Genomic DNA, 144179 nt, shown 5'->3' on the forward strand with positions numbered 1-144179 from the left:
CATTAAAGCAAAAAATACCTGGTCGCCCCAAGGGTCGTCATGGTGCATCGGTTCTTAGATTCACTAAAGATACCCAGGACGGTCCACAACCCGGATCTGGCTGCCGGTTTTTGTAATCCATGCTTCATATATGACAGGTACGGTCATGAAGGAGGATTCAACAATCCGATCAACAAACTGTGTAGCAAAGGTATTCGTCAGAAGTGGGACAAGCACAGACGGGTAGCTTTCATGATGATGTTTTTGGGCCTTCTGATATTTCTGAGGAAAGACGAGAATATTGATCTGAAAATATCTGGGGTAGTCAGCACTTTGCTCACTCAAAACAATAGCGCTCTCGCGCCTATGATAGTATCTGATATCTTTCGAGCTCTCACAGCCTGCAAAGCCGGGGGGAATTTCTTCGAAGGTTGTAACTTGCTGCTACAAATGTGGATGACTGAACATCTTTGCCATCGTTCCGAGCTCTTGAGCCATGGTTCCTCGGAGAAAACTTGCATAGAAGAATTTTACATGAGAACCAAAGAGATCAGTCTGCCTAAAGGAGTTATGGCATGGACCTCATTCCTTCAAGCTCTTACTGCCAGTCAAATACGGTGGACACTGGGATGGTTGCCTGTTGACGAAGTCATATATATGCCAGCAACTAGAACTCATTTCTTACTAATGGGGCTTAAGAGCATTCAACCTTACGCGCCCTGCCGAGTTTTGAGACAGCTCGGAAGATGCCAGACAGTACCGCATGAGGAAGATCTTAGCGCTCAAACAATTGAGATAAGTCCTGACGAACAGTTTCCAGAAGCGAAAATTCGCCAAATCTGGAGTGAGTGTCAATATTTGAAATCAGATACTTGCGTGCGGGATCGAGCCAAAGGTGAGACGGCGCCAGGTTACCTTGCATGATATAGAAGGGAACTTGAGCATGAAAGGCCAGCTAAGAGACCCCACATCCTGAATTCGCTGAATCGTCGCAAAGGCAGTGGGATTGGTTAGCAAAAGAAAGAGGCTATTGCGCCGAAATCAGCAGGTTAAAGCAACAAGTGGAAAGCCTGAAATATGAGCACAACGTGCAAGTTGCTACCGATCTGGGAGAGCGGAACAGGTTGATTCAGGAAAGCGAAATGCTCAGAGCCCAGATCAAACAGATAAGGATGGATGCGGATAAACAGCCAAGGCGTCGATCAGACGAGCAGTTGATAAAAAGGCTAAAAAGTGAAGTCAGGGAATGGCAAGAGGGTTTAGAGGAATCTAAAAACGTCATAGCAGAGCTCAGGGCACAGTAGGATACAAGAGCAGATAAGCATCGCCGATACTTGAATCAATTGAAAGGCGACCACGAGAAAATTGTTGCTAAAATGAAGAGAGAGATGGCTACACTTGAAATCAAAGCAGCTAATCAGGCCAAGGATTTCCAAATTGAGAGCAGATACTGTTACAACATGTTAAGCCAGATGAAACTAGAAGTGCGGCGACTAAAGAATCAGCATATACAGGATTCTCAGATATTCAAGACGTGCAGTGATCAGATAAGATGCCTACTCATAGAGAAGAAACAGACCAGAGATAGGATCAGGGCCATTGCCCACGCCATCATCAGGCGGTGTTTACGGTGTGAGAATATGACTAGCATTACCGTTCTCTCAACAGTGATGGGTTATGTCAAGCAGACCATGCACGAGTTGGAGCAACTTGAAAGGGATCTCACACCTAGGACCGCGGCGAGGCCGAATGATGCCCCGCGGCCACCAATGTTCAAAACCATAATGTACTCATAAGTCAAGCATCTTCTGCCTGTTTTTTCCCATCAGTTTGTTTTAGTCTATTTGAGTCTAGGTTTATTTTCAAAGTTTGCTCTTTCTTTTGCAAAATGTAGTTTGTAATAGACCGTTTCAACAATAAAAAGGTTGCTTCTTTTACGCTCATTTATGTTTTTGAACTACATAATGATCTGATTCACGTGGCATCGTGATACGTAGGCAATCCTCATCGGATCCGGTCGCGGTTTAACCAAAGAGAAAAATTGAAAAAAAAAGGGAAAATAATAAAAGGCCTAAAAGAATGCCGGAATGACACATGCTTTCATCGCAAACATGTAGGAATCCATTTAACTGTATAGGTGCATCATGCCCCAACGTGAGATTGCCTATCTGTTATTTGATTCGAATTAACCGTTCGTTTGTCATTGAGTTCCTTCCAGGTTTTTGGAAAAGGTGGTTGGTTTGGTGAAAGTCTGGCCTCGCACTCATACTTCACGAGGTCGAAAGGGAGTGTTCAATTACCTATTGTTAAGACAGGAGGCAGTGCTCACACTTACTTCACAAGGTCAAAAGGAAGTATAGAAATGTCTTCGGAGATTCCGTTGCCAACAATCCCTGTTTCCGAGGAAAGTTCTATCTCGGCCGTCCTCACGCCCGAATCCGCAACTGCGGAGGAAAATAGAATCTTGTGGCTTCGCATGCTGGAAATGCTTGATGACTAGAATAATGGAAAAGAGCCACCAAGCATCATCCCTGGATTCCCTGAGTTATTCTCCAGGACAAGCGGGACTTCTAATGTCCCCATAAGTTATCCTGCTACCCCATTCGGATACCCAGCCATTTCAGCCTTCTCTGCTGGATCGCCCTCTGAATCTCATCCTCGAGTGTCAACAACGGATGTAAATACAAATATCTTTACTGCACCACCTTGCCCGATCACGGTACAACCTGCTGCATACAAGCCGACTTTTGATTCGTCCTCGTTTACATTCCAAGCCCCATATTTCTCGATGGAACCAACTAGGTTCGCTACCAGCACTAATGCTCTACAGCCTCAGTGCGAGCTTGCACCTGGGCAGGATCAGAACCCCAGAATTACGGAACAAAATGAGATGGCCAAAAGAATGAGAAGCCTTGAACAGAGTTTGAAGAACATGCAAGGTTTGAGCAGACAGAAAAACGTCTCTTACGCCAACCTATGCATGTTCCCTCACGTGCACCTACCAGTGGGTTTCAAGACCCCAAAGTTTGAGAAGTACGACGGGCACGGTGATCCCATTGCTCACCTCAAGAAATATTGCAACAATTAAGGGGAGCCGACGGAAAAGAGGAATTGCTAATGACATATTTCGGGGAAAGTCTGGTAGAAATAGCCTCGGAATGGTACATGGACCAGGACATGTCCCGATGGCATGTCTGGGATGATCTCGCTATAGATTTTGTGAGACAATTCCAGTATAACATCGACATCGCACCAGACCGAAATTTTCTGTCGAACTTGAAAAAGAAACCTTCAGAAAGCTTCAGAGAGTATGCTATTAAGTAGCGCGAGCAGGCGTCGAGGGTGAAGCCTCCCATGGATGAGGTGGAAATGGTCACTACTTTTCTCCAGGCTCAAGAGTCTGACTATTTCCAAAACATGATGTCAGCCATGGGAAAGCCGTTTGCAGAAGCAATTAAGATTGGAGAAATGGTGGAGAATGGTCTGAAAACAGGTAAGATTTTGAGTCAAGCAGCCATAAGGGCGACCTCCCAAGCCGTCCAAAGCAGGTCCGGAGGAATGGCAAGAGGGAAGAAAAAGGAAGAAACAGCTATGGCAGCCTCAGAAGCAAGGGAATATCTTAATCCCAGGCCCCGTTTTCCGGAAAGAACCTCACAACACTACTACCCCCACTCAAATGCAGCATATCCTCCTCAGCCCTACATGGTCATGAACGCCCAACCTTATGTCCATCCGCCGCACCAAGCCAACAGAGGCCAAGCTCCACCTCCCAGAAATCAGCCTCCTTACCGCAACCACTATAACCCACAACCTCCGCAAAATAACTTCCGTCCTCAAGAGCCACCTAGGAGGAGGACTTTCACGCCTATCGGTGAGCCATACTCTACTTTGTTCCCGAAGCTAGTTCAGTTGGGTTTCCTGCAGCCAGTCCCTCAGACAAGGCACAACCCGGCGTCACCTTCTTACAAAGCCGGTGTCAGATGCGCCTATCATTCAGGGGCCGAGGGGCACGATACAAATGATTGTTGGTCATTAAGAAGAGTGGTCGAGAATTTAATAGAGCAAGGGAAAATAGTGCTAAGGGACGAGGAGGTCCCAAATGTGACTAACAATCCATTACCTGCTCACAATAATGGGCCGCTGATCGGAATGATTTGCGAAGACAAAGAATTTGACCCTGCTTTGAAAGCTATAATCGCCATTGTTGACGCGGGGAAAAAGCCTGAAACAGCCCAGGAATCAGAAAAAGGGGAAAAGGCCGGTACTGTAAAATGCGAATCCGAAAAGAAGGTAGAGAAGAAGGCGGTGCCTGTGAAGAATAGAGTTCTTTACATCCCACGAGGACGAGCAGAAAAGACGCAGATCTTTGAAGTCAAAAGGGCAAAGCCTGTGTACGTACCAAAGGGGGCCTGTGTGGTCCGGGGGACGATTCAACCACCTCGGCTGAATGAGCCAGTGGTTATCGGACGCGTGCCACAAAGCCTATGACAAACCCGTCCACAGTACCGTGGAACTACCAGAAGACGTTGGTAACGTACAAAGGTAAAGAATTCACGGAAGAACTTCCGGAAAATACTTTCATTGGAAGGTATTCAAACACCCAAGAGCTGAACAACGCCACACGGAGACGCTTCCCACCAAAGAAGCCTGTAAGCATTGAAGAAGCGGAATTTTTCTTCCGACAAATGAAAATGCCAGACTACAAAGTAGTAGATCAACTGCGCAAGTGCCCTGAGCAAGTGTCCATGTTATCTCTGCTAATGAGGTCAACCGAGCATCAAAAGATCTTACTAAAGACCTTGAATGAAGCATACGTACCAATAGAAACCTCAGTTGAACAATTGGAACGGATGACAGAGAGGTTCTTTGCCATCAACCAAGTCTCTTTCAGCAAGAACGACCTACCCCCAGAGGGAGCGGCACACAACAAAGGCCCTGCATCTAACAGTTAAATGCGAAGGCTACTACGTCAAGCGGGTAATGTTGGATGGGGGTTCAGGTGTTGACATTTGTCCGCTCTCCACGCTACAGAGAATGGAAATTGGGACCGGAAGAATCCGCCCCAATAATGTCTGCGTGAGGGCTTTTGACGGCATCAAAAGAGACACCCTTGGGGAAATAGATTTGATTTTGACCATAGGGCCAGTAGAGTTTGAGGTAACTTTCCTAGTGCTTGACATGGATACGTCCTACAATTTCCTCCTTGGCAGACCTTGGATCCATGCGGCAGGAGCTGTGCCTTCCACTCTTCATCAGATAGTGAAATTTGAGTACGAAGACCGAGAGATTGTGGTCCATGGAGAAGACGAGCATGCTATTTATCGGGACCCATCCATCCCATATCTTGAACCAAGAGAAGGGAGTGAACACACGGTCTATCAAGCTTTCGAGATTGTGTTAACAGAGCAACATGAAGAGGGAAAACCTTGCCCCCAACATTTCTTGTCTAACGCCTCAATTATGGTGGCTAAAGAGATGATCCGACACGGATTCAGGCCAGGAAAAGGGCTCGGACGAACATTGCAGGGAATAACGGAACCCATCACCCTGCCTTCCGCCAAAAAACTTTTTGGGATAGGTTTTCAACCCACTCCAGAAGATGAAGAATGGGCAAAGAAAAGGAAGAATAAGGGGTGGAAATTGCCTCGGCCGCTGCCGGATTTATATGAAACTTTCGTCGGACCAAGATACACTGAAGAAGAAGACGACGAGGTTTTCACGGCTGAGGAAATCGAGGAGATATGTGGGGCAATGAGAGAAATGCTCTACGAGGCTCATATGGTTCAGCCAGGAGAAGGCACCAGCACCGCCGAAATACTATATATGGGGCAAAACGCCAAACTCCGAAACTGGGAGGCCACGCCATTCCCGACTAGGCGGAAGTCCGGGTAGACCTGTCCTGCCACCTTTCCTGCATCACAAGTTATCTCCAGGATATAACTTGGATGTTTTCTTCTTTTATTTGTTGTTCTGAACTTCTGAGTTTGTAAACATTATTGTCTTCCAGATTTCAAGAAGAAAATGAAAAAAAAATCATCATTGTTTTCCCATTTTTTTTCCTTTGTTCTAATTTTGTTATTTTTTACTTTATCTTTTTCTTTCAGTTTTAATAATGTGGCTTTAAATATGACATGCTTGCGGACTTCACACCCAGATCACAATGAGCTATTTAACTGCGAAATAATGAACCCAGAACCAGAATATGATGAAGAAGAGGCTTTTAGGGAAATAAACCGAGAGTTGGAACATTTTGAGAATAAACCTAAGCCAAATCTGAATGACACCGAACCGATTAATTTAGGAACTCCTGAAGAAATCCGGGAGACCAAAATAAGCATTCACACGGACAAGAAAACGCGAGATGCGATAATTCAACTTCTTTTTGAATTTAAAGATGTGTTTGCTTGGTCATACGATGACATGCCGGGACTAGGTGTTGATCTAGTGGTTCATAAATTGCCAATTCACCCTGATTGTCCTCCAGTTCAACAAAAGCAACGAAAGTTCAAAACTGAGGTCAGTGACAATATTAAAGAAGAGATCACCAAACAACTGAAAACGGGAGTGATTCGGGTAGTCCAGTATACAACATGGTTGACAAATGTGGTTCCAGTACCGAAAAAGACGGCAAAACTCGGGTATGTTTAGATTACCGAGATTTGAATAGAGCAAGTCCCAAAGATAATTTCCCACTGCGCAACATCCACATCCTCGCTGATAATTGCGCCAAACACGAGATACAGTCTTTCGTAGATTGTTACGCTGGATATCATCAGGTATTGATGGATGAAGAAGACGTTGAGAAAACTGCCTTCACCACGCCTTGGGGCACCTACTGTTATCGGGTCATGCCATTTGGCCTGAAGAATGCTGGGGCTACTTACATGAGGGCCATGACTACCATTTTTCATGACATGATGCATCAAGAAATAGAGGTGTACGTGGACGAAAGTCCAGGACGTAGGATAATCACATCCAAGACTTGAGAAAGTTCTTTGAGAGACTGAGGAAGTATGACTTGAAGCTGAACCCAGCTAAATGTGCTTTCGGAGTTCCGTCGGGCAAGCTTTTGGGCTTCATAGTGAGCAGGAGAGGTATCGAATTAGATCCAACAAAGATAAAATCTATCAGGGATCTGCCTCCCCCAAGAACGAAGAAAGACGTGATGAGTTTGTTGGGCAGATTAAACAATATCAGTCGATTTATTGCCCAGCTGACAAGCACGTGTAAGCCCATATTTAAGCTGTTGAGGAAAGATGCGGCGATCAAATGGACGGCTGAATGTCAGGAAGCTTTTGACAAAGTCAAGGAATATCTTTCAAACCCCCCAGTTTTGGTCCCGCCAGAGCCAGGGAGACCACTGTTCTTGTATCTGACAGTCTTGGAAAACTCTTTTGGTTGCGTCCTCGGGCAACATGACATAACCGGAAAGAAGGAGCAAGCAATCTACTACTTGAGCAAGAAGTTCACCGGCTACGAGGCCAAGTATACTCTGTTGGAAAGAACGTGTTGCGCTTTAACGTGGGTGGCTCAGAAACTGAGACATTATCTCCAAGCTCACACTACTTTCCTCATAAGCAGGTTGGATCCTTTGAAGTATATATTTCAGAAACCGATGCCTACTGGAAAACTGGCCAAGTGGCAAATCTTGCTTACTGAATTCGACATAGTCTATGTCACTCGCACGGCAATGAAAGCCCAGGCGCTAGCAGATCATTTGGCCGAAAATCCAGTCGATGAGGAATACCAGCCATTGAGTACCTACTTTCCAGATGAAGAAATAAACATTGTAGAAGTGGTCTCGGAGAACGCTCATGTTTGGAAGATGTTCTTTGATGGAGCCGTAAACGCCAAAGGTGTAGGGATTGGGGCAATTTTGATCTCGCCTTCCGGTCAGCATTATCCAGCCACAACTAGACTGCGTTTCTTTTGCACAAACAATACAGCTGAGTATGAAGCCTGCATCATGGGCATACATATGGCGATCGATCGGGATGTCGAAGACTTACTGATTATGGGAGATTCTGACCTGATTATCCGGCAAGCCCAAGGTGAATGGGAAACTCGGGATGTCAAGCTTATCCCTTACCGACAACACGTGGAGGACCTTGGCAAGCGTTTTAAATCAATAGAGTTCAGGTATATCCCGAGGTGTCACAATGAATTAGCGGATGCACTTTCTACTCTGGCTTCAATGCTACCCTACCCAGGCAACGCCCATGTCGATCCCTTGGAAATCCAAATCAGGGAAAGACACGGTTACTGCAATGTAATCGAGGCAGGATCAAATACGCAGCCTTGGTACCATGACATCAAGAGGTTCCTGAAGACGCAAGAATACCCTGAGCACGCTACTGGAGATCAAAAGAGAACCATTAGACGACATGCAAGCGGTTTCTTTCTGAGCGGTGAATTGTTGTACAAGAGGACCCCGGACCTCAACCTACTAAGATGTGTTGACGCCGAGGAGGCAAGAAAGATCATGCACGAAGTACACGCAGGAGTGTGCGGACCCCACATGAACGGGTACGTCTTGGCAAAGAAAATCCTTCGAGCAGGTTATTATTGGATAACCATGGAAAATGACTGTTTTAGCTTTGTTCAGAAGTGTCACCAGTGCCAGGTGCACGGTGATTTGATTCATGCACCTCCTACGGAATTGCATCCCATGTCTGCACCTTGGCCATTTGTTGCATGGGGCATGGACGTCATTGGACCAATCGAGCCAAAGGCTTCAAATGGACACAGATTTATACTGGTTGCCATCGACTACTTCACAAAATGGGTAGAGGCTGTCACTCTCAAGTCGGTCACTAAAAAAGCTGTAGTGGATTTTGTACACTCAAATCTTATCTGTCGTTTCGGTATTCCTGCGACTATCATTACAGATAACGCAACAAACTTGAACAGTCACTTGATGGGAGATGTATGCGAGCAATTCAAAATAACGCATAGGAATTCTACTCCTTATCGGCCAAAGGCCAATGGCACTGTAGAAGCGGCAAACAAAAACATCAAGAAGATTTTGAGGAAAACGATCCAGAGTTCCCGACAGTGGCATGAGCAGTTACCATTTGCATTATTGGGGTATCGCACTACGTTAAGCACGTCAGTAGGAGCAACTCCTTATCTTTTGGTTTATGGGACCGAGGCTGTGATACCAGCGGAAGTAGAAATCCCTTCGCTTCGAACCATTGTTGAAGCAGAAATTGAGGACAGCGAATGGGTTAAGACTCAATTGGAGCAGTTGACTTTGATTGATGAGAAAAGAATGGTCGCGGTTTGTCACGGACAGTTGTACCAACGAAGAATGGCCCGTGCTTACAACAAGAAAGTCAGACCTAGGAATTTCGAAGTAGGTCAACTGGTACTGAGGCGCATTCTGCCACATCACCAGGAAGCAAAAGGGAAATTTGCTCCAAACTGGAAAGGCCCATACATCATCAGGAAGATATTGCCAAGAGGAGCATTGTACCTAGGTGACATTGAAGGAAATGATCCCGAAACAGCAGTGAATGCGGACGCAGTCAAAAGATACTATGTCTGAGTGACGCCCCAGCGATCCTGACACATTTGAAATGCTGAAGGTTTTATTCCCACTATCAACTCTCTCTACAAGCCTTTGAGCCGGTTACAAAAAAAAAAAAAAAACATTGATCGAGGCATGAACTACGTTTGACTTGATTCCGAAAGGATACGTAGGCAGCCTCTCCCTGAGGTTCAGTCACACCAACAATAAAATCCCATTTACCCTGAAATTAAAACCGGGGCACGTCAAGCGGTTTAGAAGTTAGTATCATCTACTTTTCTTTGCCAAGCACAAGCCTTTCAGATCAATTACCAAAGGTAACTGGAAGCCAAAAACGTCACGAATGGAGACCGGTACACTGTAAATTGAGAGAAATAAAATGAGAGAGTCTCGTCGGTGAAAACCTCTGGGCACCGCGAGGCGACGGGAGTAGAGAAACCAAAATGAGAGAGCTTGTGTAGTAAAAACTCGTAAAGAGTGCTATCAAGCGACAACAAGGAGGTAAACGAGAGAGGTCAACTAGCGAAAACCCGCAAAGGGCGCTGTTGGCCGAAAAGATGACTCCACCCCAGGAAGTCTCGGCAAAGTTCCACCGGTTTGAAACACAAACCCATTTTGGTTCGGGAGGAAATGCAAGTTCATTGAAGGTCAGGCGTCCAGTCCAAAGAGCATGTCATGTCCATTTAAAGTCAGCATTGTTTTCCTCAGATAAGTCTTTTCTGTCCTGAAAGGGACACTTCTTTTCTGAAGTTTGCTTTCTCCTTTCTTTGCTTTTCTTCAAATCCCTTTCATTTTTAACCTTGAGTTCCAGATATACCGGAAAGGATAGGCGGCAGGTTTGGTTTCACGAAATTCTGTTTTGAAGGAAAATACCTCATTTCGGTTGCACGTTTGTCCGAACCTGATGAATCATGATGTTCGACTACATTTTAAAAAAAAAAGGGAGAGAAATTTCCCCAGCAAGTCCGCCTTGTACAAATCCCCACAAAACTTCCCTTGTACAAATCCCCACAGAACTTCCCTTTGTACAAATCCCCCACAGAGCCTCCCTTTGTAAAAATTCCCCAGCGAGCTATCCCAACAAATCCCGGCAAGTCCGCTTTGCAACAAATCCCCGGCAAGACCGCCTTGTACAAATCCCCACAGAATATCCCCAATAAAAATCCCCGTTGAAAATCCCCGAGTAAATCGGGACCAAAAAGAGCCTTACGAGGCAAATCATCCCAGAATCTGGAAATACAAGCCAGAGCAGTCTAAAGGGTTTCGCCATTTGAATCCAATCAATGGCAGGATTTCTCAACAGAAATAGGGATGCAACAAAGCAACTGGAACAATCAAGGTCACCGAACCAACCGCCATTTCCGAACTAACAATTGTTCTTTGTTTGAGAAGTTGAAACAGTTATAATCGAAGACAACCGTGCAAGAAGCAGGTGTCACCCAAAGAAGAAGGTACATGGGTACAAGAAACAGTTTAGCAATAAGGAATCACTCGAAAGGTAAGTTTCCACGAGATTCCCTTTTATCTTCTACTAAAACAAGAAAATTCAAAAAAAAGAGGTCAGTTAGTATCCTCGAACTTTGTCCCCAGCCAGTCAGCATTAGGGTTTTAAACCCTAAACTGAACTTTTCCATTCAGTCAGCATTAGGGTTTTAAACCCTAAACTGAACGTTTTCCATTCAGTCAGAATTAGGGTTTTAAACCCTAAACTGAACTTTTCCTTTAGTCAGCATTAGAGTTTTAAACCCTAAACTGAACCTTTCCATTCAGTCAGTATTAGGGTTTTAAACCCTAAACTGAACTTTTCTTTTAGTCAGCATTAGGGTTTTAAACCCTAAACTGAACCTTTCCTTTAGTCAGCATTAGGGTTTTAAACCCTAAACTGAACTCTTTCCCTTCAGTCAGCATTAGGGTTTTAAATCCAAAACAGAACTTTTTCCTTTAATCAGCATTAGGGTTTTAAACCCTAAACTGAACTTTTCCATTCAGTCAGCATTAAGGTTTTAAACCCTAAACTGAACTTTTTCCATTCAGTCAGCATTAGGGTTTTAAACCCTAAACTAAACTTTTCCTTTCAGTCAGCATTAGGGTTTTAAACCCTAAACTGAACTTTTCAACTCAGTCAGCATTAGGGTTTTAAACCCTAAACTGAACCTTTCCATTCAGTCAGCATTAGGGTTTTAAACCCTAAACTGAACTCTTTCCCTTCAGTCAGCATTAGGGTTTTAAACCCTAAACTGAACTTTTCCTTTAGTCAGCAATAGGGTTTTAAACCCTAAACTGAACTTTTCCCCTTCAGTCAGCATTAGGATTTTAAATCCTAAACTGAACTTTTCCTTTAGTCAGCATTAGGGTTTTAAACCCTAAACTGAACTCTTTCCCTTCAGTCAGCATTAGGGTTTTAAACCCTAAACTGAACTTTTCCATTCAGTCAGCATTAGGGTTTTAAACCCTAAACTGAACTTTTTCCTTTAGTCAGCATTAGGGTTTTAAACCCTAAACTGAACTTTTTCTATTCAGTCAGCATTAGGGTTTTAAACCCTAAACTGAACTTTTCCTTTAGTCAGCATTAGGGTTTTAAACCCTAAACTGAACCTTTCCATTCAGTCAGCATTAGGGTTTTAAACCCTAAACTGAACTCTTTCCCTTCAGTCAGCATTAGGGTTTTAAACCCTAAACTGAACTTTTCCTTTAGTCAGCAATAGGGTTTTAAACCCTAAACTGAACTTTTCCCCTTCAGTCAGCATTAGGATTTTAAATCCTAAACTGAACTTTTCCTTTAGTCAGCATTAGGGTTTTAAACCCTAAACTGAACTCTTTCCCTTCAGTCAGCATTAGGGTTTTAAACCCTAAACTGAACTTTTCCATTCAGTTAGCATTAGGGTTTTAAACCCTAAACTGAACTTTTTCCTTTAGTCAGCATTAGGGTTTTAAACCCTAAACTGAACTTTTCCATTCAGTCAGCATTAGGGTTTTAAACCCTAAACTGAACTTTTTCCATTCAGTCAACATTAGGGTTTTAAACCCTAAACTGAACTTTTTCCTTTAGTCAGCATTAGGGTTTTAAACCCTAAACTGAACTTTTCCATTCAGTCAGCATTAGGGTATTAAACCCTAGACTGAACTTTTTCCATTCAGTCAGCATTAGGGTTTAAAACCCTAAATTGAACTTTTTCCATTCTGTCAGCATTAGGGTTTTAAACCCTAAACTGAACTTTTCCTTTAGTCAGCAATAGGGTTTTAAACCCTAAACTGAACCTTTCCATTCAGTCAGCATTAGGGTTTTAAACCCTAAACTGAACTTTTCCTTTAGTCAGCATTAGAGTTTTAAACCCTAAACTGAACCTTTCCATTCAGTCAGCATTAGGGTTTTAAACCCTAAACTGAACTTTTCCTTTAGTCAGCATTAGGGTTTTAAACCCTAAACTGAACTCTTTCCCTTCAGTCCTAAACTGAACTTTTTCCTTCAGTCAGCATTAGGGTTTTAAACCCTAAACTGAACTCTTTCCCTTCAGTCACCATTTGGGTTTTAAACCCTAAACTGAACTTTTCCATTCAGTCAGCATTAGGGTTTTAAACCCTAAACTGAACTTTTCCTTTAGTCAGCATTAGGGTTTTAAACCCTAAACTGAACCTTTCCATTTAGTCAGCATTAGGGTTTTAAAACCCTAAACTGAACTTTTCCTTTAGACAACATTAGGGTTTTAAACCCTAAACTGAACCCTTTCCCTTCAGTCAGCATTAGGGTTTTAAACCCTAAACTGAACTTTTCTATTCAGTCACCATTAGGGTTTTAAACCCTAAATTGAACTTTTCCATTCAGTCAGCATTAGGGTTTTAAACCCTAAACTGAACTTTTTCCATTTAGTCAGCATTAGGGTTTTAAACCCTAAACTGATCTTTTCCTTTAGTTAGCATTAGGGTTTTAAACCCTAAACTGAACCTTTCCATTCAGTCAGCATTAGGGTTTTAAACCCTAAACTGAACTTTTCCTTTAGTCAGCATTAGGGTTTTAAACCCTAAACTGAACCTTTCCATTTAGTCAGCATTAGGGTTTTAAAACCCTAAACTGAACTTTTCCTTTAGACAGCATTAGGGTTTTAAACCCTAAACTGAACCCTTTCCCTTCAGTCAGCATTAGGGTTTTAAACCCTAAACTGAACTTTTCCTTTAGTCAGCATTAGGGTTTTAAACCCTAAACTGAACCTTTCCATTCAGTCAGCATTAGGGTTTTAAACCCTAAACTGAACTCTTTCCCTTCAGTCAGCATTAGGGTTTTAAACCCTAAACTGAACTTTTCCTTTAGTCAGCAATAGGGTTTTAAACCCTAAACTGAACTTTTCCCCTTCAGTCAGCATTAGGATTTTAAATCCTAAACTGAACTTTTCCTTTAGTCAGCATTAGGGTTTTAAACCCTAAACTGAACTCTTTCCCTTCAGTCAGCATTAGGGTTTTAAACCCTAAACTGAACTTTTCCATTCAGTCAGCATTAGGGTTTTTAACCCTAAACTGAACTTTTTCCTTTAGTCAGCATTAGGGTTTTAAACCCTAAACTGAACTTTTCCATTCAGTCAGCATTAGGGTTTTAAACCCTAAACTGAACTTTTTCCATTCAGTCAACATTAGGGTTTTAAACCCTAAACTGAACTTTTTCCTTTAGTCAGCATTAGGGTTTTAAACCCTAAACTGAACTTTTCCATTCAGTCAGCATTAGGGTATTAAACCCTAGACTAAACTTTTTCCATTCAGTCAGCATTAGGGTTTAAAACCCTAAATTGAACTTTTTCCATTCTGTCAGCATTAGGGTTTTAAACCCTAAACTGAACTTTTCCTTTAGTCAGCAATAGGGTTTTAAACCCTAAACTGAACCTTTCCATTCAGTCAGCATTAGGGTTTTAAACCCTAAACTGAACTTTTCCTTTAGTCAGCATTAGAGTTTTAAACCCTAAACTGAACCTTTCCATTCAGTCAGCATTAGGGTTTTAAACCCTAAACTGAACTTTCCTTTAGTCAGCATTAGGGTTTTAAACCCTAAACTGAACTCTTTCCCTTCAGTCCTAAACTGAACTTTTTCCTTCAGTCAGCATTAGGGTTTTAAACCCTAAACTGAACTCTTTCCCTTCAGTCACCATTTGGGTTTTAAACCCTAAACTGAACTTTTCCATTCAGTCAGCATTAGGGTTTTAAACCCTAAACTGAACTTTTCCTTTAGTCAGCATTAGGGTTTTAAACCCTAAACTGAACCTTTCCATTTAGTCAGCATTAGGGTTTTAAAACCCTAAACTGAACTTTTCCTTTAGACAACTTTAGGGTTTTAAACCCTAAACTGAACCCTTTCCCTTCAGTCAGCATTAGGGTTTTAAACCCTAAACTGAACTTTTCTATTCAGTCACCATTAGGGTTTTAAACCCTAAATTGAAGTTTTCCATTCAGTCAGCATTAGGGTTTTAAACCCGAAACTGAACTTTTTCCATTTAGTCAGCATTAGGGTTTTAAACCCTAAACTGAACTTTTCCTTTAGTTAGCATTAGGGTTTTAAACCCTAAACTGAACCTTTCCATTCAGTCAGCATTAGGGTTTTAAACCATAAACTGAACTTTTCCTTTAGTCATCATTAGGGTTTTAAACCCTAAACTGAACCTTTCCATTTAGTCAGCATTAGGGTTTTAAAACCCTAAACTGAACTTTTCCTTTAGACAGCATTAGGGTTTTAAACCCTAAACTGAACCCTTTCCCTTCAGTCAGCATTAGGGTTTTAAACCCTAAACTGAACTTTTCCTTTAGTCAGCATTAGGGTTTTAAACCCTAAACTGAACTCTTTCCCTTCAGTCAGCATTAGGGTTTTAAACCCTAAACTGAACTTTTTCCTTTAGTCAGTATTAGGGTTTTAAACCCTAAACTGAACCTTTCCATTCAGTCAGCATTAGGGTTTTAAACCCTAAACTGAACTTTTCCTTTAGTCAGCATTAGGGTTTTAAACCCTAAACTGAACCTTTCCATTTAGTCAGCATTAGGGTTTTAAAACCCTAAACTGAATTTTTCCTTTAGACAGCATTAGGGTTTTAAACCCTAAACTGAACCCTTTCCCTTCAGTCAGCATTAGGGTTTTAAACCCTAAACTGAACTTTTCTATTCAGTCACCATTAGGGTTTTAAACCCTAAACTGAACTTTTCCATTCAGTCAGCATTAGGGTTTTAAACCCTAAACTGAACTTTTTCCATTTAGTCAGCAATAGGGTTTTAAACCCTAAACTGAACTTTTCCTTTAGTTAGCATTAGGGTTTTAAACCCTAAACTGAACCTTTCCATTCAGTCAGCATTAGGGTTTTAAACCCTAAACTGAACTTTTCTTTAGTCAGCATTAGAGTTTTAAACCCTAAACTGAACCTTTCCTTTAGTCAGCAATAGGGTTTTAAACCCTAAACTGAACTCTTTCCCTTTAGTCAGCATTAGAGTTTTAAACCTTAAATTGAACTTTTTCCTTTAGTCAGCATTAGGGTTTTAAACCTTAAACTGAACTTTTTCCTTTAGTCAGCATTAGGGTTTTAAACCCTAAACTGAAATTTTCCATTCAGTCAGCATTAGGTTTTTAAACCTTAAATTGAACTTTTTCCTTTAGTCAGCATTAGGGTTTTAAACCCTAAACTGAACTCTTTCCATTCAGTCAGCATTAGGGTTTTAAACCCTAAACTGAACTTTTCCTTTAGTCAGCAATAGGGTTTTAAACCCTAAACTGAACTTTTCCCCTTCAGTCAGCATTAGGATTTTAAATCCTAAACTGAACTTTTCCTTTAGTTAGCATTAGGGTTTTAAACCCTAAACTGAACTCTTTCCCTTCAGTCAGCATTAGGGTTTTAAATCCTAAACTGAACTTTTCCATTCAGTCAGCATTAGGGTTTTAAACCCTAAACTGAACTTTTTCCTTTAGTCAGCATTAGGGTTTTAAACCCTAAACTGAACTCTTTCCCTTCAGTCAGCATTAGGGTTTTAAACCCTAAACTGAACTTTTCCATTCAGTTAGCATTAGGGTTTTAAACCCTAAACTGAACTTTTTCCTTTAGTCAGCATTAGGGTTTTAAACCCTAAACTGAACTTTTCCATTCAGTCAGCATTAGGGTTTTAAACCCTAAACTGAACTTTTTCCATTCAGTCAACATTAGGGTTTTAAACCCTAAACTGAACTTTTTCCTTTAGTCAGCATTAGGGTTTTAAACCCTAAACTGAACTTTTCCATTCAGTCAGCATTAGGGTATTAAACCCTAGACTGAACTTTTTCCATTCAGTCAGCATTAGGGTTTAAAACCCTAAATTGAACTTTTTCCATTCTGTCAGCATTAGGGTTTTAAACCCTAAACTGAACTTTTCCTTTAGTCAGCAATAGGGTTTTAAACCCTAAACTGAACCTTTCCATTCAGTCAGCATTAGGGTTTTAAACCCTAAACTGAACTTTTCCTTTAGTCAGCATTAGAGTTTTAAACCCTAAACTGAACCTTTCCATTCAGTCAGCATTAGGGTTTTAAACCCTAAACTGAACTTTTCCTTTAGTCAGCATTAGGGTTTTAAACCCTAAACTGAACTCTTTCCCTTCAGTCCTAAACTGAACTTTTTCCTTCAGTCAGCATTAGGGTTTTAAACCCTAAACTGAACTCTTTCCCTTCAGTCACCATTTGGGTTTTAAACCCTAAACTGAACTTTTCCATTCAGTCAGCATTAGGGTTTTAAACCCTAAACTGAACTTTTCCTTTAGTCAGCATTAGGGTTTTAAACCCTAAACTGAACCTTTCCATTTAGTCAGCATTAGGGTTTTAAAACCCTAAACTGAACTTTTCCTTTAGACAACATTAGGGTTTTAAACCCTAAACTGAACCCTTTCCCTTCAGTCAGCATTAGGGTTTTAAACCCTAAACTGAACTTTTCTATTCAGTCACCATTAGGGTTTTAAACCCTAAATTGAACTTTTCCATTCAGTCAGCATTAGGGTTTTAAACCCTAAACTGAACTTTTTCCATTTAGTCAGCATTAGGGTTTTAAACCCTAAACTGATCTTTTCCTTTAGTTAGCATTAGGGTTTTAAACCCTAAACTGAACCTTTCCATTCAGTCAGCATTAGGGTTTTAAACCCTAAACTGAACTTTTCCTTTAGTCAGCATTAGGGTTTTAAACCCTAAACTGAACCTTTCCATTTAGTCAGCATTAGGGTTTTAAAACCCTAAACTGAACTTTTCCTTTAGACAGCATTAGGGTTTTAAACCCTAAACTGAACCCTTTCCCTTCAGTCAGCATTAGGGTTTTAAACCCTAAACTGAACTTTTCCTTTAGTCAGCATTAGGGTTTTAAACCCTAAACTGAACCTTTCCATTCAGTCAGCATTAGGGTTTTAAACCCTAAACTGAACTCTTTCCCTTCAGTCAGCATTAGGGTTTTAAACCCTAAACTGAACTTTTCCTTTAGTCAGCAATAGGGTTTTAAACCCTAAACTGAACTTTTCCCCTTCAGTCAGCATTAGGATTTTAAATCCTAAACTGAACTTTTCCTTTAGTCAGCATTAGGGTTTTAAACCCTAAACTGAACTCTTTCCCTTCAGTCAGCATTAGGGTTTTAAACCCTAAACTGAACTTTTCCATTCAGTCAGCATTAGGGTTTTTAACCCTAAACTGAACTTTTTCCTTTAGTCAGCATTAGGGTTTTAAACCCTAAACTGAACTTTTCCATTCAGTCAGCATTAGGGTTTTAAACCCTAAACTGAACTTTTTCCATTCAGTCAACATTAGGGTTTTAAACCCTAAACTGAACTTTTTCCTTTAGTCAGCATTAGGGTTTTAAACCCTAAACTGAACTTTTCCATTCAGTCAGCATTAGGGTATTAAACCCTAGACTAAACTTTTTCCATTCAGTCAGCATTAGGGTTTAAAACCCTAAATTGAACTTTTTCCATTCTGTCAGCATTAGGGTTTTAAACCCTAAACTGAACTTTTCCTTTAGTCAGCAATAGGGTTTTAAACCCTAAACTGAACCTTTCCATTCAGTCAGCATTAGGGTTTTAAACCCTAAACTGAACTTTTCCTTTAGTCAGCATTAGAGTTTTAAACCCTAAACTGAACCTTTCCATTCAGTCAGTATTAGGGTTTTAAACCCTAAACTGAACTTTTCTTTTAGTCAGCATTAGGGTTTTAAACCCTAAACTGAACCTTTCCTTTAGTCAGCATTAGGGTTTTAAACCCTAAACTGAACTCTTTCCCTTCAGTCAGCATTAGGGTTTTAAATCCAAAACAGAACTTTTTCCTTTAATCAGCATTAGGGTTTTAAACCCTAAACTGAACTTTTCCATTCAGTCAGCATTAAGGTTTTAAACCCTAAACTGAACTTTTTCCATTCAGTCAGCATTAGGGTTTTAAACCCTAAACTAAACTTTTCCTTTCAGTCAGCATTAGGGTTTTAAACCCTAAACTGAACTTTTCAACTCAGTCAGCATTAGGGTTTTAAACCCTAAACTGAACCTTTCCATTCAGTCAGCATTAGGGTTTTAAACCCTAAACTGAACTCTTTCCCTTCAGTCAGCATTAGGGTTTTAAACCCTAAACTGAACTTTTCCTTTAGTCAGCAATAGGGTTTTAAACCCTAAACTGAACTTTTCCCCTTCAGTCAGCATTAGGATTTTAAATCCTAAACTGAACTTTTCCTTTAGTCAGCATTAGGGTTTTAAACCCTAAACTGAACTCTTTCCCTTCAGTCAGCATTAGGGTTTTAAACCCTAAACTGAACTTTTCCATTCAGTCAGCATTAGGGTTTTAAACCCTAAACTGAACTTTTTCCTTTAGTCAGCATTAGGGTTTTAAACCCTAAACTGAACTTTTTCTATTCAGTCAGCATTAGGGTTTTAAACCCTAAACTGAACTTTTCCTTTAGTCAGCATTAGGGTTTTAAACCCTAAACTGAACCTTTCCATTCAGTCAGCATTAGGGTTTTAAACCCTAAACTGAACTCTTTCCCTTCAGTCAGCATTAGGGTTTTAAACCCTAAACTGAACTTTTCCTTTAGTCAGCAATAGGGTTTTAAACCCTAAACTGAACTTTTCCCCTTCAGTCAGCATTAGGATTTTAAATCCTAAACTGAACTTTTCCTTTAGTCAGCATTAGGGTTTTAAACCCTAAACTGAACTCTTTCCCTTCAGTCAGCATTAGGGTTTTAAACCCTAAACTGAACTTTTCCATTCAGTTAGCATTAGGGTTTTAAACCCTAAACTGAACTTTTTCCTTTAGTCAGCATTAGGGTTTTAAACCCTAAACTGAACTTTTCCATTCAGTCAGCATTAGGGTTTTAAACCCTAAACTGAACTTTTTCCATTCAGTCAACATTAGGGTTTTAAACCCTAAACTGAACTTTTTCCTTTAGTCAGCATTAGGGTTTTAAACCCTAAACTGAACTTTTCCATTCAGTCAGCATTAGGGTATTAAACCCTAGACTGAACTTTTTCCATTCAGTCAGCATTAGGGTTTAAAACCCTAAATTGAACTTTTTCCATTCTGTCAGCATTAGGGTTTTAAACCCTAAACTGAACTTTTCCTTTAGTCAGCAATAGGGTTTTAAACCCTAAACTGAACCTTTCCATTCAGTCAGCATTAGGGTTTTAAACCCTAAACTGAACTTTTCCTTTAGTCAGCATTAGAGTTTTAAACCCTAAACTGAACCTTTCCATTCAGTCAGCATTAGGGTTTTAAACCCTAAACTGAACTTTTCCTTTAGTCAGCATTAGGGTTTTAAACCCTAAACTGAACTCTTTCCCTTCAGTCCTAAACTGAACTTTTTCCTTCAGTCAGCATTAGGGTTTTAAACCCTAAACTGAACTCTTTCCCTTCAGTCACCATTTGGGTTTTAAACCCTAAACTGAACTTTTCCATTCAGTCAGCATTAGGGTTTTAAACCCTAAACTGAACTTTTCCTTTAGTCAGCATTAGGGTTTTAAACCCTAAACTGAACCTTTCCATTTAGTCAGCATTAGGGTTTTAAAACCCTAAACTGAACTTTTCCTTTAGACAACATTAGGGTTTTAAACCCTAAACTGAACCCTTTCCCTTCAGTCAGCATTAGGGTTTTAAACCCTAAACTGAACTTTTCTATTCAGTCACCATTAGGGTTTTAAACCCTAAATTGAACTTTTCCATTCAGTCAGCATTAGGGTTTTAAACCCTAAACTGAACTTTTTCCATTTAGTCAGCATTAGGGTTTTAAACCCTAAACTGATCTTTTCCTTTAGTTAGCATTAGGGTTTTAAACCCTAAACTGAACCTTTCCATTCAGTCAGCATTAGGGTTTTAAACCCTAAACTGAACTTTTCCTTTAGTCAGCATTAGGGTTTTAAACCCTAAACTGAACCTTTCCATTTAGTCAGCATTAGGGTTTTAAAACCCTAAACTGAACTTTTCCTTTAGACAGCATTAGGGTTTTAAACCCTAAACTGAACCCTTTCCCTTCAGTCAGCATTAGGGTTTTAAACCCTAAACTGAACTTTTCCTTTAGTCAGCATTAGGGTTTTAAACCCTAAACTGAACCTTTCCATTCAGTCAGCATTAGGGTTTTAAACCCTAAACTGAACTCTTTCCCTTCAGTCAGCATTAGGGTTTTAAACCCTAAACTGAACTTTTCCTTTAGTCAGCAATAGGGTTTTAAACCCTAAACTGAACTTTTCCCCTTCAGTCAGCATTAGGATTTTAAATCCTAAACTGAACTTTTCCTTTAGTCAGCATTAGGGTTTTAAACCCTAAACTGAACTCTTTCCCTTCAGTCAGCATTAGGGTTTTAAACCCTAAACTGAACTTTTCCATTCAGTCAGCATTAGGGTTTTTAACCCTAAACTGAACTTTTTCCTTTAGTCAGCATTAGGGTTTTAAACCCTAAACTGAACTTTTCCATTCAGTCAGCATTAGGGTTTTAAACCCTAAACTGAACTTTTTCCATTCAGTCAACATTAGGGTTTTAAACCCTAAACTGAACTTTTTCCTTTAGTCAGCATTAGGGTTTTAAACCCTAAACTGAACTTTTCCATTCAGTCAGCATTAGGGTATTAAACCCTAGACTAAACTTTTTCCATTCAGTCAGCATTAGGGGTTAAAACCCTAAATTGAACTTTTTCCATTCTGTCAGCATTAGGGTTTTAAACCCTAAACTGAACTTTTCCTTCAGTCAGCAATAGGGTTTTAAACCCTAAACTGAACCTTTCCATTCAGTCAGCATTAGGGTTTTAAACCCTAAACTGAACTTTTCCTTTAGTCAGCATTAGAGTTTTAAACCCTAAACTGAACCTTTCCATTCAGTCAGCATTAGGGTTTTAAACCCTAAACTGAACTTTCCTTTAGTCAGCATTAGGGTTTTAAACCCTAAACTGAACTCTTTCCCTTCAGTCCTAAACTGAACTTTTTCCTTCAGTCAGCATTAGGGTTTTAAACCCTAAACTGAACTCTTTCCCTTCAGTCACCATTTGGGTTTTAAACCCTAAACTGAACTTTTCCATTCAGTCAGCATTAGGGTTTTAAACCCTAAACTGAACTTTTCCTTTAGTCAGCATTAGGGTTTTAAACCCTAAACTGAACCTTTCCATTTAGTCAGCATTAGGGTTTTAAAACCCTAAACTGAACTTTTCCTTTAGACAACTTTAGGGTTTTAAACCCTAAACTGAACCCTTTCCCTTCAGTCAGCATTAGGGTTTTAAACCCTAAACTGAACTTTTCTATTCAGTCACCATTAGGGTTTTAAACCCTAAATTGAAGTTTTCCATTCAGTCAGCATTAGGGTTTTAAACCCGAAACTGAACTTTTTCCATTTAGTCAGCATTAGGGTTTTAAACCCTAAACTGAACTTTTCCTTTAGTTAGCATTAGGGTTTTAAACCCTAAACTGAACCTTTCCATTCAGTCAGCATTAGGGTTTTAAACCATAAACTGAACTTTTCCTTTAGTCATCATTAGGGTTTTAAACCCTAAACTGAACCTTTCCATTTAGTCAGCATTAGGGTTTTAAAACCCTAAACTGAACTTTTCCTTTAGACAGCATTAGGGTTTTAAACCCTAAACTGAACCCTTTCCCTTCAGTCAGCATTAGGGTTTTAAACCCTAAACTGAACTTTTCCTTTAGTCAGCATTAGGGTTTTAAACCCTAAACTGAACTCTTTCCCTTCAGTCAGCATTAGGGTTTTAAACCCTAAACTGAACTTTTTCCTTTAGTCAGTATTAGGGTTTTAAACCCTAAACTGAACCTTTCCATTCAGTCAGCATTAGGGTTTTAAACCCTAAACTGAACTTTTCCTTTAGTCAGCATTAGGGTTTTAAACCCTAAACTGAACCTTTCCATTTAGTCAGCATTAGGGTTTTAAAACCCTAAACTGAATTTTTCCTTTAGACAGCATTAGGGTTTTAAACCCTAAACTGAACCCTTTCCCTTCAGTCAGCATTAGGGTTTTAAACCCTAAACTGAACTTTTCTATTCAGTCACCATTAGGGTTTTAAACCCTAAACTGAACTTTTCCATTCAGTCAGCATTAGGGTTTTAAACCCTAAACTGAACTTTTTCCATTTAGTCAGCAATAGGGTTTTAAACCCTAAACTGAACTTTTCCTTTAGTTAGCATTAGGGTTTTAAACCCTAAACTGAACCTTTCCATTCAGTCAGCATTAGGGTTTTAAACCCTAAACTGAACTTTTCTTTAGTCAGCATTAGAGTTTTAAACCCTAAACTGAACCTTTCCTTTAGTCAGCAATAGGGTTTTAAACCCTAAACTGAACTCTTTCCCTTTAGTCAGCATTAGAGTTTTAAACCTTAAATTGAACTTTTTCCTTTAGTCAGCATTAGGGTTTTAAACCTTAAACTGAACTTTTTCCTTTAGTCAGCATTAGGGTTTTAAACCCTAAACTGAAATTTTCCATTCAGTCAGCATTAGGTTTTTAAACCTTAAATTGAACTTTTTCCTTTAGTCAGCATTAGGGTTTTAAACCCTAAACTGAACTCTTTCCATTCAGTCAGCATTAGGGTTTTAAACCCTAAACTGAACTTTTCCTTTAGTCAGCAATAGGGTTTTAAACCCTAAACTGAACTTTTCCCCTTCAGTCAGCATTAGGATTTTAAATCCTAAACTGAACTTTTCCTTTAGTTAGCATTAGGGTTTTAAACCCTAAACTGAACTCTTTCCCTTCAGTCAGCATTAGGGTTTTAAATCCTAAACTGAACTTTTCCATTCAGTCAGCATTAGGGTTTTAAACCCTAAACTGAACTTTTTCCTTTAGTCAGCATTAGGGTTTTAAACCCTAAACTGAACTCTTTCCCTTCAGTCAGCATTAGGGTTTTAAACCCTAAACTGAACTTTTCCATTCAGTTAGCATTAGGGTTTTAAACCCTAAACTGAACTTTTTCCTTTAGTCAGCATTAGGGTTTTAAACCCTAAACTGAACTTTTCCATTCAGTCAGCATTAGGGTTTTAAACCCTAAACTGAACTTTTTCCATTCAGTCAACATTAGGGTTTTAAACCCTAAACTGAACTTTTTCCTTTAGTCAGCATTAGGGTTTTAAACCCTAAACTGAACTTTTCCATTCAGTCAGCATTAGGGTATTAAACCCTAGACTGAACTTTTTCCATTCAGTCAGCATTAGGGTTTAAAACCCTAAATTGAACTTTTTCCATTCTGTCAGCATTAGGGTTTTAAACCCTAAACTGAACTTTTCCTTTAGTCAGCAATAGGGTTTTAAACCCTAAACTGAACCTTTCCATTCAGTCAGCATTAGGGTTTTAAACCCTAAACTGAACTTTTCCTTTAGTCAGCATTAGAGTTTTAAACCCTAAACTGAACCTTTCCATTCAGTCAGCATTAGGGTTTTAAACCCTAAACTGAACTTTTCCTTTAGTCAGCATTAGGGTTTTAAACCCTAAACTGAACTCTTTCCCTTCAGTCCTAAACTGAACTTTTTCCTTCAGTCAGCATTAGGGTTTTAAACCCTAAACTGAACTCTTTCCCTTCAGTCACCATTTGGGTTTTAAACCCTAAACTGAACTTTTCCATTCAGTCAGCATTAGGGTTTTAAACCCTAAACTGAACTTTTCCTTTAGTCAGCATTAGGGTTTTAAACCCTAAACTGAACCTTTCCATTTAGTCAGCATTAGGGTTTTAAAACCCTAAACTGAACTTTTCCTTTAGACAACATTAGGGTTTTAAACCCTAAACTGAACCCTTTCCCTTCAGTCAGCATTAGGGTTTTAAACCCTAAACTGAACTTTTCTATTCAGTCACCATTAGGGTTTTAAACCCTAAATTGAACTTTTCCATTCAGTCAGCATTAGGGTTTTAAACCCTAAACTGAACTTTTTCCATTTAGTCAGCATTAGGGTTTTAAACCCTAAACTGATCTTTTCCTTTAGTTAGCATTAGGGTTTTAAACCCTAAACTGAACCTTTCCATTCAGTCAGCATTAGGGTTTTAAACCCTAAACTGAACTTTTCCTTTAGTCAGCATTAGGGTTTTAAACCCTAAACTGAACCTTTCCATTTAGTCAGCATTAGGGTTTTAAAACCCTAAACTGAACTTTTCCTTTAGACAGCATTAGGGTTTTAAACCCTAAACTGAACCCTTTCCCTTCAGTCAGCATTAGGGTTTTAAACCCTAAACTGAACTTTTCCTTTAGTCAGCATTAGGGTTTTAAACCCTAAACTGAACCTTTCCATTCAGTCAGCATTAGGGTTTTAAACCCTAAACTGAACTCTTTCCCTTCAGTCAGCATTAGGGTTTTAAACCCTAAACTGAACTTTTCCTTTAGTCAGCAATAGGGTTTTAAACCCTAAACTGAACTTTTCCCCTTCAGTCAGCATTAGGATTTTAAATCCTAAACTGAACTTTTCCTTTAGTCAGCATTAGGGTTTTAAACCCTAAACTGAACTCTTTCCCTTCAGTCAGCATTAGGGTTTTAAACCCTAAACTGAACTTTTCCATTCAGTCAGCATTAGGGTTTTTAACCCTAAACTGAACTTTTTCCTTTAGTCAGCATTAGGGTTTTAAACCCTAAACTGAACTTTTCCATTCAGTCAGCATTAGGGTTTTAAACCCTAAACTGAACTTTTTCCATTCAGTCAACATTAGGGTTTTAAACCCTAAACTGAACTTTTTCCTTTAGTCAGCATTAGGGTTTTAAACCCTAAACTGAACTTTTCCATTCAGTCAGCATTAGGGTATTAAACCCTAGACTAAACTTTTTCCATTCAGTCAGCATTAGGGTTTAAAACCCTAAATTGAACTTTTTCCATTCTGTCAGCATTAGGGTTTTAAACCCTAAACTGAACTTTTCCTTTAGTCAGCAATAGGGTTTTAAACCCTAAACTGAACCTTTCCATTCAGTCAGCATTAGGGTTTTAAACCCTAAACTGAACTTTTCCTTTAGTCAGCATTAGAGTTTTAAACCCTAAACTGAACCTTTCCATTCAGTCAGCATTAGGGTTTTAAACCCTAAACTGAACTTTCCTTTAGTCAGCATTAGGGTTTTAAACCCTAAACTGAACTCTTTCCCTTCAGTCCTAAACTGAACTTTTTCCTTCAGTCAGCATTAGGGTTTTAAACCCTAAACTGAACTCTTTCCCTTCAGTCACCATTTGGGTTTTAAACCCTAAACTGAACTTTTCCATTCAGTCAGCATTAGGGTTTTAAACCCTAAACTGAACTTTTCCTTTAGTCAGCATTAGGGTTTTAAACCCTAAACTGAACCTTTCCATTTAGTCAGCATTAGGGTTTTAAAACCCTAAACTGAACTTTTCCTTTAGACAACTTTAGGGTTTTAAACCCTAAACTGAACCCTTTCCCTTCAGTCAGCATTAGGGTTTTAAACCCTAAACTGAACTTTTCTATTCAGTCACCATTAGGGTTTTAAACCCTAAATTGAACTTTTCCATTCAGTCAGCATTAGGGTTTTAAACCCTAAACTGAACTTTTTCCATTTAGTCAGCATTAGGGTTTTAAACCCTAAACTGAACTTTTCCTTTAGTTAGCATTAGGGTTTTAAACCCTAAACTGAACCTTTCCATTCAGTCAGCATTAGGGTTTTAAACCATAAACTGAACTTTTCCTTTAGTCATCATTAGGGTTTTAAACCCTAAACTGAACCTTTCCATTTAGTCAGCATTAGGGTTTTAAAACCCTAAACTGAACTTTTCCTTTAGACAGCATTAGGGTTTTAAACCCTAAACTGAACCCTTTCCCTTCAGTCAGCATTAGGGTTTTAAACCCTAAACTGAACTTTTCCTTTAGTCAGCATTAGGGTTTTAAACCCTAAACTGAACTCTTTCCCTTCAGTCAGCATTAGGGTTTTAAACCCTAAACTGAACTTTTTCCTTTAGTCAGTATTAGGGTTTTAAACCCTAAACTGAACCTTTCCATTCAGTCAGCATTAGGGTTTTAAACCCTAAACTGAACTTTTCCTTTAGTCAGCATTAGGGTTTTAAACCCTAAACTGAACTTTTCCTTTAGTCAGCATTAGGGTTTTAAACCCTAAACTGAACCTTTCCATTTAGTCAGCATTAGGGTTTTAAAACCCTAAACTGAATTTTTCCTTTAGACAGCATTAGGGTTTTAAACCCTAAACTGAACCCTTTCCCTTCAGTCAGCATTAGGGTTTTAAACCCTAAACTGAACTTTTCTATTCAGTCACCATTAGGGTTTTAAACCCTAAACTGAACTTTTCCATTCAGTCAGCATTAGGGTTTTAAACCCTAAACTGAACTTTTTCCATTTAGTCAGCAATAGGGTTTTAAACCCTAAACTGAACTTTTCCTTTAGTTAGCATTAGGGTTTTAAACCCTAAACTGAACCTTTCCATTCAGTCAGCATTAGGGTTTTAAACCCTAAACTGAACTTTTCTTTAGTCAGCATTAGAGTTTTAAACCCTAAACTGAACCTTTCCTTTAGTCAGCAATAGGGTTTTAAACCCTAAACTGAACTCTTTCCCTTTAGTCAGCATTAGAGTTTTAAACCTTAAATTGAACTTTTTCCTTTAGTCAGCATTAGGGTTTTAAACCTTAAACTGAACTTTTTCCTTTAGTCAGCATTAGGGTTTTAAACCCTAAACTGAAATTTTCCATTCAGTCAGCATTAGGTTTTTAAACCTTAAATTGAACTTTTTCCTTTAGTCAGCATTAGGGTTTTAAACCCTAAACTGAACTCTTTCCATTCAGTCAGCATTAGGGTTTTAAACCCTAAACTGAACTTTTCCTTTAGTCAGCAATAGGGTTTTAAACCCTAAACTGAACTTTTCCCCTTCAGTCAGCATTAGGATTTTAAATCCTAAACTGAACTTTTCCTTTAGTTAGCATTAGGGTTTTAAACCCTAAACTGAACTCTTTCCCTTCAGTCAGCATTAGGGTTTTAAATCCTAAACTGAACTTTTCCATTCAGTCAGCATTAGGGTTTTAAACCCTAAACTGAACTTTTTCCTTTAGTCAGCATTAGGGTTTTAAACCATAAACTGAACTTTTCCATTCAGTCAGCATTAGGGTTTTAAACCCTAAACTGAACTTTTTCCATTCAGTCAGCATTAGGGTTTTAAACCCTAAACTGAACTTTTTCCTTTAGTCAGCATTAGGGTTTTAAACCCTAAACTGAACTTTTCCATTCAGTCAGCATTAGGGTATTAAACCCTAGACTGAACTTTTTCCATTCAGTCAGCATTAGGGTTTAAAACCCTAAATTGAACTTTTTCCATTCTGTCAGCATTAGGGTTTTAAACCCTAAACTGAACTTTTCCTTTAGTCAGCAATAGGGTTTTAAACCCTAAACTGAACCTTTCCATTCAGTCAGCATTAGGGTTTTAAACCCTAAACTGAACTTTTCCTTTAGTCAGCATTAGGGTTTTAAACCCTAAACTGAACTCTTTCCCTTCAGTCAGCATTAGGGTTTTAAACCCTAAACTGAACTTTTTCCTTTAGTCAGCATTAGGGTTTTAAACCCTAAACTGAACCTTTCCATTCAGTCAGCATTAGGGTTTTAAACCCTAAACTGAACTTTTCCTTTAGCCAGCATTAGGGTTTTAAACCCTAAACTGAACCTTTCAATTTAGTCAGCATTAGGGTTTTAAAACCCTAAACTGAACTTTTCCTTTAGACAGCATTAGGGTTTTAAACCCTAAACTGAACCCTTTCCCTTCAGTCAGCATTAGGGTTTTATACCCTAAACTGAACTTTTCTATTCAGTCACCATTAGGGTTTTAAACCCTAAACTGAACTTTTCCATTCAGTCAGCATTAGGGTTTTAAACCCTAAACTGAACTTTTCTTTAGTCAGCATTAGAGTTTTAAACCCTAAACTGAACCTTTCCTTTAGTCAGCAATAGGGTTTTAAACCCTAAACTGAACTCTTTCCCTTTAGTCAGCATTAGAGTTTTAAACCTTAAATTGAACTTTATCCTTTAGTCAGCATTAGGGTTTTAAACCTTAAACTGAACTTTTTCCTTTAGTCAGCATTAGGGTTTTAAACCCTAAACTGAAATTTTCCATTCAGTCAGCATTAGGTTTTTAAACCCTAAACTGAACTTTTTCCTTTAGTCAGCATTAGGGTTTTAAACCCTAAACTGAACCTTTCCATTCAGTCAGCATTAGGGTTTTAAACCCTAAACTGAACTTTTCCTTTAGCCAGCATTAGGGTTTTAAACCCTAAACTGAACCTTTCCATTTAGTCAGCATTAGGGTTTTAAAACCCTAAACTGAACTTTTCCTTTAGACAGCATTAGGGTTTTAAACCCTAAACTGAACCCTTTCCCTTCAGTCAGCATTAGGGTTTTATACCCTAAACTGAACTTTTCTATTCAGTCACCATTAGGGTTTTAAACCCTAAACTGAACTTTTCCATTCAGTCAGCATTAGGGTTTTAAACCCTAAACTGAACTTTTTCCATTTAGTCAGCATTAGGGTTTTAAACCCTAAACTGAACCTTTCCATTCAGTCAGCATTAGGGTTTTAAACCCTAAACTGAACCTTTCCATTCAGTCAGCATTAGGATTTTAAACCCTAAACTGAACTTTTCTTTAGTCAGCATTAGGGTTTTAAACCTTAAACTGAACCTTTCCTTTAGTCAGCAATAGGGTTTTAAACCCTAAACTGAACTCTTTCCCTTTAGTCAGCATTAGAGTTTTAAACCTTAAATTGAACTTTTTCCTTTAGTCAGCATTAGGGTTTTAAACCTTAAACTGAACTTTTTCCTTTAGTCAGCATTAGGGTTTTAAACCCTAAACTGAAATTTTCCATTCAGTCAGCATTAGGTTTTTAAACCTTAAATTGAACTTTTTCCTTTAGTCAGCATTAGGGTTTTAAACCCTAAACTGAACTCTTTCCCTTCAGTCAGCATTAGGGTTTTAAACCCTAAACTGAACTTTTCCTTTAGTCAGCAATAGGGTTTTAAACCCTAAACTGAACTTTTCCCCTTCAGTCAGCATTAGGATTTTAAATCCTAAACTGAACTTTTCCTTTAGTCAGCATTAGGGTTTTAAACCCTAAACTGAACTCTTTCCCTTCAGTCAGCATTAGGGTTTTAAACCCTAAACTGAACTTTTCCATTCAGTCAGCATTAGGGTTTTAAACCCTAAACTGAACTTTTCTTTAGTCAGCATTAGAGTTTTAAACCCTAAACTGAACCTTTCCTTTAGTCAGCAATAGGGTTTTAAACCCTAAACTGAACTCTTTCCCTTTAGTCAGCATTAGAGTTTTAAACCTTAAATTGAACTTTTTCCTTTAGTCAGCATTAGGGTTTTAAACCCTAAACTGAACTTTTCTATTCAGTCACCATTAGGGTTTTAAACCCTAAACTGAACTTTTCCATTCAGTCAGCATTAGGGTTTTAAACCCTAAACTGAACTTTTTCCATTTAGTCAGCAATAGGGTTTTAAACCCTAAACTGAACTTTTCCTTTAGTTAGCATTAGGGTTTTAAACCCTAAACTGAACCTTTCCATTCAGTCAGCATTAGGGTTTTAAACCCTAAACTGAACTTTTCTTTAGTCAGCATTAGAGTTTTAAACCCTAAACTGAACCTTTCCTTTAGTCAGCAATAGGGTTTTAAACCCTAAACTGAACTCTTTCCCTTTAGTCAGCATTAGAGTTTTAAACCTTAAATTGAACTTTTTCCTTTAGTCAGCATTAGGGTTTTAAACCTTAAACTGAACTTTTTCCTTTAGTCAGCATTAGGGTTTTAAACCCTAAACTGAAATTTTCCATTCAGTCAGCATTAGGTTTTTAAACCTTAAATTGAACTTTTTCCTTTAGTCAGCATTAGGGTTTTAAACCCTAAACTGAACTCTTTCCATTCAGTCAGCATTAGGGTTTTAAACCCTAAACTGAACTTTTCCTTTAGTCAGCAATAGGGTTTTAAACACTAAACTGAACTTTTCCCCTTCAGTCAGCATTAGGATTTTAAATCCTAAACTGAACTTTTCCTTTAGTTAGCATTAGGGTTTTAAACCCTAAACTGAACTCTTTCCCTTCAGTCAGCATTAGGGTTTTAAATCCTAAACTGAACTTTTCCATTCAGTCAGCATTAGGGTTTTAAACCCTAAACTGAACTTTTTCCTTTAGTCAGCATTAGGGTTTTAAACCATAAACTGAACTTTTCCATTCAGTCAGCATTAGGGTTTTAAACCCTAAACTGAACTTTTTCCATTCAGTCAGCATTAGGGTTTTAAACCCTAAACTGAACTTTTTCCTTTAGTCAGCATTAGGGTTTTAAACCCTAAACTGAACTTTTCCATTCAGTCAGCATTAGGGTATTAAACCCTAGACTGAACTTTTTCCATTCAGTCAGCATTAGGGTTTAAAACCCTAAATTGAACTTTTTCCATTCTGTCAGCATTAGGGTTTTAAACCCTAAACTGAACTTTTCCTTTAGTCAGCAATAGGGTTTTAAACCCTAAACTGAACCTTTCCATTCAGTCAGCATTAGGGTTTTAAACCCTAAACTGAACTTTTCCTTTAGTCAGCATTAGGGTTTTAAACCCTAAACTGAACTCTTTCCCTTCAGTCAGCATTAGGGTTTTAAACCCTAAACTGAACTTTTTCCTTTAGTCAGCATTAGGGTTTTAAACCCTAAACTGAACCTTTCCATTCAGTCAGCATTAGGGTTTTAAACCCTAAACTGAACTTTTCCTTTAGCCAGCATTAGGGTTTTAAACCCTAAACTGAACCTTTCCATTTAGTCAGCATTAGGGTTTTAAAACCCTAAACTGAACTTTTCCTTTAGACAGCATTAGGGTTTTAAACCCTAAACTGAACCCTTTCCCTTCAGTCAGCATTAGGGTTTTATACCCTAAACTGAACTTTTCTATTCAGTCACCATTAGGGTTTTAAACCCTAAACTGAACTTTTCCATTCAGTCAGCATTAGGGTTTTAAACCCTAAACTGAACTTTTTCCATTTAGTCAGCATTAGGGTTTTAAACCCTAAACTGAACCTTTCCATTCAGTCAGCATTAGGGTTTTAAACCCTAAACTGAACCTTTCCATTCAGTCAGCATTAGGATTTTAAACCCTAAACTGAACTTTTCTTTAGTCAGCATTAGGGTTTTAAACCTTAAACTGAACCTTTCCTTTAGTCAGCAATAGGGTTTTAAACCCTAAACTGAACTCTTTCCCTTTAGTCAGCATTAGAGTTTTAAACCTTAAATTGAACTTTTTCCTTTAGTCAGCATTAGGGTTTTAAACCTTAAACTGAACTTTTTCCTTTAGTCAGCATTAGGGTTTTAAACCCTAAACTGAAATTTTCCATTCAGTCAGCATTAGGTTTTTAAACCTTAAATTGAACTTTTTCCTTTAGTCAGCATTAGGGTTTTAAACCCTAAACTGAACTCTTTCCCTTCAGTCAGCATTAGGGTTTTAAACCCTAAACTGAACTTTTCCTTTAGTCAGCAATAGGGTTTTAAACCCTAAACTGAACTTTTCCCCTTCAGTCAGCATTAGGATTTTAAATCCTAAACTGAACTTTTCCTTTAGTCAGCATTAGGGTTTTAAACCCTAAACTGAACTCTTTCCCTTCAGTCAGCATTAGGGTTTTAAACCCTAAACTGAACCTTTCCATTCAGTCAGCATTAGGGTTTTAAACCCTAAACTGAACTTTTCTTTAGTCAGCATTAGAGTTTTAAACCCTAAACTGAACCTTTCCTTTAGTCAGCAATAGGGTTTTAAACCCTAAACTGAACTCTTTCCCTTTAGTCAGCATTAGAGTTTTAAACCTTAAATTGAACTTTTTCCTTTAGTCAGCATTAGGGTTTTAAACCTTAAACTGAACTTTTTCCTTTAGTCAGCATTAGGGTTTTAAACCCTAAACTGAAATTTTCCATTCAGTCAGCATTAGGTTTTTAAACCTTAAATTGAACTTTTTCCTTTAGTCAGCATTAGGGTTTTAAACCCTAAACTAAACTTTTCCATTCAGTCAGCATTAGTGTTTTAAACCCTAAAATGAACTTTTTCCATTCAGTCAACATTAGGGTTTTAAACCCTAAACTGAACTTTTTCCATTCAGTCAGCATTAGGGTTTTAAACCCTAAACTGAACTTTTCCATTCAGTCAGCATTAGGGATTTAAACCCTAAACTGAACTTTTTCCATTCAGTCAGCATTAGGGTTTTAAACCCTAAACTGAACTTTTCCTTTAGTCAGCATTAGGGTTTTAAACCCTAAACTGAACCTTTCCATTCAGTCAGCATTAGGGTTTTAAACCCTAAACTGAACTTTTCCTTTAGTCAGTATTAGGGTTTTAAACACTAAACTGAACCTTTCCATTCAGTCAGCATTAGGGTTTTAAACCCTAAACTAAACTTTTCCTTTAGTCAGCATTAGGGTTTTAAACCCTAAACTGAACTCTTTCCCTTCAGTCAGCATTAGGGTTTTAAATCCTAAACTGAACTTTTCCTTTAGTCAGCATTAGCGTTTTAAACCCTTAACTGATTTTTTTCCCTTCAGTCAGCATTAGGGTTTTAAACCCTAAACTGAACTTTTCCTTTAGTCAGCATTAAGGTTTTAAACCCTAAACTGAACTCTTTCCCTTCAGTCAGCATTAGGTTTTTAAACCCTAAACAGAACTTTTCCTTTAGTCAGCATTAGGGTTTTAAACCCTAAACTGAACACTTTTCCTTTAGTCAGCATTAGGGTTTTAAACCCTAAACATTACCTTTCCATTCAGTCAACATTAGGGTTTTAAACCCTAAACTGAACTTTTTCTTTAGTCAGCATTAGGGTTTTAAACCTTAAACTGAACCTTTCCATTCAGTCAGCATTAGGGTTTTAAACCCTAAACTGAACTTTTTCCATTCTGTCAGCATTAGGGTTTTAAACCCTAAACTGAACTTTTTCCTTTAGTCAGCATTAGGGTTTTAAACCCTAAACTGAACTCTTTCCCTTCAGTCCTAAACTGAACTTTTTCCTTCAGTCAGCATTAGGGTTTTAAACCCTAAACTGAACTCTTTCCCTTCAGTCACCATTTGGGTTTTAAACCCTAAACTGAACTTTTCCATTCAGTCAGCATTAGGGTTTTAAACCCTAAACTGAACTTTTCCTTTAGTCAGCATTAGGGTTTTAAACCCTAAACTGAACCTTTCCATTTAGTCAGCATTAGGGTTTTAAAACCCTAAACTGAACTTTTTCCATTCTGTCAGCATTAGGGTTTTAAACCCTAAACTGAACTTTTTCCTTTAGTCAGCATTAGGGTTTTAAACCCTAAACTGAACTTTTCCATTCAGTCAGCATTAGGGTATTAAATCCTAAACTGAACTTTTTCCATTCAGTCAGCATTAGGGTTTTAAACCCTAAATTGAACTTTTTCCATTCTGTCATTATTAGGGTTTTAAACCCTAAACTGAACTTTTCCTTTAGTCAGCATTAGAGTTTTAAACCCTAAACTGAACCTTTCCATTCAGTCAGCATTAGGGTTTTAAACCCTAAACTGAACTTTTCCTTTAGTCAGCATTAGGGTTTTAAACCCTAAACTGAACCTTTCCATTCAGTCAGCATTAGGGTTTTAAACCCTAAACTGAACTCTTTCCCTTCAGTCAGCATTAGGGTTTTAAACCCTAAACTGAACTTTTTCTTTAGTCAGCATTAGGGTTTTAAACCCTAAACTGAACTTTTTCTTTAGTCAGCATTAGGGTTTTAAACCCTAAACTGAACCTTTCCATTTAGTCAGCATTAGGGTTTTAAAACCCTAAACTAAACTTTTCTTTTAGTCAGCATTAGGGTTTTAAACCCTAAACTGAACCTTTCCATTCAGTTAGCATTAGGGTTTTAAACCCTAAACTGAACCTTTCCATTCAGTCAGCATTAGGGTTTTAAAACCTAAACTGAACTTTTCCTTTAGTCAGTATTAGGGTTTTAAACCCTAAATTGAACTCTTTCCCTTTAGTCAGCATTAGGGTTTTAAACCCTAAACTGAACTTTTTCTTTAATCAGCATTAGGGTTTTAAAACCCTAAACTGAACTTTTTCTTTAGTCAGCATTAGGGTTTTAACCCTAAACTGAACTTTTCCTTTAGTCAGCATTGCGGTTTTAAACCCTAAACTGAACTTTTCCTTTAGTCAGCATTGGGGTTTTTAATCCCTAAACTGAACTTTTCCCTTTAGTCAGCATTAGGGTTTTAAACTCTAAACTGAACTTTTTCCCTTTAATCAGCATTAGGGTTTTAAAACCCTAAACTGAACTTCTGTCCATTCTGTCAGCATTAGGGCCCCAACCCTAAACTGAACTTTCCCCAGTTGGTCAGCATTAGAGTTTCAACGCTAAACTGAGCTTCTCCCCAGCTAGTCAGCATTAGGGCTCCAACCCTGAACTGAACCATTTCCATTCCTCCAGCCTTAGGGCTCCAACCTTAAACTGAGCATTCATACCTTGTGGCCATATCATTGATCCAATCCCGGAGTTGGCATTTTGGAAACTGAAATTTTCCAATTCCTTCATCAATTCTATGAACTTCCTAGCAAATAACTCACTAAATTTTCATAGTGAAACTGGGGCAGAAAATTTCGTTCTTTTGTTTTTCCCCGCAGGTCTAACCTCGAGGCGCATGGATCGAGACGACCCACGAGATGAGTCTCGAGATACCGGAGAAAATGAAAGGCGGATCGCTCCAAGACTTGATCAAGGTCCCGATCTCGGCCAATCACGTCTCACTCAGTATCCCAGAGATAAACAAGCACCTACAACTTGCAAGCATCAAGATTCGGATCGAAGTCTCCAAGCAAAATCAGCTAAGACCCAAGATCAAGTTGTAAAAGAATCACAGATAGGAATCTTGTAACTAGCGGTTGACATGCATATAAGTATTTAGTTCAGTTTCAATTTTTTCTTGGTTGTAATAAGGCGGTCAGTAAAGCAACAGTGACAACAGCAACAGCAGTAACAGTAAACATTTGCAATCCCATGGTAGTACCAGCTGCCAAAATTTCCCGAACTACATTGACCTGATTCCTGTTTAGCCCAGGATATGTAGGAAATCTTCGAAGCAAAGATTCGGTCAAATCTTTCAAAAACATGCTTCACACGGAGTAGTTCAATAGGCAAAAATCACTCTTATCCGCTCACTTTATCTTTGCACGAAAACTCTTCGTGTTTCCAAACAAAGAGGGGCAGCTGTGAGCACGTGATTTTTGTTTGCGCGACAATCACTCCAAAAGAAATAATGGCAAATGGTTTGCTGTACAAGTTTTGGATTTTACGTGGCATTTTTGTTAGTTATTTGTGATTTTATTCGTTTTTATTTTTATCAAACAAAATACAAAAATGTGTCGTATATAGTTGGACCATAATCCGATTATTAAAAAAGAAAAATCACAAAATATGCATCTTTTGTCTTATTTGTTGCTTTGGTGTGATTTTACCCACTTTAAATATTTTAATATGTGTAATAATTACATTAAGTTGTTAATTAATGATGTTTAATTTAATTAGGTTTGTGTTTAAGAATTAGAAAATAAAAGAAAAAGGGGGGTACAAATTGGTCTGAAATCGGATTGGGCCCATTTTTATTTTTAAATCCGAGGCCCAAAAGTAGCCAGTCCAAACAGCCCATCTGCAGGCCACCAAAACGACGTAGTTTGACACCGAAACTACGTCGTTTCAATGCCAATCCATCTCGACCATCAAACCAGATTGATCCAACGGTCCAGATCTCTCACCCGTAACCCCATTACCCGACCCTTTACCCGAACCAACCCAACCCCTTACTAAGCCAAACGACACCGTTTTGATGAATCTTTGAATCTAGGCCATTGATCTCGAGTGATCTAACAGCCAAGACACAACCATCCATCCCGTATAAAAGGCCCCATATCATACCCTGCCCCCTATCCAAGACCCCCTGCCTTCGTCCTCATCCCCTTTCCCCACGAAACCCTAGCCGCCCCCTTTCCCTTCACCATTAATCCCAGCGGCATGGACACCGGTGACCCCCACCTTGACACCATAGGACCGCTTCATTACCCTGAGCATAGATTTGTTATCCTTTTAGCTCGAATCCCCTCCCACCTTCTCGAATCTTCATTTGAAGATTCGAGTCGGACCTCGACTTACACCGATCTACCCCAGCTTCACACCAGACAGTCCCCGGACCTCCCTCGTGACCAAACCATGCTTGGTTTGGTCCGAATCTAACCAAGGAAACCCAAAACCCAAATCTGCCCTCTAAGAACCCTAGGAATCCTCATGCCCGGTCTGTGTCCGTTTGAGCCGAGTGATTAGGGTCTAATGGACCTTAATCGAAGTGTTCTCAGTTGAGAACACTTCGATTAAAGTCCGTTCAACCCCAAGAAAGATCTATTCAAATCCAAGCTAAGGTTTTCTGATTTTTCAAAGTTTTAAGGTAATTTTTGTTTTCTTTATCAGTTCGTTTTGTCTGTTGTATTTGAATGTCTATTTAGGTGTCCAAATGTTTTGTTTAATTTATGTTTTGAATGTTTATCAACTATTGTTGTCCACTTTGCCCGGACCTCTGTATATGGCCAAGTCTTCTTTCATTCACTGATAATGTATGTATTGTGTAAACTGCATAATCAACCGAATTTGAAATGAGTCGATTAATTAGTTCCCAGGTTCATTTTTGTATTAACAGTGCAATTTGAACCCCTTGTTGATACTGTTAGATGTCTGATCATGGTTTTCTATTGTACATGTTATAATTAGTATAGTCGATTCGATACGTATCGTCGAATAGTTTCAAGCTGTTGGAATGATAACAATTTGATCTGTTCTTGCTGAACATTGTTTGAATCAAAATTAAGGATCGAGTATAGCTACTTATAGTTGTTAATTTGAATCAGAAATCGAAGGATTTGGTTTGTAGTTGCAATCTGAATTGGTGGCATGTGCACTTGTGCATAACATGTGCATAAAGGCCCTTTTAAAGTTTAAAATAACTTGACAGCATATGCTGTCAGGTTATATTCCTACTGCCCATGTCTGCTTTTAGTTTAATAAGCTGATTAAAAGGGCTGTCAGGAATCTCATGGGAGGTTTTCATATTTTAATGTTGAGTGGAAAAACAGCAAGAAAGGAAGGGGTTTCTGATATGTTTAACAAACTAAAAGGGACTGAAGTTAGGCTATAAAAGGAGAGAACTCAGACTGAAAGAAGGGAGAGGAAAAGAAAAAGAATCAGACTGGATTTTGAGGGATTTTAGAAAGCATAGATACATAGAGAGATAAGAGAAGTAAGGGATACACATTGGACCAAATTTTGAAGAGAAGGGAGATATAGAGAGAAACCACAGAATAGGCATATACAGTATGATTTTTTTAGAGAGCATAGATACAGAAAAGAGGGAACAAGAAATAAAAACATACAGAACAATCAGAAACGATTTCTTCCTATTGTTGTTTGGGCTTCATTTGTTTTCAACCTGTTCAACCAATTCTGATTCTTTGAAGTTCCTATTGAATTTACTGGTTGTGGTTTACATTGGTTTATTTCCTGGATTTGGTCTGTCTGGAGCTCGGTTTCTACTACATTGTTTGCTGCTGTTATTCTTGCTACTTTTCCTCGGCCATAACTGCATCTTACACTGGAATTTGTTCTGCTGTCATTTATCTGTTATTGCTGTTGTTCGTTTACACTGCTGCTCAACTGACTCTCCTGTTTTCTTCATTGTAAGCATCTTCCAGGTACACATTTCGAACCCCCACATTGGTATAACTGATTGTAACAATGGAAAGCATGAATTGAAAGACATGGAGAAGTTATAATCATCTGTTTGTTTTACTTACAGCCCTTTAAATGTTGTTAAGTTATGTAAGCTTTAGTCTGTAGTTCAATAGAGAATGTATCAGTAAGTTTGTACTTAATCGATGCTTGTATTGATCTAAAACTTCGATAAGTGATTCGTTTAGCGGTATACAGGAGGTGAATACACAATTTGTGTAATGTGTAACCATTTAATGTAATCATTAATTCGAACTTTCCTTTAGTTGTATTGAGTATGTTAGGGCGAATTGTTTTTTTAATATTGTCGAAGACAACACTATTTTAAATCTGGGAGTGTCGATTTCGGTAGGCAGTTTCCTTTTAGGATGAGTTTCCGAATATTATTAGTAGCACCATCTAACGAGTAACTTTGGTAATCCTGTTTAAATAAGTTTAAAGCTAACTCGAGGAGTATTTGGGGTTTAAGTGTAGTGTTTCATCAATCTCGCATATAATTCTTCTATCAAATTAAAAGTATGTTCCATGAGGTATAATATTTCTTAACTTAGTAAATAATTAATCAGATAATTAATAAGAATCCGGATTTGGCCAAAGTATATAATTGAATTAGCATGTATCTTTTTCTTCTACTTTTTTAGAGACAAACACATTAGAAATGTAGTCGCTTTAGAACATCCTTTCTAAAATAATGAGACGAGCCTCGTCAGATTAAAAAATGCAAATTGCGGGGCCCTCAATAATTAACCATAATAGATATTTAGAATTTGGGATAGGCGGTCTAGTGAATTTCCCTGCTTTCTCCAAAGACAATAACGCGTTAGACTCTTTAGGCGCGACTTAATTAAATTACATTCCTAAACACGGGTGCACATTGATGTGACCCAAATCCAAATCTCAACGGAGTCAAAATGTGTCGACGACCACGGGTGCATTGATTGTGACGTGGTTCGAGATGCATTTTCACGACGTCGCAATTCTATAAAAATAAATGACAATAAAAGCGGTTTAAACTTAATAAAAGCACATAAGTCATAACATGTATTTAAATCAGATATTTAGCCATTATAACAATTTAAGCGACCGTGCTAGAACCACGGGATTCGAGGGTGCCTAACACCTTCCCTCGGGTCAACAGAATTCCTTACTTAGAATTTCTGGTTCGCAGACTTCATTTGGAAAAGTTGAAAATTTCCTCGATTTGGGATTCAAGATAAACCGGTGACTTGGGACACCAAAAGCCAAACCTTTCCCAAGTGACGACTCTGAATTAAATAAATAATCCCATTTCGAATATTGTCACTTAAATTGGAAAAACTCCCTCGCACATTTAACCCTTCGGGGCGGGCGCGCAAAAAGGAGGTGTGACACCGGCAAGGGAGCAACAATATCGAAACAAACATCCCAGCAAGGGAGAATCAACTATAACCAATCCTAACTCAACTTCTACTCAGCTCAATTAATACCAATACTCATTCATAAATAAAATTCACAAGAATAAACTAAATCTTTGCTCAATATCGAGAGTCATTAATTAAAGCATTCGTAGTAACATTTAAGAACACAACAACTATCAATTTAAGACTCACGGTCATGCTCGACACCAACGTATAGATACTCGTCACCATGCCTATACGTCGTACTCAACAAGAAGCAACTAGCAAGTAGGACACAACTCCTAATCCCTCAAGCTAAGGTTAGACCGGACACTTACCCCAAACTTCCATGGCCAACTCAAGCCTCAAACACCGCTTTTCTTTTCAAATTTGGCTCCAACCCAATCGAATCTCTACATAATCGACTTAATAACATCAATAAATGCTAAACAATTTGAATCCAATGCCTAATTATAGCTTTCTAATCATTCTCCCTAAAAATCTAAAAATCGCCCCAGGCCCGCTTGGTCAAAACACGAGGTTCGGACAAAAACCCGATTACCTATTCACTCACGAGCCCGAATATATAATTTGTTTTCAAATCCGAACTCAAAACGAGATCTAAATCATAGATAATCAAAAAGCCCTAATTCTACCCAAATTCCTAATTTTCTATCCTTAATCACATGTTTTAGGCCTAGAAATCTAGTGGGTGTTGATGAAAATGGAAGAAAACAAGTTAAAGATTACTTACCCAAGAGATTATGGTGAAGAAATGCTTTAAAAATCGCCTAAGAGCTTTGGAGAAGAAGAAGTTTGTGAAATTTTTTGAAAATCCCGTAATGGGTTCTATTTTGAGACTTTAAAATAAATGGGCAAAAGTGTTCTTCGCGATCGCGATATACCCTTCGCGTTCGCGATGGGTTAGTCCTGCTAGGCCTTCGCGCTCGCGGAATGTGGCTCGCGTTCGCGGAGCTTTGGCTCCTCAAGCCTACGCGTTTGCAGACCAGCGGTCGCGTTCGCGATGCACAAGTGGTGACCCCTCCCCAGAACCTTACGCGTTTGCGAGTGAAGGGACGCGTTCGCAAAGGGCCTCCCCCCCTCAGCTTTGCATATGCGTCTCAACCTTCGTGTTCGTGAAGAAGAAATTGGGCACTTGGGATTTTTGCCTTACGCGTTCGCGAGTGGGTCCATGCGAACGCGAAGGGTAAAATCCCTGGGCACTGACAACAGCAAATCTGCAACTTTTCTCAAGCTCAAAACTTCCCGAAACACATCTGAAACACACCCGAGCCCTTGGGGCTCCTAACCAACCACACGTACTAACTCAACAACATCATAAGAACTTATCTATGCGATCAAATCGCCAAAATAACCTCAATAACAACAGATTAAACCTCAAAATCAAAGGATTTTTCTCAAACTTCTTAAAACATCAACTTTAGCTATTTAGGTCCGAATCACGTCAAACGACGTCCGTTTTTTACCAAATTTTTCTGAAATATCTTAAATCATATATAAGTCTTGTATCGGGCACCGGAACCAAAATACGGGCCCGATACCAACATGTTCTAGTCGATTTTCATTTCAAATTTCCTTAAACAATTTCAGTAAACAATTTTCTTTAAAAATTCATTTCTCAAGCTTGGGACCTTGGAATTCGATTCCGGACATACACTCAAGTCCCATATTTTCTTACGGAACCTCCGGGACCGTCAAATCATGTGTTCGCGTCCGTTTACCCAAAATATTTACCGAAGTCAAATTAACTCATTTTATAACCAAATTTTATCATTTTTCATAGAATTTCATATTTAAGCTTTCCGGCTACACGCCCGGACTATGCACGCAAATCAAGGCGACTATAAATGAGGTTTTCAAGGCCTCGGAAATGTAGAATTTAGTTTAAAAACAAGTGATGACCCAAAAGGTCATCACATTCTCCACCTCTAAAATAACCGCTCGTCCTCGAACGAACAAAAGAAAGAAGTACCTGAGTCGGGAAAAAGATGGGGATAACGGCTCCGCATATCGGACTCCCAGGTCGATGCCTCAAGAGGCTGACCTCTCCACTGAACACGAACAGAAAGAAAACTCTTCGACCTCAACTGACGAACCTACCGGTCTAGAATAGCTACCGGCTCTTCCTCATAAGACAAGTCCTTGTCCAACTGGACAGTATTGAAATTTAACACGTGGGATAGATCGCCGTGATACTTCCGTAGCATGGACACACGAAACACTGGATGTATAGCTGATAAGCTCGGCGGCAATGCAAGTCTATAAACCACCTCTCCCACTCGATCAAGGATCTCAAACGGACCAATGAACCTAGGGCTAAGCTTGCCCTTCTTCCCAAATCTCATCACGCCCTTCATAGGTAACACTCAGAGCAATACTCGCTCACCGATCATAAAAGCCACATCTCGAACCTTGCGGTCTGCATAACTTTTTTGCCTGGACTGAGCTGTACGAAGCCTATCCTAAATAATCCTGACCTTATCCAAGGCCTCCTGAACCGGATCCGTACCCAACAACCGAGCCTCTCCCGGCTCAAACTATCCAACCGGAGACCGACACCGCCTACCATATAAAGCCTCATAAGGAGCCATCTAGATACTCGACTAGTAGCTGTTGTTGTAGGCAAACTCTACTAAAGGCAAAAACTGATCCCACGAGCCTCCAAAGTCAATAACACAAGCTTGGAGCATATCCTCAAGAATCTGAATAGTCCGATCGGACTGCCTGTCCGTCTGAGGATGAATGTTGTGCTCAACTCAACCTGTGTACCCAACTCTCGCTAAACTGCTCTCCAAAAATGGGAGGTAAACTGCGTACCTCGGTCCGAAATGATAGACACAGGCACACCATGAAGACGAACAATCTCCGGATATAGATCTCAGCTAACCTCTCGAATGAATAGGAGACTACCAAAGGAATGAAATGCGCTGACTTGGTCAGCCTATCAACAATAACCCATACTGCATCGAACTTCCTCCGAGTCTGCGGGAGTCCAACGACGAAGTCCATAGTGATCCTCTCCCACTTTCACTCGGGAAGCTCAATCCTCTGAAACAATCCGCCAGGCCTCTGATGCTCATACTTAACCTATTGACAATTCAAACACCGAGCCACATATGTAACGATATACTTCTTCATTTTACGCCACCAATAATGCTGTCGCAAATCCTGATACATCTTCGCGGCGCCTAGATGAATAGAGTACCGAGAGTTATGGGCCTCCTATAAGATCAACTCCTGAAGCCCATCCACATTAGGCACACATACTCGACCCTGCAATCTCAAAACTTCATCATCATCTAAGGTAACATGCTTGGGACCTCCGCGCTGCACCGTGTCTCTAAGGACACACAAATGGGGATCATCATACTGCCGATCACGGATACGCTCCAATAAAGAAGAACGAGCGATCGTGCAAGCTAATACTCGACTAGGCTCAGAGATATCCAACCTTACAAGCCGATTGGCCAAAGCCTGAACATCCAAAGCAAATGGTCTCTTACCGACCGGAATATAAGTGAGACTGCCCATACTGGCTGACTTCCTACTCAAAGCATCGGCCACCATATTGGCCTTTCCCGGATGATATAAGATATTGATATCATAATCCTTTAACAACTCCAACCACCTCATCTGCCTCAAATTCAACTCCTTTTGCTTGAGCAAATATTGAAGACTCTTGTGATCCATGAACACCTCACATGCCACGCCATATAGATAATGCCTTCAAATTTTCAATGCGTGAACAATGGCTGCCAAATCTAAATCATGAACTGGATAGTTCTTCTCATAAATCTTTAACGACCGTGAAGTATAGGCAATGACCTTGCTATCATGCATCAACATTGCACCAAGCCCAATACGAGATGCATCACAATAAACTGTATAAGGTCATGATCCTGTGGGAAAAACCAACACCGGTGTCGTAGTCAGAGCTATCTTGAGCTTCTGAAAGCTCGCCTCACACTCGTCCGACCATCTGAACTGGTCACCCTTCTGGGTCAGCCTGGTCATCGAGGTTGCGATAGATGAAAACCTCTCCACGAACCGATAATACTAGCCTACCAATCATAAGAAACTTTGAATCTCTGTAGCTGATGCTAGTCTAGGCCAGTTCTTGACTGCCTTAATTTTCTTCAGATCAACCTGAATACCCTCTGCTGACATAACATGACCCAGGAATGCAACTGAACTCAACCAGAACCCACACTTAGAGAACTTAGCATATAACTGACTATCCTTCAGAGTCTCAAGAACCACTCTGAGATGCTACCCGCGGTCCTCTTGGCTGCGGGAATATATCAAAATATCATCAATGAAGACTATCACGAATGAGTCCAAATAAGGCCTGAACACTCGGTTCATCAAGTCCATAAAAGTTGCTGGAGCATTAGTCAACCCAAATGACATAACAAAGAACTCATAATGCCCGTACCGAGTGCAGAAAGCTGTCTTAGGGACATCGGATCCCCTAATCCTCAACTGATGGTAGCCAGATCTCAAAATCAATCTTCGAAAATATCTTGTCACCCTGAAGATGATCAAAAAAATCATCAATCCTCGACAATGGATACTTATTCTTGATTGTAACCTTGTTCAACTGTCGATAATCAATACACATTCTCATTGAATCATCCTTTTTCTTAACAAACAACACTGCGCACCCCAAGGCGAAACACTAGGTCTAATGAAACCCTTCTCAAGCAAGTCTTGCAATTGTTCCTTCAACTCTTTCAACTCAGGCGGGGCCATACAATACGGCGGGATATAAATGGGCTGAGTGCCCGGAGCCAAATCGATGCAAAAGTCAATATCCCTATCAGGTGGCATACCCGACAGGTTTGAAGGGAATACCTTGGGGAACTCACGAACAACGGACACAGAATTAATAGATGGAACCTCAGAACTGAAATCACGAACATATGCCAAATAGGCCAAACACCCCTTCTTGACCATGCGCCGAGCCTTCAAATAAAAAATAACACTATGGGTAGAATGACCAAAAGTCCCTCTCCACTCTAAATGAGGCAAACTCGGTAAAGCTAAGGTCATAGTCTTGGCATGACAGTCCAAGATAGCATGGTAAGGTGATAATCAGTCTATCCCTAATATAACATCGAAATCGACCATGTCTAAAAGCAACAAATCTACACAAGTCTCAAGACCCCCAATCACCACAATACAAGAACGATGGACTCGATCAACCACAATAGAATCATCCACTGGTGTAGACACATAAACAAGAATACTCAATGAATCACTAGTCATGACCAGATACATTGCAAAATAAGATGACACATACGAATATGTAAACCCTGGATCAAATAACACTGAAGCATCTCTATCACAAACCAGAACCGTACCTGTAATAATTGCATATGAAGCCTCAGCCTTGGGCCTGGCTGGGAGAGCATAATATCGGGGTTGGGCGCTACCACCCTGAACCACATCTCTAGGATGACTTGTTGCTGGATGGCCTCCGCCTCTAGAGGTCTGAGCTCTACCTCTAGCACCTCTACCTCTAACTCTAGCACCTTTACCCCCACCTCTAACTGGCTGGGTGGCCTGTGGAACACTCGATGCCTGAACCATAACACGGGAACTCTGATACTGAGATTTACCTGGCGTGCGAGGGAAATACCTATCAATGTGCCTCATGTCTCCATAAGTAAAACAAGCCCTCGGTTGCGGGGGTTGATGACCCTGGAAACTCTGAAACGGTGGTGCACTGATAGGTGCTGGTGGTGCACTGTAGGACTGTTGATCAGAATACTGCATCTGAGGACCATGACTACCTGAAGCACTGTGGGAGACCTGAAAAGCTAACTGAAAGGGCCTAGGAGGATGACCTCTACCATATGAATCTCTACCTCTAGACGAGGTACCACTGAATCTGCCTGAATGACAGGGCCTCTTACCGACCCATAACCACCTCCATGTGATAGATCATCTCCACTCTCCTGGCCACATTGGCTGCCTTCTAGAAAGATATCTCTCTCCCAGTCTCCCTAGCCATCTGAAGACGAATCGGCTAAATAAGACCGTCAATAAACCTCCTCACCCTCTCTCTCTCGGTAGGAAGTATGACAAGAGCATGGCGAGCTAAGTCAATGAACTTGGTCTCATACTGGGTAACAGTCATGGGACCCTGTTGAAGGCGCTCAAACTGCCTCCGATATGCCTCTCTCTGAGTAATGGGGAGAAACTTCTCCAGAAATAGTTGTGTGAACTGCTACCAAGTCAAAGATAGTGATCTGACTGGTCTAGCCAAACAAAAATCCCTCTACCAGGTATTGGCGGATCCAAACAAGCGAAATGTAGCAAAATCAACCCCATTGGTCTCAACAATACCCATGTTCCTGAGAACCTCATAGCAGCTGTTTAGATAATCCTAGGGATCCTCAGTAGATGCATCGCTGAAAGTAGAAGCGAAGAGCTTGGTGAACCTCTCCAGCCTCCACAAAGCATCAACAGACATAGCTGCTCCATCACCAGTCTGAGCTACCATACCTAGTTGTATTGCTCCAACTGGCTGAACTGCTGGAGTCTAAATCCGGGGAGCTACCTGCTCCGGAGTGTGAGTAGTAGGAGTTTGAGCCCCTCCTCCAGCCTGAGAGATGGCTAGTGCTACAGGAAGCAAGCCTACTTGGGTAACATTCTTCATAAGGCCCACTAATTGGACCAGAGCATCCTGAAGAACTGGGGTAGCAATAAACCCCTCTAGGACCTGAGCTGGGCCCACCGAAACTGCTAGGGCCAGAACCTCCTCTTCAAAATCAACCTGAGGCTCCGCCACTGGTGCTGCTGCTCGGGGTTGAGCTCTACCCCTACCTCGACCTCTAGCACGACCTCACCCTCTGCCCCTCGTGGGAGCTGCTGTTGGGGGCTCGAGGTGCTGAGTACTGGATGAGGAAGCGCGTGTTCTCACCATCTCGAAAGAACATAGTAGAAGTTCAATTAGCATTGAGAAATAGAACCGCACGACAAGAAAGAACAAATGTTAAGTTTTTTCTGAACTCTGTAGCCTCTGGGGGATAAATACAGACGACTCTGTACCGATCCCTCAGACTCTACTGAGCTTGTCCGTTAATTGTGAGACCTATGTAACCTAGAGCTCTGATACCAACTTGTCACAATCCAGATTTCTCACCCTCATGAGTCGTGATTGTCGCACCTCCTTTTTACATACCCGAGAGGGTGCGTATGGAGTTTTCTCCAATTAAAGGACAGTCGAAACGGGATTTGTTTATTTATTATAGAGTCGCCACTTGGGAGATTTAGGGTGTCCCAAGTCACCAATTTTAATCCCGAATCGAGGAAAAGAATGACTCATATTACAGTCTGCGTACCGAACCTTTGCTTCAAAGGTTTCCTAAATATCTTGGGCTCAACAGGAATCAGGTCAATGTAGTTCGGGAAGTTTTTGGTAGCTGGGACTACCGTGGGACTGCGATGTTACTGCTGTTGCATGCTGTTATCACTGCTTACCGATCTCCTTGTTACACCGTGCTTAAAAGAAAACAAGAAGCTAGGCTAGACTAAAATTTGTTCTTGTTGCCTTGCTTCCTTGTCGGCTTGTGTTTCCTCCGGTGCTTTTCTTCCTTTTGACACATGCACTTGAGTTTGTGCTGGGACCTCTTGTTACAACCTTCTGCTTCCCGGTGCTGGGGATTTTATTGTTTACTGCTGGGGATTCCTGTTGTAACCTTCCGCCTTCTGGTGGGGTTACTGATTCCAAAATCTGTAATACAAGACTAAAAAGTTGCTTCAATGCAAAATTATGAAATGTATGCCCGCATTATACTGGTGGGCGACCTAGAGCTGAAAGTATTCCCGCATTTTACTGGTGGGCGACCTAGAACATGAATGTATTCCCGCATTTTACTAGTGGGCGACCTAGAACATAAAGTATTCCTGCATTTTACTGGTGGGCGACCTAGAACTGAAATGTATTCCCGCATTTTACTGGTGGGCGACCTAGAACAGAAAGTATTCCCGCATTTTACTGGTGGGCGACCTAGAACTGAAATGTATTCCCGCATTATACTGGTGGGCGACCTAGAACTTAAAAGTATTCCCGCATTCTACTGGTGGGCGACCTAGAACTGAAATGTATTCCCGCATTTTACTGGTGGGCGACCTAGAACAGAAAGTATTCCCGCATTTTACTGGTGGGCGACCTAGAACTGAAATGTATTCCCGCATTTTACTGGTGGGCGACCTAGAACTGAAATGTATTCCCGCATTTTACTGGTGGGCGACCTAGAACTGAAATGTATTCCCGCATTTTACTAGTGGGCGACCTAGAACATGAAATGTATTCCCGCATTTTACTGGTGGGCGACCTAGAACAGAAAGTATTCCCGCATTCTACTGGTGGGCGACCTAGAACATAAAGTATTCCCGCATTTTACTGGTGGGCGACCTAGAACAGAAAGTATTCCCGCATTTTACTGGTGGGCGACCTAGAACAGAAAGTAAAAGGACAGAAATGTATGCCTCTGTTATATGGGCGGGCTCCCAACTTCAATGCTAACTTAGGAGGAAATGCGTCTCCTATGGGTAAAAGTAAACTTAGGAGGAAATGCGTCTCCTATGGGTAAAGTAAATTTAGGAGGAAATGCGTCTCCTATGGGTAAACTAAACTTAGGAGGAAATGCGTCTCCTATGGGTAAACTAAACTTAGGAGGAAATGCGTCTCCTATGGGTAAACTAAACTTAGGAGGAAATGCGTCTCCTATGGGTAAAACTAAACTTAGGAGGAAATGCGTCTCCTGTGGGTAAAACTAAACTTAGGAGGAAATGCGTCTCCTGTGGGTAAAACTAAACTTAGGAGGAAATGCGTCTCCTATGGGTAAACTAAACTTAGGAGGAAATGCGTCTCCTATGGGTAAAACTAAACTTAGGAGGAAATGCGTCTCCTATGGGTAAAACTAAACTTAGGAGGAAATGCGTCTCCTGTGGGTAAAAGTAAATTTAGGAGGAAATGCTTCTCCTACGGGTAAACTAAACTTAGGAGGAAATGCATCTCCTATGGGTAAACTAAATTTAGGAGGAAATGCGTCTCCTATGGGTAAAACTAAACTTAGGGGGAAATGCGTCTCCTATGGGTAAAACTAAACTTAGGAGGAAATGCGTCTCCTATGGGTGAAACAAACTTAGGAAGTGCGTCTCCTATTGGCAAAGGCGTGGAATGTATTCCCTTGTTATATAGGTGGGCGCCTAAAATATGCAATGGACATACAAGAAATGTATTCCTCTCGTTATTTAGGTGGGCGCCTGGCTTCAACAACAACTTTGAAAATAAAATCCTATTCGAGGGCGGATGAACCCAAAATATCCTATTCGAGGGCGGATGAACCCAAAATATCCTATTCGAGGGCGGATGAACCCAAAATATCCTATTCGAGGGCGGATGAACCCAAAATATCCTATTCGAGGGCGGATGAACCCAAAATATCCTATTCGAGGGCGGATGAACCCAAAATATCCTATTCGAGGGCGGATGAACCCAAAATATCCTATTCGAGGGCGGGTGAACCCAAAATATCCTATTCGAGGGCGGATGAACCCACAATATCCTATTCGAGGGCGGATGAACCCAAAATATCCTATTCGAGGGCGGATGGACCCAAAATATCCTATTCGAGGGCGGATGAACCCAAAATATCCTTAAGACTTGAAAATGTCTTACCTTGAATACTTGTTGGGGATTATTTTGCTTGGGATAAATTTTCCCTTTCTACCTTCCCCATTATGACCCTCTTGAAACTTGGTCGAAAATCTGCCGAAGATGCTTCTACATCTCGATGATCCGCCGGGGATAACTCTGCTTGAAGATAACTCTGCTGAGTAAATATGTTATCTTACTCATTCCAGAACTACTTCCTTTTAAGTAGGATGTTTCATTCCCCTGCAAATTACTTCCCCCCTTTTTTTTTAATTATTATTATTAGCTTCTTCCTTTGAAGACTAACTCCTTTGAGACTCGTTTTGCCTTTCCCCGAAAGGAACCGCTGAGGATACCGATTTTCACCAAACTTGTGTTGGACTCCTCGAAACTGCTAGGGATAACACTGTTGGGGAATTATTTACTTAACTGTTGGGGGTAAAATGCTATCAGCTGGGGATAACGCTGTCGTGGATAACACTGCTGGGGGATTCTGATTCCTTCAAGTCGATGATTCATTCTTCTGGAAGCTGCTCGGGATGATAATGGCTTTTTGCTTTTCTGAGCACAAGTGTCATCCCTTTATTCTGTCTGCTGGGGAATACTTCCTCCATTTAAACTTATTATGTTGGGGCAACACTGGTTCAAACACCACTTCCCTTGAGACTGGTGCTATCTTTATTCTTCCTCGAATGGGTACCTGACTTCCAGAAAATTTTCCAAATGAAAGGAAAATTTTCTGCCCCAGTTTGACAGTCTCCCTTATGGCATGCATTTCTGTTATCAATGCCATTTCCTTTACCTGTTTCAAATCAAACAAAATTTGTTAGTTTAAAACGTGGTGGTTGGTTGTGATACTCCTACTGGGATGGCTTTTCCTTTTCTCCTTCCTTGCTCTGCGCTCCACAACTTGTTGGGGATGATATTATTTGTTGGGGATAATCCCTTTCTGCTGGGGATATCCCTCTTCTTTTGTGGCATAGCTCGGAAACTGGCATTTCCTCGACCTTTTAGTCTAGTATGAATTTCCTCAAATCATGCTCACTGCTCTCCTTGCTTTGTTCAATGGGCCTTGGCCTTGAGGTTTATAACCTTTGATTTCGGCAAGGGTATCCTTCTTGACACTTGTCAATCCTTTTGTCAATTCCCTTTTGCTGGGGATATCTTTTTTGACACTGGCCTCGCGTTTGTTCCTCGCTGACTATACCACTTGGATGTACTAGTCAGATCTTATCTTGCATAATTGGAAAGCTGATGACATATTTTGAAGTCAATTCACACTTGTTTTGACCAGACAGACTCTATTGGGGAGTTTTTCTATGAAAGGAAAAGATGAAAAGGATCAGAATAAAGACAAAGGAAAAGGATGACTCTTTAACAAAAGAAACTATAAATAAAAACCTATCAAACGCAGACACCGACTCTAATGGTCATGACATGCACATGTGGCCTATCCTCTGCCATCAATCATCTTTCAAGACCTTCAATTGGCAATTCCCCATCTGATTCTTAATCTTATTCGACTTGTTGTGCCCGAAGGGTTTTCACTATCAAGTCTCTCTCATTTTGGTTTTTCTCTCAGCTTTCATCGCCTTATGGTGTCCGTGAAGATTTTCACTGATAAGACTCTCTCATTTGTATCACTTTCCAGTTGGGGATTTGGAGTGTTGCCAGTATGACTCTCTCTGTTGGAGATTAGAGTCCTTTCTGCTGTGGAACAGAATGTTATGTTCGCCGGTAAGACTCTCATTTGTCTGACTTGGCATCTTTTGAAGACTGATCAGAAGGTCTTTCTTTGGACCGTAATGTGGGTTTTGGATAGGGCTAGAAAGAAAGGGTATTAAAGGCTCAAAAGTGCATCGATTCTGGGTTATTAATTACAACTTTCGGAACCAGATTTATTTACAACGAACGCAACCTCTGCCCCAGTTTCTTGCTTGGGGATATCTTAATTGAAATTTTTTTTTCAAAACTATGACCGAGCCATGAAGCGCCTACGTATCCTCTTTGAGGAATCAGGTCAAACGTAGTTCCCAATTCCTCTTTTTCATTTGACTTTTTTTTTGTTACCATTTTCTTTTCTTTTTTTCGTTTTGTTGTTTTCTTTTCTTTCTTTTTTTTTTCTTTTGTTTACCTGCCGCGCTTGCGTATTCTATTCGTTGCTACTAATTCCGAACGAGGGGTATGAAAGGAAAATAAATAAGGCTCAAAAGGGGTTAACGAAGGATAAAGTGTTTGGGTGACAAAACAAAATGCCTTCGTCATTCCAGTCTTCAAAACATGCCAAGTGCAAACAATACAGTTTAAATTCGTAGTCTCTTCTGGTGGTGCTGGACTTGACAATTATATTCAACATTTGTTTGTTCATTTGTCACTTCTAAAGCACCGTTGGGCGACCCTCATGCCAATTTGGCGAATCTTGCTTTTAACGGTTTTTCTTTGTGTTTCACTTGCCCCAGTTCCATATGACTCGAGCTCTGAATAATCTCAACCGTCCTTATTTCCTTTAAATGGTCTGAATCGCCTTTCCAGGGTTTTATGATTAACTTTTAAGATTAGGCCCAAACTGGGTGCGCATGTCATGTCCCTAGAATCGGCATTGAACGAAATGATAAAAGGACTAAACAAAAAGACGACTGGAACTAACAAAAGACCGGCTTTGTATTAGACTGCCGGCGAAATGGTTTGAATAATAAAACAAACAAAACAACCAGAATAAAATCCTAACACAAACTGGACAAAATTTAAACAAACTGCTATGACAAAATGGAAAGATAAGAAGGTTTGACACAGGACAAAATCCAAATTACAACCTTAATAATCCGGACAACAGAAATGACAACAAAATAAGCCACCACAAGCTTCTCTCTTGCTAACCAAGGAACGGAGCGTCCTCCCCTTTATCAAAACTGGCATCTTAGCCACTGAACTTCGCATCAATACTGCCAAGACCATTACCAGCTTCAATATTATCAACCTCCGTCAGCAAGTTCCCAATAGGATTTGAGTGCTTCTGTTATCAGGCCTGATCCCAGCAAAGTGCGCACCATGATGTGCAGGTAAAGGATTCTGGGTGTCATTATCCGGCTTACCACGAACCAACCACCTTAACTTTGTGATTCAAAACGAAACAGGTTAAAATGGACTCAGTCGGTCCCCATTATTAACACATCTTTTTTTCATTTCTTTTTCTTTCGTTCTTTTTCGATTTTTTCTTGTCTCTTTTTTTTCATTTTTCTGTCTTTTTTCATTTTCTTTTTTTTTATCTTTTTTTCTTTTTCATTCTCTTTTTTTTTTTTTTTTTGCTTTTTTTCATTTTGCTTTTTTCCTTTTCTTTTTCCACTTTTTTTTTTCCTTTTGTTGTGGTCGAATCTTATGGAGATTGCCTACGTATCATGACCCCGCATGAATCAGACCGAGCGTAGTTCGGACCAATATGAAAGGTAACAACAATGAAACATTTTTTTTTCAATTTTCATAATAAAACAAACTTGATTACAAAAGTTTAAAAACTGACAATACCAACAGATTTTGACAAAAGACAACAAACGGTCTCGAAAATCAAATAACCCGCATACTCTAAAAATATTACAAACTCAAAACAAAAGGCCAGCTCCCTTTCTCCGTTTGACAAATGCAACCAAACGGTTATTTTTGCAAATGTGGCCCCTGTCAAACTTCACATGAATTTTGAGGCCGGGGAGGATTATTTTGACACTTTACAAACTTGTCCATTCTTTTACGAAAATAACCTTTCGACAACTGAAAGATACTCTAAGGCTATTTCGGCAAGAACGGTTTAAGACGCGGCCGAAGCTGGCTCGGCTTATTATGACAAAATTCAAACGGTATTCACATGACTGTTGACTCTTTGTTTTTCTTTTTCTTTTCAAAATTACAAAAAACCTGGTGTTGCAAACACGGCCCTTCAGCGCCTCGGGGACGAGGATTTTTAAGGCTGAGTGGGTCAACTGGATCAAAATCCTAAAATGACCCAAAGGTGGCTGTTTATGCAAAGTCAGCCTTCCGGCGTCCCTTTCGGGAACATTCGGCTATGTCTTGATAAAACAGCGTCACCCGACCTCTTAAAAATTTGACATATTTTTTTTTGTATTATTATTTCTTTTTCTTTTTTATTGGCTATTTTAGCAAAATGGGGGGTTGGACCCGATGAGGGTTGCCTACGTATCTCACATCCGGTGAGAATCAAACCCGCGTAGTTCGGGCCTCGCGAATAAGTAAATGAACTAATATTTTTTTAATTGGAACTGTGAAAGAACTGCTTCAAAAGAAGAAAGGAAGTATATATATATATATATATTATTTTTTTTTGATTGATTTCTTTTTGAAAGAAAGACTTGTAAAAATTCCTTTTCTTTTGATTTGAACTTTGAGAATTTCAAAAGTAAAAGGAAGTTTTTTTTTTTTAATTTCCATTTGTTTTTTTTCTTATTCTAAAGAAAAAAAAGAAAATATTTTTGGAATTTTACTTTTGATAAAAGAAATGCTTCTAAAAAATATTTTTTGAATTTTGAATTTTCTTTTCAATTTTGAAAGAAGTATCAAAATATTTTCGGATTTTTTTTTTTTAAAAACATTTATTTTTGTTTTATCAACAATGGAAAATAAAGATATTTATATTATTTTTTGCAAGACATATCTTTTTGGAATTTTACTTTGAATTTTCTTGGCAAGACAAATACTCTTTGCAACAAATAAAGATATATATATTTTTTGGAAATAAAAAAAACTTTTCAGATTTATATATATATTTGCGACAAATAATGAAAGACTTTTTTTTATTTTTTTATTTTTTGCATTTTCATAAGCAAATAAATAATAAAAAAAAACCATTTTAAAAATAAGACTCTTTTTCATTTTCATTTTCATGGCAAGACAAACAATATATTTTTTCTATTTTTTTTTTTTTTTGAAAAACAAAACAGAACAACGACTCTTTTTTTTCTTTTCTTAGCTTTTAATAAAACAAACTAATAAGACATTTTTTTTTCATTTTCTCAAAATTTCGGCAGAGTTTTGACAGTATTTGGGCATTTGTTTTCTTTTCAAAATAAACAATCAATTCCCTAACCGCTATTTCTTTTTTTTTTCAATTTCAAAATATTATTCCTGATATTCACAAGTCAGTCAACACACAAGTCCGAATCAAATTAATGCGCAAGTAGTAACAAGTAAGATGCATCAGGATGGTCATTTTCATTTTTGGTGCACCTGTCCTAGACAGACTCAACTCCTGTGTTGAGCCTCCAAAGTCAGATGCACGTGATGCAAACAAACGTTCCTACTAGGGATCCGGCATGTGGCTTTGTTATACTAGGTTCAGAACCTGGGTGTTTGTTCTAGACCTGGCTTTCCCGAGCGGACAGCTCGAGCCGAGGGGGGTAGCGTACCGGGAATCCAGAAGCTTCACCGGCTTAGCAACTTGTCCTAACCTCGTTCTAAATTGGGATTTGACACTATACATAAAAGAAGTCGTACGAAGTACACCCTTCTTCATGATTTAGAAGACTCAGAGAGGAGATTGGTTTCGTCACAGTTTATACACAGTTCACGTAATATCAAAGCGGTAAAAGCAGCATTTAGCACATTAGGCTCAATCATGTAAAAATCAGATAAAACCAAATATAACAATTTATATGAGCTCGAATTTCTAACCCTGAACCACTGGTTCTGGGTTAAGTCCCCAGCAGAGTCGCCAGAGCTGTCGCACCTCCTTTTTACATACCCGAGAGGGTGCGTAGGGAGTTTTCTCCAATTAAAGGACAGTCGAAACAGGATTTGTTTATTTATTTCAGAGTCGCCACTTGGGAGATTTAGGGTGTCCCAAGTCACCAATTTTAATCCCGAATCGAGGAAAAGAATGACTCATATTACAGTCTGCGTACCAGAAATCCGGATAAGGAATTCTGTTAACCCGGGAGAAGGTGTTAGGCATTCCCGAGTTCCGTGGTTCTAGCACGGTCGCTCAACTGTTATATTCGGCTTGATTATCTGATTTTATACAAATATGAACTTATGTGCAAATTTTATCTTTTTACCGCTTTCATAATTGTTATTATTATTTTTACAAGAATGTGAACATCGTTTAAAACATGTCTTTGGATTGCGTCACATAAAATGCACCCGCGATCCGGAACGTATTTTTTATTCAATGTTTTAGGATTTGGATTTGGGTCGCATAAATGCGCACCCATGTTTAAGAATGTATTATTATTAAATCGTGCCTAAAGCGATTAGCATATTATTATTTATGGGTAAGACTGTGGAATTCACTAAACAGTCCATCCCGAATTCTAAATACTCAATTAAATATTTATTGAGGGCCCCGCAATTAGTGCATTTTATTGGGCGAGGCTCATCTCATTTTATTTTTAAAAGGACAGTCCTAAAATGCCTACATTTTTTATTGAAATTTGTCTCTACAAAATAAAGGAGAAATATCTTAATTTATTTACATGTTATTACCTAGTTACATTATACTAGGTATGTTCTCAGTTTGTCAAATTAAAAAAAAACATAGCAATTCTAATTTTAATCCTAGACCATTTATATGCTGAAATTAACCAATATTATTTAATTAAATAAATTTCTACCAACTTCCTACTAGATGGCCTATTCGTTTGATTTTTTATTCAACGGAATTACTACACCATTTATTTATTTTTTAGGCAATAGATGTAGATAGTTCATTTGTTAAGCTATCGTCGAATGTTCCACTATATGTATTAAATATCTACATGATTTTGATTTTTTGGCAAACTACATAATTTATACATACAAATAAAATTCAGAATATAATTAAATATAATTCAAAATTTCAACTCTTCATTTTTTCGTATTCATGCTTCATATTTCGGATTACAATAACCAGTGTGTCTGTTGTGTACCTGATATTGGAAGTAAAAGAAAATGAAGATGAGAATCAGCAGCAGCAGTAAAATCAGTACAACACAGCAACAATAGCCCAACAACAGTAACAACCCAGTAACAGACCGGTGGAGTAGTAATCCAAAAAAACAAAAGCTTCAGCTTTTATGAAACAACAATCAATTCTGATTTCAAACAACAAAAGAAAGCAGAATATTTTTTTTAGTTTTTTTTATTTGAAAGCTTAAATATTTTTCGGAATTTTCTATCTCTTAAATGTTCATCCCTTTTCTCTCTTATTTTCAGATTTGTTTCTCTCTCCCGTTTTTTTTTCTGTCTGTCCCCCTCTGTGTTTCTGATTTCAAGACTCCTTATAACCCATCCCATAAATCTTTTAATCAATTAAAATCAACTCATTTTCTCTACCAAACCCATTATCTTCCCACTCATCCCCATTACATTAAATAAACATATCACACCACCCCATTATATTTTGTCCCTCATGCCTAACATAAAATAATGCAAGATTCCCCTTTAAATTAAATCTTGTCCCCCTTTATATTAAATAATCATATCACAACCCACCCCATTTCATTTTGTCCCCCATGCTTCAAATAAACAATTACAAAATGTACAATTCCTAAACTACCCCTTCCGACCTTACTGAAATTACCAAACTACCCCTGAACGTATTACAAATTTACCAAACTACCCATCAGCTATAACACATCAATTAATCAAACTTAACCAAAATATAGACAATATGATCAATTTCTAACAATGTTCAAACAACAACATGAACACGGATGAACATCATAACAACAATATCACATGAACATGATTTTAACAACATTTCAACAACAAATCACATGAACACAAATTGAACAACCAAGAACAACTAAAATTTGATTGAACAATATTTTTGGCAACAACAAACCTATTTTTCGGATTTAAACAACAACAACAATCAAACAAGTATATTTAGATTCCTAAGTTCAATAATATTGAACTTAAAATCAACTCTAACAATATTACAACAAACAATTCTTATATTAAACTTTAAACAAGATTATGAGAACAATTCAAGAAATAATCATAAATGGTAAACAAGAAATCAAACTATACAAAATTCGGATTCAAGATCATCCAAACATGAACATGAATGAATCTATTTTAACACAACAAACATGACGGATTAAACGATTAAATCAATATATTCCTTTAACACAACTAAATTCTTTAAACAAATAACAAGATTGACGAATAAACAATTATGAACTTAAGCTTAAACTTAACAATATTAACAATTTCTAACAATACATAAACACATGAAACAAATTGAAGAAATAGTTAATTAAATTTCAATTTGAATCTAACAAACATCAAACTAACAAATACTCACTTAAACAATAACAAATGTTCACTTAAACAACAATACAAACATGAAATAAACATGAAAAATAACTAATTAACTTCCATTTGAAATCTGAAAATTAATTCAACAAAAATACATGAACATGAACAAGACCAAAAATCAAATATCTAAACATAAACATGAATAAAACAAACATTTGCCGATTTTAGATTCGAAAATATCAAAACAAAATACGGACAAAATAAAACTCAAAAATCTACTAACCGGAGATGAACAACGACGAATTCGATTGTATGGACTGTTTCGATAACCCTCAATAATGGGAATAAATTTGCCCGGACTCAACAACGAACTTAACGACGAACAAACGACTTTAAGAACTTGACTGAAGCAACGTCGCAACAGTAACATTGGGGTTCGACGCAGCATCACTGGAGGAAAAGGAGAAGCAGCGGCGACCAAATCGACGGGGAGGTCGACGGACAGATCTCGATATTGAGGTGGTGCAATGGTATCCATGTCCACGCCGAAGCTGGAGCAATCATCATCCGTTTGGAGCAGTCTCATCGCAGCTGAACGCTCATGGCTGCTCGTCGCAGCTGAACGCTCATGGCTGCCCGTCGCAGCTCGTCGCAGCTGAACGCTCATGGCTGCTCGTCGCAGCTCGTCGCGGGCAGCAGTTAACGTGTTCGGAACAGGAGCAGCTGGTCGACCATGGCAGCAGCTCGACGTCCTTGGAACAAGAACAGCTGGTCGGAGGAAAGGAAGCCGCAACGATGGGGTTCCTCCTTCGTTGGTCGAGGGTTTTTCCGGCGTGACTGAGGTTGCCTCGGGTGGAAGACGAGGCTGGTTGTTCGACGAAGAGGATGAAAGGGACTGGGAGGAAGCAACCATGAACGAGCTTGAGCTTGGGGTCGTTCATGGTGCGATGGTGGAGTTGTTGGTGTTTAAAAGAAGAAGAAGCAGCCATGGGACTGCTCGTTCATGGTGCGATGGAGAAGATGAGGACGAGGCAGCCATGGGAGCTTGAGGGGGAAGCCATGGATGAGCTTTGGAGAAACTTGGAGAAGAAGAAGATAGGGAAGGGGGGGTGGCGGATTGTTTTCAAAATTTTTAGGGTTTTTGTCTTCTTTTTGTTTTGTTTTGTTTTGTAAAATGTAAGACAAAGGGGTTTGGGTCTTTTGGGTTATGGACTGGGTCGACCCAGTTCGAAATGGACTAGGTCGTAGGGAAGATTGGGCCATTTTTTGGGCATGTGGCTTGAAATTGAAGAAGAGGCTCAATCCGACTTTCTTTATATTTTCGCTCTCTTTTACTCTTTTATTTTTCTAAAACTAAATTATAAAAATACTTAAACTATTATTAAGAACTTAATTAAGTTATAAAAGCGCAAATTAACTCCAAATAACAATTAACGCACAATTAAGTAATAATTAAGCATAAAATTGTATATTTGGACATTAAATGCTAAAAATGCAAACGATGCCTATTTTTTTGTAATTTTTAATTTTTGTAAAACAAATTTAATTACTAACAATTGTAGAATTAAATCCTACATGCAAAATGCGGCATATTTTTGTATTTTTTATTAATTTAGCAAATAAACACGCACAGACAAATACAAATAATTATTCAAAATATCACAAAATATCACAAAATTGCACACCAAAGAAAAATCATTTTATTTTTGAATTTTTTGGGAGTAATTCTCATATAGGGCAAAAATCACGTGCTTACAGTGATGGCGCCTACTCGTAGAAGCTAGGCAAGCCACAAAATTAGAAAGTCTTAACTCTTTGGTTTTAATCCTTTTTATAACATACATTAACAAGCGATAAACATTTAAATAACAGCGGAATATGAGATTAAGCGGAAGACTTAGATAAAATGAACCAAAATAATAAGAAACTCCACATGTGCCTCTACCCAGAAACTGGTGTCACAACATTCACGAAATGTCTAAGAATGCTACATACAAGTGTCTGAAATAAAAGAAATATAGTTTGTCTCGAATACAAAAGAAAACAGAACATCTAAATAGATAGAAGAGATGTCGGGCCTGCGGACGCCTGCAGGACTACCTAGGGATCTCGATAGACTAAAGGCTTGCTCCCGAGCTACTGCTGCTGACCAAGTACTCCTCCGGTATCTGCACAGAGTGCAGAGTGTAGTATCAGCACAACTGACTCCATGTGCTAGTAAGTGCTTGGCCTAACCCCGGCGAGGTAGTGACGAGGCTAGGACCAGACTCCAGATAAACCTGTGCAGTTATATAATATACAACAGAAATATAAACAGGTAACAACAGTTTTAAAAATGAACTAGAACAACAATTAAAGTTAGGAGGGGGAAACATGCTTCAGGGAATAACAGATAAAACAGTATCTCAAGAGAATTTTAAAGTAAACCAAAATTTAATTTCTAATAGGGATAAGGAAAACAAAGGCAAATTTCACTTTCGGTTCACATCTTGTTGCAGACGTGCCACCCGACCCCATTTCTCATATCTTGTGGTAGGCGTACCACCCGCTCCCATTTCATTAACTCTTGTGGTAGGCGTACCACCCGTTCCCATTTCATTATGTCTTGTGGTAGGCGTACCACCCGCTCCCATTTCATCAAATCTCGTAGTAGGCGTACCACCCGCTCCCATTTCATCATATCTTATGGTAGGCGTACCACCCGCTCCCATTTCATCATATCTTGTGGTAGGCGTACCACCCGCTCCCATTTCATCATATCTTGTGGTAGGCGTACCATCCGCTCCCATTTCATCAAATATCATGGTAGGCATACCACCCGCTCCTATTTCATCATATCTCGTGGTAGGCGTACCACCCGCTCCCATTTCATCAAATCTCGTGGTAGGCGTACCACCCGCTCCCATTTCATCATATCTTGTGGTAGGCGTACCACCCGCTCCCATTTATAAGCCAACACAAAATCACATGGAATCCCAGCAAGGGAACAAAAGCAATATAATAACTTCCCGACAAGGGAGCAACAATATCGAAACAAACATCCTGGCAAGGGAATAAACTAAATTTTTATACCAACTTCTACTCAACTAAATTCACAAACTTCTACTCAACTCAATTAATACCAATACTCATTCATAAATAAAATTCACGAGAATAAACTAAATTTTTGCTCAATATCGAGAGTCATCAATTAAAGCATCCGTAGTAACATTTAAGAACACAACAACTATCAATTTAAGACTTACGGTCATGCTCAACACCAATGTATAGATACTCATCACCATGCCTATACGTCGTACTCAACAAGAAGAAATTAGCAAATAGGACACAACTCCTAATCCCTCAAGCTAAGGTTAGACCGGACACTTACCTCAAACTTCCACGGCCAACTCAAGCCTCAAACACTGCTTTTCCTTTCAAATTTGGCTCCAACCCAATCGAATCTATACATAATAGACTTAGCAACATCAATAAATGCTAAACAATTCGAATCCAATGCCTAATTATAGCTTTATAATCATTCTTCCCAAAAATCCAAAAACCGACCCGGGCCCGCTTGGTCAAAACATGAGGTTCGGACCAAAACCCGATTACCCATTCACTCACGAGCCCGAATATATAATTTGTTTTCAAATCCGACCCCAAAACGAGGTCTAAATTATAAATAATCAAAAAGCCCTAATTCTACCCAAATCCCTAATTTTCTACCATTAATCACATGTTTTAGGCCTAGAAATCAAGTGGGTGTTGACGAAAATGGAAGAAAACGAGTTAAAGATTACTTACCCAAGAGATTATGGTGAAGAAATGCTTCAAAAATCGCCTAAGAGCTTTGGAGAAGAAGAAGTTTGTGAAATTTTGTGAAAATCCCGTAATGGGTTATGTTTTGAGACTTTAAAATAACTGGGCAAAAGTGTTCTTCGCGATCGCGATATACCCTTCGCGTTCGCGATGGGTTAGGCCTGCTAGGCCATCACTTTCGCGGAATGTGGCTTGCGTTCGTGGAGCTTTGGCTCCTCAAGCCTTCGCGTTCGCAGACCAGCGGTCGCGTTCGTGATGCACAAGTGGTGACCCCTCACCAGAACCTTACGCGTTCACGAGTGGAGGGACGCGTTCGCGAAGGATCTCCCCCTCAGTTTCACGTTCGCGTCTCAACCTTCGTGTTCGCGAAGAAGAAATTCGGCACCTAGGATTTTTGCCTTACGCGTTCGCGAGTGGGTCCACGCGAACGCGAAGGGTAAAATCCCTGGGCACTGACAGCAGAAAATATGCAAATTTTCTCAAGCTCAAATCTTCCCGAAACACATCTGAAACACACCCGAGCCCTCGAGGCTCCTAACCAACCACGTGTACTAAGTCAAAACATCATATGAACTTATCCGTGCGATCAAATCGCCAAAATAACCTCAATAACAACGGATTAAACCTCAAAATCAAAAAAAATTCTCAAACTTCTTAAAACATCAACTTTAGCTATTTAGATCCGAATCACGTCAAATGACGTCCGTTTTTTACCAAATTTTTCAGAAATGTCTTAAATCATATATAAGTCCTGTACCAGGTACCAGAACCAAAATACGGGCCCGATACCATCATGTTCTAATCGATTTTCATTTCAAATTTCCTTAAACAATTTTAGTAAACAATTTTCTTTAAAAACTCATTTCTCGGGCTTGGGACCTCGGAATTCGATTCCGGGCATACGCCCAAGTCCCATATTTTCCTACAGATCCTCGGGACCATCAAATTACGGGCCCGGATCCGTTTACCCAAAACGTTGACCGAAGTAAAATTAACTCATTTTATAACCAAATTTTATCATTTTCATAAAATTTCATATTTAAGCTTTCCGGCTACGCACACGCAAATCGAGGCAACTTTAAATGAGGTTTTCAAGGCCTCGGAAACACATAAGTTAGTTTAAAAATAAGTGATGACTAAGCGGAAGGAAACAAATAAATATCTGAAGTTGTATCTATTACAACTGCTTAAGCCTTAATCACCCAAAACCTGGTGTCACAGTATCACAGACAGTCTAAGACTGCTAAATACAAGGTTTGGAAGTAAAAGACACATTGTTTTTGAAGCAAAAGATGAAACAGGAAATAAAAGATAGAGGAGACGTCAGGGCCTGCGGACGCCTGCAGGTCTATCTCGGATCTCCGCGTGAACTGGGGGTAGCCCCCAACTACGGTCCAAAAGCTGCTCCGAGATCTGCACATAGTGCAGAGTTTAGTATCATCACAACCGACCCCATGTGCTACTAAGTGCCTAGCCTTACCTCGGCGAAGTAGTGACGAGGCTAGGACCAGACTACCAAATAAATCTGTGTAGTTATATAATATACAGCGGAAAGTAAAGCAGGAATAAATAAATAAAGATGGCAGGGAGAAACATGCTTCGGGGAATAACACGTAAGAACATAATATCAAGAGAATTATAAAGGGATCCAAAATCCAACCACTAGCAAGAATAAGGAAAAACAAAGGCAGATTTCACTTTCTTTTCACATCTTGTTGCAGGCTTGCAATCCGATCCCATTTTCTATATCTCGTGGAAGGCGTGCCACCCGCTTTCATATCATTTATCTCGCGGTAGACATACCATATGCTCCCATTTCATTATATCTTGTGGTAGGCGTACCACCCGCTCCCATTTCATTACATATTGTGGTAGGCGTACCACCCGCTCCTAGTTACAAGCCAACAATAATCACAAGGAATCCCGGCAAGGGAACAAGAGCAATATAACAACTTCCTGGCAAGGGAACAATGATATTTCAACAACATCCCGGCAAGGGAACAATACTATCAAAACAAACATTCCGGCAAGGGAACAATAATATCAAACAAACATCCCGACAAGGGAACAATGGTGATAATAATATATGAAGTGTAATAAACCACAACAGAGTCATAACTAAGACTCATGGGCATGCTTGACAGCAACGTATAGGTACTCGTCACCATGCCTATACGTCATACTCCACAATTAATATGTAGCAAATAAGACACAACTCCTAATCCCTCAAGCTAAGGTTAGACCAAACACTTACCTCGATGCCACGGACACAATTCATGATTCAACTATAGCTTTACCCCTTGATTCCACTACCAATTCGCTCGTATCTAGTCACAAGTTACTTAATTACATCAATAAATGCTAAATGAATCAACCCCAATGCATGAAAATGAGTTTTCTAAAATTTTACCCAAAAATTCAAAAATCGCCCCCGGGCCCACATGGTCAAAACCCGAGGTTCAAACCAAAGCCCGATTACCCATTCCCCCACGAACCCAAATATATGATTTGTTTTGAAATCGAACCTTAAATCGAGGTTCAAATCCCCATTTTTTGAAAAACCCAGGTTCTACCGAAAACACCCAATTTCCCCCATGAAAATCATTGATTTTGCGTTGAAATCATGTGAAAAGATGTTAATGATTGAAGAAAACCAGTTAGAAATCACTTACCAATATTTTGGAGAAGAAAAGTTATTTGAAAAATCGCCTCTTATGTTTTTGGTGTTTTGAAAAATAAAAAATATTTGAAAATCCCGTCTTAATATACTACTCTCAGATGCCCTGTGCGGACCGCACAAAATCAACTGCGGCCGCACAGCCGTTCATGTGTACTGCAGTGACATGTTTTAGTATTTTGGCCATAACTTTCTCTACATATGTCAAAATTGTGATTTCTTTACCTTTTTGGAAACTAAACACGAAGGACTACAACTTTTGTTTTGAATCATCTCAAAATTCCTTGTAGATCAAACGATATAGGCTTCCGAAGGCGGACCAGTGGAATATTTCTTCACCGTGGACCGCACAAAATCCAGTGCGGCCGCACAGGCCCCTCCGCGACAACATTCCATTTTGTGTGGACCGCACTGGTTTGTTCACAGGCCTTCCACTTCTCTGAACCTGCAATAACTATGTTTTCAAGCCTAAGACATCCCGGAACCTACCCGAAACTCACCCGAGCCCTCGGAACTCCAAACCAAGTGTGCATACTAACTCAAAGACATCATATGGACCTATTCGTGCAACACATCATCAAAATAACATGTAAAATCATGAATTAAACCTCAAAACTCAACATTTTCATCAAGAACTCTCAAAGTTCATAACTCTTCAACCGGAAGTCCAACTCACGTCAAATAAACTCCGTTTTTCACTAAATTTCACAGTTATATTTCAAATAACTGCGGATCTCCCGGAATCATCGGAACACGGATCCGGGTCCGTTTGCTCAAAATCTTGACCAAAGTCAACCATAATCAAATTTTTAACCCTAGAAATTCTATTTCTCATATTTTCATATAGAAGGCTTTCCGGATATAGGTTCGGACCACGTACGTAAATCAAAGTGAGTAAAGAAGAGGTTTTTAGGCCTCAGAACACTGAATTCACTTGCAACACAAGTGATGAACTTTTGGGTCATCACAATGATTATAGCATGTGATAATTTTAATTTTAATGATTTTTTAAAAAGGCACTTTAAAATAAATAATTATAATTAAAGAGAATTGGCAGGTAAACCGACACCCTTGAGCCTAATATTTTTGTCCAAAACTGCAAATATGACAAGCTTTCATTTGCTGTACTACTTTTTCTTCACGTGTGACTATATCCAACACTAATTTATATGCATTTACTTGTTAAATTTCCAATCGAAGTCCTTTCCTATTGAGCGTGTTGCATGTTGTATTCTTTTCTCAATTGAATGAATTGTGCTATGCTATCCATTGACATGTAAATTTGTTTTAGATTAAAATTGAGCTGTAACTGTGTAATTTACATGGAACTTGCTCAAAAACAGGCGCATGGAGATCTAAATATAGTTAATGACATGTATTTTTTATTATTCTCTCGTTTTACCTGACAAATTGTTACCTTGTAAAGGTACTCGACATCCTAATAAGAATAATAGATTGTCATTTTTACTTACTTTATCGTAAACACTCATAGGAGATGCAACGACTATGTCACGACCCGAATTTTCCACCCTCGGAGTCGTGATGGTGCCTACTAGTGAAAGCTAGGCAAGCCAACTATTCCGATTTAATTACCCTTTTCAAGTCTTTAAGTCCTTATAATTTCAAAACAACATATCAAAACCGCAATAATAATATCAATAACAATGCGGAAGGCAAAATCTGATAATTTAACTTAATACAAACTGCGGAAGTCTAAATACAACTCTGGTGTCACAATTTCACAGACTGTCTAAGAGTACTACAAATAAAGTCTGAATAGAAATACACGAATCTATCTCTGAATAACAAAAATAGAAAGAAATGATAGAAGGAGACGCCAAGGCCTGCGGACGCCTGTAGGACTACCTCGGGTCGCCTGATGGACTGAAGGAAGCAACCTCACTGCGGTTCAAAAGCTGCAATACCAGTATCTACACACAGTGTAGAGTGTAGTATCGGCACAACCGAGCCCATGTGTTGGTAAGTGCCTAGCCTAACCTTGGCGAAGTAGTGACGAGGCTCGGACCAGACTACCAAATAAACCTCTGCAGTTAAATCATATACAATAGAAAATAAAAGCAGATATTCACAGTTAAAGATGAGGAAGGGAAAACATGCTACAGGGAGTATCAGATAACAAAAAAATACCAAAGAGGAATGCAAAGAAACCATAATTTAATTGCCAACAATAATGAGGAAAACAAACATAGTATTCACTTTTATTTCTTTCTTGTTGCAGGCGTGCAACCCGATCCTATTTCATATATCTCGTTGCAGGCGTGCAACCCGCTCCCATTTCATATATCTCGTTGCATGTGTGCAACCCGCTCCCATTTCATATATCTCGTTACATGCGTGCAACCTGATCCCATTTCAAATATTTTCATGGCGGCGTGCCACCCGTTCCCATTTCATATATCTTGTTGCAGGCGTGCAACTCGATCCAATTTACAAATCAACATAAATCACAAAAGAATACCGGCAAGGGAACAATAGTATAAACAATAACATCCCGGCAAGGGAGACAATAAATAATAACATCCCGGCAGGGAGACAATAGCATAAACAATAACATCCCGGTAAGGGAGACAGTATCATAAACAATAACATCCCGTCAAGGGAACCAACAATGCTAATCAACATATTAGTCATGAATAAATCTCAATAGAGTCACAGCAATTACAACACTAGACCAACGGTCATGCTTGACACCGATGTATAGATACTCATCTCCATGCCTATACATCGTACTGCACAATTTACACGTAGCAATTAAGATACAACTCCTAATCCCTCAAGCTAAGGTTAGACTAAAGACTTACCTCAAACTTCCACGGCCAACTCAAGCCTCAAACACCGCTTTCCTTTAGAATTCGCCTCGAAATTACTTGTATCTAGCCCAAATTAATTTAACAATATCAATAAATGCTAAAGAATTCATACCCAATGCTTAATTATAGGTTTTCTATCATTTTTCCCAAAAAGTCAAAAATTGACCCCGGGCCCGCTTGGTCGAAACTCGAGGTTCGGACCAAAACCCGATCACCCATTCACCCACGAGCCCAAATATGCAATTAGTTTCGAAATTTGACCCCAAAATGAGGTTTAAATTTCAATTATTTAAAAAGCTCTAACTCTACCCAAATTCCTAATTTCTACGATAAATCCCCTAGATTTTTGGATGAAAATTGATGCAATGCAATGGGAAGTTGAAAGAAAAAGGTTTAGAATCATATACTAATGCTTTCGGTAAGAACTTGTTCTTTGAAAATTGCCTCAATGCTCTCTAGTTTTGAAAATATGAAGTTATGGACTCAATCCCGATTTGCTACTATTTTTAATTCACTAGACAGGCCTTCTTCACGTTTGCGAAGGGCCTGTCATGTTCGCGAAGGGTCAGGCCCAGTTGCCTTCGCGTTCGCGGAGCTTTAGCTCCTCAAGCCATCGCGTTCGCGGGCCAGTGTCCGTGTTCGCGTAGAACAAAAATCCCTTCCCCCCTGTCCCGGCCAAAAGGCCTTCACGTTCACGATAGCAGGTCCGCGTTCGCGAATGGTAGCACCCATAAGGCTTCGCGTTCGCGTACTATTTCTCGTGTTCACGTAGAAGGAATTGTCCTTCATATTGACTTACCCTTCGCGTTCACGAGAGTCCTTCCGCGAACGTGAAGAACAAAACTCCAGAATACCAGAAACTGAAAACCTGTAACCTTTCTAAGTGTAAAAAAATCCCGAAACTTATACAAAATTGACCTGAGCCTTCGAGGCTCCAAACCAAACATGCATACTAACTCAAAAATATCATATGGACTTACTCGTGCGATCAAATCGCCAAATTAACATCTTTAACAACAAATTTAACATCAAAATCAAAGAAAAATCTCAAGAATACTTAAGTTTTAAATTTCACAACCGAGGGTCCGATTCACATCATTTCAAGTTCGTTTCATACCAAATTTTACATTCAATTTCAAATACATTCAACTTTTCAAAAACTCTAAACATTTCAGTTAAACAATTTTCTTTAAAAATTTATTTCTCGGATTTGGGACCTCGGAATCCAATTCCGGGCATACGCCCAAGTCCCATATTTTCCTACCGACCCTTCGGGACCGTCAAATCACGGGTTTGGGTCCATTTACCTAAAATGTTGACCGAAGTCAACTTAAGTTCATTTTAAAAGCAACATTTATCAGTTTTTATAGATTTTCTCATAATGACTTTTCGGATACATGTCCAGACTATGCACGCTAATCGAGATGATACAAAAAGAGGTTTTTAAGGCCTCAAAACACATAATCGACTTGTAAAACAAGTGATGACCCAAAAGCTCATCACATTCTCTACCACTAAATCAACTATTCATCCTCGAACGGATATAAGAAAGAAGTATCTGAGTCGGGGAAAAGATGGGGATAACAGCTCCGCATAACAGACTCGGACTCCCAGGTCGATTCCTCAGCAGGCTGACCACTCCACTGAACATGAACAGAAGGGAAACTCTTCGATCTCAACTGACAAACCTGCCGGTCTAGAATAGCTATCGGCTCCTCCTCAAAGGACAAGTCCTTGTCCAACTGGACAGTGCTTCACTTCGATAAGATATACAGTAAAGAGCTATGTGTGTAGAAAAAAGTGTATATTTTATTTTTATTGAAAAACTAACATTCTTTCTAAGAGGCAGGAACAAGATAATGAAGATATTGGCTGATAAGAAATTCAAATCGTGAAACCACAGTCCATCCTGAATATACATCACAGGAAGGAACAGGTGATGAAATAGGTCCTTCCACCCAAGTCAACATGACAGGGGAACTGACTAGAGAGGAACTGATCCTCAAACCTCAGGTGAACCTGTTCCTCAGTAACAAAACCAGGAAGAAACATCCAAAGAAATTGACACTCATATTACAACATCCACGAAATTACATATAGATGAACCTGGTTCATCTGTTGATCAGAAGCTGTACAGGGGAATGATTGGTTCTCTTTTATATCTCACTACTAGCAGACCTGACATTGTGTGCAGTGTAGGTCTTTGTGCTCGATTTCAGGCAAATCCAAAGGAGTCCCACTTAACTAATGTAAATAGAATATTGAGATACTTGAAAAACACCACTGACCTTTGCCTTTGGTATCCAAAAGGTAGTAATTTTAATCTAGTGGGATATGTTGACGCTGATTATGCAGGTTTCCTAGTGTATAGGAAGAGCACCTCAGGTATGACACACTTTCTTGGTTCATATCTTGTGTCATGGGCTACTAAAAAGCAAAATTCAGTGGCCTTATCTACTGTTAAAGCTCAATTGTTGCCTCATGATTGTGCTCAATTGTTGTGGATCAAGCAGTAGTTGATGGATTTTGGTATTGAATTTGGTTGCATCCCTATTTTCTGTGATAACACTAATGCTATTAGTATGACTAAGAATCTGGTTCATCATAAGAGAACTAAGCACATAGATGTTAGACACCATTATTTTGGAACAACTATGAGAAATGCTTGATCACTGTGGAGTTTTGTGCTACTGACAAGCAGCTTGCTAACATATTCACAAAATCCTTAAGTAGAGATCACTTTGAGAGGAACAGGTTGGAATTAGGGATGATTAAGATCACCTAAAAGTACCATTTCAAGGTTAAACGAAAAAAATGAAAAATAAAAGTTGGTTAGAAAGTCTGTAAATTGTGTATAATTAGATTAAATTTTGCTCAGTCTCATACTTTCCATAGTATACTCTTGTTCCATGTGTTAAAATGACTCCTCAATCTCTAATGATATTTTCTCTATTTTGGAAAATTTAGACTAACACAAGAGAGTTATCAGTGAAGAACCTGGTTCATCAAGATAACATGGTATGTTTTCTACACTCTACATAATTTGAAATAACTATTTTTGGATCATGAGCAGAGTCCTACCAAATACCAAAGTTCTTGTGAACTTATCCGTTACAAGTGAACCGGTTACGTTCAAGACTCCTGACCGTATTAAACTACCTAGATTCTTTTAAGTCAGCTACTCAGGGGGAAGAAAGTGGTTCTTCCGAAATTGAACAGGTATCTTCTAATTCTAAAGTTTCTCCTGCGATAATTTCTAAAGTTGCTGCAGATTTGTAGGATCTATAACAGGTGTTGAGACTACAGAATCTGGAGAAGTTGGTGGTAAAAATGAAAAAGAAAAAAGGAGAGCAAGGGTGCTAGGAGTACTGTGAGGGGAAAGGGAGAAAGAGTGGTTGATTCTTCACCCACTCCTGTGAGTTTAACCAAAGACGCATGTGCAATGGTTGTTTGGGGAGATGAACCTGGTTCATCTGTAGAGGAAAGCCTCACAAAACCTGCAGAAGAAAGTGACTGAAAGCTATAATCCAGCTTCTTGATAGAGTTATTAATGGTACCAAAACTCATACCATTCCTTATGGCTTCATTCTCATAACTGTGCTTGCACATTTCAATGTACCTATGAAAAGGTGGGAGGTTAGTACAAACATGGATCATTTTTGGGTTAATACTCTGCTTTTTTGCGATATGAAGTTAATGTCACTCTTAAAGAACCTAGTTCATCCAAAAAGGTACCAGTGAATAGCAAGGTCAGAGCCTTGGTGCAAGAAAGTGGGGCTAAGGATGCTGAGATTAAAAGGTTGAAGAAGAGGTTGGTTGAGATGGAGACTAAGAGAGATGCTCTCAGAACTGAGCTGGAAAGAGAAAAAGAGAAGAATGATGGCATTCTTCGAGGTGTGCTGAAACTCCTCCAAGTTAAAAATCAAGCACCTAGTTCTTCCCATCCTTAAGCCTCCTAGCCTAGTGTAGATTAACCAGTGACCTAGTTCGGGATTTTTTGTTTCTTTTGCTCATATTTTTAGTATTTTTATTTCTTCTTATGCTTTTTGGTAGAATCTTATCAATCATCAATGAAATTCACTGTCTTTTGCTCTAACTGTTTGTTTATATTTCTTTGATGGTTAAAATTATTAGCTTGATCTATGATGATTAATCCATGATTGCATTTGAAGTAACCTCAGTGGCCATGAGTAAGCTTTAAAACTGGTTATCTCACATTTTTTATGCAACTTTTCGGTGATGCCAAAAGGAGGAAAAAGGTTGTGCTTTAAACAAGTGATATTTATAACCTAATGTACATGGCCCTTGATGATAAGTGATAAAAAGGAAAAATATTTCTAACATTGTGTTGATGTTGAGCTGAGTTGAAACAGGGCCTAAGCTTATGAAAAGCACATAGTTTGTCATTATCAAAAAGGGGGAATTTGTTGACCCAAGTAAAGGTTAGTTTTGAAGACTGACAAAGGAACTCAGGATGAACCAGGTCCATCCCTCAGGTGCACAAAAACGGGTAAATTCAAGCATGTGGGTTGCACGTGAAGGAGATAAGCTTAACTTAGTGTATTTAATATCTCCTGATCGAAAAGGTTGCATAATTGATAAGGAGAAGGACTCCTTAATCAAAGAGAACACTATCCAAGATAGGGAAGGAGTTAGAAGTTGAAATCAACTAGAACTCTTCCACCAAGGAAGAGTTGCATCAGAACTCTAGTTATTTCTTCATCTACTAACTCTATAAATTGCAGGATGTTCTCACATTACAAGTATTGCACAAAAATGCAGAAGTTAAACGTGAATTGAGAGCAAAATAGCAAGGCTTTTTGCAAGAAGTTTGTGTGTGATTCAAGTGTGAAAACCTGAAGCTACATGAACCAGATTGAAGAACCAGCTCCATAAAGAGTTTCATGTGTCTATCTTTTATTCTAGTAATTGTAGTAGGTGATTTTACATTGTACCTTTCAGCTTTCATAGAAGCAATTGTATTGGTACCTAGAGTGTTCAGGTTAAAGTTAACTAGATGTTGCTGCAACAGTTAAGGCTGTGTGCCACAACGGGATTAGAGTTAATCCTTAGATTTACAAAGTGTTTTCGTAAATGCTGTTTTGGCTCAGTGATTTTAGTGGAAGTTTGGGAAAATCCTACTAAGTAGTAGGTTGTGGTTTTTTCACCTTTTGAGCCAGGTGTTTTCCATATAAAAATCTCTGTATTCTTTATTTTCTGTATTTATTATTCCGCAAACAGTAGTAGTTGGGACACCTAGTAGAACCAGGTTCTTCTATAAAGTAGTTAAGCGAAAATTGGGCACCACACAAATCACCCCCTACCCCCCTCTTGTGTGGTATTGGAGCTTAAAACATCAATTGGTATTAGAGTAGGTTATCCTTAAAGAGGCTAACACCTTAGGAACAAATCAAGATGAGCGCACCACCTGGAAACCGGGAAGGGCAATCCACTGATAGGCCTCCACTTTTTAATAGCCACTACTACTCTTGGTGGAAAAATAGGATGAGAAATAACATCATTGGGGAAGACTATCAACTATGGGATATTATCATTGATGGTCCCCTGGCTACCATGAAGAAGAATTCTGAAGGAGTAGATGTTCCAAAAATAAGAGCTGACTGCAATGCTGAGGACTTGAGGAAATGAGAAAAGAATGTTAAAGCGAAGAAATGGTTTGTGTGTGGACTTGGTCCAGACGAGTATAGTAGAATTCAAAGCTGTAAAACTGCTAAGGAAATTTACGACACATTGCAAGTGGCTCATGAAGGAACACCTCAAGTGAAGAGGTCCATAGGAACACTGTTGTATTCTCAATAAGAGAATTTCACCATGAAGGAAGGGAAAACCATCCAGGAGATATATACAAGGTTCACCACACTAACAAATGAACTTAAGTCTCTTGGAAGGGTTATTATTGAAGAAGACAAGGTTGAGAAAATTCTGACAAGGGTTTTGCCTGTTACTTGGGAAAGCAAAATCACTGCTATTCAGGAATCAAAAGAATATTGCCACTCTTAAGTTGGATGAGCTAATTGGAAATCTCACTGCCTATGAACTTAGAAGGCAAACCATGAAGATGGATGCACCCAAGAAGGAAAGGTGTCTGGCATTCAGAATCACTGAAGGTACTAATCTTGAGGAGGATGAAATGACCATGATCACAAAAGACTTCAAGAAGTACCCAATGAAAGGAAATGGGCCTTCAAGAAGTGGAAGCTACAGCAACCCAAGGGTTCCTAAAAAATAAACCAATGAGGGTGTTACAAGTGGGAAGACTGATAACCATATCAAAAACTGCCCTCAATGGGAAATTGAATGGAAGAAGGAAAGAGTTGAACGAAGAAACGGAAAGAAGGAACAGGTTCTACCCAAGAAGAACAAAGGATCAACAAAGGCTATGGTTGCTGCTTGGGGAGAAAGCTCAAATGAGGACTCAGAGGGTGAAGATGGAGATGAACAAGCACTTATGGCAATTGGAGAATCCGATGAGGAATCTGAGGTAAGTATAATTCATCATAAAGACAAGATTAATTTTTTGTCTAAAGAAAGGCTATCCGAGTTACTCCTGGATTTCATTGATGAATATGAGGATCTAAATAATGAAAAGGAACAGTTGTCTAAGGAGTATGTGATTTTAAAAGCTAAGTGCAAAAATCTGGAACATAGGGCTAGTGAAAGTGAAAGTAAAAATACTGAGTTAAAGAACCAGGTTCATGAACTTGACACCACTATCCTAGAGCTTAGATCTGAAAATCTAAAATTGAAATTAGGAACTGGTAAAAAGAAAGTTGATCACACACAACTCACTTTAGAATAAAATGTAGGAAAAATGAAAGATGGGTTGTACAAAAGAGATGAGCAGATAAGAGTCCTTAAGGAGGATCTAAACAAGGTTAAGCACGAGCTAGATAGAACCTGTAAATGGAATAGGTCCTCCGATGCACTTTCATGGCTACACGAACACCATTGTAGCAACAAGAGAAGACTTGGCTACGGGACCCCTACAACTAAGCGGGATCCCAAAAGCAAGTGCCTCACACTTCCTGAGAACATAATTTGCAGACACTGTGATAAAACTGGTCACTATAAATCTAAATATATTGCAAAAGAATAGGCTAGTCAAAAGAATAAAGAATTTGTTCAAGGAAAAAATAGGTTGCCAGGTTGGGCTAAAAAGAATTTGATTCACCCTTTTGCCTATAGAAAGGGACCCAAACTAGTTTGGGTTCCTAAGACTAACCCCTGATTTTCTTTTGCGGGTCCAAGTGAAGGAGAGCAACAAAATATGGTACATGGATAGTGGCTGCTCAAATCAAATGACAGGAAGCAAGAACCAGTTCCTTTCACTTGAGGACCTCAAAGGAGGTAATGTCTCCTTTGTAAATGGGAGGAAAGGTGAGATCATTGGGGTTGGAAAGGTAGGTAAGACTGATTCTCACTCTATTGGGAATGTATACTTGATAGATGGCCTAAAATACAACCTAATAAGATAATCAATATTGTGTGATAGAGGTAACTTGGTAGCATTCACCTCTACCAAATGTTTTATGATTAATCTTACCACTAACAAGATTGTTTTGCAGGAAAAAGAGTAAACAATACATACATTGTAGATTTGTCCACACTTTCAGAAAATGAACTCACTTGCTTAAGTGTGTTGGATAATGATCCCCTCCTTTGGCACAAGAGACTTGGACATGCAAGTCTGATTCAACTCAACAAATTAGTCTCCAAGGATCTGGTGATAGGGCTGCCTAACATCAAGTTCAAGGAAGACAAAGTTTGTGAGGCTTGTGCAAGGGGGAAGCACGTAAGATCCTCTTTTAAATGCAAGAAAGTGGTAAGCACCACCAGAGCGACGGAACTGGTCCATATGGATCTCTGTGGTCCCATGAGAACATTAAGTAGAAGTGGTAAAAAATATGTGATGGTGCTTGTTGTTGATTACTCTAGGTTTTCTTAGACATTGTTTTTAACATTTAAAGATGAAGCATTTGACATGTTTACTTCTTTTGTTAGAAAAACTCAGAAACAACCAGGTAATCAACTTGCATCAATTAGGTCTGATCATGGAACTGAATTTGAAAATGCTAAGTTTGCTGAATTTTTGCATGCTACATCATAAATAGTTGCATGACTAGACTTCTTGTTAAGAAGATTTCCTATGAGTCACTTAAAGGGAGAAAGCTAAATATATCCCATCTTCATTTAGATGCAAGTGCTTTGTGCACAACAATAGCAAAGGCTCCCTAGGTAAGTGTGATACCAAAAGTGATGAGGGAGTATTCTTGGGATACTTTTCACATAGTAAAGCTTATAATCTATACAATAAAAGAACTATGTGTGTAGAAAAAAGTGTATATGTTATTTTATTGAAAAACTAACATTCTTTCTAAGAGGCGGGAATAAGACAATGAAGAGATTGGGCTGATAAAAAATTCAAATGGTGAAACCATAGTCCATCCTGAATATGCATCGCAGGAAGGAACAGGTGATGGAATATGTCCTTCCACCCAGGGCAACATGATAGGGGGAACTGACTAGAGAGGAACTGATCCTCAAACCTCAAGTGAACCTATTCCTCAGTAACAAAACTAGGAAGGAACATCCAAAGAAATTGACACTCCTATTGCAACATCCACGAAATTGGATATAGATGAACCTGGTTCATCTGTTGATCAGAAGTTGTATAGGGGAATGATTGGGTCTCTTTTATATATCACTACTAGCAGACCTAACGTTGTGTGCAGTGTAGGTCTTTGTACTCGATTTCGGGCAAATCCAAAGGAGTCCCACTTGACTAATGTAAATAGAATATTGAGATACTTGAAAGACACCACTGACCTTTGCCTTTGGTATCCAAAACATAGTAATTTTAACCTAGTGGGGTATGCTGACGCTGATTATGCAGGTTTCCTAGTGGATAGGAAGAACACCTCAGGTATGGCACACTTCCTTGGTTCATGTCTTGTGTCATGGGCTACTAAAAAGCAAAATTCAGTGGCCTTATCTACTGTTAAAGCTCAATTGTTGCCTCATGATTGTGCTCAATTGTTGTGGATCAAGCAGTAGTTGATGGATTTTGGTATTGAATTTGGTTGCATCCCTATTTTCTGTGATAACACTAGTGCTATTAGTATGACTAAGAATTCGGTTCATCATAAGAGAACTAAGCACATAGATATTAGACACCATTTTTTTTTTGGAACAACTATGAGAAATGCTTGATCACAGTGGAGTTTTGTGCTACTGACAAGCAACTTGCTAACATATTCACAAAATCCTTAAGTAGAGATCACTTTGAGAAAAAAAAAGGTTGGAATTAGAGATGATTAAGATCACCTAAAAGGACCAGTTCAAGGTTAAATGAAAAAAAAATTGAAATTTTTTTTTGGTTAGAAAGTCTGTAAATTGTGTGTAATTTATTACATCTTGCTCAGTCTCATACTTTCCATAGTATACTCTTGTTCTATGTGTTAAAATGACTCATTAATCTCTAATGATATTTTCTCTATTTTGGCAAATTTAAACTTACACAAGAGAGTTCTCAGTGAAGAACATGGTTCATCAAGATAACACGGTATGTTTTCTACACTCTACATAATTTGAAATAACTATATTTGGATCGTGAGCAGAGTCCTACCAAATACCAAAGTTCCTGTGAACTTATCCATTACAAGTGAACCGGCTACGCTCAAGACTCCTGACCGTATTAAACTAAGTAGATTCTTTTAAGTCTGCTACACAGGGGGAAGAAAGTGATTTTTCCGAAATTGAACAGGCATCTTCTGATTCTAAAGTTTCTCCTGAGACAATTTCTAAAGTTGCTGCAGATTTGGAAAATGGATTTGTAGGATCTATAGCAGGTGTTGAGACTACAGAATCTGGAGAAGTTGGTGGTAAAAATGAAAACAAAAAAAAGGAGAGCAAGGGTGCTAGGAGTACTGTGAAGGGAAATGGGACAAGAGTGGTTGATTCTTTACCCACTCCTGTGAGTTTAACCAAAGACGCATGTGCAATGGTTGTTTGGGGAGATGAACCTGGTTCATCTGTAGAGGAAAGCCTCACAAGACCTGTAGAATAAAGTGACTGAAAGATATAAACCATCTTCTTGATAGAGTTATTAATGGCACCAAAACTCATACCATTCCCTATGGCTTCATTCTCACAACTGTGCTTGCACATTTCAATGTACCTATGAAAAGGTGGGAGGTTAGTACAAGCATGGATCATTTTTGGGTTAATACTCTGCTTGTTTGCGATATGAAGTTAATGTCACTCCAAAAGAACCTAGTTCATCAAAAAAGGTACCAGTGAATAGCAAGGTCAGAGCCTTGGTGCAAGAAAGTGGGGCTAAGGATGCTGAGATTAAAAGGCTGAAGAAGAGGTTGGTTGAGATGGAGACTAAGAGAGATGCTCTCAGAACTGAGCTGGCAAGAGAAAAAGAGAAGAATGATGGCATTCTTCGAGGTGTGTTGAAACTCCTCTAAGTTAAAAACCAAGCACCTAGTTCTTCCCAGTCTTAAGCCTCCTAGCCTAGTATAGATTAACCAGTGACCTAGTTCGGGATTTTTTGTTTCTTTTGCTCATATTTTTAGTATTTTTATTTCTTCTTATGCTTTTTGGTAGAATCTTATCAACCATCAATGAAATTCACTGTCTTTTACTCTAACTGTTTGTTTATATTTCTTTTATGGTTAAAATTATTAGCTTGATCTATGATGATTAATCCATCATTGCATTTGAAGTAACCTCAGTGGCCATGAGTAAGCTTTAAAATCTGGTTATCTCACATTTTTTATGCAACTTTTTCGATGATGCCAAAAGGGGAAAAAGGTTGTGCTTTAAACAAGTGATATTTATAGTCTAATGTACATGGCCCTTGATGATAAGTGATAAAAAGGAAAAATGTTTCTAATATTGTGTTGATGTTGAGCTGAGTTGAAACAGGGCCTAAGCTTATGAAAAGCATAGAGTTTGTCATCATCAAAAAGGGGGAATTTGTTGACCCAAGTAATGGTTAGTTTTGAAGACTGACAAAGGAACTCAGGATGAACCAGGTCCATCCCTCAGGTGCACAAAAACGGGCAAATTCGAGCATGTGGGTTGCACGTGAAGGAGATAAGCTTAACTTAGTATATTTAATATCTCCTGATCGAAAAGGTTGCATAATTAATAAGGAGAAGAACTCCTTAATCAAAGAGAACACTATCCAAGATAGGGAAGGAGTTAGAAGTTGAAATCAACTAGAACTCTTCCACCAAGGAAGAGTTGCATCAGAACTCTAGTTATTTCTTCATCTGCTAACTCTATAAATTGCAAGATGTTCTCACATTACAAGTGTTGCACAAAAATACAGAAGTTAAACGTGAATTGAGAGCAAAATAGCAAGGCTTTTTGCAAGCAGTTCGTGTGTGATTCAAGTGTGCAAACCTGAAGCTACATGAACCAGATTGAAGAACCAGCTCCATAAAGAGTTTCATGTGTCTATCTTTTATTCTAGTTCAATTTTAGTAGGTGATTTTATATTGTACCTTTCAGCTTTCATAGAAGCAATTGTATTAGGTACCTAGAGTGTTCAAGTTAGAGTTAACTTGAAGTTATCGCAACAGTTGAGGCTGTGTGCCCCAACAGGATTTGAGTTAATCCTTAGGTTTACAAAGTGTTTTTGTATATACTGTTTTGGCTTAGTGATTTTAGTGGAAGTTTGGGAAAATCCTACTGAGTAGTAGGTTGTGGTTTTTTCACCTTTTGACCCAGGTGTTTTTCACGTAAAAATCTCTGTGTTCTTTATTTTGTGTATTTATTATTACGCAAACAGTAGTAGTTGGGACACCTAGAAGACCCGGGTTTTTCTATAGAGTAGTTAAGCGAAAATTGAGTACCACACAAATCATCCCCCTCTTGTGTGGTATTGACGCTTAAAACATCAACTGGATGCTTGACTGATAAGCTCGGCGGCAACGCAAGTCTGTAAGCCACCTCTCCCACTCGATCAAGAATCTCAAACATGATAATAAACCTACGGCTAAGTTTGGCCCTCTTCCCAAATCTCATTACGCCCTTCATAGGTGACACCCGAAACAACACTAGCTCACCGACCATAAATGCCACATCACGAACCTTACGGTCAACATAACTTCTTTACCTGGACCGAGCTGTACGAAGCTTATCCTGAATGATCCTAACCTTGTCCAAGGCATCCTGTACTAGATCCGTACCCAACAACCGAGCCTCTCCCGGCTCAAACCATCCAATCGGTGACCAATATTTCCTACCATATAAAGCCTCATAAGGGGCCATCTAGATGCTCGACTAGTAACTGTTGTTGTAGGCAAACTCCGCTAAAGGCAAAAACTGATCCCATGAGCCTTCAAAGTCAATAACACAAGCTCGGAGCATATTCTCCAAAATCTGAATAGTGCGCTCGGACTGCCCATCCGTTTGAGGATGAAATGTTATGCTCAACTCGACCCGTGTGCCGAACTCATGCTGAACTGATCTCCAGAAATGTGAGGTAAACTGCGTACCTTAGTCCGAAATGATAGACATGGGCACACCATGAAGGCGAACAATCTCTTGGATATAAATCTCAGCTAACCTCTCGGAAGAATATGAGACTGCCATAGGAATGAAATGTGCTCACTTGGTCAATCTATCAACAATAACCCACACTGCATCGAACTTCCTCTGACTCCGTGGGAGACCAACAACAAAATCTATAGTGATACGCTCCCACTTCCACTCGGGAAGCTTAATCCTCTGAAACAAACCACCAAGTCTCTGATGCTCGTACTTTACCTGCTGACAATTCAAACACCGAGCCACATATGCAACAATATCCTTCTTCATCCTCCTCCACCAATAATGTTGTCGGAAATCCTGATACATCTTAGCGGTGCCCGGATAAATGGATTTCCGGGATCTATGGGCCTCCTCTAAAATCAACTCTCAGAGCCCATCCATATTAGGCACACAAACTCGACCTTGCAGCCTCAAAACTCCATCATCTCCTAGTGTAACCTGTTTGGCACTTCCGTGCTGCATCGTGTCCCTAAGGACACACAAATGAGGACCACCATACTGTCGATCTTGGATACACTCCAATAAAGAAGAACGAGCATTGTGCAAGCTAACACACGACTGGCCTCAGAAACGTCCAACCTCACAAACTGATTGGGCAAAGCCTGAACATCTAAAGCAAGCGGTCTCTCACCGACAGGAATATATGCAAGACTGCCCATACTGGCTGACTTCCTACTCAAAGCATCGACCACTACATTAGCCTTCCCTAGATGATATAAGATGGTGATATCGTAGTCTTTCAATAGCTCTAACCACCTTCTTTGCCTCAAATTTTGCTCCTTTTGCTTGAACAAGTATTGCAAACTCTTATGATCCGTGAACACCTCACATGACACGCCATAAAGATAATGCCTCCAAATCTTCAACGCGTGAACAATGGTTGCTAACTCCAAATCATGAACTGGATAATTCTTCTCATGAATCTTCAACTACCGCGAAGCATAAGCAATGACCTTACCATCCTGCATCAACACCGCATCAAGTCCAATACGAGATGCATCATAATAAACTATATATGGCCCTGAACCTATGGGCAAAACCAACACTGGCATCATAGTCAAAGCTATCTTAAGCTTCTGAAAGCTTGCCTCACATTCGTCCGACCACCTGAACTGGGCACCCTTCTGGGTCAACCTGGTCATCGGGGCTGCAATAAATGAAAACCCCTCTACAAACCGACGATAACAGCCTGCCAAACCCAAGAAACTCCGGATCTCTGTAGTTGATGCGGGTGTAGGCCAGTTCTTGACTGCCTCTATCTTCTTTGGATCTACCTGAATACCCTCTGCTAATATAACATGACCCAAGAATGCAACTGAACTCAACCAGAACTCACACTTCGAAAACTTAGCATACAACTGACTATCTCTCAAAGTCTGGAGGACCATTCTCAGATGTTGCTCATGCTCCTCCCGGCTGCGGGAATAGATCAAAATATCATCAATGAAGACTATCATGAACGAATCCAAGTAAGGCCTGAACACTCGGTTCATCAAATCCATAAAAGTTGCTGGGGCATTTGTCAACCCGAATGACATCACCAAGAACTCATAATGCCCGTACCGAGTGCGGAAAGCTGTCTCAGGGATATCGGATGCCCTAATCCTCAACTGATGGTAGCTAGATCTCAAGTCAATCTTCGAATATACCTTGGCACCCTGAATCTGATCAAACAAATCATCAATCCTCGGCTATGGATACTTATTCTTAATTGTAACCTTATTTAATTGTTGGTAATCTATACACATCCTCATTGATTTGTCCTTCTTCTTAAGAAACAACATTGGCGCACCCCAAGGCGAGATACTAGGTCTAATGAAGCCTTTATCAAGCAAGTCTTGCAACTGCTCCTTCAATTCTTTCAACTCAAGTGGGGCCATACAATACGGCATAATAGAAATGGGCTGGGTGCCCGGAGCCAAATCAATGTATAAGTCAATATCCCTGTCGGGTGGCATACCCGGCAGGTCTGAAGGAAAATCCGCAGGAAACTCACAAACAACAGGTACAGAATCCATAAAAGGAACCTCAATACTAGAATCATGAATATATGCCAAATAGGCAAAACACCCCTTCTCGACCATACGCCGAGCCTTCATATATGAGATAACACTATGGGTACAATGATCAGAAGTCCCTCTTCACTCCAAACGAGGCAACCCTGGCAAGGTTAAGGTCACAGTCTTGGCATGACAGCCTAAGATAGCGTGGTACGGTGATAACCAGTCTATCGCCAATATGACATCAAAATCAACCATATCCAAAAGTAATAAGTCTACTCAGGTCTCAAGTCCCCCAATCAAAACTATATAAGAACGATGAACACGATCTACCACAATAGAATCACCCACCGGTGTAGACACATATGTAGGAGCACTCAAAGAATCACTAGGCATGATCAAATACGGTGCAAAATAAGATACCACATAGGAGTATGTAGACCCTGGATCAAATAGCACCTGAAACATCCCTACTACAAACCAAAACAGTACTTGTGATGACTGCATCGGAAGCCTCAGCCTCAGGCCAGGCTAGAAGAGCATAACATCGGGGTTGGGCCCCACCACTCTGAACCACATCTTTGGGATGGCCTCTTGCTGGCTGGCCTCCATCTCTAATGACCTGAGCTCCACCTTTAATACCTCTACCTCCACCTCTGGCTCCCCTACCTCCACCTCTAGCTGGTTGAGCGGGTAGTGGAACACTCGGTGCCTGAACCATGGCACAAGAACCCTGGTGCTAAGAATTGCTCGGTGCTCGAGGGCAAAATCTAGCAATATGCCTCGTGTCACCACAAGTGAAACAAGCCCTCGGCTGCTGGGGCTGATGACCCTCAAATATCTGAAGCAGAGGTGCACTGATAGGAGCTGGCGATGCACTATAGGACTGCTGATCAGAATACTACATGTGAGAACCATGGCCACCTTGGGCACCGTGAGAAGCATGAAGTGCTGAATGAAATGGACTGGGAGGATGGCCCCTACCAAAAGAGTCCTTGCCTCCAGACGAGGCACCACTTGTCACGACCCAATCTGAATCATGACTGACACTCAGGAGCAAATTCCCCCAAGTAAGCTTCGTCGTTATTTTATAGAAAATCGGGCAGAGTTTCGCCTATTTTAGGACTATCCAAAAATAATTTCCTGTCTAAAAATCAACAACCAACCATCCTAATATCAAACCAACTAACCAACAACTTAGAAATTAACGAAAACAAGTCTCCACCAATAATAATCAACCTACTAACAACCAGAATTTCTAATTTATCTCCAAATTTGATAAGAAAGTGTGATACTCATCATAAGTCTACAATAATGAAGAATACTCATGATACTAAAAGAATGACTATAGAGCGACTCTAAGAGTTTCAAGAAAAGACTTACAAAAATAAATAAAATCTCCGCTCATGCGAACAAGTGCGAGGCTCACCAATGACTATCAACTTGTGCGCTCTAATTAACAAAATCCTCACCTACGTCAATTGTTGTCTCTGTAAAAAAAATAGCAAGGAGTGAGTCGCTAGCTAAGTGAGTAATAACACTTAACCACAACTGTTTTTAGCGGGGACAAGTCAGAAAACATGCTAGTATATTAATCAGAAAATATCATAAGAATGCCCTTTCTAAAACGATAAATATAATCAGTCTATTCATGTGTTTCTGGTAACAAATCGGTAATAAATTTAGTAAACACTGTCTCATAGCAAGTCTTTTTGTTTAGGAGGTTTCCAAGAAATGATCATGTAATCTGTATCACTGTGTGGACCTCTACGTAAAAGGAGTCAAATATAACTGTAGGTCCCTACTCGAGAGAAAAACTATAATTGTATGCTAGTTCTACCTTCCCACTAGTGAGGGCTATAACTATACTCGGTAATCGTTAAATACAAGTCGACCAGGTCTAACAAACCCGCCGTTAGCTACGGGATCCTTCAAAGTCTCCTCCAATTAATACTCTTTCTTGTAAGCAGTCAATACTCATATAAAAGCATTTTCAGAATAATAAACGACATATCATTTCTTATCAAATCATGTAATTCGATTTCAGTAAAGGTAAAATATCTAGTAATAAAAAATATATTTAAAAACAACAATAATCATCTAAAGTAACCATTTCGGTATCATAACGAATAAAAGACTTGTTCCACATGCAAATTTCAAAGCAACGGTAACACATTTATTTTCAAAATTATATATAAACCATGCAGGTTATGAAAACACAAATTGCGGAAGGATTACTACTCACCGTACTCGTGCTGAAATATCAAACACGTCTCCTCGAGCAATCCATGCGACTTCCTTCAATCAATCTATAATCACATCATATCGTTCTCGAATTAACTTTTTCTTTAGGCTAATTTGTAACTAATTTAGAATACCCAACCCTCCGAGTTTCATGTTAGATTATCAATTTGTCAAGTTGAATTTGTCTGGATCACGTGAAAATAGTTTTATACCTTAATCGCATTCCTTTAAGTCCTATATATATTCAGAGAGTAAGGCAAGTTACTATAGAAAATATACTGTTCCAAAATGTTTTTAAATTTTTTTAAATCTGTTTACGTAATTAATTGGACCATATCTTTATCAATATAGTTTCTTCAATGAATTCTTCACTCAAATATATACCAGTAACTCTATCTCTTTGTAGTATTTAAATAAGCTATTCACAATCTATATAAATTATTTAATTTTCAAAAAAAGAAGTTATTAAAGAATCTGTCCACATAACTAAAATAAAGAGTTTAAATGGTACCCGCAATATGCAGAGTGTTTAGAGCTCTCAAGTGAAACTATGGCTTTTAATTTGTTACTCTCCAAGGTTCCTTGCTAATATGAGTGAATCCAAGGCTTTGTGATATCTTCTAAAATACAATTGATGAAAGATTCCACCTTGCTTCTAATTAGTTGTTGCCCAATGTTGCTAATAGAGAACTTTAGAACTCCTCTCTAAAATCCTTCATTGGTTTTTTGTTTAGTTCCAGGCAAAGTTTCAATCCCTTCTTTTGATTAATCCTCGTAACCTATTTCCTAGTGGGTCCCAGCCCACTTAACTGTATTTTCTTTTCTTTTTCTTTTTTCCCTATTTTTTTCTTTTTGAGTCAGTTACTTACTATCCTTATTTTAAATGTGGGGTATTATAATCTCCCTATCTAATGAAATTCGGTCCACGAATTTAACTCAAGTAAGTACATGTATACAGAATAAATGATGATACTTGACTCGCATAGTGTGTTCCACTTCCCAAATAGCTTCTTCAACGGTATGATTTTTCTATAAGACTTTAACTAATACAATATCCTTTGACCGTATCTTTCTTACTCATGTATCAATAGTAGCCATCGACTCCTCCTCATAAGATAACTTCTCATCACGCGATATAATCAGTGATTTAAGCACTTGAGAGGAGTCCGATATACATTTTCTAAGCATAGAGAAACAAACACTGTATGAATAAAAGATAACTCAGGAGGAAGTGCCAACGATATGCCACAGCTCTCCCTCGGTTAAGTATCTCGTACAGACTATAAATCTCAGGCTTAACTAACCTCTTTTTTTGAATCACATCACGCGCTTCATAAGAGAGACTCGTAGAATCACTATGTCCCCAATTGTGAATACTAATCTCTTTTTCTCTTATCTGCGTAAGACTTTTTCCTGCTTTAGCTATGAGCAATCACTGCCTGATCAATTGGACCTTGTCAAAAGCTTCTTGTACTAAGTCGGGTCCCAATAAATTAGTCTCACCAGCTTCAAACCATCCGAAAAGAGAACAACATCATTTATCATGCAATGCTTAATAAGGTGTCATTTGAATACTGGACTTGAAGTTATTCTTGTAAGCAAATTTAGTTAAAGGTGGATAAGCGTCCCAAATATCCCAAAACTCAAGAATACAAGCTCTCAACGCATCCTCCAAGATATGTATAATATGTTCAGACTGCTTGTCTATCTATGGATGAAATGTAGTACTAAGATCTACTCGTGTACTCAATGCTTTTTGAAAAGATTTTTAAAATTGTACAGTAAATTGTGATCTTCTATCAGAAATGGTGGACAATAGATCCCATAGAGTTCGACATTTTTTATTCATGTATATTTGTGTATATTTATCCTCAGTATGAGAAATTTTGACTAGCAAAAGAATATCGACTATGGAAGCCAAATTTTCAATTTCCACGTATAATTATAACCTCTAAATATTGGAGGTATTTTTTTTCATTGTGACGACCCGGCCGGTCGTCTTAAAAATTTAAGCCCCGATCCCCTATTAACTGCTTTCCCCGAGTCTATTTTTGCTATTTTGATTTGTTGGGATGTTCGATTTTAAGTTTCGGAGAGTTTTGGGACACTAAGTCCCTAAATGAGAGCTTAAGTGTTGGAAAGTTGACCGTAGTCGGAACAGTGTGAAGACGACCTCGGAATGGAAATTCGATGGTTCTGTTAGCTCCGTTGGGTGATTTTGGGGTTAGAAGTGTGTTCGGATTGTGTTTTGGAGTCCGTAGCTAATTTAGGCTTGAAATGCCAAAAGTTAAATTTTGGAAGTTTCCGGTTCGATAGTGAGATTTTGATCAGAGGGTCGGAATGAAATTCTAAGAGTTTCAATAGTTCTGTTGTGTCATTCGGGATGTGTATGTGAAATATTAGGTCATTCAGACAAGGTTTGATAGACTTTTTGATCGAAAGCGTATTTTGAGAAATTTGGAGTTCTTAGGCTTAAATCCATGGTTAATTCGAGGTTTCGATGTTGTTTTAGGTGTTTTGAGGATTGGTACAAGTTTGAATAAGGTTTTAGGATATGTGGATGCTTTTGGTTGAGGTCCCGGGGGCCTCGGGGTGATTTCAGATAGTTAATGAGAAGTTGAGGAAATGTTGCAGCTGCTGTATTTTTTTGCTGCTTCTGGAATTTTTCATCTGCGGTTTGGGGACCACAGATGCGGTGCCGCAAAAGCGGCTAAGGAGAGTGCAGAAGCAAAATTTGGTCCTTTCTTCAAGTCCCGCAGATACGGAAGGAATACCGCAGAACCGGTAGCGCATCTGCGAAAGGGTGATCGTAGATGCGATTTCTGGTCATTTAATGAAAGTCGCAGATGCGATGAAGTTTCCACAAAAGCGGGACTGCAGATGCGGTCCTAGGGTCGCAAATGCGGAAATCACTGGGCAGAACATATAAATAGTTGCCTTCGCGAATTTGAGCTACTCTTTCACCATTTTCATCCGGGTTTAAAGCTTTTGAGAAAGATTTTTGTGAAAAACAAAGGGGAATCGCTTGGAGGTAACATCCTTGATTTCATAACTCGTTTTTATGTTATTAAAGACCTAATTAGTGGTGAGAAATTGGGAAAAAATGGTTAATTAGGGCTTGAGTTTAAGAGGCCTTTAAATGAGGATTTAAGATGTCATTTGGACTGCAATTTCAGTGTTCTTGTTATTTATAGACTCGTGAGAGTACGAGGTTTCCGAAATATAAATTTTACCCGATTGTTATTTACATTACGCAATTGAATTGAATAGATTTGGGCCATTTGGAGTCAAGCACTCATGGCAAAAGCGTGATTTCTGGTTGACTTTGAGCCGGTTCGAGGTAAGTGGCTTGTCTAACCTTGTGTGGGGGACCTTTCCCCTTAGGATATGATATACTTGGTAATTGAAATGCCTTGTACGTAAGGTGACGAGTGCGTACTTGAGCTAATTGTTGAAAATCCAATTTTACTTTAAGTATTTCAATTGAGTTCCTTTTTCCTGCTTTATTCTACTTGCGAATTTAGCCTGTTGTAGTTTAGAAAAAGGTTTAGTTGATTTAATTACCTATTTGCTTAAACTACCTTAATTGCATTACGTGAAGCATGTTAGACTAGAATTAACTGTTTACTTGGTACGAAATTTGCATTTAATTGAGTATTCTTGTGTTGCTTCTATGTGTTTTTAATTTGGGATTATGGGACGACATCCTGGGAGATCCCCTGTACGTATTTACGATCTAGATTGAGGTGCGGGATACCAAGAGATCACTGGCATGTATATTGATGATACCAAGAGATCCTCGGGATACTAAGAGATCCCTGGCATATATTGAGGATATCAAGATATCCTCCGGATACCAAGAAATCCCTAACATATAATGAGGATACCAAGAGATCCACGGGATACCAAAAGATCCCTGCCATATATTGAGGATACCAAGAGATCCTCGGGATACCAAGAGATCCCTAGCATATATTGAGGATACCGAGAGATTCTTGGGATACCAAGAGATCCCTAGCATATATTGAGGGTTCTAACAGATCCTCAAGATACTGTGAGATCCCCGGTTACTTCCTTGTGGTTTGCCTTCATCTCTGTTTCCGTTATTGTACTCTTATTATCCTGTGTAGATTCTTACTGTAGATTCTCAATTGTACTGCTTATCTTATCCTACCATCTTTATATTTATTTAATCTCAGTAGGGCCCTGACCTTCCTCGTCACTACCCAACCGAGGTTAGGCTTGGCACTTACTGAGTACCGCTGTGTTGTACTCATGCCCCTTCTACGCATGTTTTTCATGTGCAGGGCCAGGTACCGCTACTCAGGCCTACCATCCTTGAGAGAGGCGAGCGCTTAGAGACTTCGAGGTACATATGTTGCGTCCGCGGACCGAGAAGTCCCCTTCTATTCATGCTTTTAGTATTTAGCCCTTTTGTACTTCTGTTCTTATTAGACAAAAATTTCGGAGTTAGAGCTATGTAGTATTTCTTTTTCTTAGCTTGTGATTTGTGGCTTTTCGGGTCTTGGATTTAGATATTGGTTTTGATATCTATATAGATATGGTGTATGCCGAGCGGCACATTTAACACTGTTATTGCCTTATTTCTGTTTTTAAATTGTATTACTTCCGCAAATTTTGGTTTTCTTCCTCAATTTAAGCTTACCTAGTTGTAGAGACTAGGTTTCGTCACGATGATTCACGGAGGGAGAACCGGGGTCGTGACATTCATAAAATTCACTTTGATTCAATACCATTTTCACTTCAGAATCTCTAATTGTTATAGTGGTCTGCAATATGCTTACCTTGACATGCTAACAAGTCAAATGGTCAGAAACAAGTAAAAATAAATCTTTCTTCTTTCTTTTCTCACAAATATAATTTTCTTTTAGTTACGTTTTACCCCGAATGTATAGTGTATCTAGAGTTGTGAGCTCCTCAATAATAACTTGTTTTAACCCATCTATATCTGGTACACATAGCCCGCTACTTAGTCGAAGAATACCTTCACTATCAATAGTCATGTTCTTGCTTTTACTAGCTAGGACCTTATCTTGATATTTACATAATCGCTCATTTTCATATTGAGTGGCCTTTTCGTGCTCTACTAGTGAAGACTTGGCTTTATCACAAGCCAACAATGTTTCTTAATTCTCCATACTAAATTTAATACTTGTACCATTTAGTCTCTATATATTTTTAGCCAAAGGTCTTTTTGGCAAAACTGTATATGCCAAATTGCTTATAGATTTTTTGCTCAATGTATCCCCCATAACATTCACAGTTCCATGATGACAATAAATGGAACAATCATAGTTATTGAGTAGTTCCATCCACCAACGCTGTTGAAGATTCACATCTCTATGTTGAAAAATATACTTCAAGCTTTTGTGGTCAGTCTAGAGCTCACCAGTTTCACGGTATAAGTAATGCCTACAATTCTTCAAAACCAAAATCACTGCAACTAACTTTGAATCATGAGTAAGATAGTGTAGGTCGTGCTTCTTGAGATGTCCCGAAGCATAAGGTACAACATGATCATATGCACGAGAACACATCCTAATCCATCCTCAAAGCATCACGGAATATCACGAGTCCTCTAGAACCTGATGATATGGCTAATACTTATGTTGTTGTTGTAAGCACGTGATTTTTGCTTCACGAGCAATCACTCCAAAAGGAAAACAAAAAATAAAAATAGTGACAAATGACCCCGCGGTACAAATTTTTCATGACATGTATTGCTAGTCATTTGTGGGTCTGTCCATTTTGCATTTAATCATTATCAAACAAAATACAAAAAATATGTGTGTCATTAAAAGAAAATTCAAAATATATATATGTGCATCGTTCGTTCTAGGTTGTGATTTAACTTACTTAAACATTTTAATTTGGTGTGATAATTATGTTGAAGTGCTACATTGTTATTTGTTTTAATTTCATTTGTTTTATTATTTATTTTGTTATTTTTCATTTTTCTTTAAATTGGAAAACAAAAGGAAAAGAGTTGAAATCGATTTGGGCCCAAAAATAAGACAAAAACAGGCCCAAACCGGCACTCAAGTCCGGTCCAAACCAGGCCTGCCCTGACCACCTCCCGAAACGACGCCGCATCATGCGTCTGATCTGAGCCGTTCAACCTCTCGATCCAACGGCCCAGGACTCCCTTTAACAACCCGTTCCCAGACCCGACCCAGTAACCATTTCAATCCAACCCATCACTTAAACCGAACGACCTCGTTTTAATACCAAACGACCGCGTCTCACCCCTCACCATCAGATCCAAGCCGTTGAGATCATCTGATCTAACGGCTCGGATTGAATCCGCCTCCCCGTATATAAGCCTTCTATCGTACCCCACGCCCCCTATTTGAACCCCCCCCCCCCCCACTCATCGTCTTCACCCAAACACTGAAGCCCCCCCAAAACCCTAGCAGCCGCCCTAGCTTCCCTTTCACCAGAACCCGGCGGCACGAACGCCGGTGACCACCTCCTGAACACCCTAAGACCCCCTCACTCTCCTGAACATGGATCTGTTACCCCTAGCCTCGAATCACTTTCCTTCGTCTCGAATCTTCATTTGAAGATTTGAGTCGAACCCGGACCTATACCAAATTACCCCATCTTCATACCAGACACTCCCCTGACCCTCCTCGTGACCAAACCAAGCTTGGTTTGGTCCGAATCTACCCACAACTCCTAAAAATCCAGATCTGAAAATCCAGACCTTAGAACACATGCACCTGGGGAATCCGGCCGGTCTTGAAAGGGGTTTGAGGTTCAATGGATCTTAACCAAGGTGTTCTCATGTGAGAACACCCTGGTTAAAATTTGTTCGGCCTCAAATGGGCAGAGTTGAGTCAGATTTGGGTCTGTTTGATTTAAACATTTTCGGTAAGTTTTCCTTTCCCTTTGTTTAGTTCTAATTAAGTTGTCAGCATGATTTGTTGTTGTGAGTATTTGTTATGGTCTGTTACTTTTTCTGTTTTCTTCCATCTCTAGCAAAGACCTTTTATTTGGTCGATTGATTTTCTATGTGTGTGTTCTGAATGTACTCTGTGATAAACATGATCGTCAATTAGATTAGTCGTCAAATGAGTTAATTCATATAGGCCCCCAGTAATTGAACAAAAGTTGTCTGATGCCCTTTAGGTCCCTGAACGTATTGTTTATATGAGCGACTGATTATTACCTGTTATAATTAGTATAGTCGACCTGATAAATGTCGTCGATTAATTTCCTACGACTGAATGTTCAAATATTCTAATATGTACAACCTCACTTGACTGAATGGACCTGTATTGTGATTTGAGTGTTGGACATTAAAATGACTGAAAAGGTTCAGTCCAGGGCAGTCCTGAATTTGAACTTTCATCAGTTCAAAATACCCCGATGATGCAATGGGCAGGGCAATAATAATCAAGGTTAAGCAGGGGTATTCTGGGGTTTGAAAAGGATAGAAAAGATTAGTTTAAGTGAGCTGACAAGTAGGGTACTAATTTGGGATTAAACTAATACCAATGGGGAACAAGACACAAGAGTATGGGGCTTAAAATGAATAATAAAATGAGCCCATAACTCTTGATTAAAGAAAACCAGGCGTGAGGAACCAATGGCTGGCATCAAAAGATGCTTAAGCATGGGTTAAAAGAGTATGGGCAGTCTGCAAGTAGGGGGAAGGCAGTTTAGCTGCACGGGGTCATTTGGCTTATAAATAGGCCATTTGAGAACTTTAAAAGAAAAAAATTTTGAGTCTTGAGGCTGGAACTTTTAGTCTGAAAAAAAGTGGAGTGAGTTTAAAGAAAACTGAAAAACATAAGGTAGTTTCCCGTAAACATTGCAACCAAACACTGTCTGAAAGTTGTATAAGAGTGCATTTTGGTCAAGCTGTCTTGGCCAAGTTCTGTTGTTTGCATTGACTGAGCTGTTTATGGTTGTTGAACTGTTGGTGTTGTTGCATTGAACTCTCTGTTATTGCTATGGTTTCTCTACTCTTTCCTGGGATTGCTCGACTATTTGCTGGTTCTCTTTGTTCTGGGAAATACTGTTGGTTGTCTGTGGACTGTAGAAAACACTTGTGGTTGTTGGTTGTTGCTGTGTTGTTGATGTGTGTCTGCTGCTGATGTGTTTGTTGCATACTACTCAACTGATTACTCTCTTTCTTCCTTTCCTTTTTATACCAGGTACACACCTAATACACTGTCAGATATAGCTGGAAACTTGAGCATGAATGTAAATGAAAAGACCTGAAGAATGTGTTTTTTTATACATAGTTTGTTACCTTAAATATCATGTAATGTAGAAAAATTTTATGCTTGTTTTGGATGCTGGAGATAGCCTTCAGGCCTAATAACTGTCAATGAATGGTAGTTGAATGTTAGATTGTGTATATAGGATGGTGATAAGAATATGCTCAATGAAATAGGTTGCATCTCAGATTTAGTTTACTTTGCAGCATATGCTGTAATGTATGCCAAGTATGAAAACTGTACATCATGGGTTAAGTTCTTCCTTTGTTGATTAATGGTCTCATATAACTAATAAACTCCCTGTTAAGATAAAGAACACAAAACTTGCAATCTCAACCTCGTGAAGGTCGAGTTCAGGTCAAAACAGGCCAAGCAGGCCTGCTTCGAGCAAGCAGTGGCCCAGATTTTGGCCCATCACGCATGGGTTGGATTTGGGCCCGTGATTATTTATTCGACTGACTGTGCACGCAGCCTCGTTCCTGATTTTTTAAGCATTTCCGAATTCCGTTACAAACAACTTGCAAGCATGTAATTAATTAGGACTATCTACTGTTTTCAATTGATAGAGACAAACACGACAAGAAACGTAGTTGCTATAGGATATCCTTTTAAAATAAGAACGAGATGAGCCTCGACGAAAATAAACAAAACGCGCAGATGCGGGGCCCTTGTTAAATGTATGTTATCGAAGCATTTAGTTTCCAGGACGGGTTGTTTAGCAAATCTCACAACCCTCCTAAAATAACAATACGTTAGACTCTTTAGGACGCGCCTTAATAAATCTTACCTTCTTAAACTCGGGTGCACATTTATGTGACCCAAATCCAATTCTCAACGGAGTCGAAATGTGTTTCTAATCACGGGTACATTGATTGTGACGTGGTTCGAGATGCGTGTCCATGACGTTGCAAATTCATTTTAAAAAATAAGAATGAGATGAGCCTCGCCAAATAAAAATACAAATTGCGGGGCCCTCAGTAAATATTCGCTTTAAAAAATTGTTTAGACTTCAGGATGGACCGTTTAGTAAAATTCCACGGTCCTACTCAAAATAAATACGCTAGTCGCTTTAGGCGCACCTTTAATAATTTAATTTCCTTAAACTCGGGTGCACATTGATGTGACCCAAATCCAAATCTCAACGGAATCAAAGTGTGTCGACGACCACGGGTACATTGATTGTAACGCGGTTCGAGATACATTTTCGCAACGTTGCAATTCTTGATAAAAACAGTAAATGATAAGAGCGGTTAAAAGTTAAATTTTGCACATAAGTTCACACTTGTATAAAATCAGATAATCAAGCCGAATATAACAGTTGAGCGACCGTGCTAGAACCACGGAACTCGGGAATGCCTAACACCTTCTCTCGGGTTAACAGAATTCCTTATCCAGATTTCTGGTACGCAGACTGTAATATAGAGTCATTATTTCCCTCGATTCGGGATTAAAATTGGTGACTTGGGACACCCTAAATCTCCCAAGTGACGACTCTGAAATAATTAAACCAATCCCGTTTCGATTGTCCTTTAATTGGAAAAAACTCCCTCGTACCCTCGGGTGCGGAAAAAGGAGGTGTGACAGCTATGGCGACTCTGCTGGGGATTATACACCCAGAACCACTGGTTCAGGGTTAAGAATTCGAGCTTAGAATAATTGTTATTATTTGGCTTTATCTGATTTTTACATGTTTTGAGCCTAATGTGCTAAATGCTGCTTTTACCGCTTTGATATTATCTGAACTGTATATAAATTGTGTCGAAACCTTTCTCTTCTTACCTCCGGGGATGTGCTCACTGGTTGAGACTCCCTATTCTGTTAGTGTCATACCCTAAATAAAAGAGGCTCGGAAAGTTTCTAAGCCGGCTGGCCTTTTGGTTCCCGGAAAGGAGCTCCTTCCTCAACTCGAGTTGTCCGCTCGGGTACACTGTCTAGAACACCGACCCAGGTTTTGAACATAGAATAACGTGACTTCATGCCGGATCCCTAGTAGGAACGCTTATTTGCATCATGTTGCATATGACTTAGGGGACTCAACACAGGGGTTGGGTTCGTCTAGCACTAGCGACCTGATATGAAAAGGCCATCCTGATGCATCATATTGTTTTCCGTGCATTTATTTGTCTCGGCCCGCATGCTGACCGGTGTTTGAATATTAGGAATATTGTGAAATTGAGAAAAAAAAGGGAAATAGCGGTTAGGGAATTGATTGTTTATATTTGGAAAAAAACCAATACCCAAATACTGTCAAAACTCTGCCGGAATTTTGAGAAAAAAAACGTCTTATTAGTTCGTTTTATTAAAAGCAAAGGCAAAATAGAATAAAAAAAAAGTCGTTGTTCTGTTTTGTTTTTCAAAAAATATAGAAATATATAGTTTGTCTTGTCATAAAAATAAAAAAAATTAAAAAGAGTCTTATTTTTAAAATGGTTTTTTTATGAAAATTCAAAAAATAATAATAATAATAATATATATATATATATATATATATATATATATATATATATATATATATGGAAAATCCAAAAGTTTTTCTTTATTTGTTGCAAAAGTATTTGTCTTGCCAAGAGTCTAGAAAAGTTCTTTTAGACTCCCAGTTTTTCGAAACAAAAATCTAAAAATATTTTCCGTTATTGACTTCTTTAGAAAGTTTTTTTTTATTATATATACGTGTATTGAAAAGAAAATTCAAAATTCAAAAAAATCGCATATATTTTGTTTTTTTTATCAGAATAAGTGTCGTTTGTTAAAATCTTACTAATGTGCAGAATGAGCACGACTCCAAATGAACCCTTTTCAATCATGAGTAAAGTCCCCCTCCAATTGCGGCTCTGGTGGAATGATTTAGGCAAAGAAGGGCATGACGAAATCAAGAAGTATTTGAAAGGCCTCACGAGTTTGTTGGATATCAGGCCACGAGGAGATATCATAAGGGCACTAGTCCCCCACTGGGATCCTGCGCACAATGTCTTCCGTTTCTCGGATTTTGAACTTACCCCAACTTTAGAAGAAATAGCAGGGTATATCGGCAGCGCTGAGACTCCTTTGAGGCACAAATATCTGATTGCTCCAAGAGCTGTAGCAATACACCGGTTTCTGGACTCCTTAAAGATAGTCAGAACAATTCATAACCCTGACTTGGCAAAAGGTTTTTGCAGCATGAGTTTCATATATCAAAGATATGGTCACATAGGAGGATTCGACAAGCCAGAAAACCAGTTGTGCAGCAAAGGTAATCGCCAAAAGTGGGAAGAACATAGATGGATTGCTTTCATGATAACTTTCTTAGGACTACTAGTATTCCCAAGAAAAGACGGGAATATTGACATAAAGATAGCAGGGGTCGTCAGTACGTTGCTCACACAGAGTGATAGTACGTTGGCGCCCATGATAGTATCCGATATGTTCCGGGCTCTCACGTCTTGCAAAGCCGGAGGAAGCTTTTTCGAGGGTTGCAATTTGTTGTTGCAAATGTGGATGACCGAACACCTATGTCACCGAGCCCAGTTTCTGAGCTATGGATCCGCTGGAAAGACCTGCATAGAGGAGTTCTATACCAGAGTTAATAAGACCTACCTACCGGAAGGAGTCACAGCATGGACCTCATATTTCCATACCCTCAACGCCAGTCAAATACAGTGGGCGCTAGGATGGTTACCGATTGACGAAGTCATATACATGCCAGCAGCCAGACCCCATTTTCTCTTAATGGGACTCAAGAGCATTCAACCATACGCGCCGCATCGGGTTTTAAGGCAACTGGGGAGGTATCAGATAGTGCCGAAAGACGAGGATCTAAGCACCCAGGCGATCGAGATCAGTCCCGACGGCCAGTTTCCTGAAGCAAGGGTGCGTCAAATTTGGAGCCAATGTCAATACTTAGAAGCAAATACTTGTGTAATGAATCGGGCAAAAGGGGAAGTTTCGCCCGGGTATCAGGCCTGGTACAAAGGGGAGACATCATCTGGAAGACCGACCAAAAGACCGCACCTGCAAGAATTTGTCAAATCTTCACAAGAGCAGTGGGGCTGGTTGGCCAAAGAGCGGGAATATCTTGCCGAAACAGGCAAACTGAAGCAACAAGTTCAGGATATGAGGTTTGAGTGCCAATTACAGTCTGCTGCCCACAAGGGAGAAAAGAACAGATTAATCAGAGAAGGCGAGATCCTCAAAGCTCAGATCCGGAGGATGAAAAAGGAGGCTAATAGCCAGCTGAGAAGCCGGGCGGATAAAAGATTGATAGCAGGATTAAAGGATCAGGTTGCGGAATGCCAGGAAGATTTGGAAAGAGCCAAGGCTAGCGCAGCAAGATTGCGGACCAAGTGGGCAAAGGGTGCGATGGCCCGGAGGCAGCGCCTGCAACAAGTCATAAGGGATTATGAACTGAGCATCGGGACATTAAGGGAAACGAATGCCTCTCTTCAAGAGAGGATCTTCAAGCAAACACGAGATGCCAAGCCGACAGAAGGCGATGTTACGATGCAATGACCAGAATGGAAAGGCAAATAGAGATGTTCCAGGATCAGCTTGCCAGCAATGCGCAAACACTAGGATTGAAGAACCGACAGATAAGGCAGTTGTTCGCAGAAAGGGACGACATCCGAGGAAGGATCGACGAGATTGGGCATTACATCTACATGAGATGCCTGGCATGCAAGCAAAAGCCTCGGAAGACCCTCCTTGTTTCCATCATGGGTTGCGTCCACCAAATCATGAATGAGTTGAAAAACCTGCAGAGGGACCTCACACCAAGGGCCGCGGAAAGGCCGAATGATGCCTCGCGGGTTCCTAAGTTGGAAAATTAATCTTTGGTTGAGTCTTGTTTATTTGGCTTTGTCGCTTTTCCATATGTTATTTTCCTTTCTTTTAGTCAAAACAGGTTAAGAACTGTGGAGTCTGTACTATTGCTATTCCTTGCTTGAAGTAATTTGTAATAACAAAATTTTGAGAATGAATTTAACGATTTCACAAGAATTTTGTATTTCTTTACTTTAAGGCAGAACTACGCCTGGTCTGATTCACGCGGGGACGTGATGCGTAGGCAATCCCCATAAGATTCGACCGCTTTTAATAAATAAAGAAAAGAAAATGTAAATAAAATAAAATGCAGGGTTTCGCAAAATACTTTAAAGGGACGAATGAGCAAACCGGGATGACGCATGTTGTTCAAAGCAAAGCATGTAGAAACGGTTAACTGCCTAGGTGCATTGCATCCTCTATGTGTTATGATCAAATCTGTTAAGCTCTAACGCTAACAAAGTTTGTTGTTGTCTGACATCATACAGTTAGTTGTTAAAGAATTCTGGCAACACATTCATACCAAACCAGATCCAAAGGACCGGTAGCAACAAGCATGACTACTTCGGAGAATAGCAATGAGGAAGAAAGGTCGATGAGCCAGTTGTTAAAAGAAGCGATGGAAAAGTTTGAAAGGATGGGACTAGAAATGAATGCAATGCAACTAGCCCTAGCCAAAACACAAAAGAGCCCTGAAACACTGGGACACATGTCGGAGTACCCTCACTCTGGCCCTTCCACAAGCTGCCCAAATCCCCTCTATCATCAAGAAAGAAGCCCTCATGATTCCCAAGCTCCACCACCCCATCAACCTCTCCCAACACCCAATATTCCCATTTTTGTGGGACCTACATCAGCCCCTTTGCAGAGAACGACCAGTGAGCCATTGTTTCAGGCTCACGATACCCAATACTATCCCCTCGAGCCTACATTCAATGCACCCGAACCACAGGCTTACAATCCCCATTTGGAAGTACCGGCAGAGGTTGAGAAGCCGGTTAAGGCCCCTGAACAGGATGAAGTGATGAGAAAGTTCAAAAGCCTGGAGCAATCCTTCAGGAACTTGCACGGGCTGGGCAATCAAGTCAGCGTGGCATACAAAGATCTGTGCCCTTTCCCAGACGTCCAACTCCCGGCTGGGTTCAAGATGCCCAAGTTTGATTTATACGAAGGGCACGGTGATCCCATGGCACATTTACGGGGATTCTGTAGCAAAATGAGAGGGGCAGGCGGCAAGGATGAGCTGTTGATAGCTTATTTCGGCCAAAGTCTGAGCGGATCTGCACTGGAATGGTATACCAGGCAGGATTTCAGCAGGTGGTACACGTGGGATGATCTGGCGCAGGCTTTTGCAGGTCATTTCCAGTACAATCTAGAGATAGTCCCTGACCGTCTCACGTTATTGAGAACTGGGAAGAAACCCGGGGAAAGTTTTCGCGAGTTCGGGTTCCGCTGGAGAGAACAAGCAGCTAGAGTCGACCCTCCCATGAGAGAGGGAGAGATGGTGGACTATTTTTTGCAGACATTGGATCCCACCTACTTTGGTCACTTGGTGACAACGGTTGGAAAATCTTTCAACGAGGTGGTCAAGATAGGGGTCATGATAGAAGAGGGTTTGAGGTCTGACAAGATCTTGAACTATTCGGCACTCAAGGCCACAACCCAGGCTATTCAAAACGGCACGGGAGGTGCGTTGAGAAGAAAGAAAGAAGAGGTTGCCACGATCGAGGCAGGCAGTTGGTCCAGGGCTGGCAGGCCGCACTACAACCAACCCAGGCCTCACAGGTCAAGCTACCCATACAGCCCACCACAAAATTTCTATCCACCTCGAGAACCACATTGTTTCGTACACCAAGCCCAGGTATACACTCAGCCTCCGGTTCGCCCACAATGGCGCGCACCGGCTCCCCAGAACATATATGCACCACCACAAAACACCTACCCTCCACCAAGGGCATATAGAAACCCTTCAGGGGCAGGCTTCCGGGGAAATCCGGATGCTAGGAATGACAGGTTGCGGAAGCAGAGAACCTTCACAGAGCTGGGAGAAACCTACACAGCTTTGTTCCACAAGCTGCGGCAATTGGGTTTGGTTAGTCCTGTCCAGACTCGAGAACCAAATCCCCCACCTCAGAATTTAGATCGATCAATCAGTTGTGAATACTGTTCAGGGATACTCGGGCACGATACCGAGAAGTGCTGGAAGTTAAGGCATGCCATACAGGATCTTATTGACACCAATAAGATCGAGGTCCAAACACCGGAGGCTCCTAACATCAACCAAAACCCACTGCCAGCGCACCACGAAACTCACATGATTGAGTTGGTGTGTGAGGGAGGAGAATTAAGAAAACCCTCACAAACAGTGATGATGATCCAAGCCGCTCCGAAAGAAGTCTTAACCAGTGGAGGAACGAGTGTACAGTCGCAGGGAGAAGGCGTCAAGCCGGTAGTGATATTGGGAAAGAGCCCGTCCGCCATAACAAGCAAACCCGAGCCAAGCAAGTTGGTAATACCAGGGATCCTGCCCACACCGGCAGTCGTGTTGAAAGGGGTATGTAGAGAACGGGTGACCATAAAGCCTGTGGTCCAGCTGCCGATGATTGACAGCAGGGCTGTGCCTTGGAAATATGAAAAGGCGGTGGTGATGTACAAAGGAAAGCAGGTGGAAGAAGTCAGTTGTAAAGCGCAAGGGCTGACTCGATCAGGTCGATGTTTTGCTCCGGTGGAGCTAAGAAGAACCAACCCAGTTGCAACCAAGAAACCTGTGTCCGAAGAAGAGGCTGAAGAATTCCTGAGGAAGATGAAAGTACAAGACTATTCTGTGGTCGAGCAGCTGAGAAAAACACCGGCCCAGATCTCACTGTTGTCATTACTGATCCATTCTGAGGAGCATCGTCGGGCCCTGTTGAAGATATTGAACGAGGCTCATGTACCTAGTGAGATTTCTGTAAACCACCTGGAAACCATTGCCAACAAGATTTTTGAGGTGAACAGGGTAACATTCTCAGATGATGACCTGCCGGTGGAAGGTACGGAGCACAATAAAGCTCTATACCTAGATGTCAAATGTGAAGACTCGGTGGTAACTCGAGTATTGGTGGATAACGGCTCAAGCACCAATATTTGTCCATTATCCACTCTGGACCAGTTAAAGATCGACCGCGGAAGAATCCGCAAGAATAGCATCTGTGTCCGAGGGTTTGACGGAAACGGAACAACCACTGTAGGGGATGTTGTACTTGAACTGACTATTGGTCCAGTCCTGTTTACCATGGAATTCCAGGTATTGGACGCCACGGTATCTTACAACTTGCTGTTAGGGCGACCCTGGATTCATGCAGCCAAAGCGGTACCTTCCACCCTACATCAGATGGTGAAGTTCGAGTGGGAGAGACAAGAGGTCGTGTTACACGGCGAGGATACAACATGCACCATGGGCGGAACCATTGTACCTTTCATAGAGACCGCTGATGACAAAGGTCCTTGGGTCTACTAGATTTTCGATACAGGGACGGCCAACAAAATTTCTGAAGGAGAAATCATCCCGCACCCTAGGGTAGCTGCCGCAACAGTCATGATGGTCTCAGAAATGCTGGGTAATGGATTTGTGCCGGGAAAAGGCCTGGGAGTCGAGCTTCAGGGGATTGTCCAACCTATCTCCCTTCCTAAAAATCTGGAAACTTTCGGATTGGGGTTCAAACCAACCGCAGCAGATAGGAAGCGAGCGCGAAAAATGAAGAAGAGGGTCTGGTTTCTGCCTAAACCAGTGTCACGCCTCTCAAGGTCTTTTGTCAAAGCAAGTGCCAAGGGGTCACCGGTCCCAAAGATTCTAGGACCTTTGATCGGTATAAATGAAGACCTGAATCAGAGTTTTGAGAGGCTATTCGCGGATGTCAGTACGGTGGAAGCTGGAGAAGGTTCCAGCAGAGCAGAGATACAATTTGTGGGGCCTGAGGCCAAGACCAACAATTGGACGGTTACTCCTCTTCCTGTCCGAGGGGAGTCTTGGTAGTAGGCTTTGATTAATGTTTTGTTTGTTTGTTTGTTCGGATTATTCAAGGGTGTAATCCAAATTTTACTTTCGTTTTTGTAAAAGTGTGAACCCTTTTTATCCCGCAAGTTTAATAAAGTTCTTTTCTTTTGTCCCATTTTAATTTTGTTTTGTTCTTTTTCTTTCTGAACAGTTCTCTTTTTACTGGTTCTAATGACATGGCATGCACAGCGGATCTTCGAACTAGTCTAATCAATCAATCTGAGACCGACTCAATGATGCAAAAGGTCGTTTGTGACGATGAATCTGAATGTGACGAGGGTGAAGCCTTCGAAGAAATAAACCGAGAACTGTGCCAATTTGAAGAGAAACCCAAGCCTAACCTAAATGACACCGAGGCTGTGAATCTAGGGGACGCTGATAACGTCCAAGAGACCAAAATTAGCATCCACATTGAGCCGAATGTCAGAGCAGAATTGATCAAAACTCTCAGGGAATTCAAAGATGTTTTTGCCTGGTCATATGATGATATGCCTGGATTAAGCACCAATTTAGTGGTTCACAAATTGCCCACTGACTCGGCATACCCTCCGGTCAAGCAAAAACTAAGGAAATTTAAAACAGAAATGAGCGTGAAGATCAAAGAAGAAGTGATTAAGCAATTGCAATCGAAGGTCATTCGGGTCACTCGATATCCCGAGTGGTTGGCCAATGTGGTACCAGTCCCAAAGAAGGATGGAAAAATCAGGGTGTGCGTTGACTACCGCAACCTCAACAAAGCAAGTCCCAAGGACAATTTTCCGCTACCCAACATTCATATCCTGATCGACAATTGCGCTGGGCGCGAGATCGGATCCTTTGTGGATTGTTATGCGGGTTATCATCAGATCCTAATGGACGAGGAGGATGCTGAGAAGACAGCGTTTATCACGCCATGGGGAACCTACTGCTATCGGGTAATGCCATTCGGGTTAAAGAACGCCGGGGCAATGTACATGCGGGCAATGACTGCCGTGTTTCATGACATGATACACAAAGAAATCGAGGTGTACGTCGATGATGTGATCATCAAATCTTGGCGTCAGGAGGACCATGTGGCAGACCTGAGGAGATTTTTCCAAAGACTCCGAAGGTATGATATCAAACTTAACCCGACCAAATGCGCATTCGGGGTTCCATTAGGAAAGTTGCTAGGATTCATCGTCAGTCGACGGGGGATTGAGCTAGACCCATCCAAAATTGAATCCATCCGAGATTTGCCACCGCCAAGGAACAAAACAGAGGTAATGAGTTTGCTGGGTAGACTCAATTACATCAGCAGGTTCATCGCTCAACTCACAGCAACTTGCGAGCCCATATTTCGGTTGCTGAGAAAGGATGCTGCGGTAGGTTGGACGGCAGAGTATCAGGAGGCTTTCGACCAAATCAAAGGGTACCTGTCTAATCCACCCATATTGGTCCCGCCTAAGCCCGGGAAACCCCTAATCCTTTACCTGACGGTCTTGGAAAATTCATTTGGTTGTGTACTGGGGCAACATGATGACATAGGAAGGAAGGAGCAGGCCATCTACTATCTTAGCAAGAAATTCACAGTGCATGAGGTTAAGTATACTCAACTCGAGAAAACATGCTGCGCCCTAACTTGGGTAGCTCAGAAGTTGAAGCACTACCTGTCTTCATATACTACTTATCTCATATCCCGCTTGGACCCATTGAAGTATATCTTTCAGAAACCTATGCCCACGGGAAGGTTGGCAAAGTGGCAAATTCTGCTCACAGAGTTTGATATCATCTACGTAACGAGGACGGCCATGAAAGCCCAGGCACTGGCAGACCATTTGGCAGAGAATCCCGTTGATGAAAAATACGAGCCCTTAAGAACGTATTTTCCTGACGAAGAGGTGATGCATACGAATGAGTTGGAATTACCTGAGGAACCGGATTGGAAGCTTTTCTTCGATGGAGCTGCAAACACAAAAGGGGTTGGAATAGGAGCAGTACTCATTTCTGAAACTGGACGGCATTATCCTGTTACGGCTCAACTACGCTTCTATTGCACCAACAATATGGCCGAGTATGAGGCTTGCATTCTGGGTCTGCGCTTGGCTGCTGACATGGAAGTCCAAGACGTCTTGGTCTTGGGAGACTCGGACCTCTTGGTACATCAAATTCAGGGAGAATGGGAAACACGAGATCTAAAACTCATACCATACCGACAATGCTTGCATGATCTGAGCAAGCAATTTCAATCGGTGAAGTTCAAACACATCCCTAGAGTTCACAACGAGGTTGCGGATGCCTTGGCCACCTTAGCATCAATGCTGCACCACCCTGACAAAATGTATGTTGATCCTATGCACATCCAGGTCCGTGATCAGCACGCCTACTGCAATGCCATAGAAGAAGAGGCAGATGGCGAACCCTGGTTTCATGATATCAAGGAATACCTCAGGATGGGGATATATCCAGAACATGCCTCTAGGGACCAAAAAAGAGCCCTTCGGCGTTTGTCGAATGGTTTCTTCCTCAGTGGGGGAATATTGTACAAAATAACCCCGGATTTGGGATTGTTGAGATGCATAGATGCCAGTCAAGCAACGACGGTTATGGCAGAGGTACATGCTGGAGTTTGTGGGCCACACATGAGCGGGTATGTATTGGCAAGAAAGATCCTCCGGACAGGGTGTTATTGGCTCACCATGGAACACGACTGTATCACTTTCGTGAGGAAATGCCATCAGTGCTAGATACACGGAGATTTGATTCATTCTCCGCCAACAGAGTTACACACGATGTCAGCACCCTGGCCGTTTGTGGCATGGGGCATGGATGTCATTGGGCCCATCGAGCCGGCAGCATCCAACGGTCATAGGTTCATTCTGGTGACTATTGATTACTTCACCAAATGGGTTGAGGCTAAAACCTTCAAATCAGTAACCAAGAAGGCAGTGGTGGACTTTGTTCACTCCCATATCATCTGCAGATTTGGGATCCCAAAAGTGATCATCACGGATAACGGTGCGAATCTTAATAGCAGCTTGATGAGAGAGGTATGCCAACAATTCAAGATTACACACCGCAATTCCACCCCATATCGTCCCAAGGCGAATGGAGCAGTCGAAGCAGCCAATATGAATATCAAGAAGATACTGTGAAAGATGGTGGAAGGTTCCAGACAATGGCACGAGAGATTACCTTTTGCTTTGTTGGGTTACCGCACCACCGTCCGAACCATAGGCACAACTCCTTATTTGTTGGTGTACGGAACTGAAGCCGTAATACCAGCGGAGGTCGAAATTCCATCCCTCCGAATTGTCGCTGAAGCCGGGATTAACGATGATGAATGGGTAAAAGCTCGATTGGAACAGTTGAGCTTGATAGATGAGAAAAGATTGGTAGCAGTGTGCCATGGTCAGTTGTACCAGAAGAGAATGGCAAGAACATATAATAAGAAGGTGCGCCCCAGGAAATTTGAAGCAGGGCAGCAGGTATTAAAGAAGATCCTCCCACATCAGGTCGAGGCAAAAGGCAAATTCGCCCCAAATTGGCAAGGGCCTTATATCGTGACCAGAGTATTGTCCAACGGTGCTTTGTGTTTGACAGATGTCGAGGGGAGATGTGTCGACATGGCTATCAATTCAGATGCAGTCAAGAGATATTATGCATAATTTCTTTAATAATGGCAATTGTTGGTTTATTTGTTTGTAGTTGGCATTTATTGGATAATGAGATGACGGAGGCAATACTTTCTTCTATCCAAACACTTTTAACCCTTGCTTCCCCCTTTGAGCCTAAGTAATTCTTTCATACCCCTCTTTTGGAATCACTAATGGAAAAGACATGAAAAAAAAAAGAAAAAAGAAAAAGAAAAGAAAAGGAAAATGAAAAAAAAAAGATAAAATCACAAGAAATACAAAACGGTGGGAACTACGTTTGACCTGATTCCTCAAAGAGGATACGTAGGCGCCTCACGGCTCGGTCATAGCGTGCATCACAGTATATATAGGATGCATAATGTACATAGTGTGCATAATAGGCACAGTGTGCGTAACGCACATAGCTCAACATAAGCGTAAAAAATAAATTCCCCAAGCAAGAAAACTGGGGCAGAGATTAGGTTTTAGGTTCCAACAAAGATTTGATTCCAAAAGTTGTAGCACATCACCCTTCAGATTGTTTTCATTTTATAACCTTTCTTTAACCCCACACCAAAACCAATATCAACATCCAAAAGACCTCCCGATCAATGTCCAAGAGATGCCAAGTCAGGCGAATAAAGCCAAGAATAATACACCGATCCCCAGCAAAGAAGAGGATTGTGAGACTGGGAATGAGTTGATGGTCAAAGGGATCTCCATGAGAGAGGGTCACATCTACAACACCCCGATGTCTCGAAAGAAATAAAATGAGAGAGTCTTATCGGTGAAAACCTTCACAGGCACCGAGAGGCGAAGTAAGATGAGGGATATGAAATGAGAGAGTCTTATTGGTGAAAACCTTCACAGGCACCATAAGGCGCCGGGAGATGAGAGAAAAGAGAGAGTCTCATTAGTGAAAACCCCTCGAAGGGCACTATGAGGCGACAAGACAGATCAACAAAAGCTACCACGTTCGCAACGAAATGGACACTCATTTATCATCCCCAGCAAGTCAGACCATCGGGCAAATCGATTGATACAAATAGACTGGGTCGGGAATCTATGGTGCACGTCATGATCACGGGAACCAGTCATGTCCTCCAGATAAGTTCTTCTGAGTTTCTTCTCCCACCAAATATTGGTTCAGAAAGATTTTCTCCTTTTCTATCTTTTATTTCTTTTCCTAAAAATTTGTCTTGAAAGGATTTTTCAAAGCTTACTACCAGAAACCGAAGGGGAATTCATCCAATGCAGGATAATACAAACAGTCTTAAAGGCCGGGCCCAGGCAATGCAGTGATCGTGCCTGGCAATTTTGGAGGAAGTAAGCTCCTAAAGGGAGTGGTTTCGGGAGCTAAAAGAAGACTCCCATAGCATGTGCTTAAAGAGAAAGCAGAAAAGGGAATAAATTGAAAACCAATCCCCAGCAGGCTAGAGACCCCCAACAGGCAACTTTGCCCGCCAACCAATTATGGGGACATAGAGCAAGAAAAGGGGAAGAGGGGAAAAAATCATCCGCCGGAAAGGCACCCTCTACCACCACGATTAAAACTAACTAAATCCTTTTATCTGCTGCAGGAAAACAAAGGATTGATAAGGTCAGCAAAACGCAACGCCAGGGAAATCACCAAAGAACCGGGGCAGAAAATTTTCTGCCAATTGTCGAAAATTTTCTCGGAAAAACGGGGAAACAATTTCAATACTTTTAAAGTTCTAGGTCGCCCACCAGTATAATGCGGGAATACGTTTAAGTTCTAGGTCGCCCACCAGTATAATGCGGGAATACATTTAAGTTCTAGGTCGCCCACCAGTATAATGCGGGAATACATTTAAGTTCTAGGTCGCCCACCAGTATAATGCGGGAATACATTTAAGTTCTAGGTCGCCCACCAGTATAATGCGGGAATACATTTAAGTTCTAGGTCGCCCACCAGTATAATGCGGGAATATATTTAAGTTCTAGGTCGCCCACCAGTATAATGCGGGAATACATTTAAGTTCTAGGTCGCCCACCAGTATAATGCGGGAATACATTTAAGTTCTAGGTCGCCCACCAGTATAATGCGGGAATACATTTAAGTTCTAGGTCGCCCACCAGTATAATGCAGGAATACATTTAAGTTCTAGGTCGCCCACCAGTATAATGCGGGAATACATTTAAGTTCTAGGTCGCCCACCAGTATAATGCGGGAATACTTTAAGTTCTAGGTCGCCCACCAGTATAATTCGGGAATACATTTAAGTTCTAGGTCGCCCACCAGTATAATGCGGGAATACATTTAAGTTCTAGGTCGCCCACCAGTATAATGCGGGAATACATTTAAGTTCTAGGTCGCCCACCAGTATAATGCGGGAATACATTTAAGTTCTAGGTCGCCCACCAGTATAATGCGAGAATACATTTAAGTTCTAGGTCGCCCACCAGTATAATGCGGGAATACATTTAAGTTCTAGGTCGCCCACCAGTATAATGCGGGAATACATTTAAGTTCTAGGTCGCCCACCAGTATAATGCGGGAATACATTTAAGTTCTAGGTCGCCCACCAGTATAATGCGGGAATACATTTAAGTTCTAGGTCGCCCACCAGTATAATGCGGGAATACTTTAAGTTCTAGGTCGCCCACCAGTATAATGCGGGAATACTTTAAGTTCTAGGTCGCCCACCAGTATAATGCGGGAATACTTTAAGTTCTAGGTCGCCCACCAGTATAATGCGGGAATACATTTAAGTTCTAGGTCGCCCACCAGTATAATGCGGGAATACATTTAAGTTCTAGGTTGCCCACCAGTATAATGCGGGAATACATTTAAGTTCTAGGTCGCCCACCAGTATAATGCGGGAATACTTTTTAGCTCTAGATTTTGGAATCAGCAACCCCACCTGAAGACTGAAGGTTACAACAGAGATCCCCAAGCAGGAAACAATAAAATCCCCAGCACCGAGAAGTAGAAGGCTGCAAAAGCAAGCGCGCGATTCGAAAGGAAGAAGGAACGCGTCTCAAAAGGAGCAGTGTGGGAACATTATAGCATGCTCAACATAACAATTTTGATGAAAAAAGCCATACCGCCAAAGAAACAATTGAAAGGCTTGAAGAAAAGGGTATGTTCCCAACGAGTCAAGTGAAGTGATGAAAACTGGCATTCAGAAAAGGCGAAGGACCAGCATAATCTGCCAAATTCAAAAAATAAAGGCGTCAGAGGAAAGCATTAGCCGACAAGAAAGCAAGACAACAAGAATAAGTCGGAGATAGATGAGATCTCCTACTCTAGCTTAGCTTCTTGTTTTTCCTTTCAAGATCAATGTAACAAGGAGATCAGTGAGCGGTAGCATCCTACAGCAGCATGCAACAGCGCACAACAGCAGCGAACATTACAGTCACACGGTAGTCCCAGCTACCAAAAATTTCCCGAACTACATTGACCTGATTCCTGTTCAGCCCAGGATATGTAGGAAACCTTTGAAGCAAAGGTTCGGTCAAATCTTTTTCAAAAAATGCTTCACACGGAGTATTCGGACGGGCAAAAATCACTCGCTTTATCTTTGCGCGAAAACCCTTCGTGTCTTCGTGCAAAGAGGGGCAGCTGTAAGCACGTGATTTTTGCTTCACGAGCAATCACTCCAAAAGGAAAACAAAAAATAAAAATAGTGACAAATGACCCCGCGGTACAAATTTTTCATGACATGTATTGCTAGTCATTTGTGGGTCTGTCCATTTTGCATTTAATCATTATCAAACAAAATACAAAAAATATGTGTGTCATTAAAAGAAAATTCAAAATATATATATGTGCATCGTTCGTTCTAGGTTGTGATTTAACTTACTTAAACATTTTAATTTGGTGTGATAATTATGTTGAAGTGCTACATTGTTATTTGTTTTAATTTCATTTGTTTTATTATTTATTTTGTTATTTTTCATTTTTCTTTAAATTGGAAAACAAAAGGAAAAGAGTTGAAATCGATTTGGGCCCAAAAATAAGACAAAAACAGGCCCAAACCAGCACTCAAGTCCGGTCCAAACCAGGCCTGCCCTAACCACCTCCCGAAACGACGCCGCATCATGCGTCTGATCTGAGCCGTTCAACCTCTCGATCCAATGGCCCAGGACTCCCTTTAACAACCTGTTCCCAGACCCGACCCAGTAACCATTTCAATCCAACCCATCACTTAAACCGAACGACCTCGTTTTAATACCAAACGACCGCATCTCACCCCTCACCATCAGATCCAAGCCATTGAGATCATCTGATCTAACGGCTCGGATTGAATCCGCCTCCCCGTATATAAGCCTTCTATCGTACCCCACGCCCCCTATTCGAACCCCCCCCCCCCCACTCATCGTCTTCACCCAAACACTGAAGCCCCCCCAAAACCCTAGCAGCCGCCCTAGCTTCCCTTTCACCAGAACCCGGCGGCACGAACGCCGGTGACCACCTGAACACCCTAAGACCCCCTCACTCTCCTGAACATGGATCTGTTACCCCCTAGCCTCGAATCACTTTCCTTCGTCTCGAATCTTCATTTGAAGATTTGAGTCGAACCCGGACCTATACCAAATTACCCCATCTTCATACCAGACACTCCCCTGACCCTCCTCGTGACCAAACCAAGCTTGGTTTGGTCCGAATCTACCCACAACTCCTAAAAATCCAGATCTGAAAATCCAGACCTTAGAACACATGCACCTGGGGAATCCGGCCGGTCTTGAAAGGGGTTTGAGGTTCAATGGATCTTAACCAAGGTGTTCTCATGTGAGAACACCCTGGTTAAAATTTGTTCGGCCTCAAATGGGCAGAGTTGAGTCAGATTTGGGTCTGTTTGATTTAAACATTTTCGGTAAGTTTTCCTTTCCCTTTGTTTAGTTCTAATTAAGTTGTCAGCATGATTTGTTGTTGTGAGTATTTGTTATGGTCTGTTACTTTTTCTGTTTTCTTCCATCTCTAGCAAAGACCTTTTATTTGGTCGATTGATTTTCTATGTGTGTGTTCTGAATGTACTCTGTGATAAACATGATCGTCAATTAGATTAGTCGTCAAATGAGTTAATTCATATAGGCCCCCAGTAATTGAACAAAAGTTGTTTGATGCCCTTTAGGTCCCTGAACGTATTGTTTATATGAGCGACTGATTATTACCTGTTATAATTAGTATAGTCGACTCGATAAACGTCGTCGATTAGTTTCCTATAACTAATGAATCGAATGAGCTAATAATGTCACATGACTAATTGAACCTTGTCACTGACTGAATGCCCAGCATCGTCTGAAATAAGTTTGTTTGCATTGCAAAATGACTGAAAAGGTTCAGTCCAGGGCAGTCCTTAATTTGAACTTTCATCAGTTCAAAATACCCCGATGATGCAATGGGCAGGGCAGTAATAATCAAGGTTAAGCAGGGGTATTCTGGGGTTTGAAAAGGATAGAAAAGATTAGTTTAAGTGAGCTGACAAGTAGGGTACTAATTTGGGATTAAACTAATACCAATGGGGAACAAGACACAAGAGTATGGGGCTTAAAATGAATAATAAAATGAGCCCATAACTCTTGATTAAAGAAAACCAGGCGTGGGGAACCAATGGCTGGCATCAAAAGATGCTTAAGCATGGGTTAAAAGGGTATGGGCAGTCTGCAAGTAGGGGGAAGGCAGTTTAGCTGCACGGGGTCATTTGGCTTATAAATAGGCCATTTGAGAACTTTAAAAGAAAAAAATTTTGAGTCTTGAGGCTGGAACTTTTAGTCTGAAAAAAAATGGAGTGAGTTTAAAGAAAACTGAAAAACATAAGGTAGTTTCCCGTAAACATTGCAACCAAACACTGTCTGAAAGTTGTATAAGAGTGCATTTTGGTCAAGTTGTCTTGGCCAAGTTCTGTTGTTTGCATTGACTGAGCTGTTTATGGTTGTTGAACTGTTGGTGTTGCTGCATTGAACTCTCTGTTATTGCTGTGGTTTCTCTACTCTTTCCTGGGATTGCTCGACTATTTGCTGGTTCTCTTTGTTCTGGGAAATACTGTTGGTTGTCTGTGGACTGTAGAAAACACTTGTGGTTGTTGGTTGTTGCTGTGTTGTTGATGTGTGTCTGCTGCTGATGTGTTTGTTGCATACTACTCAACTGATTACTCTCTTTCTTCCTTTCCTTTTTATACCAGGTACACACCTAATACACTGTCAGATATAGCTGGAAACTTGAGCATGAATGTAAATGAAAAGACCTGAAGAATGTGTTTTTTTTATACATAGTTTGTTACCTTAAATATCATGTAATGTAGAAAAATTTTATGCTTGTTTTGGATGCTGGAGATAGCCTTCAGGCCTAATAACTGTCAATGAATGGTAGTTGAATGTTAGATTGTGTATATAGGATGGTGATAAGAATATGCTCAATGAAATAGGTTGCATCTCAGATTTAGTTTACTTTGCAGCATATGCTGTAATGTATGCCAAGTATGAAAACTGTACATCATGGGTTAAGTTCTTCCTTTGTTGATTAATGGTCTCATATAACTAATAAACTCCCTGTTAAGATAAAGAACACAAAACTTGCAATCTCAACCTCGTGAAGGTCGAGTTCAGGTCAAAACAGGCCAAGCAGGCCTGCTTCGAGCAAGCAGTGGCCCAGATTTTGGCCCATCACGCATGGGTTGGATTTGGGCCCGTGATTATTTATTCGACTGACTGTGCACGCAGCCTCGTTCCTGATTTTTTAAGCATTTCCGAATTCTATTACAAACAACTTGCAAGCATGTAATTAATTAGGACTATCTACTGTTTTCAATTGATAGAGACAAACACGACAAGAAACGTAGTTGCTATAGGATATCCTTTTAAAATAAGAACGAGATGAGCCTCGACGAAAATAAACAAAACGCGCAGATGCGGGGCCCTTGTTAAATGTATGTTATCGAAGCATTTAGTTTCCAGGACGGGTTGTTTAGCAAATCTCACAACCCTCCTAAAATAACAATACGTTAGACTATTTAGGACGCGCCTTAATAAATCTTACCTTCTTAAACTCGGGTGCACATTTATGTGACCCAAATCCAATTCTCAACGGAGTCGAAATGTGTTTCTAATCACGGGTACATTGATTGTGACGTGGTTCGAGATGCGTGTCCATGACGTTGCAAATTTTCATTTTAAAAAATAAGAATGAGATGAGCCTCGCCAAATAAAAATACAAATTGCGGGGCCCTCAGTAAATATTCGCTTTAAAAAATTGTTTAGACTTCAGGATGGACCGTTTAGTAAAATTCCACGGTCCTACTCAAAATAAATACGCTAGTCGCTTTAGGCGCACCTTTAATAATTTAATTTCCTTAAACTCGGGTGCACATTGATGTGACCCAAATCCAAATCTCAACGGAATCAAAGTGTGTCGACGACCACGGGTACATTGATTGTAACGCGGTTCGAGATACATTTTCGCAACGTTGCAATTCTTGATAAAAACAGTAAATGATAAAAGCGGTTAAAAGTTAAATTTTGCACATAAGTTCACACTTGTATAAAATCAGATAATCAAGCCGAATATAACAGTTGAGCGACCGTGCTAGAACCACGGAACTCGGGAATGCCTAACACCTTCTCTCGGGTTAACAGAATTCCTTATCCGGATTTCTGGTACGCAGACTGTAATATAGAGTCATTATTTCCCTCGATTCGGGATTAAAATTGGTGACTTGGGACACCCTAAATCTCCCAAGTGGCGACTCTGAAATAATTAAACCAATCCCGTTTCGATTGTCCTTTAATTGGAAAAAACTCCCTCGTACCCTCGGGTGTGGAAAAAGGAGGTGTGACAGTTGTTAAACATGTTTTGAGATCCTCGAGCTCTGCTCACATTCCTATATTCCTTGGAACTTTTTCTTTTGGGTGTTAACTAGGTTAGTGGTGTGGCTATTTTGGAAAATCATATACTAAATGTTAGTAGTAGTCTGCCAAGCCAAGTAGCTGCAGATCTCTATAGGAATAGTCGATCTTTGCCATTTCTGAAGTGTTTCTATCTTCTTATAATTTACCCTAATACATACTTAGATACAATATGCCCGAACTCAATCTAGACAAAATTCACGCTTCAAATACTTGGCAAAAACTAATTTTTCTGGCAGCATTTATAACACTTTTTTTGTGGTACTCATGTTCGCTCTAACTACGAGAATACACCAAATTATGATTTTTTTTCTAGAAATAACTCGAACACCATAGTCATTATACCTATGAAAGCAGGTGAAGCATTAGCCAGCCTAAAATGCGTTACAACTAACTCATAATATCTATACTGATTCTAGAGGCTGATATCGAAATATCTTCCTTTATTATTTTAAGTTGATGATAACTAGATTGTGTATCAATCTTTTAGAAGTGATAGGCTCCTTGTAACCGATCAAACAAGTTATTTATACTAGAAATGGGTACGTATTGTGTATTTTTACCTTATTCATTTGTCGGTAGTCGATGTACATTCTTAGGGATCTATTTTCCCCTTTTTCGTTCAAACAATATTAGTGCACCCATTGGTGAAACACCTGGTATGATAAAACCCTTATCCAATAAGTCTTGCAATTATTCTTTTAGCTCTCTCAACTCTGTTGGTGCCATACGATATAGTTTGCTTATCATATGTTAGAATAATTATATATTAGTCCTAGTCCCTTATGTAATAGAAGTAGGTTATGTGTTGTGTATGTGTGTGTGTGTGTGTGTATGTCTATATATATATATATATAAAAAAAAAACTAAGGCTCATTGTAACATAGAAAATATCAATAATAATATATTTTCTCCCGTGCAATCTCACAATATGAAAATCAAAGGTAGCATGACAATAAGATACATAATTCACACCCATTAGCACGTCAAAGTATACCATATCAAGTACAGTTTTGTTAGCTAGGATGTTCCTTCTCTAAACTCAAATGTAACAAGCTTTTATACACATATTTAACTACTCTTGATTTTTCACCAAAGTGGCAACCTGAAAATGATTGCTCAATATTTCAAAATATCCTTGATTTTTAAATCTTCGACCCATATTAAAATTCATACTAAAAGATTTCTTAATCTCGGTCATCTTACGTGAATTCTTGGTTGCACACCTATCATGTCCATATTTTCAATCTTTCCACTAAGTGCAACTACCACACAGTAGATCAAAGTTTTTGTATGTGTAGTTACTACCTTGTTTAAGCGGTTAGCCAATCTTTCGGCAAGCCTCTAAACTTTATATATTGCTCATCTATACAGTTGAGAAAGTTAGGTGCTAAATGTCGTTACACTCATCGTCTAAATAAATTTCTTAAACTATCTTGTAGGCTAGTTCATATTAGAAACTTATCAAAAAGGAAGTGATTCATAAACACTTTAGTGAAATCATTTACAAATCATTTGTGCAGCTATTGTTGGCATCAAGAGTACGGTATCAGTTCATGTATTCAACATGTTCTCCGGTCTATAAGTTGATTGTTCTATAGACCACTCTATGAAATATCCTATAGGTCGTAATATGGTAAATATTATATCAAAAACCTTTAAAGATCCTCTGAACTATCAGAAATTGTATACTTGGTAGTTTTAACTTTAGGAACATTATTAAATATATTTCTATATTTCAAACGATTTTCTAGGTGCATGAGGACTCTAGAGCACTATTCTGTTGCCCATTCTTCTCATGTCTATCCATTATTTTCATCAAGATCTCAACTTTTCTTTGTATAGATATAAGTACCTTTATAATAGCACTCCCCTATTGTTAGAGTTCTGACGTAGTACTAGTTTCAGGAATGGACTCCATTACACATGTTAGCGAAATAAAGCTCCTCATTATGGCACAACGACCCTTTTATTTTCCATGTCTACTACTTCTGCCGCTTTCCTTCGCCGAGAGACAATTGCTTGTCTAGTGTCAACATTTGATATCTTTGAATCTTTAGCCAAATTTTATTATCGGGTGAACCATAGTGGAACCAGATAACAGTGACAGATGTATTTATTTGACCCTAATCACCAAATATGTTAGGGGGAATAAGAAAGAAATACAAGACACGTCTTATCACGTACTCGCAGAATCACGATTTTGGGAATGGCCGGCTACATAACCATAATTGAGATTCTACTACCAACGCGTGCTCAATTAGTCACAAGAATATCCTAGGGCTCTAACACCAACTTTGTCACGACCCAATTTGAATCATGATCGGCACTCAGGAGCAAATGCCCCCAAGTAAGTCTCATCGGTATTTTATAGAAAATCGAATAGAGTTTCCCTTGTTTTAGGACTATCCAAAAATAATTTTCTGTCTCAAAATCAACAACCAACCATCCTAATATCAAACCAACCAACCAACAACTTAGCAATTAACGAAAACAAGTCTCCGCCAATAATAATCAACCCACTAACAACCAGAAATTCTAATTTATCTCCAAATTTGATATAAAAGTGCGATACTCATCATAAGTCTATAATAACGAAGAATACTCATGACACTAAAAGAATGACTATGGAACGACTCTAAGATTTTCAAGAAAAGACTTATAAAAATAAATAAAATCTCTGCCCCACGCAAACAAGTGCGAGGCTCACCAATGACTATCAACCTGTGCGCTCTAATTAACGAAATCCTCACTTACATCAACTGTTGTCTCTGTAAAAAAAATTGCGGGGAGTGAGTTGCTAGCTTAGTGAGTAATAACACTTAACCACAACCGTTTTTAGCGGGGACAAGTCAGAAAACATGCTAGTATATTAATCAGAAAATATCATAAGAATGCCCTTTCTAAAACGCTAAATATAATCAGTCTATTCATGTATTTCTGGTAACATAAATCAATTTAACAAATTGGTAATAAATTCGGTAAACACTGTCTCTTAGCAAGTCTTTATGTTTAGGAGGTTTCCAAGAAAGGGTCATGTAATCTGTATCACTGTGTGGACCCCTTCGTAAAAGGAGTCAAATATAACTGTAGGTCCCTACTCGAGGGAAAAACTGTAACTGTATGCTAGTTCTACCTTCCCACTAGCGACGGCTATAATTGTACTCGGTAATCGGTAAATACAAGGTGCACGAGGTCTAACAAACTCGTCGTTAGCTACGGGATCCTTCAAAGTCTCCTCCCATTAATACTCTTTCTTGTAAACAATCAATACTCATATAAAAGCATTTTCAGAATAATAAACGGCATATCATTTCTTATCAAATCATGTAATTCTATTTCAGTAACGGTAAAATATCTAGTAATAAAAAAATATTTAAAAACAACAATAATCATCTCAAGTAACCATTTCGGTATCATATCGAATAAAAGACTTGTTCCACATGCAAATTTCAAAGCATCGGTAACACATTTATTTTCAAAATCATATATAAACCATGCAGGTTATGAAAACACAAATTGCGGAAGGATTACTACTCACCGTACTCGTGCTGAATTATCAAACACGTCTCCTCGAGCAATCCGTGCGACTTCCTTCAATCAATCTATAATCACATCATATCGTTCTCGAATTAACTTTTTCATTTAGGCTAATTTGTAACAAATTTAAAATACCCAACTCTCTAAGTTTCATGTTAGATTATCAATTTGTCAAGTTGAATTTGTCTGGATTTGTGATGACCCTTCTTGCTTTTAAATTGAATTCTATATTCTGAGACCTTGAAAACCTCATTTAAAGTTACCTTAATTTGCATGCGTAATTCGGGCACGTAGCCGGAAAGCTTAAATATGAAAATCTGTGAAAAATAATAAAATTTGGCTATAAAAATGAGTTAATTTGACTTCGGTCAACATTTTGGGTAAACAGACTCGTACCCATGATTTGACGGTCCTGGAGGGTCCGTAGGAAAATATAGGACTTGGGCGTATGCCCCAGAATCGAATTTCGAGGTCCCAAGCCCGAGAAATAAATTTTTAAAGAAAATTGTTTTCTGAAATTGTTTAAAGGAATTTGAAATGAAATGTCATTAGAACATGTCGCTATCGGGCCCGTATTTTGGTTTCGGTGCCCGGTACAGTCTTATATATGATTTAAGACGATCCTGTGAAATTTGGTGAAAAACGAATGGTGTTATGAACTATTTCATTGATTTTGAGGTTTAATTCGTTGTTAATGGTGTTATTTTGGCGATTTTATCGCACGGTTAAGTTCGTATGATGTTATTGAGTTAGTATGTATGTTTGTTTAGGAGCCCCGAGGGCTCGGGTGTGTTTCGGAGGTGTTTCGGAAGGTTTCGGACATAAGAAAAGTTGCAGGTTTTTGATGTTGGGTGCCCAGGGATTTTACCCTTCGCGTTCACGTGGTCCCTCTTGCGAACACGAGGCAGTGGGGGGTTATCCCTTCGCGAACGCGGTCCTGGCCACGAGAACGCGAAGGCCAATTAAGCCTGGGCAGGGGGTGGGGCAATTATCTTACGTGAACGCGATGCTCGAGGAGTTTCTACTCCATGAACGCGAGCCGTATTTTGCGAACACGAAGGCTTATCAAGCCTAGTCCATCGTGAACGCGATGTACCTGTTGCGAATGCGATGAGTGTTTTCGCCCAGTGATTTTTAAAAGACCAAAACAGAACACTTACGGGATTTTCATAAAATTTCATAAACCTCTTCTTCTCCAAAGCACTTAGACGATTTTTGAAGCAGTTTCTTATCATAAACCCTTGGGTAAGTAATCTTTAACCTGTTTTCTTCCATTTTTATCAACAACCACTAGATTTCTTAGCCTAAAACATGTGATTAAGGGTAGAAAATTAGGGATTTGGGGTAGAGTTAGGGCTTTTTAATTAATTGTGATATAAACCTCGTTTTGGGGTCAAATTCTGGAACTAATCATATATTCGGGCTCATGGGTGAACGACTTTCGGTTCGAACCTCGTATTTTGACCAAGCGGGCCTAGGGTTAATTTTTGGGAAAAATGATTAGAAAGCTATAATTAAGCATTGGAATTGGATTGTTTAGCATTTATTGATGTTATTAAGTCAATTATGTATAGACTCGATTGGGTTGGAGCCAAATTCAAAAGGGAAAGCGGTGTTTGAGGATTGAGTTGGCCGTGGAAGTTTGAGGTAAGTGTATGGTCTAACCTTAGCTTGAGGGATTAGGTGTTGTAACAAGTTTGGTTATAGCTGAGGTTGTTAGATGTTGTAACAAGTTGGGCTATAGTTGTGGTAGTTAGATGTTGGAACAAGTTTGGTTATAACTGAGGTAGTTAGATGTTGTAACTAGTTTGGTTATAGCTGAGGTAGTTAGATGTTGTAACGAGTTTGGTTATAATTGAGGTAGTTAGGTATTGTAACAAGTTTGGTTACAGCTGAGGTAGTTAGATGTTGTAACAAGTTTGGTTATAGCTGTTTCTCCCTTGCCGGGATATTGTTTGTTAATATTATTGTTCCCTTGATGGGATTCCTTGTGATTATTGTTGGCTTGTAAATGGGAGTGGGTGGTACGCCTACCACAAGATATAATGAAATGGGAGCGGGTGGTACGCCTACCACAAGATATAATAAAATGGGAGCGGGTGATATGCCTACCACAAGATATAATGAAATGGGAGCAGGTGGTACATCTACCACAAGATATAATGAAATAGGAGGGTGAATGGTATGCCTACCACAAGATATAATGAAATGGGAGCGGCGCCTACCACAAGATATAATGAAATAGGAGCGGGTAGTACGCCTACCACGAGACAAATGAAATGGGAGCGGGTGGCATGCCTACCACGAGATATAATAAAATGGGAGCGGGTGGCATGCCTGGCACGAGATATAATAAAATGGGAGCGGGTGGCATGCCTGCCACGAGATACAATAAATGGGATCGAGTTGCACGCCTGCAACAAGATGTGAAAAGAAAGTGAAATCTGCCTTTGTTTTCCTTATTCTTGTTTGTGGTTGGATTTTGATTTCTTTATAGTTCTCTTGATATTCTGTTTTTATCTGTTATTCCCCGAAGCATGTTTCCCTCTCCCATCTTTACTTGTTTATTTCTGTATTTCTTTTTCGCTATATATATTTGAAATGCACAGATTTTTTTGGTAGTCTGGTCCTAGCCTCGTCACTACTTCGCCGAGGTTAGGCTGGGCACTTACCAGCACATGGGGTCGGTTGTGCTGATACTACACTTTGCACTCTTTTGTGCAGACCGCAGTGTTGTAGACTTCGGACCACAGTAAGATTGCTGATTTTGATCATTAGGCGACTCAAGGTAGTCCTACAAGCGTCCGCAGGCCTTGGCGTCTCCTTCTATCTACTATTCATGTTTCTTTCTTGCATTTCTAGAGACAATGTTGTATTTATTTCTTTCAAACCCTTTATTTGTAGTATTCTTAGACTATCTGTGAAACTGTACACCAGTTTTGGGTAGTCGAGACTCAAACAGTTGTATTTGATATTCATGTTCAGATAGCTTATTGTTTCTTTCTTCCGCTTGTATTAAATTTCGCTATTTAAATGTTATTATTTCAAAATTGTTAATGAATATAAAATGGGTAAAAAGGTAAATTGTGCAATTAATTGTCTTGCCTAGCTCGTACTATAGGCTCCATCACGACTCCCGAGGGTAGGAATCCGGGTCGTGACAAGTTGGTATCAGAGCCCTAGGTTACATGGGTCTCACACTTCACAGACAAGCTTAGTAGAGTCTGAGGGATCGGTACGGAGACGTCTGTATTTATTCCCCAGAGGCTATAGGGTTACGAAAAACTTCGCATCTATTATTTCCTAACATGCGATTTTGATCTCTCAATGTTAAATTGAAACCTCTACTCTTGTCCTTTCGCGAATGACGAGGTCATGTACCGCTTCTTCAGTCGAGCAACATCATAGACCAGTAATAGATCAGCTACGTCTTCGGAGGCTTTGTGAAGGTTGGATAAGTTTCACCAAGCTCTTCACTACTTTCAGTGGTGCATTTTCTAAGGATCCCCAAGATTATCTAGGCAGCTATCATAAGGTTCTCAAGAACATGGGGATCGTGGAGACCAATGGAGTCGAATTTTGCTACTTTTTGCTTGTCTGGATCCGCCAAGACCTGTTGGAGGGATTATTGATTGGCTATTCCAGTTAGGTCATCAGCTTTGACTTGAGAACAGTTCACATAGCTATTTCTGGAGGGGTTTTTCTACATCACTTAGAGAGAGGTCTATCGGAGGCAGTTTGAGTGTCTCCAGTAGGGTTCTATGACTGTTACTCAGTACCAGATTCAGACTTGGCTCTTCATGCTCTTATCATACTTCCCACTATGAGAGAGAGTGGGGAGGTTTATTGAGGGACTTGTCCCGCCCACTCAGTTAGCTGGAGGTAGAGGTAGAGGTATTAGAGGTGGAGGTAGAGATGCTAGATGTGGAGGTAAAGGTATTAGAGGTGGAGGTGCAAGTACTATTCTGGTTTGTGGTAGAGAAGCTTCGGTTTTATTTTGCGTCGTATCTGGTCATGCCTAGTGATTCTTAATGCCCCTATTTAAGTGTCTAAATTGGTGGGTAATTCTATTATGGTAGATCGTGTCCATTGTTCATGTATATTGGTGATTAGAGGTCTTGAGACTTGTGTAGATTTGCTTCTTCTGGACATGGTTGATTTGATGTCATATAGGGGATGGGCTGTTTATCACCTTACCACGCTATCTTGGACTGTCATGCCAAAATTGTGACCTTAGCTTTGCCGGGTTTACCCCATTTAGAGTGGAGAGGGACTCCTGGTCATTCTACCCGTAGTGTTATTTCTTATATGAAGGCTCGACGTATGGTCGAGAAGGGGTGTTTGGCCTATTTGGCATATGTTCATGATTCGAGTGCTGAGGTTCCTTCTATTGATTCTGTGCTCGTTGTTCGTGAGTTTCCTAAGGTTTTCCCTTCAGACCTACTGGGTATGCCACTCGACATGGATATTGACTTTTGCATTGATTTGGCTCCAGACACTCAGCCTATTTCTATCCGGCCGTATCGTATAGCCCCACCTGAGTTGAAAGAGTTGAAGGAGTAGTTGCAAGACTTGCTTGAGAAGGGTTTCATTAGGCTGAGTGTTTTGCCTTGGGGTGCGCCAGTGTTGTTTGTTAAGAAGAAGGACGAATCAATGAGAATGTGTATTGATTACCGGCAATAGAACAAGGTTACAATCAAGAATAAGTATCCAATGCCGAGGATTGATGATTTGTTTGATCAGCTTCAGGGTGCCAAGGTATTTTCGAAGATTGACTTGAGATCTGGCTACCATCAGTTGAGGATTAGGGCATCCGATGTCCCTAAGACAACTTTTCGCACTCAGTACGTGCATTATGAGTTCTTGGTGATGTCATTCGGGTTGACAAATGCCCCAACAGCTTTTATGGATTTGATGAACTGAGTGTTCAGGCCTTATTTGGATTCATTAGTGATAGTTTTCATTGATGATATTTTGATCTATTCCCGCAGCCGGGAGGAGCATGAGCAGCATCTTAGAGTGGTTCTTCAGACTTTGAGGGATAGTCAGTTATATGCTAAGTTCTCGAAATGTGAGTTCTGGTTGAGTTCAGTTGCATTCCTGGGTCATGTTGTATCAGCAGAGGGTATTCAGGTTGATCCGAAGAAGATTGAGGCAGTCAAGAACTGGCCTAGACCAACATCAACTACAAAGATTCAGAGTTTTTTAGGGTTGGCAGGCTACTATCGTAGGTTCGTGGAGGGGTTTTCATCTATCGCAACCCCGACGACCAGATTGCCAGAAGGGTGCCCAGTTCAGATGGTTGGATGAGTGTGAGGCGAGCTTTCAGAAGCTCAAGACAGCTTTGACTACGGCACTAGTGTTGGTATTGCCCAAGGGTTCAAGGCCTTATACAGTCTATTGTGATGCTCTCATATTGGAGTTGGTGTAGTGTTGATGCAGGATGACAAGGTCATTGCCTATACTTCGCGACAGTTGAAGATTCATGAAAAGAACTATCTGGTTCATGATTTGGAGTTGGCAGTCATTGTTCATGCGTTGAAGATTTGGAGGCATTATCTGTGTGTTCACAGATCACTATGGATTTCGTTGTTGGACTCCCGCAGACTCGGAGAAAGTTCGATGCAGTATGGGTCATTGTTGATAGGCTAACCAAGTCAGTGCATTTCATTCCTGTGGCGGTCTCCTATTCTTCTGAGAGGTTAACTGAGATCTATATCTGGAGATTGTTTGCCTTCATGGTGTGCCTGGAGAGCAGGGAATACATTTCAATTTCAGCAGTCAGGAGCCCGCCTGGAGATTAGGGAATACATGTCAAGTCAGTAGTCAGGAGCCCGCCTAGAGAGCAGGGAATACATTTCTAGTTTAGTAGTCAGGAGCCCGCCTGGAGAGCAGGGAATACATTTCAAGTCAGGAGCCCGCCTGGAGAGCAGGGAATTTCAAGTCAGCAGTCAAGAGCCCGCTTGGAGAGCAGGGAATACATTTCAAGTCAGCAGTCAGGGCGCCTGGAGAGCAGAGAATATATTCAAGTTTAGCAGTCAGGAGCCCGCCTGGAAAGTAGGGAATACATTCAAGTTCAACAGTCAAACATCCACCTGGAGAAAAGAAAAAACATCTCAAAGTGTATTTGGCAGTCAGACATCCACTTGGAGAAATGGAAAACTTCTCAGATTACAATTCAAGGCGGCAACAAAGGGATTCCTCCGGGATAATACAAGTCAACAAGGCAACAAGAACCACGAGAGCAAGTTTGAAGATATAGATAGGATTTTATAATGCATAGATCATAGTCTAGTCTAGCTTCTTTTTATTTTATCATGGTGTAATAAGGGGATTCAGTAAGCAGTAGCAGCAGCAGTAGCAACAGTGAAATCACAGCTTCATGGTAATCCCAGCTACCGAAACTTCCTGAACTACACTGACCTGATTCCTTTTTAGTCAAGGATATGTAGGCAACCTCGTAAGCAGAGTGCGGTTAAATCTTTCAAAAATGCTTCCCACGGAGTATTCAAACAGGCAAAAATCGCTCGTATCCGCTCATTTTATCTTTGCACGAAAACTCTTCGTGTTTCCGGGCAAAGAGGGGCAGCTGTGAGCACGTGATTTTTGCCCTATATGAATTACTCCCATAAATTCAAAATAAAATAATTTCTTTCAGTGTTTGCAATTTTGTGTATTTTCGTGGCGTTTTCTGTTAATTGTTTGCATTTTATTTGTGCATTTTAATTAGTGAAAATAGCAAAAATATCACGCATTGCATTTAGGATTTAATTTTACATTTTTTTAGATTAATTAGTAAATTAGTTTGTTTTATAAACTATGAAAATCACAAAATAAAATAGTTTATTTTTGCATTTTAACTCTTTAATTTTGAATTTTTATGGTTTTTCTTTAAATTTAGGATCTAATTAATCATTGTAAATACTATGATGAATGATTAACCTAATTGGGTAGGTTAATTTAGTTTAAAAATTAATTTAGGTGTTATTTTTAATTTGAAAAGAAAAAGGATTTGAAATTGAAAAAGAAAAAGAAAAGAAATAAAAGAAAATCAAGTTTGGGCTGTTATAATTAAATTTCCCCCAGGCCCAAGTCTTAAACACCCCTTACCCGTCCAAAAGTGGCCCAAACCCTTCCCAAAACCCGGGTCCAACCGGTACACCCCCCAGTAACCAAAACGACGTCGTTTGATTACCCTTTGATCACGGCCGTTGGATCTCCTTAATCCAACGGTCCGGAACTGGGGAATCAATAATATATATATGTCCAAACGCCCTTAACCTTACCCCCCTCGTTTCATCTCCCTCACCTCACCCTTCTCCGGAGACCCTTACCCAAAGCCCTAACGCCGCCCCGAAATCCCACCGCCTCAGGCCGGCGGCGCCGGTCCCAATCAACACCAGATTAACACCCCGGACTCATTTTCACCTCCCCATTCCGAATCCTCACTTCTTTTCTTTCGAATCCATTCGGAATGCCTCGAATCTTGATTTAAAAGGGAAACCCTAGCGCCACCCTTGTTCTCTCCGGTGGCGGTGCCATCTCTGTTCAACCTTAAATCTCACCCATGCAACCACCAGCCTTCCCTCAACCCCAATCTACCACCATTTCTCCTTAAATCCTCACCAAATCGGCCTGTTTTTGAATCTGGAAACAAAAAGAAAAGAAGTCCGTCAAGCTTTCCAATTTCTTTGACTGATAGGGCTTGAAACGGGTATTAATTGTTTGTTTTCGTTGAGAACATACAGTTAATACTTGTTTTGAGTCAAATCAGAGTTGTTCGAAGATTCATCAGTTCTGGTCCGAGATTTTCTTTTAAGTATTTTCCTTTTCTTTGCCTTTTGATATTTAATTTTTATTTCTCTTCTCATCTTCTTCTACTCTTTCTTTTATTTTTCTGATTTTTATTTTTTCATCTCTTCAAATCATTCGTGTTTGCATGTTAGTTTTAGAACTTGTTTAATTAGTATTTGTTTTCTGTTTTTTTTAAGTTTCTTTGGGCCCAGAATTGCACGAGTCTTTAAGACTCTGTAAACGAACTGGTAAAGGCCTCTGAGCTTTCAAGCTCGAAATGAGGCTTCGATAAAACCAAAAGCCCAAGAGGGGATCCGACCTGAATTTACAGACCCCTGACATTTGAATTGGGTCAATTTGACACATGTGTTGTCTGGTCTCTTAAGGTAAAAATAGGGCTCATAAGGGGTGATTTAGGAACTTAAGCTGAAGGAATAATCTGTAACTAACTGAGGAAGCTTCCTAGAAGCTGAAAATGGGTTTTACTTGGTCAATAAGTCAGAAAATCAGGGACTAAGTAGCAAAAAAGGAAATTAAGAAAGGGGTAAAGTGCAAAGCCTAGCTTACATCTACTGTCCTAGTAACCTGCCTATAAAGGCATTGTTACTTGCAGCTTAATAGAGATTTTTTTAGAAAAGGGAGGTGTGACACCACACACACGCGAACGCGATACAAAACCCTCTCACACTGCGCGTTCGCGGGACCTATTTCGCGAACGCGAAGAACACTCAGACAGCCTTCTCAAATCCCACTACGCAATTGCGAGGCTCCCTACGCAATCGCGAAGGGCAAAAAATCTTGCACAGCTGAACCTGGGGGTTGCAATAGCTTTTACCCGATTTGTGGGTCGAGATCGATTTCCACAAGGATCTAGAAATGGAGTCGAGTATCTATTTAGAATGAGATTGTGTAATTGTCCCAAATATCACTTCCAATCAGATGGTCTTCTTACAAGCGCAGGTCAGTTCAGAAAATAGCTGATACCCTAAAAATGGAAAAAGGTTCTATTTATACTAAGCTGGAAAAACTGGACAAAAATGCCCCTTCGGGGTCAGTGCGGACCGCACAAAATGGTATGCGGCCGCACTAGGCTCTTGACACTGAAATTTTAACTCTCTGAACCCAGACTCCGCGAACCGCGCAGAATGGACTGCGGACCGCACAGGCTTGAACCTTGGCACTTGACATCTCTCTGAAGTTTGCTTCTGCGGACCGCATAAAATGGTTGTGCGGACCGCGGTGTCTTCAGTGCGGACCATACAATATGTACTGCGGTCGCACTGCTTTGATGCCTTCAAATTCAGCTCTCTGAATCTCCCTAGTGCGGACCGCACAAAGTGTAGTGCGGCCGCACTAGGTCTGTTTGTCCTGAGTTGTCTTGTCTTTGGTACTTGTGCAGGTTTCACTCCTTTTAAGCCGATCTTTGACATCTCGTCACTTTGTTGGTCAAACCTACAATCAAGCACAACTTATTAGCCTTTTGGGACTATTTTGTAAGAATTTATAATCAAAGCGTAAGCAAGAATGAGCATGAAACACGTCAAAATCCCTAGTTATCAACTCCCCCACACTTAAGCTTTTGTTTTTCCTCAAACAAATAAAATAAGACCCACCCCTTAAGAGAAAATCCAAGAACTTTCAGATATCCTAAAGTAACCTCAACTAGTATCAATTGGGACTAACAATTGCCCTCAATACAAATGAATCATTAACAACATTTAACCTTTGAAAAACCATGGATCAAGTGTGACACAAGAGCATCAAGAGTTGACTCATTACATCAAAAAACTCTATCAACTACTTTGGTTATTGTGGAACCCAAACTCACACATCCTCAACTCTCCCTAGGAAAACCTCACCTTTTAGAATATTGGCACACAAACCAATGTTAATGGTAATTCACTCATCTCTCTCAAGAAAAGGTCACAAGTTCGGCTCTAAGTACCATATGCTTGCCCCTTATGTAAGTATCCACTAATGTAAGCTTCATTCAACTCAAGATCATATTGGGCTTTTGTGGAGTCATTGTGAAGGCTTTTGGTTCAGGGTAGGAAATATTTTGATCTAAGTGGGTTCCATCTTCCCTTAAGCACTTCTTTTGATTCATTTGACACACATTCTCTTGACTCTTTGAGTCATCTCACTTCTTTCTAAGGGGTTAGAGGGACACATTGCCACTCTGTCTTATGCAATCACACCATTTCTCCTTTTTAATCTTCCCACACCATTCATTCTTTTGCTTTTCACGAATCCCTTTTTATTCTTTTTCACATTGAGCATTCTTTTTGTCTTTTACTTTTCTTTCTTTTTCATTGCCTTTCCTTTTCTTCATTTTTGTTCCTTTTACCACTTTGTTGCCACTTTCGTCTCTCTCCCCAAACTTATACTTTTGCCATGTGCTCAAGAAAATATCGGGTGCCAAGATGGGGTATCTTTCAGAACGGGTATAGGCTTGTCTCATGATTCTTGAAAGAAAAAGGTCTAAGGCTCAAAAAGGTTAACTAGGGATCATATCATTGGTAGGATATGGAATTTTTCAAGCTATTATTTGAATCAAGGAGGGCCTATAATCACGTCTCAAGTCAAAATTCACTTAGGATTTTGCCTCAACAAACATTCGGGGCAAGTTCTAGACCAATGGCTCGGGACTCGGATTTGTAATTCAATTACTCACCACACAAGCTAAAGGATCGCTAAAGACATAGAGTCGGGGGCCCACAATGACCTTAGATATGATTTGAGAACACAATGGTCCCGAAAAAACACTTGATGATTATCGGTCAACACAAGAGTTTCAAGGCTACGACTTTCACCATCCTAAACACAACATTTTGTCTTTGACCATGGGATCAAAGTCAAATGTGCTAGGCCCAAGTGAATCTTTACTTGAGGTATCCTTAACTATAAACTACTAAAAACAAAAAAAACAAAAACGGACTCAAACCCTTAAGAAGGTTGTCACGCCATCCATCATTAGGAAGAGCCGCCCGGTTCACACAACATTCCACCTTTGGAAAGAACCATGACATTAAGAAAACCAAAGGCTTATTGAAAACATACAAAACAAAACAAAAGCTACGAACATAAATAAGAAGCTAAAAATGAGAAATTTTTGCGGAAAATAGAGTGAATATATACAATAGGGAGTTTGAATATACAACGGGGGAATATATACAATGATGTAACTTTATATACAGACCCAAAGAAAGATGAAAAATGCGACAAAAGTAACTAACTATCAAATTATATATAGACCAAATATGAAAATCAAGAAAGCATAAAATGAATTAATATATACAGTCATCCAAAAATGTAGGGCGCACCCCCTCAAATAAAAGCTGGCATTGTCCCCAATGCCAACTAGTCCAAATAAGCATAAAAAAGAATAGAAAAATAATATGAAGACTCCCTAAGCCTGTCGGTCTGCATAGGATCATGGATGGTCCCTGGGTCCTCTGTGTGCTCGGGAACCTCAGACAGGTTCTCGGTGTCCTGCTGCTCAGCTGCTGGGACCTGGGCCTAGACTTGGACAGGCTCTGGATCTGGTACACCCTGTGGCTGGCTGGAGGAAGCCTCTGATGGGTCCGCCAACTGGATGATGACATCATATGCTCTAGGAATCTTCCTCCTCTTCGGAGGCCTCTAGGTCTGCTCCGGCTGTGGATGAGCTGCTGAGACTGGGTCATCGAGCAACAGGTCCAAAGCAGTTGGTCTACCTTCAGTCTATCTTCATCTACCCGCAGCTCCTTCACGGACTCCTTGGAGGCTTGTGTCTTCCTAAGCTTCTTATGCTCCCGAGCAAGCTCCTTGAGAGCCTTGCTGTGTGAATCGACTGCCTTGGTCAATGTCTCTTGAGTAGTGAGGATTTTATTCTAGTTCTCAAGTATCTCTTTCAAATCATCCTCTATCGACTGGGGCACCTGTGGGGCTGTAGGAGAGGACTGAGCCTCTACTGTGGTAGTCAATGTGGACAACTTGGATGAAGCAGTCTGCACCCAATTGTTTATACTTAGAAAGGCCTCGCTCAACCGGTGGGCAGTGATGGGATGGGCCCGGGTAGATGGGATCTCCAGGCCTGCTGATGTGGAAGGTCCGGGAGGCATCTCAGTATGAGTAGAGGTAGGCTCAACTGGGGTTTCTACCACAACTGGCTCTTCAAACTGGCCAGTTGGGGCAGAAGTAGGGGCTTTGTAGTTCTTGTCCTTGGGGTTGTCATTCCCCTTTAAGCTGTACCAGGAGAACGGGGTTGTCATTTTGACCTTGATGTCATATGGCCTCTTGTCCACCTGCAAGTCCCGGAAGTACATAGTTAGGGTGTTGGGGAAGGGATAGTTCCGGTCGCTCTCGGCACCCATTATAGAAATGATCTGGGACATCACATTCCCCACGTTGATGGGGTACCCCGCCATAATGGAAGCAACCAAAACAGCCCGGTGGAGAGGAAGTGTCTGGTTATGGGTAGTAGGGTCTAACCAGATGCTCACAAATGTCTCCCAGCCCCTCGCCTCAAAGTTTAGGGTCCTCCGTAATATTTTGACCCCAACAGTCAACCACTCCGGAATAGTACCTGGGATTGCCAAGTACTGAGCTAACCATGGATGGACCTCTTCGCCCATCTCCAGCTTTGCCATATAAAGAGACTCATCTTCCTCATTGAAACCCAGGTATTCGTTGATTGACTTCCCGTCAAACAACACCTTGAGGTTCCGAACCTTAGTCACTTTGGAACCCTTTACGATGTGGGCTACATTACAATAGAACTCTTTGACTAAGTGTTCATTAGCATCCACGCGGTCATCTAAAAAGTGCTCCCAACCCACTCTCATTCTGAACAATCTATGCACGTCAGGGTTATGGGGTAAAAGATCTCTGTCAATGAAACTTCGCTCCGGTATCAATTTTCTCACTGGCCACCACTCCCTAAATTTGTGGTATGCCACCTGGCTCACGAACCTATCCTCCCAAACTTCGGGTTTTCTAGTTCGGTCAATGCCCCCAACCAGCAACGGTGCCAAAAAGTGGTCGCTACCTACTCCGCACTACTAAAAAGTAGGAAGAGAGGGTCGCAATAGCTTTTACCCGATTTGTGGGTCGGGATCGATTTCTACAGGGAGCTAGAAATGAAGTCGAGTATCTATTTAGAATGGGATTATGTAATTGTTCCAAATATCACTTCTAATCATTTTTGTTTTTCTTTAACAAACTACTATTATCAACTACTAATTATAAATGCAACTAGATTATGCTAAATGAGAATTGCTAAAAGTTGTATCTAATGGATAAAAAGGCACTAGGGTAGTGGCATCCTCCTAGGTGGCCAATTGACGGGTAATTGCTTCTAAGGCATGATTGACATGATTGGGGAAATATGCTATAACCGCTGCACGATTTTACCCACTCTCACACCTCTCGGTAGAGAGAGTGATTTTGCCCAATTGACTCTCTCAAGGCTAAATGGGTAGGCAATTTTGCTCAAACAACTATGGTTCAAATCGGGCAATTACTCTCTCGAGGTTTAACCCTTTAATTGGGAGTATAAATTCTCTTGAGTCCATCCTAATTCCTTGTTGGGTCAATTTTGGAGACTTAGGCTCTCTTTCTCAAGAAGAACCAAGTCAACTCAGCACAAGCCAGTGTTTGCAACCACCAATTTATAAATTAAACCATAAAATTGACCCAAATAACAAACACACATAGTCAATCTAGCCCTAAGTCACAATACCCATCAATTACTCACACTAGAGTTGAGTCACAACCCTAGCTAATGGGTCTAGCTACTCATGCTTGAAGAGAAAAACAGAGAAATAGATAAAGATAAAGACATATTAATTAATTGCTAAAGTAAATACAAAGTTTCAATGATAAAAACTAAGTAAAAATGCCCAAAATGGCTACAGATGGTCTTCTCACGAGCGCAGCCCAATTCAGAAAATAGCTTATACCCTAAAATGGAAAAAGGTTCTATTTATACTAAGCTGGAAAAACTGAACAAAAATGCCCCTGCGAGGTCAGTACGGACCGCACAAAATGGTGTGTGGCCGCACTAGGCTCTTGACTCTGAAATTTTAACTCTCTAAAACCAGGCTCCATGGACCACGCAGAATGGACCGCGGCCGTGGAGGCTTCCAATGCGGTTCGCGCAGAATGGACTGCGGACTGCACAGGCTTGAACCTTGGCACTTGACATCTCTCTGAAGTTTGCTTCTGCGGACCGCATAAAATGGTTGTGCGGACCGCGGTGTCTTCAGTGCGGACCATACAATATGTACTGCGGTCGCACTGCTTTGATGCCTTCAAATTCAGCTCTCTGAATCTCCCTAGTGCGGACCGCACAAAGTGTAGTGCGGCCGCACTAGGCTTGTTTGTCCTGAGTTGTCTTGTCTTTGGTACTTGTGCAGGTTTCACTCTTTTTAAGCCGATCTTTGACATCTCGTCACTTTGTTGATCAAACCTGCAATCAAGCACAACTTATGAGCCTTTTGGAATTTTTTTGTAAGAATTTATAATCAAAGCATAAGCAAGAAGGAGCATGAAACACATCAAAATCCCTAGTTATTAGTGACAGACACCAAATCAGTACTGAAATCAACAACCTTACCCGGCGACATGCCTGGCCACAAGAAACACATCCAAAAATTCCCCCACCACCGAAATTGAATCAACGATAGAGCCTATACACTCACATCCATCACGAAGGCCCAAATAAGAAAGGAAATCCTTCCCAACCATCTGTTGGGTCTTCAAAATATAAAACCACTCTACTAGGACATAATTCACCGCACCTCGCCACTCAATCCATGGTATTTATGGCATAGCCCATAATGCAATAGTCCAGAATAACTCAACACGGAGACAACCAGTCCGAACCCAATATAACATCCAAAATTTAACATACTCAACACAAAAAATATCTGCCCGGGTCTCTAAACCTCGATAGTCACTAAATAGTGCTGATACACACGATCCACAACCACAACATAGCCTGAACATGAGAACTCCCAGTATCCAACTCCATATAGCAAACGAATCATCATACCTGATCCCAGTTCCATCGTCCGAACGCATACCACACCTCAAATACCCAATCATTCCGCGAAAGATAATCTAGATTTCCCCTTTTGCCACCAAGCAAACCCGATTATCAGTAGTCGATCTAACAAGAAAGTGCCGCAATACTACAAAAGTACCATCAACTTAACCACATTGCCTTTCCTGAAGCATATACCCTCGTCAAATCACTCCAATTAGCAATACCATTTCCTTAATCATCTGAAGATCATTCTTCTAATCATCTAAAACTGCCTGTGTTGTCTAAGAATTTTATGACCTTGCTTTCAAGACTGAACCACAGCCTTACACACGCAATTCTCAATCATTTACAACATACCGCATAACCTATACCATCCTAGGATAACCATGAGGACTTCATATCCCTTCCGAACCGCAAGTAACTATGCATTCCACTAGCCAAGAACTTCCCCATTCCACTACCAAGCTATACCATTTATCCGAGTTTCTTGCTGATTCATCTTCAACTTGATATTAACTCTTGCTGTAGCACCACAATTCCTCAACCCAAGCTCACCACACGAGACTCAAACATAAAACCACATTGTCTAAAACCCATAAGCCGCTGAATACTCTCTTAAATATTCCCAAAAACACCACATTCCAAAATACTTTCTCTGAAGAGACTCCCTACGAATCTAAATCTGTTACCTTTACTTTCCTGATACTGATACATAGGATCCCACAATTTATAGAAAATACCACAAGTCTTGACATCTTCCAATGAAACTCAATTTCTAACAAAATATGCAACTTTAGAATACTCAATTGATATATGCAGAATCTTGAACATGTTAGAACCATTCTCGCAAGTCATCCACCCTCCTCAAATCGTAATTAGCCCGATCAAAAGAACCGAACAACCTGTGCCTCATTAGCACTTCAGACACTACAGAATGCAACCTCATCCCAATACAACCAAGCCATTTCCTGCTCTATGCACCGATCATCCTTTATTAACAGCAACTCCAGACATTCCGTGATTCTCATACCCTATGAAGCATAATATAACCTTTGTCAAAATTTTCCTTTACTCGATCCATCCTCGGTCTCAATTTCCGCAAGCCATAACTGATTCATCTGCACGTCTCAAACTGGAACCAACATAGTACCTAACCGTGCAATCAACTAATCAACAGCAGACTCCCCCACTTGGCTCGAAGGCATAGATCAAAATACACTCAATAACTCATAACACTTATACTCTATCGATGCCACAATACCATAGTGAGATTAAACTCAAATCCTTTATAAGCTTATGAAACACAAATCATCTAGAATTTTAACTCTTCTGCAAATCTAGCATTCACTCTCGCAATAGTTAAGCCCACTCTCTTAAGCGACTCAAAATTCAAATTTCAACACTTATATTTCACTTGCACATGAGACCTTCTAAAAGACACATGAGGGTCACACAACCTCAGAACACTTCGCAGGAGATAACCCACCTGCCTTGTCTTCAGCTAACATTTCTGTATACCTTTCACCGTTACAAATATTACGCAGTCACTTAGCATTCCTAAGTCTAAACTCATACTGCAACATGAAATTTACTTCATTCCCAACTAGGACACATGAAAAGAATCTTCGCACATCCATAACTCAGGGCTATACCTCAAATCAAGACGAAAATCAAGCACCTAATAGTTCTTCTATCCTCCAGTAGACCCTCCTCGTCGCTTCCAATTCATAAGAATACATCTCGCAGTCACAACATACTCATGACATAGCCATGTAGTCGTCACTCCCACTAATAGGGACATTACCGAACATATCAGTTCGAAGACACTTGCTCACGCAATCAGCACCTCGGTGCTCAATCCATAGGCAAAGATCCGGCCTCAAGTCTTCTAGCCCAATATCAACTCACAGAGATCATATTCCACCCCTCGATCAGGGAATCACAAGCCATCAAGGCACATCTGATACTAAGCGCTCATGCGTGCATACTGTCATGGGCGGCTTTCCAGCCGTGCCCCATGACCCCTTGGGCGCGCCCCGTGGCGTCCTAGCAAGCCTTCCAATGCCTAGCGCCACGGACGGCCCCGTGGTCTTGGTCGCGCCAAGTGACAAGCGCGCATGTGCCTCTGTCGCCCCACCGATATCCCTCGCCAGCGCCCAACCGCAGGCAGATGCCAACAGCGCCGCGCGCGCAGACAATGCCGCGCGCGCAGATCCTGATGCCAAAGACTATGCTGCCGACAACGACCATGTTTTCTGCCTTATAGCAAACTAAGTCTTTTTCATTGTAAATATAGAGTAGTTTTATTCCATGTAATTTCATTATGTTTCTCTAGCTTAATCAAGTCTAGTCTTGTAGCTTTGGATTATTTTTTTAAGCATTATTAAGGGGGACCAAACAATCAAAACTTTCTAGCAAGCAAACAATTCTCTGTACTGGTGTCTCTCCCCCTCGACGCCGCATTTCCTTTCTGTAATAGCTTTCATTAATGCAATCAAGCTTTCTTTCATTCTCAATTCTCATTCCTGTTCTCTCAATTTCTCTTGACATTGGTTTTCCCGTACGGCACTGACAATCTAGTCTAGCGTACAGAGGGGACCTCAGTTGGCGGACAGTAACTGCACTGACATCAGTTGCTTAGCCTTACGTCGCCCTTCCAAGGAATCTCAGGAAGGCGCCGCGTAACAGTTGGTATCAGAGCCTAGGCTCGACATCGGACGAGGGAACGCATTGCCATTACCACCATTTCTGACCATGGTGAATCATGGGGACCGCATTGCGGCCCTTGAACAGACGGTTGACAGATTACTGCCCATCATGGATACGATGCCTGAACTAAGAACCAGCCTAGGGCAAAGGTTGGATGACCTGGACCGCAGGGTGCTCCAGGCCGAAGTTGACATAGAAAACATCAGTCGTGACTCCGAGGGAGATCGACAAACGGCAGCCACAGAGGCAGCCGAAATTTTTGGCAAATTCGAGGGACTCCAACAGGAGCGTGCCGAGGATTTAGCTTACAGGGCACAAGAGGCAGATAGGGTGACTGCCATGCAACAAACTATTGACGACTTGACAGACAAGCTCAATGTTGTCAATGCTGCTTTACAGGGCCTACTGCGAGGCGGTGGAAACCAGGTCGGGGGCACTGCAAACCCCACCTCCGCGACACAAAAATTGAAAATTCCTGAGCCAAAGCCATACAGTGGAGCTAGGAATGCCAAGGAAGTGGAGAACTTCATTTTTGATGTCGAACAATATTTTGATGCTGTTGGGGGCCTAGAAGAAGCCAAGAAGGTAGCAACTGCTGCCATGTATCTTCAGGGTGATGCTAAACTCTGGTGGCGGGTGAAATACGAAGCTATCAAGGCCGGTGAAGATGCTCTCAAAACATGGGCAGAACTGAAGGCAGCCATCCGCCTACAATTCTTCCCCGAGAATGTTGAATACAATTCAAGGAGAAAGCTACGGGAGCTCCGTCAGACCAAATCTGTGCGGGACTACGTGCGGGAATTCTCCGCGCTCATGCTAAGCATACGCGACATGGGGGACAAAGACAAGCTCTTTACCTTCCTAGAAGGGCTGAAACCTTATGCCCGTATGGAGCTACAAAGGCAACGGGTAGATACCCTGCCCAAGGCGATCCAAGCAGCTGAATGCCTTGGGGACTATCAAATGGAAGCCCGGAAGGATAGGCCTCAACCGCCTACCCGAGCGGGATTCAAAGGGGGCCAGTCTAGCAATGGTGGCCCTAGCAGAAGTGGGGGAGATCGGAGCTCAACCAAACCTAAGGCTCCCTCCACAGGCAGCAACAGTGCTGCATCTAACAACAATGATCGGGGGAGGAAGCCTCCTTCAGGGTGCCGTCATTGTGGCGGACCACATTGGAACAATGAGTGCCCACATGTACAGATGAATGCCCATCAGACTCTTGATGATGGGACAGATGACGATTCAGACGATGCGGATCAGACTGAACCCGTAGGTGCCTTCAATGCAATTGTTGGCTCCATTTCTGAGGCATTAGTAGAGACTAGTGCTGGCATCCGTAAGAAGAAGGACCCATGTCCCGTCACCAAGAAAGGGAAAAAGAAGGCGGATGATGAGACTCCTCTTAAGCACGAGAGGACCTTAATGTTCGTTGAGATGAAGGTGAATGGCAAGCCCATTCGGGCCATGGTAGACACGGGTGCTACCCACAACTACTTAGCCTCGACTCAGGTGGAGCGCCTTGGTCTAGTCGTAGGGAAAGGTAGAGGCCGTGTCAAGGCTATCAACTCACCTCCCCAGCCAGTGGGTGGAATAGCCAAAGAAGTACCGATGAAGCTTGGCCCTTACGAAGGAAAATTCAACTTGCGTGTGGTGATCATAGATGACTTTGAGTTGATAGTTGGATTGGAATTCCTGAGGCAAACCAACACCATGCCTGTACCGTATGCTGACATGTTACTGATGATGGGAGCAAACGGGGCCAAGCCCTGCGTTATCCCGTGCATGCCCATGAAGATGGCCGTTGAAAACATCTCGGCCTTGCAGTTGAAGAAGGGGGTCAAAAGAAACGAACCTACGTTCCTGGCAACCCTCTGCATCGAAGATGTAGAATGCTCCTCGGGTCCCATTCCTGAACCCGTGAAGGAGCTACTACTAGAGTTTGAAGATGTCATGCCACAAGACATGCCAAAGCGACTACCGCCTAGGCGCACTGTGGATCATGAAATTGAGCTGGTGCCGGGCGCGAAGCCACCTGCCCGGGCGCCTTACAGAATGTCACAACCCGAACTCACCGAACTTCAGAGACAATTGACGGAAATGCTAGACACAGGGATTATCGTGCCCTCCAAATCCCCATACGGGTCCCCTGTGCTATTCCAAAAGAAACATGATGGTAGTCTACGACTCTGTGTGGACTATCGGGCTCTAAACAAAATTACTGTGAAGAACAAGTACCCTATTCCGTTAATGGCAGACTTGTTCGATAGACTGGGTGGCGCGACAGTGTTCACCAAAATAGATCTGAAGACAGGTTATTGGCAAGTTCGGATTGCAGAGGGTGATGAGCACAAGACGACCTGTGTGACAAGATATGGCTCGTACGATTTCCTAGTTATGCCATTCGGCTTGACTAACGCCCCAGCTACATTTTGCACTTTGATGAACCAAGTCTTCCGGGAGTACATTGATGAATTCGTGGTGGTCTACTTGGATGACATTGTGGTATATAGCAAAACATTGGAGGAACACCTGATGCACTTGCGGAAGGTCCTAGCTCGATTGCGGGAGCATGAACTATACGCGAAGCTATCTAAGTGCTCCTTTGCTCAAAAGCAAATTGACTTCCTCGGACATGTCATTGGGGAAGGGCGAATCAAGATGGACCAGCAGAAGATTCAGGCAATCACAGATTGGCCGCCACCTAAGGATATCCATGCCTTGAGGGCGTTCCTTGGTCTATGCAATTTCTATCGGCGATTCGTGAAAAACTACTCCCTCATTGCAGTACCATTGACAGAACTCCTCAAGAAGATCACGCCTTGGGAATGGGGACCCAAGCGAGCGGAGGCCTTTAACGCATTGAAAGCGGCTATGTCTAGCAGCCCCGTCTTGGCCCTTCCTGATCTGGCCAAGCCATTCGAAGTACAAACAGATGCATCTGACTATGCCCTCGGTGGCGTCTTGCTACAAGAAGGGCATCCTGTGGCGTACGAGAGCCGGAAGCTAAAAGATGCAGAGCGGCGCTATGCTGCCCATGAGAAAGAATTATTGGCTGTCGTCCACTGCTTGCGCCTCTGGAGGCACTATCTGCTGGGAACCCCGTTCGTGGTCAAGACAGACAACACAGCTGTTAGCCATTTCATGACCCAGCCGAAGTTGAATGGTCGACAGGCCAGGTGGCAGGAACTCCTAGCTGAATTCCACTTCAACCTGGAATACCGAAGTGGGAAGACCAATCATGTTGCTGATGCGCTCAGTCGGAGAGCTGATCTAGCATCAGTGTGCTTACTCGCCACCCTAAGGGGGAGCGAGGTAGCCACCTCCATCAAGGACCAGATACAAGATCTACTCATCAGAGATCCTGCTTCACAGTATTTGGTTGATTTGGTAGGACAAGGCAAGACTCGCCAGTTCTACATGGAAGATGGTTTTCTGAAAGTGAAAGGGAACCGACTTTATGTTCCTAAAGGAGGAGATCTACGAAGGACTCTTCTAGCGGAATGTCATGATACTCTGTGGGCCGGCCATCCCGGTGAAGAACGCACCATGGCGTTACTTCGCCGTGCATATTATTGGCCTCAAATGGCCGATGACGTGGCTCAGTATGTGAAGACTTGTCTAGTATGCCAGAAGGACAAGTCAGACCGCTTAACACAGGCGGGACTTTTGGAACCACTAGCTGTCCCAAAGAGACCTTGGGAAAGTGTTTCCCTGGATTTCATCACCGGATTGCCCAAGGTCGGAGATCTAACAACTATCTTGGTTGTGGTAGATCGGTTTTCCAAATATGCTACCTTTATTGCTGCCCCACAATATATATCAGCAGAAGATACAGCTCGACTCTTCTTCTCTCATGTCGTCAAATATTGGGGCCTACCCAAAGATATTGTTAGTGATCGTGACTCACGCTTCACTAGCAACTTTTGGACCCAACTCTTTAAGTGTCTTGGGTCGAAGCTGAATCACAGCTCAAGTTTTCATCCGCAATCTGATGGCCAGACGGAGCGGTTCAATGGTATGTTGGAGGAATATTTGCGTCATTTTGTAACCGGATCGCAGAAGAATTGGGTGAAGCTTCTGGATGCTGCTCAACTGTGTTTCAATTCACAAAAGAGCTCTAGTACAAACAAAAGCGCTTTTGAAATTGTTACCGGACAGCAACCGCTACTCCCACACACCGTCAATGCACCAAATATGTCTAAATCTCCTCGAGCTGCTAGCTTCTCTAAAGAGTGGAAGCAAAATTTGGAGATAGTGCGGAGCTATCTTGTCAAGGCTCAAAAGCGGATGAAGAGGCATGCTGATCAGAATCGTCGCTTTGTTGAATACCAAGTAGGAGACAAAGTGATGGTCAAAATTCCAAAACGTTACTTATTTGCAGGGGTCCATGACCCTCGCTTATTACAAAAATATATTGGACCCTTGTCCATTGAAAGGCGTATTGGGAAAGTTGCATACCGGGTGGATACCCCAGCTTGGTGGAAAATTCATCCTGTTTTTCATGTCAGCCTCCTAAAACCTTTTCGGGAAGATACAGAGGATCCTTCAAGGAGCCAGCTCACAATACCCAGTATTCGAGGGCCCAATTCAACCGGGAAGAGGCGTGTTGAAGCTATCCTTGATGATAGAGTGATTCATGCCTCAAGGAAAGATCACCAGGAGTTCTTGGTGAAATGGCAGGGCTGTGATACAGAGGAGAACACTTGGGAGAGGGGAACAAACCTCAAAGCCTACAAGAGCCTAATTGAAGATTATCTTGCAAGTAAGGCGCCGAGGACGTCGCCAACTCAGGTGGGGGAGAATGTCATGGGCGGCTTTCCAGCCGTGCCCCATGACCCCTTGGGCGCGCCCCGTGGCGTCCTAGCAAGCCTTCCAATGCCTAGCGCCACGGACGGCCCCGTGGTCTTGGTCGCGCCAAGTGACAAGCGCGCATGTGCCTCTGTCGCCCCACCGATATCCCTCGCCAGCGCCCAACCGCAGGCAGATGCCAACAGCGCCGCGCGCGCAGACAATGCCGCGCGCGCAGATCCTGATGCCAAAGACTATGCTGCCGACAACGACCATGTTTTCTGCCTTATAGCAAACTAAGTCTTTTTCATTGTAAATATAGAGTAGTTTTATTCCATGTAATTTCATTATGTTTCTCTAGCTTAATCAAGTCTAGTCTTGTAGCTTTGGATTATTTTTTTAAGCATTATTAAGGGGGACCAAACAATCAAAACTTTCTAGCAAGCAAACAATTCTCTGTACTGGTGTCTCTCCCCCTCGACACCGCATTTCCTTTCTGTAATAGCTTTCATTAATGCAATCAAGCTTTCTTTCATTCTCAATTCTCATTCCTGTTCTCTCAATTTCTCTTGACATTGGTTTTCCCGTACGGCACTGACAATCTAGTCTAGCGTACGGAGGGGACCTCAGTTGGCGGACAGTAACTGCACTGACATCAGTTGCTTAGCCTTACGTCGCCCTTCCAAGGAATCTCAGGAAGGCGCCGCGTAACAATACGAACGCGTGGAAGGAATCCAAGAGTTACTTTTCAAGCTGAATCACGGACACGCGATAAGATTTCAAGAATGTGAAGTTTTCCTAAAGGTTCTGCAACCTCTCGAGGATAAATACAGACTTCTCCGTACCGATCCGCGAGACTCTACTAAACATGCTTATGACTCGTGAGACCTGTGTAACCTAGGCTTTGATACCAACTTGTCACGGCCCAAACCCCGACCCGGTCGTAATGCCGCCTCTCGTGAAGACAAGGCCAGCCAACTAAACCCAATTCACCTTTTTAAAACAGTTAAACACTACATAAGCAGTCTATACATGATTTAATGATAATTATTAGTGGAAGTACAACCCGACACAGCCCAAATCGGGGTGTGATTTTCTGATTCCTTCTTTCCGCTATTCACTTAGCTACATCGGCTTACAGATGCCCATGTCCTTCATGGATCTAGGAGTTCATACGAATAATGTCTAGCGGGATTTCGCATTCAATCGGAGTTGCCTTAGTTGGTTTCCGAAGGGAAGGCACTCAAGACTCTATATAGTGGTTTATGCCGTTATTTGGCTTCAAGAAGCATTAGAATCACAAGTTATGAGCATCTATTAGAGTACAAATACAACTAAAATGTCTGAAATATACAAAACAGGACTAATGAACGAAGAGGGAGAAAAACGGTGCTGCGAACGCCGACAGCCACCTTGCTAAACTTCGATAACTCTACCTCCGATCAGCCAAAACCCGCTACCGGGTGCATAAATACATGAATCTGTACACAAGGTGTAGGGAGTAAAGTAAGTACTCCAACTCAGTGAGTAACAAATGTAAATAAAGGCAAGAAATCACGTAAAGCCAATCAAGATGTTGTATAGAAGCAGTTCAAAAACCAGTTAGAAAGTAGTGAAGCTGTAAAATCTCTTAAAATATTTTAGCTCAACTTAAACTTCTTAGAAAATGGCTTTTTCAATAGTTACGCAATGAGTGCAAAACAATTAGTGTAGATAAACACAGAAATCCACCTCTCAGGCATAAATACCATAGTTTAATAGATAAAATGACAAATAAATATGAAAGATAAACATATAAAGGTTCGCCCCTCGGGCTCAATATCAATAACTCCGCCCCTCGGGCAATATCTCAGAACAATACCAGCCCATCGGGCAATCACATAGAACGTTACCAGCCCCTCAAGCAATCACATACAACAATACCAGACCCTCGGGCTATCACATGGAACAACATCAGCCCCTCGGGATATATCTCACATCACAATGGGTACCCGCGCTCACTGGGGGTGTACAAACTTTGAGAGGGGCCCCTTACGGCCCAAGCGCAAGATCAAGCCATCTTGTGGCATCAAATCCAGTCCCTCGGCCTCATATCAGTCAAGCCACCTCGTGGCGTATATATCTCAGGCCCTCGACCTCATAAACAATATCAACAAGCCACCTTGTGGCAAACATATCTCAAACCCTCGGCCTCAAATCAGTATCAGTGTTTCCTCACAACTAGGCCCTCGGCTTTACTCAGTCAACAATACTCACAAGCCCCTCAGGCATTAGTAAAATAGTATTTCTCAGCCCAAAACATCATTTAAAATATCATTTCAGTCTCAAAACGGAGTAAAAATGGCTGAGTAGTAAAACAGTGGAAAATAACATGACTGAGTTCAATTAATAAGTCAAAATAGTGAGGAAATAGTAATAAAAATCCCTGAAGGATTCAAATAGTTGGCACGAAGCCCAAATATGGCAATCAGCCCAAATTATGATGATAGCAAAGAAGTTTCAGTCAAATACACGGCAAAATCATCAATCGGGACGGACCAAGTCACAATCTCCAATAGTGCATGACTCCACGCTCATCATCAAGCGTGTGTCTCACCTCAATATAGCACTGTGATGTGCAATCCGAGGTTTCAAACTCTCAGAGCATTATTTACAATCATTACTCACCTCTAACCGGTGAAAACTCTAGCTCGCGACGCCTTTTCCACTCAAATCGGCCTCCACGCGCATCAAATCTATCCAAAATCAAAACGAATACATCACAATATGCTAAGGGAACCAAGCCCGAGCGAAAACAATCAAATAATACCGAAAATCCCGAAATTAGCAAAACCCGAGCCCCGGACCCACTTCTCAAAACTCAGAAATTTTTACATCATTAGATTCCTTATCTCCCCACGAGTTCATACATATCAAAAGTTCTCAAATCCGACTCCAAATGGTCTTTCAAATCCCAAATCAAAGGTCCAATTTCTCAAGCCCTAGTTCTTCAATTTTAGGCTTAGTTTTCATGATTTTCTAGGTGAAATTCACATAATAATCAAGTTTTTAGTCCAAGAATCTTACCTCCAGGTGATTCCCCTTGAATCCCTCTTCAATCCTCTTAAAAAATCTCTCAAAATGAGCAGCTATGGGTGAAAATAGACCCACATTCATGGACAAGACGACTTAAAAACATTCTGCCCAAGCCTGTTTTTCCTTCGTCGCGATCGCGAAGAACAAATTTTAAACTCCCCAAAATAACTCTATGCGATCGCGTAAAACCCATAGCGATCGCGATGATTCTTCAAAATTACCTTTCGCGAACGCGTACCTTCTCCTACGAATGCGATGAACAAACGCGACCTCAGACCAGTTGATCAAAAGACCCTAAGCGATCGCGACCACACGCACGTGAACGCGATACACAACCCTCTCACCCTGCGATCGCGGGACCTACTTCGCGGACGCGAAGAACACTCAGACAACCTCCTCAAATCCTACTACGTGATCGCGAGGCTCCCTATGCGATCACGAAAGGCAAAAATCCTGCACAGGTTAACTTGCAATTTTTCTGTAATTTTCCAACTTCAAATGATCTGAAAGACTACCCGAAACCCACCCGAGGCCCTCAGGACCTCAACCAAAATCACCAACACAACCTAAAACCTTATTTAAACTTGTTCCAATCATCAAAACACCTCAAACAACATCAAATTACCCAAAACACATCGGATTCAAGCCTAAGTTTCTAAAATCTTCCGAAATACACTTTCAATCAAAAACCCAACCAAATCACGTCCGAATGACCTCAAATTTTACACACACGTCCCAAATTACACAACGAAGCTGCTGCAACTCTCAGAATTTCATTCAGACCTTTATATCAAAATCTCACCTATCAACCGAAAAACGCCGAAATCTCAATTTCGCCAATTCAAGCCTAAACCTTCCACGGACTTCCAAAATGCATTCCAATCACGCTCCTAAGTCCCAAATCACCTAACGGAGCTAACCAAATCATAAAAATTTCAATCCGAGACCATATACAATCAAGTCAAATCTTGGTCAAACCTTCCAAATTTAAAGCTTCAAACTGAGAATTGTTCTTCCAAATTCATTCCGATTTCCAGGAAACCCAAAACCAACGATTTACATAAGTCATAATACATCACACGGTTCAAGTCATGCCCGAGAACTGACGCTCAAAGTGCAAAAGCTCAAAACGATCGGTCGGGTCGTTACATTTGATAAGAAAGTGTGATACTCATTATAAGTCTATAATAACGAAAAATACTCATGACACTAAAAGGATGACTATGGAGTGACTCTAAGAGTTTCAAGAAAAGACTTATAAAAATAAATAAAATCTCTGCCCACGCGAACAAGTGCGAGGCTCACCAATGACTATCAACCTGCGCGCTCTAATTAACGAAATCCTCACCTACGTCAACTGTTATCTCGGTAAAAAAAATAGCGGGGAGTGAGTTGCTAGATCAGTGAGTAATAACACTTAACCACAACCATTTTTAGTGGGGACAAGTCATAAAACATGCTAGTATATTAGTCAGAAAATATCATAAGAATGCCCTTTCTAAAATGATAAATATAATCAGTCTATTCATGTGTTTCTAGTAACATAAATCAATTTAACAAATCGGTAATAAATTCAGTAAACACTGTCTCATAGCAAGTCTTTATGTTTAGGAGGTTTCCAAGAAAGGATCATGTAATTTGTATCACTGTGTGGACCCCTTCATAAAAGGAGTCAAATATAACTGTAGGTCCCTACTCGAGGGAAAAACTGTAACTGTATGCTAGTTCTACCTTCCCACTAGCGAGGGCTATAACTATACTCGGTAATCGGTAAATACAAGGTGCACCAGATCTAACGAACCCGTCGTTAGCTACGTAATCCTTCAAAGTCTCCTCCCATTAATACTCTTTCTTGTAAACAGTCAACACTCATATAAAAGCATCTACATAATAATAAAGGGCATATCATTTCTTATCAAATCATATAATTCTATTTTAGTAATGGTAAAATATCTAGTAATAAAAAAATATTTAAAAACAACAATAATCATCTCAAATAACCATTTCGGTATCATATCGAATAAAAGACTTGTCCCACATGCAAATTTTAAAGCATCGGTAACACATTTATTTTCAAAATCATATATAAACTATGCAGGTTATGAAAACACAAATTTGCGGAAGGATTACTACTCATCGTACTCGTGCTGAAATATCAAACACGTCTCCTCGAGCAATCCATGCGACTTCCTTCAATCAATCTATAATCACACCATATCGTTCTCGAATTAACTTTTTGTTTAGGCTAATTTGTAACTAATTTAGAATACCCAACTCTCCGAGTTTCATGTTTGATTATCAATTTGTCAAGTTGAATTTGTCTGGATCACGTGAAAATAATTTTATACCTTAATCGCATTACTTTAAGTCCTATATATATTCTGAGAGTAAGGCAAGTTACTGTAGAAAATATACAGTTCCAAATTGCTTTTGAAAATTTTAAAATCTATTTAAGTAATTAATTGGACCATATCTTTATCAAGATAGTTTCTTCAATGAATTCTTCACACAAATATATATCAGTAACTCTATCTCTTTGTAGTATTTAAATAAGCTATTCAC

This window comes from Nicotiana tabacum, chromosome 7, assembly GCF_000715075.1.
Source record: "Nicotiana tabacum cultivar K326 chromosome 7, ASM71507v2, whole genome shotgun sequence".
In the NCBI taxonomy this organism is placed as follows: domain Eukaryota; kingdom Viridiplantae; phylum Streptophyta; class Magnoliopsida; order Solanales; family Solanaceae; genus Nicotiana; species Nicotiana tabacum.